This window comes from Oncorhynchus tshawytscha, unplaced genomic scaffold (genome assembly GCF_018296145.1).
Source record: "Oncorhynchus tshawytscha isolate Ot180627B unplaced genomic scaffold, Otsh_v2.0 Un_contig_1806_pilon_pilon, whole genome shotgun sequence".
In the NCBI taxonomy this organism is placed as follows: domain Eukaryota; kingdom Metazoa; phylum Chordata; class Actinopteri; order Salmoniformes; family Salmonidae; genus Oncorhynchus; species Oncorhynchus tshawytscha.
In genome coordinates this window covers 272501-389629 of record NW_024609750.1, presented here as the reverse complement: position 1 = coordinate 389629, position 117129 = coordinate 272501, and the positions used below count along the sequence as shown (strand labels likewise).

General features: G+C 45.0%; 2 protein-coding genes and 1 long non-coding RNA gene across 3 annotated transcripts; 2 read left to right on the top strand and 1 right to left on the bottom strand.

The window, feature by feature from the left end:
- Positions 1–2219: 2219 nt before the first annotated feature.
- On the top strand, positions 2220–14775 carry LOC121838664 (low-density lipoprotein receptor-related protein 3-like; the record flags this gene model as incomplete). Its single annotated transcript, XM_042317557.1, is given in 5 exon segments — positions 2220–2381; positions 4773–4876; positions 11279–11411; positions 13865–14272; positions 14362–14775. Coding segments are annotated over 5 exon segments (1221 nt in total), but the record flags the coding sequence as incomplete, so codon positions are not given.
- A 2199-nt stretch (positions 14776–16974) lies between these two features.
- Positions 16975–17209, top strand: LOC121845721. Its single transcript, XR_006082746.1, has 2 exons — positions 16975–17024; positions 17067–17209. It is a non-coding gene; the product is annotated as an uncharacterized LOC121845721 (long non-coding RNA).
- A 26072-nt stretch (positions 17210–43281) lies between these two features.
- LOC121845718 (asc-type amino acid transporter 1-like) lies at positions 43282–105107 on the bottom strand. The gene is given in 13 exon segments (XM_042317558.1): positions 43282–43419; positions 45865–45922; positions 45924–45950; positions 45952–46047; positions 47864–48013; positions 49009–49105; positions 51772–51875; positions 54639–54762; positions 59077–59230; positions 66088–66213; positions 82268–82419; positions 85760–85964; positions 104900–105107. Coding segments are annotated over 13 exon segments (1560 nt in total). The 5' UTR covers positions 105060–105107; the 3' UTR covers positions 43282–43312.
- Between the last annotated feature and the right edge of the window lie 12022 nt (positions 105108–117129).

The following is a 117129-nucleotide window of genomic DNA, read 5'->3' as shown; positions in this document are numbered from 1 at the left end:
CACACTGAGGAAGACAACATACTGATCAATATAATATAATATAATCTACACACTGAGGAAGACAACATGCTGATCAATATAATATAATATAATCCACACACTGAGGAAGACAACATACTGATCAATATAATATAATATAATCTACACACTGAGGAAGACAACATGCTGATCAATATAATATAATATAATATACACACTGAGGATGACAACATGCTGATCAATATAATATAATATAATCTACACACTGAGGAAGACAACATGCTGATCAATATAATATAATATAATATATACACTGAGGAAGACAACATGCTGATCAATATAATATAATATAATATATACACTGAGGAAGACAACATACTGATCAATATAATATAATATAATCTACACACTGAGGAAGACAACATGCTGATCAATATAATATAATATAATATATACACTGAGGAAGACAACATACTGATCAATATAATATAATATATACACTGAGGAAGACAACATGCTGATCAATATAATATATACACTGAGGAAGACAACATACTGATCAATATAATATAATATATACACTGAGGAAGACAACATACTGATCAATATAATATAATATAATATACACACTGAGGATGACAACATGCTGATCAATATAATATAATATAATCTACACACTGAGGAAGACAACATGCTGATCAATATAATATAATATAATATATACACTGAGGAAGACAACATGCTGATCAATATAATATAATATAATATATACACTGAGGAAGACAACATGCTGATCAATATAATATAATATAATCTACACACTGAGGAAGACAACATGCTGATCAATATAATATAATATAATATATACACTGAGGAAGACAACATACTGATCAATATAATATAATATAATATATACACTGATTAAGACAACATGCTGATCAATATAATATAATATATACACTGAGGAAGACACCATACTGATCAATATAATCTACACACTGAGGAAGACAACATACTGATCAATATAATATAATATACACACTGAGGATGACAACATGCTGATCAATATAATATAATCTACACACTGAGGAAGACAACATGCTGATCAATATAATATAATATAATATATACACTGAGGATGACAACATGCTGATCAATATAATATAATATAATCTACACACTGAGGAAGACAACATACTGATCAATATAATCTACACACTGAGGAAGACAACATACTGATCAATATAATATAATATAATATATACACTGAGGAAGACAACATGCTGATCAATATAATATAATATAATATATACACTGAGGAAGACAACATGCTGATCAATATAATATAATATAATATATACACTGAGGAAGACAACATACTGATCAATATAATATAATATAATATACTGAGGAAGACAACATACTGATCAATATAATATAATATAATATATACACTGAGGAAGACAACATGCTGATCAATATAATATAATCTACACACTGAGGAAGACAACATGCTGATCAATATAATATAATATAATATATACACTGAGGAAGACAACATGCTGATCAATATAATATAATATAATATATACACTGAGGAAGACAACATACTGATCAATATAATATAATATATACACTGAGGAAGACAACATACTGATCAATATAATATAATATAATATACACACTGAGGAAGACAACATACTGATCAATATAATATAATATAATATATACACTGAGGAAGACAACATGCTGATCAATATAATATAATATAATCTACACACTGAGGAAGACAACATGCTGATCAATATAATATAATATAATATACACACTGAGGAAGACAACATGCTGATCAATATAATATAATATACACACTGAGGAAGACAACATACTGATCAATATAATATAATATAATATATACACTGAGGAAGACAACATACTGATCAATATAATATAATATAATATATACACTGATTAAGACAACATGCTGATCAATATAATATAATATATACACTGAGGAAGACAACATACTGATCAATATAATATAATATATACACTGAGGAAGACAACATACTGATCAATATAATATAATATAATCTACACACTGAGGAAGACAACATACTGATTTTTTTCTATTGTTGGAAGACAATCAGTAGAAAGATGTTGGACCACAATGGAAATGGTTCTACTATAGTTTGATTGTAAATATACAGCAGTGTCTCTCATTAATTCATCCGTTCCAGTGCCCAGACGGTTCTGATGAGAAGAACTGTTTTGACTGCCAGCCGGGTAACTTCCACTGTGACACCAACCTGTGTATCTTCGAGACGTGGCACTGTGATGGCCAGGAGGACTGTCTGGATGGTAGTGACGAGAGAGACTGTTTGGGAGCTGTACCCAGGAAGGTACAGAAAAACATCATTTGATGAGTGCTTACATTTGTCCTACAGTTGAAGTTTGAAGGTTACATACACTCAGGTTGGGGTCATTGAAACTTGTTTTTCAACCACTCCACACATTTCTTGTTAACAGTTGGGACAGTTGGGACATCTACTTTGTTCATGACACAAACATAATTTTTCCAACAATTGTTTACAGATTATTTCACTAACTAGTAGTAGTGTGTTTATAATGTATTGTATTACTAGTAGTAGTGTGTTTTATAATGTGTTTTATAATGTATTGTATTACTAGTAGTAGTATGTTTATAATGTATTGTATTACTAGTAGTAGTATGTTTTATAATGTATTGTATTACTAGTAGTAGTATGTTTATAATGTGTTGTATTACTAGTAGTAGTATGTTTTATAATGTGTTGTATTACTAGTAGTAGTATGTTTATAATGTGTTTTATAATGTGTTGTATTACTAGTAGTAGTATGTTTTATAATGTATTGTATTACTAGTAGTAGTATGTTTATAATGTGTTTTATAATGTGTTGTATTACTAGTAGTAGTATGTTTATAATGTGTTGTATTACTAGTAGTAGTATGTTTTTATAATGTGTTGTATTACTAGTAGTAGTGTGTTTAGTAGTAGTATGTTTATAATGTTTTTATAATGTATTGTATTACTAGTAGTAGTATGTTTTATAATGTATTACTAGTAGTAGTATGTTTATAATGTGTTGTATTACTAGTAGTAGTATGTTTTATAATGTGTTTTACTAGTAATAGTATGTTTTATAATGTGTTTTATAATGTATTGTATTACTAGTAGTAGTATGTTTTATAATGTGTTGTTTACTAGTAGTAGTATGTTTATAATGTGTTTATTACTAGTAGTAGTATGTTTATAATGTATTGTATTACTAGTAGTAGTGTGTTTATAATGTGTTGTATTACTAGTAGTAGTATGTTTATAATGTGTTTTATAATGTATTGTATTACTAGTAGTAGTGTGTTTATAATGTATTGTATTACTAGTAGTAGTGTGTTTTATAATGTGTTTTATAATGTATTGTATTACTAGTAGTAGTATGTTTATAATGTATTGTATTACTAGTAGTAGTATGTTTTATAATGTATTGTATTACTAGTAGTAGTATGTTTATAATGTGTTGTATTACTAGTAGTAGTATGTTTTATAATGTGTTGTATTACTAGTAGTAGTATGTTTTATAATGTGTTGTATTACTAGTAGTAGTATGTTTTATAATGTGTTGTATTACTAGTAGTAGTATGTTTATAATGTGTTTTATAATGTGTTATATTACTAGTAGTAGTATGTTTTATAATGTGTTTTATTACTAGTAGTAGTATGTTTAATGTGTTTTATAATGTATTACTAGTAGTAGTATGTTTATAATGTGTTTTATTGTATTGTAGTAGTAGTGTGTTTTATAATGTGTTTTATAATGTATTACTAGTAGTAGTATGTTTTATAATGTATTGTATTACTAGTAGTAGTATGTTTATAATGTGTTTTATAATGTATTGTATTACTAGTAGTAGTATAAGTAGTAGTATTTTATAATGTATTGTATTAGTAGTAGTATGTATGTTTTATTATAGTAGTGTTTTATAATGTATTGTATTACTAGTAGTAGTATGTTTATAATGTGTTGTATTACTAGTAGTAGTATGTATTACTAGTAGTAGTATGTTTATAATGTGTTGTATTACTAGTAGTAGTATGTTTTATAATGTGTTGTATTACTAGTAGTAGTATGTTTATAATGTGTTTTATAATGTAGTATGTTTTATAATGTATTACTAGTAGTAGTATAATTTTATAATAGTGTTTTATAATGTATTGTATTACTAGTAGTAGTAGTTTTAGTATAGTGTGTGTTTTATAATGTATTGTATTACTAGTAGTAGTAGTGTTTATAATGTATTGTATTACTAGTAGTAGTATGTTTATAATGTGTTTTATAATGTGTTTTATAATGTGTTTTATAATGTAATAGTAGTAGTATGTTTATAATGTGTTGTATTACTAGTAGTAGTATGTTTTATAATGTGTTTAGTAGTAGTATATAATGTATTGTATTACTAGTAGTAGTATGTTTTATAATGTGTTGTATTACTAGTAGTAGTATGTTTATAGTGTTGTATTACTAGTAGTAGTATGTTTATAATGTGTTGTATTACTAGTAGTAGTATGTTTTATAATGTGTTGTATTACTAGTAGTAGTATGTTTTATAATGTGTTGTATTACTAGTAGTAGTATGTTTTATAATGTGTTGTATTACTAGTAGTAGTATGTTTATAATGTGTTTTATAATGTGTTATATTACTAGTAGTAGTATGTTTTATAATGTGTTTTATTACTGTCTGTATTGTTTCAAGGTGATCACTGCTGCCCTGATTGGTTCTCTGGTCTGTGGCCTCCTCCTTGTCATCGCTCTGGGCTGTGCCTTCAAACTCTACTCCCTCCGGACAAGAGAGTACAGGTAGGAGGATTTCATCTATCTCTGGTTCTCTCTCTCTCTCTCTCTCTCTCTTTCTGTCTCTGTCTCTCCCTCCCTCCCTTTGATTGGATTTTGAGTTTATTATCTCCCCCTTATTCATCACTGAGAGAGAGAGAGAGAAATAGAGGGGACAAACAGCTTTAATCTGACCCCTGCTATGAATCTAGCCCATTACTGCTGGGTGGTTAGCCGCTACGCTCAGCTCCCATTTCCCACGGGTGGGCTGTTAGCATGGTGGCTCAGTTAGCGGTATGCTACTCTGCTGGTGCTATGCTGGTGCCCTACTAATCCAGACACCATGTAAGTCCCTTCAACTCCTCTCAGCTCTGTGTGTGTAAACTGATCATGCTTGGCCTGGTCCCGCAGTGTGGAACTGTAGAGAGGAGAGAGATGATAGAGAGATGGTAGAGAGAGAGAGAGGGGGAGAGTTGGGGAGAGAGAGAGAGAGAGAGGGAGAGAGAGAGAGAGACAGAGAGAGAGAGAGAGAGATGGGGAGAAAGAGAGAGAGAGAGAGAGAGGGGAGGGAGAGCGAGAGAGAGAGAGAGAGAGATGGGGAGACAGAAAGAGAGAGAGAGAGAGAGAGGGGAGGGAGGGAGAGAGAGAGCAAGATGTGGAGACAGAAAGAGAGAGATGATGGGAGACAGAAAGAGAGAGAGAGAGAGAGAGAGAGGGAGGGAGGGAGAGAGAGAGAGAGAGATGTGGAGACAGAAAGAGAGAGATGGGGAGACAGAAAGAGAGAGAGAGAGAGACAGAGAGAGAGAGATGTGGTGTATAATTAGAAGTAGGAATTAGTAGCTGGTTAATTGTATCTGCCTGGCTCTGCACAGTCTGACCTGTCATGACTCACTATATTGATCTACTGATGTGTGAGATACAGAGAGAGAGAGTTTGCGAGGAGAACAAATACAAATTCCATCTAGACACCGTTGCCCTAGAAAACTATACATACCTCGTTCTAAACATCAGCGCCACCGGTAACTTCCACAAAGCTGTGATCTGAGAGACAAGGCAAGAAGGGCCTTATAGGCCATCAAAAGGAACATAAAATTCAACATACCAATTAGGATCTGGCTAAAAAATACTTGAATCAGTCACAGTGTCACGGTGCTTTTGCCCTGCAGCAGAGTTCTTTAGGACCTCGGTGTAACAAGGGCCTTGCCGTGCGGCCCTACCAACACTCCTATTTATCACTTTAACCTATAACCAGGGTCACTTTCTGTTCAGTGAGAGTGTCAAAGGCATTTGCTCTCCAGATCGTTAATCTGGTCTAGTTGTCAAAGTTTCAAGCTTTTATTAAGTCACTCTGTTTTTTGTCTTATACACATCATTACAATTCAATGGTTCTACAGTTTCTCAATACAACAATAATGCTCAATCAATCCTTAATGCTTTAAGCTATGCCAGATAATATTGCAAAACTTTAAATGCGTTATCACTTCTAACAATATTGACTAAATAGCAAAAATAGTTCAATTACGTTAAATGCTCAGCCCCTTGGTCACTTTCCTGTAATTGGTATTCTCACAGCACTGACGCTAGATTCAATTCCAATATCTCTATACACTTCCAACTCTGTGTATAGACTCAATATATTGTAACCGGTACTTGGCTGTGTCCTTGTATTGCCAATCACATCTGTACCTGATGTCTCACTGTGTGACTGCCGCTTTGTCTGTGATCAAGAGGTGTCTAGACCCCTGTGTTTCGGAGACTCAGTCTCGGGGTCACAAAGTTCAACCAGGTAGCTTCAGATAGTGATCAAGAAGTACTCTAGGCAAAATGTCCCGTTTCCAAATATTGTTCTAGTCTAACAAAAACCAGGTAGCTTCAGATAGTGAAAGAGGTTTAGACCCCTGTGTTGATCCTCCATTTGAAGTTCAACCAGGTAGCTTCAGATAGTGATCATACTGTCTTATGATCTCTGTGTTTTATATACTCAGTCTCAGGGTCAAAGTTCAACCAGGCCCTGTAGACCAATAAGTAACCTTAGGCCTGATGTGTTAAACAAAAAGGAAGCTGCCTAGTATTACCTGTTTCCTCCAAGGTCATGTACTACTGACTCTCACATTGCTGTTCTCTGTTATTACCATTTAAGGTCATGTACTACTGACTCTCACATTGCTGCTTCCTGTTATTACCATTTAAGGTCATGTACTACTGACTCTCACATTGCTGCTTCCTGTTATTACCATTTAAGGTCATGTACTACTGACTCCCACATTCCTGTTATTACCATTTAAGGTCATGTACTACTGACTCTCACATTGCTGCTTCCTGTTATTACCATTTAAGGTCATGTACTACTGACTCCCACATTCCTGTTATTACCATTTAAGGTCATGTACTACTGACTCCCACATTCCTGTTATTACCATTTAAGGTCATGTACTACTGACTCCCACATTCCTGTTATTACCCTTTAAGGTCATGTACTACTGACACCCACATTCCTATTATTACCATTTAAGGTCATGTACTACTGACTCTCACATTGCTGCTTCCTGTTATTACCATTTAAGGTCATGTACTACTGACTCTCACATTGCTGCTTCCTGTTATTACCATTTAAGGTCATGTACTACTGACTCTCACATTGCTGCTTCCTGTTATTACCATTTAAGGTCATGTACTACTGACTCTCACATTGCTGCTTCCTGTTATTACCATTTAAGGTCATGTACTACTGCCTCTCACATTGCTGCTTCCTATTATTACCATTTAAGGTCATGTACTACTGACTCTCACATTGCTGCTTCCTGTTATTACCATTTAAGGTCATGTACTACTGACTCTCACATTGCTGCTTCCTGTTATTACCATTTAAGGTCATGTACTACTGCCTCTCACATTGCTGCTTCCTATTATTACCATTTAAGGTCATGTACTACTGACTCTCACATTGCTGCTTCCGTGTTACTGTTGGCTGATTCTACTCAATGATACCAGCTGGTTGTTTCTACCACTGGAGGTGGCGTAGGTGGTATGTCAAGCGTCAGCTGGGAGAAGTCTATGATAGGTATCTCCTCGGCTTCCCCCTGTTGTCCAGTTTCTGCAGGTGCGGTCCGTGGTTCCATGAGGTCCCGTGAATGCCCTGTGTTGTTGTCCCCATTGCTTGATGGAGTGGGCAGATTCTTTACATCTCTTGTAACAATAGAGCCCATTGCCTTTATGGTTGTGAGGTCTGGGGTCCAGCTCACCAACCGAGACTTTACAATATGGGACAAACACCAAATTGAGACTCTGCATGCAGAGTTCTGCAAAAATATCCTCCGTCTACAATGTAAAACACTAAATAATGCATGCAGAGCAGAAAAGAGCCGTTAAATTCTACAACCACCTAAAAGGAAGCGATTCACAAACTTTCCATAACAAAGCCATCACCTACAGAGAGATGAACCTGGAGAAAGTCCCCTAAGCAAGCTGGTCCTGGGGCTCTGTTCACAAACACAAACACACCCTACAGAGCCCCAGGACAGCAGCACAATTAGACCCAACCAAATCATGAGAAAACAAAAAGATAATTACTTGAGACATTGGAAAGAATTAACAAAAAAACAGAGCAAACTAGAATGCTATTTGGCCCTACACAGAGAGTACACAGCGGCAGAATACCTGACCACTGTGACTGACCCAAACTTAAGGAAAGCTTTGACTATGTACAGACTCAGTGAGCATAGCCTTGCTATTGAGAAAGGCCGCCGTAGGCAGACATGGCTCTCAAGAGAAGACAGGCTATGTGCTCACTGCCCACAAAATGAGGTGGAAACTGAGCTGCACTTCCTAACCTCCTGCCCAATGTATGACCATATTAGAGAGACATATTTCCCTCAGATTACACAGATCCACAAAGAATTAGAAAACAAACCCAATTTTGATAAACTCCCATATCTACTGGGTGAAATACCACAGTGTGCCATCACAGCAGCAAGATTTGTGACCTGTTGCCACAAGAAAAGGGCAACCAGTGAACACACACCATTGTAAATACAACCCATATTTATGCTTATATATTTTATCTTGTGTCCTTTAACCATTTGTACATTGTTAAAACACTGTATATATATAATATGACATTTGTAATGTCTTTATTGTTTTGAAACTTCTGTATGTGTAATGTTTACTGTTAATTTGTATTGTTTATTTCACTTTATATATTCACTTTATATATTATCTACCTCACTTGCTTTGGAAATGTTAACACATGTTTCCCATGACAATAAAGCCCTTGAATTGAATTGAGAGAGAGAGAGAGAGAGAGACAGACAGAGAGAGAGAGAGAGACAGAGAGAGAGAGAGAGAGAGAGACAGAGAGAGAGGAGAGAGAGAGAGAGAGAGAGAGAGAGAGAGAGAGAGAGAGAGACAGAGAGAGAGAGAGAGAGAGAGACAGAGAGAGAGAGAGAGAGAGAGAGAGAGAGAGAGAGAGAGAGAGAGAGAGAGAGAGACAGAGAGGAGAGAGAGAGACAGAGAGAGAGAGAGAGAGAGAGAGAGAGAGAGAGAGAGAGAGAGAGAGAGACAGAGAGAGAGAGAGAGAGACAGAGAGAGACAGAGAGAGAGAGAGAGAGAGAGAGAGAGAGAGAGAGAGAGAGAGAGAGAGAGAGGATGTTTTGTGGTTCTGTAAAGATTTCCTATAACTGTGTTTTCCCGGGTTCAGTCCCTCAGAGGTTACAGTTGTAGGATGTGTCCCAAATGACAACCTATTCACTCTTTAGTGCACTACTTTTGACCAGGGCCCATAGGCACTATTTAGGGAATAGGGTGCCATTTGGGATTGTGACGTATAAAGTTCAGAGGTCAAAAGGCTGTGCACCCGTTAACTTCCCTGGGGTTTATTACTAATCTGTTGACAGAGAGGGAAGAGGAAGTGAGACATCCCACTATTCTTCTGGTTCATATACAGTCAGTGAACTAAGCAGACCAAACCCCAGCTGCTAATTCATTGGTGTCTATGGGAGAGCCCCTTAAGCAGACCAAACCCCAGCTGCTAATTCATTGGTGTCTATGGGAGAGCCCCTTAAGCAGACCAAACCCCAGCTGCTAATTCATTGGTGTCTATGGGAGAGCCCCTTAAGCAGACCAGACCCCAGCTGCTAATTCATTGGTTTCTATGGTTTCTATGGGAGCCCCTTAAGCAGACCAGACCCCAGCTGCTAATTCATTGGTGTCTATGGGAGAGCCCCTTAGAGCCCTAATTCATTAAGAGCAGACCAAACCCCAGCTGCTAATTCATTGGTGCACTATGGGAGAGCCCCTATGGGAGAGCCCCTTAAGCAGACCAGACCCCAGCTGCTAATTCATTGGTGTCTATGGGAGAGCCCCTTAAGCAGACCAGACCCCAGCTGCTAATTCATTGGTGTCTATGGGAGAGCCCCTTAAGCAGACCAGACCCCAGCTGCTAATTCATTGGTTTCTATGGGAGAGCCCCTTAAGCAGACCAGACCAGATCTTTTTTATTCATTTTTTAAACAGCCTGAGTGGGACATCTTCATGCATCCACCATCTTTGATATTGATTGACTGTGACAGTCAAGGGAAGGATGTGAAAGATGCTAGAATACCAAATCAAATGTATTGATAAAGCCCTTCATACATCAGCTGATATCTACTATATCTGCTGCTACTATATCTACTGCTACTATATCTGGTGGTACTATATCTGCTGCTACTATATCAAATCAAATGTATTGATAAAGCCCTTCATACATCAGCTGATATCTCAAAGTGCTGTACAGAAACCCAGCCTAAAACCCCAAACAGCAAGCAATGCAGGTGTAGAAGCACGGTGGCTAGGAAAAACTCCCTAGAAAGGCCAAAACCGAGGAAGAAACCTAGAGAGGAACCAGGCTATGTGGGGTTGCCAGTCCTCTTCTGGCTGTGCCTTGTGGAGATCATAACAGAACATGGCCAAGATGTTCAAATGTTCATAAATGACCAACATGGTAAAATAATAATAATCACAGGCAGAACAGGTCAGGGTTCCATAGCTGCAGGCAGAACAGTTGAAACTGGAGCAGCAGCATGGCCAGGTGGACTGGGGACAGCAAGGAGTCATCATGCCAGGTAGTCCTGGGGCATGGTCCTAGGGCTCAGGTCCTCCGAGAGAAAGAAAGAGAGAATTAGAGAGAGCATACTTAAATTCACACAGGACACCGGATAGGACAGGAGAAGTACTCCAGGTATAACAAACTAACCCTAGCCCCCCGACACATAAACTACTGCAGCATAAATACTGGAGGCTGAGACAGGAGGGGTCAGGAGACACTCATATCTCTCTCTCTCTCTCTCTCTCTCTCTCCTCTCTCCCTCTCTCTCTCTCTCTCTCTCTCTCTCTCTCTCTCTCTCTCTCTCTCTCCCTCTCTCTCCTCTCTCTCTCTCTCTCTCTCTCTAGAGCATTTGAGACCCAGATGACCCGTCTGGAGGCGGAGTTTGTTCAGAGAGAGGCTCCGCCCTCCTATGGTCAGCTGATCGCCCAGGGCCTCATCCCTCCGGTGGAGGACTTCCCTGTGTACAACCCCACTCAGGTAACGTCAGGTTTCACTGCTACAGTCTCCGTATTATAGATACATTATCATTACAACCCCACTCAGGTAATGTCTGGTTTCACTGCTACAGTCTCCGTATTATAGATACATTATCATTACAACCCCACTCAGGTAATGTCTGGTTTCACTGCTACAGTCTCCGTATTATAGATACATTATCATTACAACCCCACTCAGGTAACGTCTGGTTTCACTGCTACAGTCTCCGTATTATAGATACATTATCATTACAACCCCACTCAGGTAACGTCTGGTTTCACTGCTACAGTCTCCGTATTATAGATACATTATCATTACAACCCCACTCAGGTAACGTCTGGTTTCACTGCTACAGTCTCCGTATTATAGATACATTATCATTACAACCCCACTCAGGTAATGTCTGGTTTCACTGCTACAGTCTCCGTATTATAGATACATTATCATTACAACCCCACTCAGGTAATGTCTGGTTTCACTGCTACAGTCCGTGATAAATTATTTACACCACAGACTGTCTGGATGTCCTGTTGTAAAGTTTACACCACAGACTGTAGTGGATATCCCTGTTGTAAAGTTTACACCACAGACTGTAGTGAATGTCCCTGTTGTAAAGTTTACACCACAGACTGTAGTGGATGTCCTTGTTGTAAAGTTTACACCACAGACTGTAGTGGATATCCCTGTTGTAAAGTTTACACCACAGACTGTAGTGGATGTCCCTGTTGTAAAGTTTACACCACAGACTGTAGTGGATGTCCCTGTTGTAAAGTTTACACCACAGACTGTAGTGGATATCCCTGTTGTAAATTTGACACCACAGACTGTAGCAGAGATCTGGGTGGATATCCCTGTTGTAAAGTTTACACCACAGACTGTAGTGGATGTCCCTGTTGTAAAGTTTACACCACAGACTGTAGTGGATACCCCTTGTTAAATTTGACACCACAGACTGTAGCAAATATCTGGGTGGATATCCCTGTTGTAAAGTTTACACCACAGACTGTAGTGGATGTCCCTGTTATAAAGTTTACACCACAGACTGTAGCAGAGATCTGGGTGGATATCCCTGTTGTAAAGTTTACACCACAGACTGTAGTGGATGTCCCTGTTGTAAAGTTTACACCACAGACTGTAGTGGATGTCCCTGTTGTAAAGTTTACACCACAGACTGTTGTGGATATCCCTGTTGTAAAGTTTACACCACAGACTGTAGTGGATATCCCTGTTGTAAAGTTTACACCACAGACTGTAGTGGATATCCATGTTATAAAGTTTACACCACAGACTGTAGTGGATGTCCCTGTTGTAAAGTTTACGCCACCGACTGTAGTGGACCCCTGACTGTAGTGGACATCCCTGTTGTAAAGTTGACACCACAGACTGTAGTGGATATCCCTGTTGTAAAGTTTACACCACAGACTGTAGTGGATGTCCCTGTTGTAAAGTTTACACCACAGACTGTAGTGGATATCCCTGTTGTAAAGTTTACACCACAGACTGTAGTGGATGTCCCTGTTGTAAAGTTTACATCACAGACTGTAGTGGATATCCCTGTTGTAAAGTTGACATCACAGACTGTAGTGGATGTCCCTGTTGTAAAGTTTACACCACAGACTGTAGTGGATATCCCTGTTGTAAAGTTTACACCACAGACTGTAGTGGATATCCCTGTTGTAAAGTTTACACCACAGACTGTAGTGGATATCCCTGTTGTAAAGTTTACACCACAGACTGTAGTGGATATCCCTGTTGTAAAGTTGACATCACACAGACTGTAGTGGATATCCCTGTTGTAAAGTTGACACCACAGACTGTAGTGGATATCCCTGTTGTAAAGTTGACACCACAGACTGTAGTGGATATCCCTGTTGTAAAGTTTACACCACAGACTGTAGTGGATATCCCTGTTGTAAAGTTGACATCACAGACTGTAGTGGATATCCCTGTTGTAAAGTTGACACCACAGACTGTAGCTCTCGTAGCAGCTGGGTTCTGCCTGTCTGCCTGTGTTCTGATGGTGTGAATATCTAATACTGTAGCTACTCTCTTGGTTAAGATCTATTTCTGACGGGAGAGATCTGAGTGTTACCATGACAACGGGTTAACAAATGATTGACAGCTTTGATGGTCTTGCTGACGAGTTCTCCCTCCCTCCCTCCCTCCCTCCCTCCCTCCCTCCCTCCCTCCCTCCCTCCCTCCCTCCCTCCCTCCCTCCCTCCCTCCCTCCCTCCCTCCCTCCCTCCCTCCCTCCCTCCCTCCCTCCCTCCCTCCCTCCCTCCCTCCCTCCCTCCCTCCCTCCCTCTACCTACCCCCCTCCCTCCCCCTCCCTCCCTCCCTCCCTCCCTCCCTCCCTCCCTCCCTCCCTCCCCCTCCCTCCCTCCTCTCCCTCCCTCCCTCCCCTCCCATCCTCTCCCTCCCATCCCCTCCTCTCCCTCCCTCCCCTCATCCAGGCCTCCATGCTCCAGAACATCCGTACAGCGATGCGGAGGCAGATCAGAAGACACTCCTCCCGCCGGGCCACGTCACACCGCCGCCTGGGGCGCCTTTGGAACCGTCTTTTCCACGGAGGGACCCGTCTCCGCGGCCAGATCCCACTCCTCACACCCCCCGGGTCTCAGGTGGCTCTGGGCCTGCACTCCTACCACACCTCGGAGGGACCTGGAGCCAGGGCTGGGGATGGAGGTGGCGGGGCGGGCATGGTGGGAGGCATGGCGGGCATGGGACCAGCAAGGACCCCCTCCCGCTGCTCTGCAGCAGCAGTAGGCTTCGCCCTGCATGCCCACACCCAGGCCCTGTCACAGTCCCAGTCCTCCCACCCCTCCTTGGAGTCTCCCCACTCCCCACCCTCCCCTCTGACAGTGAACCATCCGAGGGGTCTCCTTGTTCCCCAGAGAGCCCGGGTAGCAGGTTTAGGTTGCCCCTCAGCGAGCTCTCCACCCCTGGGCAGCAGAGTGACTCATTAACGTCTGCCCCCAGCATACTGAGCCAGCAGTGCCCCCTAGAGGGCAGCACATGTCATTACACTCGCCGGGCCTCCAGGAAGCTGGTCTTGGGGCTGGCTGCCAACCTGAGAGGGGTGGCTCTACGACGCTACTCCCCCATGGGGCTCACCTCCCCCATTACTCCCCCTGTCCTTCCCCCTCCAGACTCCCAGCTGCCCTGCCACCACCCCCTGACCTCCCCCCAGACGTCATCCCCCTCGGGGTCTTCAGACGACAGTCAGAGGTTCCATGCCCTGGAAGTGCCAACCCGGGAGAGGAGGAGGAGGAGGGGTATAGGGGTGCCTAATGGACTGAACACCAGCAGCAGTGAGGAAGAGGAGGAGGAGGAGGATAGAGATGAGACTCTACTGATCTGCTAGTATGAAGGAGCTGCCTTGACCATGTGGCAATAGACAGACAGACAGACAGACAGACAGACAGACAGACAGACAGACAGACAGACAGACAGACAGACAGACAGACAGACAGACAGACAGACAGACAGACAGACAGACAGACAGACACAGAGAGCTGTAGACTCTGTCTCTCTGGCTGAAACACAGAGAGACTCTGTCTCTCTGGCTGAAACACAGAGAGCTGTAGGCTCTGTCTCTCTGGCTGAAACACAGAGACTCTCTGGCTGAAACACAGACTGCAGGCTCTGTCTCTCTGGCTGAAACACAGAGAGCTGTAGACTGTCTCTCTGGCTGAAACACAGAGAGCTGTAGACTCTGTCTCTCTGGCTGAAACACAGAGAGCTGTAGGCTCTGTCTCTCTGGCTGAAACACAGAGAGCTGTAGGCTCTGTCTCTCTGGCTGAAACACAGAGAGCTGTAGGCTCTGTCTCTCTGGCTGAAACACAGAGAGCTGTAGACTCTGTCTCTCTGGCTGAAACACAGAGAGCTGTAGACTCTGTCTCTCTGGCTGAAACACAGAGAGCTGAGACTCTGTCTCTCTGGCTGAAACACAGAGAGCTGGACTCTGTCTCTCTGAATAAAACACTGAATAATGGGACAGTGGATGATCTCAGAGCAGCACAATGATTTCAGTCCTCCCTCCACCCCCTCTATCTGCTCATCCCTCCATCCATGCCTTACCAGAGATCTACAGCTGAGGGCTGTACATCAGCCTGTCTACTGACTCTGACTCAGTCACTCTGACTCAGTCACACATACTCAGTCACACTGACTCAATCACACTGACTCAATCACACTAACTCAGTCACAGAGACTCAATCACACATACTCAGTCACACTGACTCAATCACACTGACTCAATCACACTAACTCAGTCACAGAGACTCAATCACACAGACTCAGTAACAGAGACTCAATCACACTGACTCAATCACACAGACTCAATCACACTAACTCAGTCACTCTGACTCAATCACACAGACTCAGTAACAGAGACTCAATCACACTGACTCAATCACACAGACTCAATCACACTAACTCAGTCACTCTGACTCAGTCACACAGACTCAGTCACAGAGACTCAATCACACTGACTCAATCACACTGACTCAATCACTGACTCAGTAACACAGACTCAATCACACTAACTCAGTCACTCTGACTCAGTCACACTAACTCAGTCACAGAGACTCAATCACACTGACTCAATCACACTGACTCAGTAACACAGACTCAATCACACTAACTCAGTCACTCTGACTCATATCACCATCGTCTGTTTTTGTAAAAGTTGTCAGTGAGGTAAAACACAAAACAGAGAATGACATCACCAGCTGGATCACTTGAAGTGATGAACAAGATGTAACATAAGAAGAAGATGTTTTGAGGAAGTTGTGAAATGGAATGTTATGATGAATGTGATGTCTGACTGTTATCATAGATGTTTAAGCAGTGGCCTATCTTGGTACCCTCTCTAGACGATGGTTGGATCACAGGCAGTGGAAGGGGTGTCTACTCGGTCACAGTGGCCGGGTCACAAATGGTAACCTATTCCCTATATAGTGCACTACTTCTGGCCAGAGCTCTATGGGGTAGGTTATAGGTAATGGTTAGAGAACATAGCTCTATGGGGTAGGCTATATGGCATGGTTAGAGAACAGAGCTCTATGGGGTAGGCTATAGGGCATGGTTAGAGAACAGAGCTCTATGGTGTAGACTATAGGGCATGGTTAGAGAACAGAGCTCTATGGGGTAGACTATAGGGCGTGGTTAGAGAACAGAGCTCTATGGGGTAGACTATAGGGCATGGTTAGAGAAAAGAGCTCTATGGGGTAGGCTATGCTGTGCTGTGGAGACCGCTCAGGGATGGTACAGAAATCACACATATCTTTCCTATCGGTTGTTACTGAAAGGCCTTCTGGGATGCATCTGAAATGGCACTCCCTTTACAGCACAATACTTCTGAACGGAGCCTCACTAACCTTGGTCTAAGACTTACCCCATATGGCTCTGGGCAACATGAGGGCACTACATAGACAACACAGGGGCCATTTGGGACACATTCTGAACGGAGCCTCACTAACCTTGGTCTAAGACTTACCCCATATGGCTCTGGGCAACATGAGGGCACTACATAGACAACACAGGGGCCATTTGGGACACATTCTAGGACAACAGTTGGTAATGATGGAGAGACAGACGGCAGGAATAAAGGTCATGTTGGTTCAGCAGGAAGTCCTCTGGTGTTTAATTAAGGTCATGTTGGTTCAGCAGGAAGTCCTCTGGTGTTTAATTAAGGTCATGTTGGTTCAGCAGGAAGTCCTCTGGTGTTTAATTAAGGTCATGTTGGTTCAGCAGGAAGTCCTCTGGTGTTTAATAAACGTCATGTTGGTACAGCAGGAAGTCCTCTGGTGTTTAATTAAGGTCATGTTGGTACAGCAGATAAACAGCTAATGCTAGCCAGATCAACAACTAATGCTAGCCAGATCAACAACTAATGCTAGCCAGATCAATAACTAATGCTAGCCAGATCAACAACTAATGCTAGCCAGATCAATAACTAATGCTAGCCAGATCAATAACTAATGCTAGCCAGATCAACAACTAATGCTAGCCAGATCAACAACTAATGCTAGCCAGATCAAGATCAACAACTAACTCAATAATGCTAGCCAGATCAATAACTAATGCTAGCCAGATCAACAACTAATGCTAGCCAGATCAACAGCTAATGCTAGCCAGATCAACAACTAATGCTAGCCAGATCAGCCAGATCAACAACTAATGCTAGCCAGATCAACAGCTAATGCTAGCCAGATCAACAGCCAGATCAATGCTAGCCAGATCAACAACTAATGCTAGCCAGATCAACAGCAGATCAACAACTAATGCTAGCCAGATCAACAGCTAATGCCCAGATCAACAACTAATGCTAGCCAGATCAACAGCTAATGCTAGCCAGATCAACAGCTAATGCTAGCCATCTCTTCCGGCGCCGACAGAGATGGCCGCCTCGCTTCGCTTTCCTAGGAAACTATGCAGTTTTTTGTTTTTTTACGTGTTATTTCTTACACTAGTACCCCAGGTCATCTTAGGTTTCATTACATACAGCCGCGAAGAACTACTGAATATAAGATCAGCGTCAACTCACCATCAGTACGACCAAGAATATGTTTTTCGCGATGCGGATCCTGTGTTCTGCCTTACAACCAGTGTAACGGAGTGGATCACATGCAGCGACCCAAAAAAACGACTCAGAAAAAGAGGGAAACGAAGCGGTCTTCTGGTCAGACTCCGGAGACGGGCACATCGTGCACCACTCCCTAGCATTCTTCTTGCCAATGTCCAGTCTCTTGACAAAAAGGTTGATGAAATCCGAGCAAGGGTAGCATTCCAGAGGGACATCAGAGACTGTAACGTTCTCTGCTTCACGGAAACATGGCTCACTGGAACGACGCTATCCGAAGCGGTGCAGCCAGCGGGTTTCTCCACGCATCGCGCCGACAGAAACAAACATCTTTCTGGTAAGAAGACGGGCGGGGGCGTATGCCTTATGGCCAACGTGACATGGTGTGATGAAAGAAACATACAGGAACTCAAATCCTTCTGTTCACCTGATTTAGAATTCCTCACAATCAAATGTAGACCGCATTATCTACCAAGAGAATTCTCTTCGATTATAATCACAGCCGTATATATCCCCCAAGCAGACACATCGATGGCTCTGAACGAACTTTATTTAACTCTCTGCAAACTGGAAACGATTTATCCGGAGGCTGCATTCATTGTAGCTGGGGATTTTAACAAGGCTAATCTTAAAACAAGACTCCCTAAATTTTATCAGCATATCGATTGCGCAACCAGGGGTGGAAAGACCCTGGATCATTGTTACTCTAACTTCCGCAACGCATATAAGGCCCTGCCCCGCCCCCTTTCGGAAAAGCTGACCACGACTCCATTTTGTTGATCCCTGCATACAGACAGAAAAAAACAAGAAGCTCCCACGCTGAGGTCTGTCCAACGCTGGTCCGACCAAGCTGACTCCACACTCCAAGACTGCTTCCATCACGTGGACTGGGAGATGTTTCGTATTGCGTCAGACAACAACATTGACGAATACGCTGATACGGTGTGCGAGTTCATTAGAACGTGCGTTGAAGATGTCGTTCCCATAGCAACAATTAAAACATTCCCTAACCAGAAACCGTGGATTGATGGCAGCATTCGTGTGAAACTGAAGGCGCGAACCACTGCTTTTAATCAGGGCAAGGTGTCTGGTAACATGACTGAATACAAACAGTGCAGCTATTCCCTCCGCAAGGCTATCAAACAAGCTAAGCGCCAGTACAGAGACAAAGTAGAATCTCAATTCAACGGCTCAGACACAAGAGGCATGTGGCAGGGTCTACAGTCAATCACGGACTACAGGAAGAAACCCAGCCCAGTCACGGACCAGGATGTCTTGCTCCCAGGCCGACTAAATAACTTTTTGCCCGCTTTGAGGACAATACAGTGCCACTGACACGGCCTGCAACGAAAACATGCGGTCTCTCCTTCACTGCAGCCGAAGTGAGTAAGACATTTAAATGTGTTAACCCTCGCAAGGCTGCAGGCCCAGACGGCATCCCCAGCCGCGCCCTCAGAGCATGCGCAGACCAGCTGGCCGGTGTGTTTACGGACATATTCAATCAATACCTATACCAGTCTGCTGTTCCCACATGCTTCAAGAGGGCCACCATTGTTCCTGTTCCCAAGAAAGCTAAGGTAACTGAGCTAAACGACTACCGCCCCGTAGCACTCACATCCGTCATCATGAAGTGCTTTGAGAGACTAGTCAAGGACCATATCACCTCCACCCTACCTGACACCCTTGACCCACTCCAATTTGCTTACCGGCCAAATAGGTCCACAGACGATGCAATCTCAACCACACTGCACACTGCCCTAACCCATCTGGACAAGAGGAATACCTATGTGAGAATGCTGTTCATCGACTACAGCTCGGCATTCAACACCATAGTACCCTCCAAGCTCGTCATCAAGCTCGAGACCCTGGGTCTCGACCCCGCCCTGTGCAACTGGGTACTGGACTTCCTGACGGGCCGCCCCAGGTGGTGAGGGTAGGCAACAACATCTCCTCCCCGCTGATCCTCAACACTGGGGCCCCACAAGGGTGCGTTCTGAGCCCTCTCCTGTACTCCCTGTTCACCCACGACTGCGTGGCCATGCACGCCTCCAACTCAATCATCAAGTTTGAGGACGACACAACAGTGGTAGGCTTGATTACCAACAACGGCGAGACGGCCTACAGGGAGGAGGTGAGGGCCCTCGGAGTGTGGTGTCAGGAAAATAACCTCACACTCAACGTCAACAAAACTAAGGAGATGATTGTGGACTTCAGGAAACAGCAGAGGGAACACCCCCCCATCCACATCGATGGAACAGTAGTGGAGAGGGTAGCAAGTTTTAAGTTCCTCGGCATACACATCACAGACAAACTGAATTGGTCCACTCACACAGACAGCATCGTGAGGAAGGCGCAGCAGCGCCTCTTCAACCTCAGGAGGCTGAAGAAATTCGGCTTGTCACCAAAAGCACTCACAAACTTCTACAGATGCACAATCGAGAGCATCCTGGCGGGCTGTATCACCGCCTGGTATGGCAACTGCACCGCCCTGTCTGTCTGTCTGTCTGTCTGTCTGTCTGTCTGTCTGTCTCTCTGTCTGTCTGTCTGTCGTACTGTCTGTCTGTCTGCCTGTCTGCCTGCCTGTCTGTCCGTGCTAGCAGTCACACCAGGCTAACGGTTACACCCAGTATAACCAACAGGGGAAATAACTCTCAGACTGGCATTGTATCAGACTCTTCCCTGTCTGTCTGTCTGTCTGTCTGTCTGTCTGTCTGTCTGTCTGTCTGTCTGTCTGTCTGTCTGTCTGTCTGTCTGTCTGTCTGTCTGTCGTACTGTCTGTCTGTCTGTCTGCCTGTCTGCCTGTCTGTCCGTGCTAGCAGTCACACCAGGCTAACGGTTACACCCAGTATAACCAACAGGGGAAATAACTCTCAGACTGGCATTGTATCAGACTCTTCCCTGGCTGTATGGTCTGTCTGTCTGTCTGTCTGTCTGCTGGCTGTATGGTCTATGTCCGTTGAGTTGTTTTAATACCTCGTTAACCCTTATGGATCATATCACCCATGTTGTCACTTTGTCATTATGGGTTATTGTGTGTAGATGGGTGAGATTTTTAACAAATGTCATCCATTTTGAATTCAGGTTGTAACATAATAAAATGTGAATATGTCGAGGGGAATACTTTCTGAAGGAACGATATATTAGGGCTGTCGTCAAACGATTTAAATAATGAAACATTTAAATAATAAATAATGAATCGAGTTAATAGCATTCGTTAGTAAAAAAATTAAGTTGCTCAAATTTGGCCCCAAAGAAAGCTTTTTCTAAGCTGACATATTATGGAATTGTTTTAAGATGGTCATACCAAGGATCATTTAGCTAATTTTAATAATAAACTATCTCCATATATCCAGTGGGAAAATATTCACACCTTTTCCCTTATTCCACATGTTGTTAGGCTAGATAGAGCCTTATTCTAAAATGGATGACATTATTTCTCCCGTAATGACAAAGCGAAAACAGGTTTTTAAAAATATTAGCAAATTGATTTACAAAAACAAACAGAAATACCTTATAAGTATTCGGACCCTTTGCTATGAGACTCGAAATTGAGCTCAGGTGCATCCTGTGTCCATTGATCATCCTTGAGATGCTTCTACAACTTGATTGGATTGCTTCGTCATTATGGGGTATTGTGACATCATTATGGGATATTATGATGTCATTATGGGGTATTATGATGTCATTATGGGGTATTGTGATGTCATTATGGGGTATTGTGACGTCATTATGGGATATTATGATGTCATTATGGGGTATTATGATGTCATTATGGGGTATTGTGACGTCATTATGGGATATTATGATGTCATTATGGGGTATTGTGATGTCATTATGGGGTATTGTGATGTCATTATGGGGTATTGTGATGTCATTATGGGGTATTGTGTGTAGATTGATGAGGGGGGGAAAACGATTTGATCCATTTTTGAATAAGGCTGTAACGTAACAAAATGTGGAGAAAAAAAAGAAGATATCTCCAGCGTTACAGACAGATTTAGCCAGGGATGTTTTTATGATGTTCATTCTATTTCAGCAGGGCTGTGGAAATGGTTGGTTAAGGGTTAAGGGAAATCTCCACCCACTGGGACACTGGGACATGCAAAACAAACTCCCGCTCTCACACACACCCTTGCATATGCAGCCTAACTTTGAAGCTTTGTAACAAGATGGGAGACAGAGAGCTGGTTTCAAGCACAGGGCGCAACCGTTGTTTATTCGTAAAGGACCACAGGAGGAGGCAGGTAGCTGGGTCCAGGGGCAGGCAGCAGGTCATACACAGGAGGAGGCAGGTAGCTGGGTCCTGGGGCAGGCAGAAGGTCATACACAGGAGGAGGCAGGTAGCTGGGTCCAGGGGCAGGCAGAAGGTCATACACAGGAGGAGGCAGGTAGCTGGGTCCAGGGGCAGGCAGCAGGTCATACACAGGAGGAGGCAGGTAGCTGGGTCCAGGGGCAGGCAGCAGGTCATACACAGGAGGAGGCAGGTAGCTGGGTCCAGGGGCAGGCAGCAGGTCATACACAGGAGGAGGCAGGTAGCTGGGTCAAGGGGCAGGCAGCAGGTCATACACAGGGGGTCCAGCAAGGCAACAGTACAGGCAGGGAAAAGGCTAGTAATGTAGTCCGGGAGATCAGGCAATAGGTTGATAACAGGAAATCTGATTGGCTAAAGTACAGGCAGGGAATAGGCAAATAGGCGTCGTTAGTGAGGCAGGCCAAAACTATCAAACACGGGAGGAGTAAATTATGTGAAAAACTGCGCTCTGAAAGACGTGTGTCACCAAACAAACAATACCTCACAGTGATGGGGTCCAAAGAACTGAACTAAATAGTGTGTCATAATGACATACAGGTGTGTGAACAGGTGATCAGAATTCAGGTGATTGGGATCTGGAGAGTGAGCTGCGTTCAGGGGATCTACGTGTTTGAGAGTGTGAGTTGGAAGCAGACGTTACAAGCACGTCTTTGAGTAGCCCATTCTTTTCCAGTTCTTCCTGCGCCATCCAAATTTGTGCATAGCCTAGTCAGTAGTCAGTTATCAGGCTAGGTAACATGACTAGCTAGCTAAACAATGTTGTTTGTTATCAAACCCCCCAAAAAATGATTGCTCCTGAGTAGTTGGTCCGCGAAAGGCGAATCCACGGCAGAAAGAAAGAACTCGGTTTCCGTTAATATCGGCCATAACTTTGACATGATTTTGTGCCAGAGGCACACGGTCTTCAGTGATGTAAAGGAGCTCTATGTCAAGGCACAAACATTGACTGTAGCTGGGCTGTGTTCTGCCCTTAAAAGGTTCCTTGAGGAAACGTGTGCCCTTAAAAAGGTTCCTTTGACAACCCTAATATGTATAATTATAAACAGCATATATAAACATGTTTCCACTGATGATAGTAGAGGTACCACTGATGATAGGAGAGATACCACTGATGATAGTATAGATACCACTGATGATAGTAGAGGTACCACTGATGATAGTAGAGATGTTGAGGTACCACTGATGATAGTAGAGATACCTACCACTGATGATAATAGAGATACCACTGATGATAGTAGAGGTATCTACCACTGATGATAGTAGAGGTATCTACCACTGATGATAGTAGAGGTACCACTGATGATAGTAGAGATACCACTGATGATAATAGAGATACCACTGATGATAGTTGAGGTACCACTGATGATAGTAGAGGTACCACTGATGATAGTAGAGGTACCACTGATGATAGTGGAGGTACCACTGATGATAGTAGAGATACCTACCACTGATGATAATAGAGATACCACTGATGATAATAGAGATACCACTGATAATAGTAGAGATACCACTGATGATAATAGAGATACCACTGATGATAGTAGAGATACCTACCACTGATGATAGTAGAGATACCACTGATGATAGTAGAGATACCACTGATGATAATAGAGATACCACTGATGATAGTAGAGATACCACTGATGATAGTATAGATACCAACCACTGATGATAATAGAGGTACCAGTGATGATAGTGGAGATACCACTGATGATAGCAGAGATACCACTGATGATAATAGAGGTATCTACCACTGATGATAGTAGAGGTACCACTGATGATAGTAGAGATACCACTGATGATAGTAGAGGTACCACTGATGATAGTAGAGATACCACTGATGATAGTAGAGATACCACTGATGATAGTAGAGGTACCACTGATGATAGGGGAGATACCACTGATGATAGTAGAGGTACCACTGATGATAGGGGAGATACCACTGATGATAATAGAGATACCTACCACTGATGATAGTAGAGGTACCAGTGATGATGATAGAGATACCTACCACTGCTGATAGTAGAGGTACCACTGATGATAGTAGAGGTACCACTGATGATAATAGAGATACCACTGATGATAGTAGAGATACCACTGATGATAGTAGAGGTACCACTGATGATAGTAGAGATACCACTGATGATAGTAGAGGTACCACTGATGATAGTAGAGATACCACTGATGATAGTAGAGGTACCACTGATGATAGTAGAGATACCACTGATGATAGTAGAGATACCACTGATGATAGTAGAGATATCTACCACTGATGATAGTAGAGGTATCTACCACTGATGATAGTAGAGGTATCTACCACTGATGATAGTAGAGGTATCTACCACTGATGATAGTAGAGGTACCACTGATGGTAGTAGAGATACCACTGATGATAGTAGAGGTAGCACTGATGATAGTAGAGGTACCACTGATGATAGTAGAGATACCACTGATGATAGCAGAGATACCTACCACTTATGATAGTATAGATACCTACCACTGATGATAGTAGAGGTACCAGTGATGATAGTGGAGATACCACTGATGATAGTAGAGGTACCACTGATGATAGTAGAGATACCACTGATGACAGTAGAGATACCACTGATGATAGTATAGATACCCACTGATGATAGTAGAGGTACCACTGATGACAGTAGAGATACCACTGATGATAGTATAGATACCTACCACTGATGATAGTAGAGGTACCAGTGATGATAGTGGAGATAACACTGATGATAGCAGAGATACCACTGATGATAATAGAGGTATCTACCACTGATGATAGTAGAGATACCACTGAGGATAGTAGAGATACCTACCACTGATGATAGTAGAGGTACCACTGATGATATTAGAGGTACCACTGATGATAGTAGAGATACCACTGATGATAGTAGAGATACCTACCACTGATGATAGTAGAGAGATGATATACCACTGATGATAGTAGAGATACCACTGATGATAGTAGAGATACCACTGATGATAGTAGAGGTACCACTGATGATAGTAGAGATACCACTGATGATAATAGAGATACCTACCACTGATGATAGTAGAGGTACCAGTGATGATGATAGAGATACCTACCACCGCTGATAGTAGAGATACCACTGATGATAGTAGAGGTACCACTGATGATAATAGAGATGCCACTAATGATAGTAGAGATAACACTGATGATAGTAGAGATAACACGGATGATAGTAGAGGTACCACTGATGATAGTAGAGATACCACTGATGATAGTAGAGGTACCACTGATGATAGTAGAGGTACCACTGATGATAGTAGAGGTACCACTGATGATTGTAGAGGTACCACTGATGATAGTAGAGGTACCACTGATGATAATAGAGATGCCACTAATGATAGTAGAGATAACACTGATGATAGTAGAGATAACACAGATGATAGTAGAGATACCACTGATGATAGTAGAGATACCACTGATGATAGTAGAGATACCACTGATGATAGTAGAGGTACCACTGATGATAGTAGAGATACCACTGATAATAGTAGAGGTACCACTGATGATATAGAGATACCACTAATGATAGTAGAGATACCACTGACGATAGTAGAGGTACCCCTGATGATAGTTGAGATACCACTGATGATAGTAGAGGTACCACTGATGATAGTAGAGATACCACTGATGATAGTAGAGATACCACTGATGATAGTAGAGGTACCACTGATGATAGTAGAGATACCACTGATGATAGTAGAGATACCACTGATGATAGTAGAGATACCACTGATGATAGTAGAGGTACCACTGATGATAGTAGAGATACCACTGATGATAGTAGAGGTATCTACCACTGATGATAGTAGAGATACCACTGATGATAGTAGAGATACCACTGATGATAGTAGAGATACCACTGATGATAGTAGAGGTACCACTGATGATAGTAGAGATTCCACTGATGATAGTAGAGATACCACTGATGATAGTAGAGGTATCTACCACTGATGATAGTAGAGGTATCTACCACTGATGATAGTAGAGGTACCACTGATGATAGTAGAGGTGCCACTGATGATAGTAGAGATACCACGGATGATAGTAAAGATAACACTGATGATAGTAGAGATACCACTGATGATAGTAGAGATACCACTGACGATAGTAGAGGTACCACTGATGATAGTAGAGATACCACTGATGATAGTAGAGATACCACTGATGATAGTAGAGGTACCACTGATGATAGTAGAGATACCACTGATGATAGTAGAGGTATCTACCACTGATGATAGTAGAGGTATCTACCACTGATGATAGTAGAGGTATCTACCACTGATGATAGTAGAGGTATCTACCACTGATGATAGTAGAGGTACCACTGATGGTAGTAGAGATACCACTGATGATAGTAGAGGTAGCACTGATGATAGTAGAGGTATCTACCACTGATGATAGTAGAGATACCACTGATGATAGTAGAGATACCACTGATGATAGTAGAGATACCTACCACTGATGATAGTAGAGATACCACTGATGATAGTAGATACCACTGATGTAGAGAGTACTACCACTGATGATAGTGGAGATACCACTGATGATAGTAGAGATACCACTGATGATAGTAGAGGTACCACTGATGATAGTAGAGATACCACTGATGATAGTAGAGATACCACTGATGATAGTAGAGATACCACTGATGATAGTAGAGATACCACTGATGATAGTAGAGATACCACTGATGATAGTAGAGGTACCACTGATGATAGTAGAGATACCACTGATGATAGTAGAGATACCACTGATGATAGTAGAGGTACCACTGATGATAGTAGAGATACCACCACTGATGATAGTAGAGATACCACTGATGATAGTAGAGATACCACTGATGATAGTAGAGATACCACTGATGATAGTAGAGATACCACTGATGATAGTAGAGATACCACTGATGATAGTAGAGATACCACTGATGATAGTAGAGATACCACTGATGATAGTAGAGATACCACTGATGATAGTAGAGATACCACTGATGATAGTAGAGATACCACTGATGATAGTAGAGATACCACTGATGATAGTAGAGATACCACTGATGATAGTAGAGATACCACTGATGATAGTAGAGGTACCACTGATGATAGTAGAGATACCACCACTGATGATAGTAGAGATACCACTGATGATAGTAGAGATACCACTGATGATAGTAGAGATACCACTGATGATAGTAGAGATACCACTGATGATAGTAGAGATACCACTGACGATAGTAGAGGTACCACTGATGATAGTAGAGATACCACTGATGATAGTAGAGATACCACTGATGATAGTAGAGATACCACTGATGATAGTAGAGATACCACTGATGATAGTAGAGATACCACTGATGATAGTAGAGATACCACTGATGATAATAGAGATACCACTGATGATAGTTGAGGTACCACTGATGATAGTAGAGATACCTACCACTGATGATAATAGAGATACCACTGATGATAATAGAGATACCACTGATGATAGTAGAGGTATCTACCACTGATGATAGTAGAGGTATCTACCACTGATGATAGTAGAGGTACCACTGATGATAGTAGAGATACCACTGATGATAGTAGAGATACCACTGATGATAGTAGAGGTACCACTGATGATAGTAGAGATACCACTGATGATAGTAGAGATACCACTGATGATAGTAGAGGTACCACTGATGATAGTAGAGATACCACTGATGATAGTAGAGATACCACTGATGATAGTAGAGATACCACTGATGATAGTAGAGATACCACTGATGATAGTAGAGATACCACTGATGATAGTAGAGATACCACTGATGATAGTAGAGATACCACTGATGATAGTAGAGATACCACTGATGATAGTAGAGATACCACTGATGATAGTAGAGATACCACTGATGATAGTAGAGGTACCACTGATGATAGTAGAGATACCACTGATGATAGTAGAGATACCACTGATGATAGTTGAGGTACCACTGATGATAGTAGAGATACCTACCACTGATGATAATAGAGATACCACTGATGATAATAGAGATACCACTGATAATAGTAGAGATACCACTGATGATAATAGAGATACCACTGATGATAGTAGAGATACCACCACTGATGATAGTAGAGATACCACTGATGATAGTAGAGATACCACTGATGATAGTAGAGATACCACTGATGATAGTAGAGATACCACTGATGATAGTAGTACCAGATGATAATAGAGGTACCACTGATGATAGTGGAGATACCACTGATGATAGCAGAGATACCACTGATGATAGTAGAGATCTACCACTGATGATAGTAGAGGTACCACTGATGATAGTAGATACCACTGATGATAGTCGAGGTATCTACCACTGATGATAGTAGAGATACCACTGATGATAGTAGAGATTCCACTGATGATAGTAGAGATACCACTAATGATAGTGGAGATACCTACCACTGATGATAGTAGAGATACCACTAATGATAGTAGATGTACCTACCAATGATGATAGTAGAGATACCACTGATGATAGTAGAGGTACCACTGATGATAGTAGAGATACCTACCACTGATGATAGTAGAGGTACCACTGATGGTAGTAGAGGTATCTACCACTGATGTTAGTGGAGATACCACTGATGATAGTAGAGATACCACTGATGATAGTAGAGGTACCACTGATGATAGTAGAGATACCACTGATGATAGTAGAGGTACCACTGATGATAGTAGAGATACCACTGATGATAGTAGAGATTCCACTGATGATAGGAGAGATACCAGTGATGATGATAGAGATACCTACCACTGCTGATAGTAGAGGTACCACTGATGATAGTAGAGGTACCACTGATGATAATAGAGATACCACTGATGATAGTAGAGATACCACTGATGATAGTAGAGGTACCACTGATGATAGTAGAGATACCACTGATGATAGTAGAGGTACCACTGATGATAGTAGAGATACCACTGATGATAGTAGAGATACCACTGATGATAGTAGAGATAACACGATGATAGTAAAGATAACACTGATGATAGTAGAGGTACCACTGATGATAGTAGAGATACCACTGATGATAGTAGAGGTATCTACCACTGATGATAGTAGAGATATCTACCACTGATGATAGTAGAGGTACTACCACTGATGATAGTAGAGGTACCACTGATGATAGTAGAGATACCACTGATGATAGTAGAGGTAGCACTGATGATAGTAGAGGTACCACTGATGATAGTAGAGATACCACTGATGATAGTAGAGATACCTACCACTTATGATAGTATAGATACCTACCACTGATGATAGTAGAGGTACCACTGATGATAGTGAGATACCACTGATGATAGTAGAGATACCACCACTGATGATAGTAGAGATACCACTGATGCCAGTAGAGATACCACTGATGATAGTAGAGATACCACCACTGATGATAGTAGAGGTACCACTGATGATAGTAGAGATACCACTGATGATAGTATAGATACCAACCACTGATGATAGTAGAGGTACCAGTGATGATAGTGGAGATACCACTGATGATAGCAGAGATACCACTGATGATAATAGAGGTATCTACCACTGATGATAGTAGAGATACCACTGATGATAGTAGAGATACCTACCACTGATGATAGTAGAGGTACCACTGATGATAGTAGAGATACCACTGATGATAGTAGAGGTACCACTGATGATAGTAGAGATACCACTGATGATAGTAGAGGTACCACTGATGATACCACTGATGATAGTAGAGATACCACTGATGATAGTAGAGATACCACTGATGATAGTAGAGGTACCACTGATGATAGTAGAGGTACCACTGATGATAGTAGAGATACCTACCACTGATGATAATAGAGATACCACTGATGATAATAGAGATACCACTGATAATAGTAGAGATACCACTGATGATAATAGAGATACCACTGATGATAGTAGAGATACCTACCACTGATGATAGTAGAGATACCACTGATGATAGTAGAGATACCACTGATGATAATAGAGATACCACTGATGATAGTAGAGATACCACTGATGATAGTATAGATACCAACCACTGATGATAATAGAGGTACCAGTGATAATAGAGATATACCACTGATGATAGTAGAGGTACCACTGATGATGATAGAGATACCTACCACTGCTGATAGTAGAGGTACCACTGATGATAGTAGAGGTACCACTGATGATAATAGAGATACCACTGATGATAGTAGAGATACCACTGATGATAGTAGAGGTACCACTGATGATAGTAGAGATACCACTGATGATAGTAGAGGTACCACTGATGATAGGGGAGATACCACTGATGATAATAGAGATACCTACCACTGATGATAGTAGAGGTACCAGTGATGATGATAGAGATACCTACCACTGCTGATAGTAGAGGTACCACTGATGATAGTAGAGGTACCACTGATGATAATAGAGATACCACTGATGATAGTAGAGATACCACTGATGATAGTAGAGGTACCACTGATGATAGTAGAGATACCACTGATGATAGTAGAGGTACCACTGATGATAGTAGAGATACCACTGATGATAGTAGAGGTACCACTGATGATAGTAGAGATAACACGGATGATAGTAAAGATAACACTGATGATAGTAGAGGTACCACTGATGATATAGAGATACCACTAATGATAGTAGAGGTATCTACCACTGATGATAGTAGAGGTATCTACCACTGATGATAGTAGAGGTATCTACCACTGATGATAGTAGAGGTACCACTGATGGTAGTAGAGATACCACTGATGATAGTAGAGGTAGCACTGATGATAGTAGAGGTACCACTGATGATAGTAGAGATACCACTGATGATAGCAGAGATACCTACCACTTATGATAGTATAGATACCTACCACTGATGATAGTAGAGGTACCAGTGATGATAGTGGAGATACCACTGATGATAGTAGAGGTACCTACCACTGATGATAGTAGAGATACCACTGATGACAGTAGAGATACCACTGATGATAGTATAGATACCTACCACTGATGATAGTAGAGGTACCACTGATGACAGTAGAGATACCACTGATGATAGTATAGATACCTACCACTGATGATAGTAGAGGTACCAGTGATGATAGTGGAGATAACACTGATGATAGCAGAGATACCACTGATGATAATAGAGGTATCTACCACTGATGATAGTAGAGATACCACTGAGGATAGTAGAGATACCTACCACTGATGATAGTAGAGGTACCACTGATGATATTAGAGGTACCACTGATGATAGTAGAGATACCACTGATGATAGTAGAGATACCTACCACTGATGATAGTAGAGGTACCACTGATGATATTAGAGGTACCACTGATGATAGTAGAGATACCACTGATGATAGTAGAGATACCACTGATGATAGTAGAGGTACCACTGATGATAGTAGAGATACCACTGATGATAATAGAGATACCTACCACTGATGATAGTAGAGGTACCAGTGATGATGATAGAGATACCTACCACCGCTGATAGTAGAGATACCACTGATGATAGTAGAGGTACCACTGATGATAATAGAGATGCCACTAATGATAGTAGAGATAACACTGATGATAGTAGAGATAACACGGATGATAGTAGAGGTACCACTGATGATAGTAGAGATACCACTGATGATAGTAGAGGTACCACTGATGATAGTAGAGGTACCACTGATGATAGTAGAGGTACCACTGATGATTGTAGAGGTACCACTGATGATAGTAGAGGTACCACTGATGATAATAGAGATGCCACTAATGATAGTAGAGATAACACTGATGATAGTAGAGATAACACAGATGATAGTAGAGATACCACTGATGATAGTAGAGATACCACTGATGATAGTAGAGATACCACTGATGATAGTAGATATACCACTGATGATAGTAGAGGTACCACTGATGATAGTAGAGATACCACTGATGATAGTAGAGGTACCACTGATGATAGTAGAGATACCACTGATGATAGTAGAGATACCACTGATGATAGTAGAGATACCACTACTGATAGTGATAGTGAGAGAGGTACCCCTGATGATAGTTGAGATACCACTGATGATAGTAGAGGTATCTACCACTGATGATAGTAGAGATACCACTGATGATAGTAGAGATACCACTTATGATAGTAGAGGTACCACTGATGATAGTAGAGATACCACTGATGATAGTAGAGATACCACTGACGATAGTAGAGATACCACTGATGATAGTAGAGGTACCACTGATGATAATAGAGATACCACTGATGATAATAGAGGTATCTACCACTGATGATAGTAGAGATTCCACTGATGATAGTAGAGATACCACTGATGATAGTAGAGGTATCTACCACTGATGATAGTAGAGGTATCTACCACTGATGATAGTAGAGGTACCACTGATGATAGTAGAGGTACCACTGATGATCGTAGAGATACCACTGATAATAGTAGAGGTACCACTGATGATATAGAGATACCACTAATGATAGTAGAGATACCACTGACGATAGTAGAGGTACCCCTGATGATAGTTGAGATACCACTGATGATAGTAGAGATACCACTGATGATAGTAGAGGTACCACTGATGATAGTAGAGATACCACTGATGATAGTAGAGGTATCTACCACTGATGATAGTAGAGGTATCTACCACTGATGATAGTAGAGGTACCACTGATGATAGTAGAGGTATCTACCACTGATGATAGTAGAGGTACCACTGATGGTAGTAGAGATACCACTGATGATAGTAGAGGTAGCACTAATGATAGTAGAGGTATCTACCACTGATGATAGTAGAGATACCACTGATGATAGTAGAGATACCACTTATGATAGTATAGATACCTACCACTGATGATAGTAGAGGTACCAGTGATGATAGTAGAGGTACCACTGATGGTAGTAGAGGTATCTACCACTGATGTTAGTGGAGATACCACTGATGATAGTAGAGATACCACTGATGATAGTAGAGGTACCACTGATGATAGTAGAGATACCTACCACTGATGATAGTAGAGATACCACTGATGATAGTAGAGGTACCACTGATGATAGTAGAGGTACCACTGATGATAGTAGAGATACCCCTGATGATAGTAGTGGTACCACTGATGATAGTAGAGATACCACTGATGATAGTAGAGATGCCACTGATGATAGTGGAGGTACCACTGATGATAATAGAGATACCTACCACTGATGATAGTAGAGATACCACTGATGATAGTAGAGGTACCACTGATGATAGTAGAGATACCACTGATGATAGTAGAGATACCACTGATGATAGTAGAGATACCACTGACGATAGTAGAGGTACCACTGATGATAGTAGAGATACCACTGATGATAGTAGAGATACCACTGATGATAGTAGAGGTACCACTGATGATAGTAGAGATACCACTGATGATAGTAGAGATACCACTGATGATAGTAGAGATACCTACCACTGATGATAGTAGAGGTATACCACTGATGATAGTAGAGATACCACTGATGATAGTAGAGATACCACTGATGATAGTAGAGGTACCACTGATGATAGTAGAGATACCACTGATGATAGTAGAGGTACCACTGATGATAGTAGAGATACCACTGATGATAGTAGAGATACCACTGATGATAGTAGAGATACCTACCACTGATGATAGTATAGATACCTACCACTGATGATAGTAGAGGTACCACTGATGATAGTGGAGATACCACTGATGATAGTAGAGATACCTACCACTGATGATAGTAGAGATACCACTGATGATAGTAGAGATACCACTGATGATAGTAGAGATACCACTGATGATAGTAGAGGTACCACTGATGATAGTAGATAGTAGATACCACTGATGATAGTAGGTACCACTGATGGTAGTAGAGGTACCACTGATGGTAGTAGAGGTATCTACCACTGATGTTAGTGGAGATACCACTGATGATAGTAGAGATACCACTGATGATAGTAGAGATGCCACTGATGATAGTAGAGGTACCACTGATGATAGTAGAGATACCCCTGATGATAGTAGTGGTACCACTGATGATAGTAGAGATACCACTGATGATAGTAGAGGTACCACTGATGATAGTAGAGGTACCACTGATGATAGTAGAGATACCACTGATGATAGTAGAGGTACCACTGATGATAGTAGAGATACCACTGATGATAGTAGAGATACCACTGATGATAGTAGAGATACCACTGATGATAGTAGAGGTACCACTGATGATAGTAGAGATACCTACCACTGATGATAGTAGAGATACCACTGATGATAGTAGAGGTACCACTGATGATAGTAGAGATACCACTGATGATAGTAGAGATACCACTGATGATAGTAGAGATACCACTGATGATAGTAGAGATACCACTGATGATAGTAGAGATACCACTGATGATAGTAGAGATACCACTGATGATAGTAGATGTACCTACCACTGATGATAGTAGAGATACCACTGATGATAGTAGAGGTACCACTGATGATAGTAGAGATACCACTGATGATAGTAGAGATACCACTGATGATAGTAGAGATACCACTGATGATAGTAGAGGTACCACTGATGATAGTAGAGGTACCACTGATGATAGTAGAGATACCACTGATGATAGTAGAGATACCACTGATGATAGTAGAGGTACCACTGATGATAGTAGAGATACCACTGATGATAGTAGAGATACCACTGATGATAGTAGAGATACCACTGATGATAGTAGAGGTACCACTGATGATAGTAGAGATACCTACCACTGATGATAGTAGAGATACCACTGATGATAGTAGAGATACCACTGATGATAGTAGAGGTACCACTGATGATAGTAGAGGTACCACTGATGATAGTAGAGATACCACTGATGATAGTAGAGATACCACTGATGATAGTAGAGATACCACTGATGATAGTAGAGATACCACTGATGATAGTAGAGATACCACTGATGATAGTAGAGATACCACTGATGATAGTAGATACCACTGATGATAGTAGAGGTACCACTGATGATAGTATAGATACCACTGATGTTAGTGGAGATACCACTGATGATAGTAGAGGTACCACTGATGATAGTAGAGGTACCACTGATGATAGTAGAGATACCACTGATGATAGTAGAGATACCACTGATGATAGTAGAGATACCACTGATGATAGTAGAGGTATACCACTGATGATAGTAGAGATACCACTGATGATAGTAGAGATACCACTGATGATAGTAGAGATACCACTGATGATAGTAGAGATACCACTGATGATAGTAGAGATACCACTGATGATAGTAGAGATACCTACCACTGATGATAGTAGAGATACCACTGATGATAGTAGAGATACCACTGATGATAGTAGAGATACCTACCACTGATGATAGTAGAGGTACCACTGATGGTAGTAGAGGTATCTACCACTGATGTTAGTGGAGATACCACTGATGATAGTAGAGATACCACTGATGATAGTAGAGGTACCACTGATGATAGTAGAGATACCTACCACTGATGATAGTAGAGAAACCACTGATGATAGTAGAGATACCACTGATGATAGTAGAGATACCACTGATGATAGTAGAGATACCTACCACTGATGATAGTAGAGATACCACTGATGATAGTAGAGATACCACTGATGATAGTAGAGATACCACTGATGATAGTAGAGGTACCACTGATGATAGTAGAGGTACCACTGATGATAGTAGAGATACCACTGATGATAGTAGAGATACCACTGATGATAGTAGAGATACCACTGATGATAGTAGAGATACCACTGATGATAGTAGAGATACCACTGATGATAGTAGAGATACCACTGATGATAGTAGAGATACCACTGATGATAGTAGAGGTACCACTGATGATAGTAGAGATACCACTGATGATAGTAGAGATACCACTGATGATAGTAGAGACCACTGATGATACCACTGATGATAGTAGAGATACCACTGATGATAGTAGAGATACCACTGATGATAGTAGAGGTACCACTGATGATAGTAGAGATACCACTGATGATAGTAGAGATACCACTGATGATAGTAGAGATACCACTGATGATAGTAGAGATACCACTGATGATAGTAGAGATACCTACCATGATGATGATAGTAGAGATACCACTGATGATAGTAGAGATACCACTGATGATAGTGAGAGATACCACTGATGATAGTAGAGATACCACTGATGATAGTAGAGATACCACTGATGATAGTAGAGATACCACTGATGATAGTGAGATACCTACTGATAGTAGAGATACCACTGATGATAGTAGTGGTACCACTGATGATAGTAGAGGTACCACTGATGATAGTAGAGGTACCACTGATGATAGTAGAGATACCACTGATGATAGTAGAGGTACCACTGATGATAGTGGAGATACCACTGATGATAGGGGAGATACCACTGATGATAGTAGAGATACCACTGATGACAGTAGAGATACCACTGATAATAGTAGAGATACCACTGATGATAGTAGAGATACCACTGCTGATAGTAGAGATACCACTGATGATAGTAGAGATACCTACCACTGATGATAGTAGAGATACCACTGATGATAGTAGAGATACCACTGATGATAGTAGAGATACCACTGATGATAGGGGAGATACCACTGATGATAGTAGAGATACCACTGATGACAGTAGAGATACCACTGATAATAGTAGAGATACCACTGATGATAGTAGAGATACCACTGCTGATAGTAGAGATACCACTGATGATAGTAGAGATACCTACCACTGATGATAGTAGAGATACCACTGATGATAGCAGAGATACCACTGATGACAGTAGAGATACCACTGATGTTAGTGGAGATACCACTGATGATAGTAGAGATACCACTGATGATAGTAGAGATACCACTGATGATAGTAGAGATACCACTGAATGATAGTAGAGATACCTACCACTGATGATAGTAGAGATACCACTGATGATAGTAGAGATACCACTGATGATAGTAGAGATACCTCTATGCACACATAAACAAACACAAAAAATGTAGAAAATATAAATTGTCACTTTTGTTCCTCAGAATTATATTTAATAAGCTATTATTGTTATCCTCATACATTTCATATTATATAACAAAACAGAAAAGTACACCAAAAATACACCCTAGTTACAGTACGTATGTATAGCATGCATCACAATGCGTCAGAGGAATGTTTACCGTGAATCCCTGACACTTTTACGTTACACAATATTTACATTGTTGTGTTGAGCTAACAACGTGCCTCACTGTGGTAGGGCTGGAAGGAAACTGCAGAAAACACACAGTACATGTTTACAGTATTAGCATTGAGGAAGGAAACTGTAGAAAACAGACAGACATGTTTACAGTATTAGCATTGAGGAAGGAAACTGCAGAAAACACACAGACATGTTTACAGTATTAGCATTGAGGAAGGAAACTGCAGAAAACACACAGACATGTTTACAGTATTAGGTGTGGGTGCGTTCCTGGAGAGGTTTTTTTAACATCTCAGGCAGCTCATAAATATTACATATTGAAATCTTCTGAGATGTGCAGCATGACTGCAAAACAGACCACCTGGAACACACCCAGTGTGTGTGAAACAGCAGACCCAGACCTTTCAGGAGAAGTCCTGGTGAACTACACAGTATGCAGAGGAATGCAGAGGAACGAGGAACTAGGGACACATAGTGACTGTCTGTAGAGGAGGAGGGACTAGGGACACACAGTGAATGTCTGTAGAGGAGGAGGGACTAGGGACACACAGTGACTGTCTGTAGTGGAACGAGGGACTAGGGACACACAGTGACTGTCTGTAGAGGAACGAGGGACTAGGAACCCACAGTGACTGTCTGTAGAGGAGGAGGGACTAGGGACACACAGTGACTGTCTGTAGAGTGACTGTCTGTGGAGGAGGAGGGACTAGGACACACAGTGACTGTCTGTAGAGGAGGAGGGACTAGGGACACACAGTGACTGTCTGTGGAGGAGGAGGGACTAGGGACACATAGTGACTGTCTGTAGAGGAGGAGGGACTAGGGACACATAGTGACTGTCTGTGAGGAGGAGGGACTAGGGACACATAGTGACTGTCTGTAGGAGGAGGACTAGGGTGACTAGGGGGACACACACATAGTGACTGTCTGTGGAGGAGGAGGGACTAGGGACACATAGTGACTGTCTGTGGAGGAGGGGACTAGGGACACATAGTGACTGTCTGTGGGAGGAGGGACTAGGGACTGACTGGTGACTGTGACTGTCTGTGGAGGAGGAGGGACTCTGTCAGAGGAAAGAGGGACTAGGGACACACAGTGACTGTCTGTGGAGGAGGAGGGACTAGGGACACACAGTGAATGTCTGTAGAGGAGGAGGGACTAGGGACACACAGTGACTGTCTGTAGAGGAGGAGGGACTAGGGACACACAGTGAATGTCTGTAGAGGAGGAGGGACTAGGGACACACAGTGACTGTCTGTAGTGGAACGAGGGACTAGGGACACACAGTGACTGTCTGTAGAGGAACGAGGGACTAGGAACCCACAGTGACTGTCTGTAGAGGAGGAGGACTTCTGAGGAACCCATTCAGTGTACTGTCTGGGACACACAGTGAATCTGTAGAGGAGAGAGACTGTCTAGGGACCCACAGTGACTGTCTGTGAGGACCAGAAATAGACAGTGATTTGTAGAACCAGACACCAGTGACTGTCTGTGAGACCAGAAATAGACAGCATTTGTAGAACCAGACACCATATATTTAGCCTGGGTCTAAGTATGGCTCTGTGTCAGACCTTTAAAACACATGCATGGTCTGTCACATCTGTAACAGTATAGCTAGTTATTCCCACAGATGAGAAGTGGAGCCATTCAGACAGTACTGTCTGGGACACAGTGAATTAGATGAGAAGTGGATCCCATTCTGAAAGTACTGTCTGGGACACCATGAATTAGATGAGGAAGTGGATCCATTCTGAAAGTACTGTCTGGGACACAGTGAATTAGATGAGGAAGTGGATCCATTCTGAAAGTACTGTCTGGGACACAGTGAATTAGATGAGGAAGTGGATCCATTCTGAAAGTACTGTCTGGGACACAGTGAATTAGATGAGGAAGTAGATCCCATTCTGAAAGTACTGTCTAGGACACAGTGAATTAGATTATGAAGTGGATCCCCCATTCTGAAAGTACTGTCTGGGACACAGTGAATTAGATGAGGAAGTGGATCCATTCTGAAAGTACTGTCTGGGACACAGTGAATTAGATGAGGAAGTGGATCCCATTCTGAAAGTACTGTCTGGGACACAGTGAATTAGATGAGGAAGTGGATCCCCCATTACGAAAGTACTGTCTGGGACACAGTGAATTAGATGAGAAGTGGATCCCATTCTGAAAGTACTGTCTGGGACACAGTGAATTAGATGAGGAAGTGGATCCCATTCTGAAAGTACTGTCTGGGACACAGTGAATTAGATGAGGAAGTGGATCCCATTCTGAAAGTACTGTCTGGGACACAGTGAATTAGATGAGGAAGTGGATCCCATTCTGAAAGTACTGTCTGGGACACAGTGAATTAGATGAGGAAGTAGATCCCATTCTGAAAGTACTGTCTGGGAATTAGTGAATTAACTCGGTGGACTCATCATTTCATAATGATTGGCAGTGCTGTTTATAGGCAGATGGGCAGGAAGCATCCGTTGATATTAGTGGCGTAGTTACTTACCCCTCTGCATTAAAAACCCCGCAGAGAGATTCTAGTGCAAAACCTCAGTCCTCACTATCTAGGCTATAAAAAGGCAATAAACAACATGAGCATTCCTAGGCTTCGTTCCTAACGGTACCCTATTCCCTATGTAGTGCACTGCTTTTGAGCTGAGCTGTATGCACCCTGGTCTAAAGTAGTGCACTACTACCCTATAGACCCTGGTCTAAAGTAGTGCACTACTACCCTATAGACCCTGGTCTAAAGTAGTGCACTACTACCCTATAGACCCTGGTCTAAAGTAGTGCACTACGTAGGGAATATGATGCCATTTGAGGGGCTCCTCTAGTCTGGAATCCCAAACACTGTTTGCATAGACTAAAATTAGTTCCAGAGAGTTTTCAATAGTTTTCAATCTCCTCTCTCTCTTTTCAGGAGATTCAATAGTTTTCAATCTCCTCTCTCTCTTTTCAGGAGATTCAATAGTTTTCAATCTCCTCTCTGTCTTTTCAGGAGATTCAATAGTTTTCAATCTCCTCTCTCTCTTTTCAGGAGATTCAATAGTTTTCAATCTCCTCTCTCTTTTCAGGAGATTCAATAGTTTTCAATCTCCTCTCTGTCTTTTCAGGAGATTCAATAGTTTTCAATCTCCTCTCTCTCTTTTCAGGAGATTCAATAGTTTTCAATCTCCTCTCTGTCTTTTCAGGAGATTCAATAGTTTTCAATCTCCTCTCTCTCTTTTCAGGAGATTCAATAGTTTTCAATCTCCTCTCTCTCTTTCAGGAGATTCAATAGTTTTCAATCTCCTCTCTGTCTTTTCAGGAGATTCAATAGTTTTCAATCTCCTCTCTCTTTTCAGGAGATTCACTAGTTGTGGACTTTGTACTTGTGCGTCAATGTCAAAGTATGTTTGACTCCATGTACTTGGCGTCTGGTATTAAAAAAAAGGCAGTTAACTTAACACCTTAAATTGCCCCGTTGAAGCAAGTCGATTGAAGCAAGTTGAGTGCTAGGTGCTGCTGGGTTCAGTTTGGAACCTTTCACCTGCTGAATGCCTTAGGGCTTAACTGAAGCATCCGTCTTCTAGGAAGAGATAGAGAGAGACCATGGTGGTGTCAACGATGGCACCCTATTCCCTACGTAGTGCACACAAGTAGTGCACCATCAAGGGAATAGGGTGCCATTTGGGATGCATTGGGGTAACCCGTTAACACCAAACTCTAGAGGTTACTACAGGTCAGACCGTATCTCATTAACACCAAACTCTAGAAGTTACTACAGGTCAGACCGTATCTCATCAACACCAAACTCTAGAAGTTACTACAGGTCAGACCGTATCTCAGGTCAGACCGTATCTCATCACCACCAAACTCTAGAAGTTACTACAGGTCAGACCGTATCTCATTAACACCAAACTCTAGAGGTTACTACAGGTCAGACCGTATCTCATCAACACCAAACTCTAGAAGTTACTACAGGTCAGACCGTATCTCATCACCACCAAACTCTAGAGGTTACTACAGGTCAGACCGTATCTCATCAACACCAAACTCTAGAGGTTACTACAGGTCAGACCGTATCTCATTAACACCAAACTCTAGAGGTTACTACAGGTCAGACCGTATCTCATCAACACCAAACTCTAGAGGTTACTACAGGTCAGACTGTATCTCAGGTCAGACCGTATCTCATCAACACCAAACTCTAGAGGTTACTACAGGTCAGACCGTATCTCAGGTCAGACCGTATCTCATCAACACCAAACTCTAGAAGTTACTACAGGTCAGACCGTATCTCATTAACACCAAACTCTAGAGGTTACTACAGGTCAGACCGTATCTCATTAACACCAAACTCTAGAAGTCCCTACAGGGAAAACAGGAAGTCATAGGAAGTAGTGGGAAGTGCAGCCAAAGGAAAACCACTGCAAATACTACTGTACCTCAGGGAGTAGTACACCGTTTAAACTTAATATCACCACAAAATCAATAGGCCGCATCAAAGAAACAAAACATTAAAAACATTCAAATTAATCCCACTTGTAAGGCACAATAAAATGGACAAAGTTTAGACTCATTTCAAAAACAAATACTACTAAAAAAAAGAAAACAAATATCTCAGAAAACAAAAGTTCCTTGAGTACGGTGTCTTGGCATTGGTTGTCTAGTGAAGAGAAGGGGAGGGGTATCGACCAATACAACTTTTACTGATCCTGATGCCTCCCACTAAACACAATCCTGATGCCCCTCCCACTAAACACAGCCTGAGGCAGCCTCTCAGAAGTACCAGGATGGAAGAGCCTGAGGCAGCCTCTCAGAAGTACCAGGATGGAAGAGCCTGAGGCAGCCTCTCAGAAGTACCAGGATGGAAACTCTCTCTTTACTGTTAAGGAGAGAGCCTTGTGTGGCCCAACTAGTACTCTATTCCCTATGTAGTGCACTACTTTACACCAGGGCCCAAGGTGCTTTGGTCAAAAGTAGAGCACTATAAAGGGAATAGGGTGCCATTTGGGATGCATTCAGGGAGGAGAAGGCAACGAACAGAAAGAGGTTTAAAAAGTCCCTGGTAGGCGGGCGGATCAGGCCGTTCTGGCATCTCAGCCCCTGTTAGATGGACAGAGGGAGAGAGGTGTTCAGTCGTTGTGTTTATCCGAGGCTGTGAGGGGGGGGCTCATTCAGTAGTTGTGTTTATCCGAGGCTGTGAGGGGGGCTCATTCAGTAGTTGTGTTTATCCGAGGCTGTGAGGGGGGGGGGCTCGTTCAGTCATTGTGTTTATCCGAGGCTGAGAAGGGGCTTGTTCAGTTGTTGTGTTTATCCGAGGCTGTGAGGGGGGCTCTGGCTCATTCAGTCATTGTGTTTATCCGAGGCTGTGAGGGGGCTCGTTCAGTCATGTGTTTATCCGAGGCTGTGAGGGGGGCCTGCTCGTTCAGTCGTTCAGTCGATGTGTTTATCCGAGGCTGTGAGGGGGGGCCTCGTTCAGTTTATCAATGTGTTTATCCGAGGCTGTGAGGGGGGGTCATTCAGTCATTGTGTTTATCCGAGGCTGTGAGGGGGGGATCGTTCAGTCGATGTGTTTACCCGAGGCTGTGAGGGGGGGCCATGTGTCAGTCGTTCAGTCGATGTGTTTATCCGAGGCTGTGAGGGGGGATTCAGTCATTGTGTTCATCCGAGGCTCAGTCAATGTGTTTATCCGAGGCTGTGAGGGGGGCCTGCTCAGTCAGTCGATGTGTTTATCGGAGGCTGTGAGGGGGTGATCTCTGACAGGTCTTCTTGGGGGAACACCACGAAACACAGCTTCTGACCCACGTAGGTCACACACTCTGGAACAGACAGGCAGTGGGGTCAGAGATATATACAGTAAAGTCCCTGACTTCAACACTTGACTCAACATGAGAGAGTTTGGGTGAAAAGCAGGCTTGTACTGCCCTCTAGTGGTAGATGACAACTTCATGACTAAAATGTAATTCTGTTGTAAGACGCATATCCTGCAGACGGCAGCATGTCATTCTGCCTTATCAGTGTCGATACAGAGACGGCAGCATGTCATTCTGCCTTATCAGTGTCGATACAGAGACGGCAGCATGTCATTCTGCCTTATCAGTGTCGATACAGAGACGGCAGCATGTCATTCTGCCTTATCAGTGTCGATACAGAGACAGCAGCATGTCATTCTGCCTTATCAGTGTCGATACGGAGACAGCAGCATGTCATTCTGCCTTATCAGTGTCGATACGGAGACGGCAGCATGTCATTCTGCCTTATCAGTGTCGATACGGAGACAGCAGCATGTCATTCTGCCTTATCAGTGTCGATACAGAGACAGCAGCATGTCATTCTGCCTTATCAGTGTCGATACAGAGACAGCAGCATGTCATTCTGTTATCAGTGTCGATACTTATGTCAGCCTTATCAGTGTCGATACGAGTGTCGAGCAGACATCATTCTGCCTTATCAGTGTCGATGCCATTCTGCCTTATCAGTGTCGATACGGAGACAGCAGCATGTCATTCTGCCTTATCAGTGTCGATACAGGAGACAGCAGCATGTCATTCTGCCTTATCAGTGTCGAGACACAGAGACCTTATCAGCATGTCATTCTGCCTTATCAGTGTCGATACAGAGACAGCAGCATGTCATTCTGCCTTATCAGTGTCGATTCTGCCTTATCAGTGTCGACAGCAGCATGTCATTCTGCCTTATCAGTGTCGATACGGAGACAGCAGCATGTCATTCTGCCTTATCAGTGTCGATACAGAGACGGCAGCATGTCATTCTGCCTTATCAGTGTCGATACAGAGACAGCAGCATGTCATTCTGCCTTATCAGTGTCGATGTCATTCTGCCTTATCAGTGTCGATACGAGACAGCAGCATGTCATTCTGCCTTATCAGTCGTCAGCAGCATGTCATTCTGCCTTATCAGTGTCGATACGGAGACAGCAGCATGTCATTCTGCCTTATCAGTGTCGATACGGAGACAGCAGCATGTCATTCTGCCTTATCAGTGTCGATACGAGACAGCAGCATGTCATTCTGCCTTATCAGTGTCATGTCATTCTGCCTTATCAGTGTCGATACGGAGACAGCAGCATGTCATTCTGCCTTATCAGTGTCGATACAGGAGACGCATGTCATTCTGCCTTATCAGTGTCGATAGGAGACAGCAGCATGTCATTCTGCCTTATCAGTGTCGATACAGGAGACAGCAGCATGTCATTCTGCCTTATCAGTGTCTATATGGAGACGGCAGCATGTCATTCTGCCTTATCAGTGTCGATACAGAGACAGCAGCATGTCATTCTGCCTTATCAGTGTCGATATAGAGACTGCAGCATGTCATTCTGCCTTATCAGTGTCGATACGGAGACGGCAGCATGTCATTCTGCCTTATCAGTGTCGATACAGAGACGGCAGCATGTCATTCTGCCTTATCAGTGTCGATATGGAGACAGCAGCATGTCATTCTGCCTTATCAGTGTCGATACAGAGACGGCAGCATGTCATTCTGCCTTATCAGTGTCGATACAGGAGACAGGCAGCATGTCATTCTGCCTTATCAGTGTCGATACCTAACTTAGACACTGTAATTCTGCCTTATGACTAAGAGCGCAGCATGTCATTCTGCCTTATCAGTGTCGATCACGAGACAGCAGCATGTCATTCTGCCTTATCAGTGTCGATACGGAGACAGCAGCATGTCATTCTGCCTTATCAGTGCTCGATACAGGCTGAGACAGCAGCATGTCATTCTGCCTTATCAGTGAAGGACAGCAGCATGTCATTCTGCCTTATCAGTGGATAATGAGGAGAGAATAGCAGCATGTCATTCTGCCTTATCAGTGTCTATGGAGACAGCAGCATGTCATTCTGCCTTATCAGTGTCGATCAGGGAGAGGCAGCATGTCATTCTGCCTTATCAGTGTCTATAGAGGAGACAGCAGCATGTCATTCTGCCTTATCAGTGTTGATACAGAGACAGCAGCATGTCATTCTGCCTTATCAGTGTCGATACAGAGACAGCAGCATGTCATTCTGCCTTATCAGTGTCGATATGGAGACAGCAGCATGTCATTCTGCCTTATCAGTGTCGATACAGAGACGGCAGCATGTCATTCTGCCTTATCAGTGTCGATACAGAGATGGCAGCATGTCATTCTGCCTTACAGCAGCATACCTAACTTAGTTGACTGTAAGTTGCTCTGACTAAGAGCGTCTGGTGAATGACCTACATGGACTTGCAATACAAGGAGTGTAGGAGTCACTCACCCACGACCCTGTAGACACATCTGGGCTTGTTCTTCCAGTGGACTCCGATATAGTAAGTAGACGGGTACCCCGGTGAGCATGATGATATATCCCCATGCCACACACCACAGGCTCGGAGTACAGGCTGAACCCCAGCAGCACCGCCCAGAACACCAGGTAACTGATAGGGACCAACACACTCACCTGAAGGGAGAGCGGGAGGAGGGAGAGGAGAGAAGGGGAATGAGGAGAGAATAGAGGGAGGGGGAGAGAAGAGGGAGGATGGGAAGGATGGGGGAGAGGGAGGAGGGAGAGGAAGGAAGGAAGTAATAGAATGACAGTTCATTTCCTGGTTGCCCATCAGTAATAGACTGACAGTTAATTTCCTGGTTTCCCATCAGTAATAGAATGACAGTTCATTTCCTGGTTTCCCATCAGTAATAGACTGACAGTTCATTTCCTGGTTTCCCATCAGTAATAGACTGACAGTTCATTTCCTGGTTTCCCATCAGTAATAGAATGACAGTTCATTTCCTGGTTGCCCATCAGTAATAGACTGACAGTTAATTTCCTGGTTTCCCATCAGTAATAGAATGACAGTTCATTTCCTGGTTTCCCATCAGTAATAGAATGACAGTTCATTTCCTGGTTTCCCATCAGTAATAGACTGACAGTTCATTTCCTGGTTAAGGTGTGCACTAGTAAATAGTTCCCAGATATAGTAGATATACTACCACCAGATATAGTACCACCAGATAGAGTAGCATCAGATATAGTAACACCAGATATAGTAGCATCAGATATAGTAGCACCAGATATAGTAGCATCAGATATAGTAGCATCAGATATAGTAGCACAAGATATAGTAGCATCAGATATAGTAGCACCAGATATAGTAGCAGATATAGTACCACCAGATATAGTAGCAGCAGAAACAGTACCAGCAGATATAGTAGCAGCAAATATAGTATCAGCAGATATAGTAGCAGATATAGTAGCATCAGATATAGTAGTAGCAGATATAGTAGCACCAGATATAGTAGCACCAGATATAGTAGCATCAGATATAATAGCACCAGATATAGTAGCACCAGATATAGTAGCATCAGATATAGTAGCACTAGATATAGTAGCATCAGATATAATAGCACCAGATATAGTAGCATCAGATATAGTAGCAGAGATATAGCAGCAGATATAGTAGCAGATATAGTAGCACCAGATATAGTAGCACCAGATATAGTAGCAGCAGATATAGTAGCATCAGATATAGTAGCACCAGATATAGTAGTAGTAGATATAGTAGCACCAGATATAGTAGCACCAGATATAGTAGCATCAGATATAATAGCACCAGATATAGTAGCACCAGATATAGTAGCATCAGATATAGTAGCACCAGATATAGTAGCATCAGATATAATAGCACCAGATATAGTAGCATCAGATATAGTAGCACCAGATATAGTAGCACCAGATATAGTAGCAGTAGATATAGCAGCAGATATAGTAGCAGCAGATATAGTAGCAGCAGATATAGTAGCAGCAGATATAGTAGCATCAGATATAGTAGCAGATATAGTAGCAGATATAGTAGCAGCAGATATAGTAGCAGATATAGTAGCAGCAGATATAGTAGCAGCAGATATAGTAGCAGCAGATATAGTAGCAGCAGATATAGTAGCAGATATAGTAGCAGATATAGTAGCAGATATAGTAGCAGATATAGTAGCAGCAGATATAGTAGATATAGTAGCAGCAGATATAGTAGCAGCAGATATAGTAGATATAGTAGCAGCAGATATAGTAGCAGCAGATATCAGCAGATATAGCAGCAGATATAGCAGCAGATATAGTAGCAGCAGATATATTAGCAGCAGATATAGTAGCAAATATAGTAGCAGCAGATATAGTAGATATAGTAGCAGCAGATATAGTAGCAGTAGATATAGCAGCAGATATAGTAGCAGCAGATATAGTAGCAGCAGATAGAGTAGCAGCAGATATAGGCCTGCTGTACCTTGATGGGTCGTAGCAGGTTGGGTCTCTTCCAGCGATAGTACAGCAGGCCAGCGATGGTCACTCCATAGGACAGGAAGTTAATAAACGACACATAGTTGATCAGGTTGTGAGTCTCTCCGATACACAGGATCACAATGGTGGCTCCGCACTGTGGAGGAGGAGGAGGGAAGCAGAGGTCAATGAACATAGACATTATACACAAAGCTATATAACACAGCCCTGGGGTATGGGGCTATAGGAACTAACACAGCCCTGGGGTTTGGGGCTATAGGAACTAACACAGCTCTGGGGTTTGGGGCTATAGGAACTAGTACAGCCCTGGGGTTTGGGGCTATAGGAACTAACACAGCCCCTGGGGTTTGGGGCTATAGGAACTAACATCCCTGGGGTTTGGGGCTATAGGGGGTTTGGGGCTAACTAACACAGCCCTGGGGGTTTGGGGCTATAGGAACTATAGGAACTAACACAGCCCTGGGGTTTGGGGCTATAGGAACTAACACAGCCCTGGGGTTTGGGGCTATAGGAACTAACACAGCCCTGGGGTTTGGGGCTATAGGAACTAACACAGCCCTGGGGTTTGGGGCTATAGGAACTAACACAGCCCTGGGGTTTGGGGCTATAGGAACTAACACAGCCCTGGGGTTTGGGGCTATAGGAACTAACACAGCCCTGGGGTTTGGGGCTATAGGAACTAACACAGCCCTGGGGTTTGGGGCTTAGGAACTAACACAGCCCTGGGGTTTGGGGCTATAGGAACTAGATAGGAACTACAGCCCTGGGGTTTGGGGCTATAGGAACTAGTACAGCCCTGGGGTTTGGGGCTATAGGAACTAACACAGCCCTGGGGTTTGGGGCTATAGGAACTAATACAGCCCTGGGGTTTGGGGCTATAGGAACTAGTACAGTCCTGGGGGTTGGGGCTATAGGAACTAACACAGCCCTGGGGTTTGGAGCTATAGGAACAGTACAGCCCTGGGGTTTGGGGCTATAGGAACTAACACAGCCCTGGGGTTTGGGGCTATAGGAACTGTGGGCAAATGCAGGAATAGGGGCGCAGTAACTTACACAGACTAGCAGAGCGGGAATAGGGTTGTAGTAATTTACACAGACTAGCAGAGTGGGAATAGGGGTGCAGTAACTTACACAGACTAGCAGAGCAGGAATAGGGGTGCAGTTCTTCAGGTGGATCATGGCCAACAGGTAAGGCAGGTGACCCTCTCTGGCTCCAGAGAAACACAACCTGGGGAGAAAAAGGACCACAGTGTTAGGTGTGTATGCAGTTGGTTGGAGAGTGATGCCAGCAACAACAGGGTTGGAGAGTGATGCCAGCAACACCAGGGTTGGAGAGTGATTCCAGCAACACCAGGGTTGGAGAGTGATGCCAGCAACACCAGGGTTGGAGAGTGATGCCAGCAACACCAGGGTTGGAGAGTGATGCCAGCAACACCAGGGTTGTGGGTTGGAGAGCGATGCCAGCAACACCAGGGTTGTGGGTTGGAGAGTGATGCCAGCAACACCAGGGTTGGGGTGATTCCAGCAACACCAGGGTTGGAGAGTGATGCCAGCAACACCAGGGTTGGGGTTGGAGAGTGATGCCAGCAACACCAGGGTTGGAGAGTGATGCCAGCAACACCAGGGTTGGAGAGTGATGCCAGCAACACCAGGGTTGGAGAGTGATTCCAGCAACACCAGGGTTGTGGGTTGGAGAGTGATGCCAGCAACACCAGGGTTGTGGGTTGGAGAGTGATGCCAGCAACAACAGGGTTGTGGGTTGGAGAGCGATGCCAGCAACACCAGGGTTGGAGAGTGATGCCAGCAACACCAGGGTTGTGTGTTGGAGAGTGATGCCAGCAACACCAGGGTTGGAGAGTGATGCCAGCAACACCAGGGTTTGAGAGTGATGCCAGCAACACCAGGGTTGGAGAGTGGTGCCAGCAACACCAGGGTTGGAGAGTGATGCCAGCAACACCAGGGTTGGAGAGTGATGCCAGCAACACCAGGGTTGGAGAGTGATGCCAGCAACACCAGGGTTGGAGAGTGATGCCAGCAACACCAGGGTTGGAGAGTGATGCCAGCAACACCAGGGTTGGAGAGTGATGCCAGCAACACCAGGGTTGGAGAGTGATGCCAGCAACACCAGGGTTGGAGAGTGATGCCAGCAACAACACTGGGGTTGTGGGTTGGGTTCCTGCAGAGCTACACCACAGAAGTGGACTGGATATTGTTTTAGGTTATAAATGAAGTGGACTGTATAATGTTTTAGGTTATAAATGAAGTGGACTGGATATTGTTTTAGGTTATAAATGAAGTGGACTGGATATTGTTTTAGGTTATAAATGAAGTGGACTGGATATTGCTTTGGGTTATAAAGTAAGTGGACTGGATATTGTTTTAGGTTATAAATGAAGTGGACTGGATATTGTTTTAGGTTATAAATGAAGTGGACTGGATATTGTTTAGGTTATAAATGAAGTGGACTGTATAATGTTTTAGGTTATAAATGAAGTGGACTGGATATTGTTTTAGGTTATAAATGAAGTGGACTGGATATTGTTTTAGGTTATAAATGAAGTGGACTGGATATTGTTTTAGGTTATAAATGAAGTGGACTGGATATTGCTTTGGGTTATGAATGAAGTGGACTGGATATTGCTTTGGGTTACAGTGTCTGCGTTGTTCCATGTGTTTTAATCTATTCCAGAACTAGAGCATCAGCAAGTCCTTGATAAGTTGAATCAACTCTATTGGTTACAGGACAATAACAAGGGCCGTTTCCTGGGGTGGTCCCCCGAGGAGAGGGTTGAGAACCGCTGACTATATTGGGGCGGTCCCCCGAGGAGAGGTTGAGAACCACTGACTATATTGGGGTCGTCCCCCGAGGAGAGGTTGAGAACCACTGACTATATTGGGGCGAGGAGAGGTTGAGAACCGCTGACTATATTGGGGCGAGGAGAGGTTGAGAATCGCTGACTATATTGGGGTGGTCCCCCCCGAGGAGAGGTTGAGAACCGCTGACTATATTGGGGCGTCCCTGAGGAGAGGTTGAGAACCGCTGACTATATTGGGGCTGTCCCCTGAGGAGAGGTTGAGAACCGCTGACTATATTGGGGCTGTCCCCTGAGGAGAGGTTGAGAACCGCTGACTATATTGGGGTGGTCCCCCGAGGAGAGGTTGAGAACCGCTGACTATATTGGGGCTGTCCCCTGAGGAGAGGTTGAGAACCGCTGACTATATTGGGGCTGTCCCCTGAGGAGAGGTTGAGAACCGCTGACTATATTGGGGCTGTCCCCTGAGGAGAGGTTGAGAACCGCTGACTATATTGGGGTGGTCCCCCAAGGAGAGGTTGAGAACCGCTGACTATATTGGGGCTGTCCCCTGGTCCCCTGACTAGGAGAGGTTGAGAACCGCTGACTATATTGGGGCTGTCCCCTGAGGAGAGGTTGAGAACCGCTGACTATATTGGGGTGGTCCCCTGAGGAGAGGTTGAGAACCGCTGACTATATTGGGGCGGTCCCCTGAGGAGAGGTTGAGAACCACTGACTATATTGGGGTGGTCCCCTGAGGAGAGGTTGAGAACCACTGACTATATTGGGGTGTCCCCTGAGGAGAGGTTGAGAACCACTGACTATATTGGGGCTGTCCCCTGAGGAGAGGTTGAGAACCACTGACTATATTGGGGCTGTCCCCTGAGGAGAGATTGAGAACCGCTGACTATATTGGGGTGGTCCCCTGAGGAGAGGTTGAGAACCACTGACTATATTGGGGCTGTCCCCTGAGGAGAGGTTGAGAACCACTGACTATATTGGGGCTGTCCCCTGAGGAGAGGTTGAGAACCGCTGACTATATTGGGGCTGTCCCCTGAGGAGAGGTTGAGAACCACTGACTATATTATGAGACTATTAGTACCTGGATGAAGTGAAGAGATAGCCGTTGATTCCTCCGAATGTAGACAGAGCTACAGAGATGGGCATCACCCAGGAGAATACGCCCAGCAACTTCTCACCAAATGTCTGTAGAAAACCATTCAACAATCATTAAACAACCTTTAAAAAACAAACAAACAAAAAAACAACAACCACAGAAAGTTAACTGTTAAATAACCATATTTATTTGTTTATTATGGATCCTCATTAGCTTTTACAGAGGCAGCAGATACTCTCCCTGGGGTTTATTATGGATCCCCATTAGTTCCTGTTGCCAAGGCAGCAGCTACTCTTCCTGGGGTTTATTATGGATCCCCATTAGTTCCTGCCAAGGCAGCAGCTACTCTTCCTGGGGTTTATTATGGATCCCCATTAGTTCCTGTTGCCAAGGCAGCAGCTACTCTTCCTGGGGATTATTATGGATCCCCATTAGTTCCTGCCAAGGCAGCAGCTACTCTTCCTGGGGTTTATTATGGATCCCCATTAGTTCCTGTTGCAAAACCACAGAAAGCAGCAGCTACACTTCCTGGGGTTTATTATGGATCCCCATTAGTTCCTGCAAGGCAGCAGCTACTCTTCCTGGGGTTTATTATGGATCCCCATTAGTTCCTGTTGCCAAGGCAGCAGCTACTCTTCCTGGGGTTTATTATGGATCCCCATTAGTTCCTGCAGGCAGCAGCTACTCTTCCTGGGGTTTATTATGGATCCCCATTAGTTCCTGCCAAGCAGCAGCTACTCTTCCTGGGGTTTATTATGGATCCCCATTAGTTCCTGTTGCCAAGGCAGCAGCTACTCTTCCTGGGGTTTATTATGGATCCCCATTAGTTCCTGTTGCCAAGGCAGCAGCTACTCTTCCTGGGGTTTATTATGGATCCCCATTAGTTCCTGCCAAGGCAGCAGCTACTCTTCCTGGGGTTTATTATGGATCCCCATTAGTTCCTGCCAAGGCAGCAGCTACTCTTCCTGGGGTTTATTATGGATCCCCATTAGTTCCATGTAATAAAACACTACTCTTTTCCACCTGGACAAAAAGGAACACCTACGTGAGAATGCTGTTCACTGACGACAGCTCAGCATTCAACACCATAGTGCCCTCAAAGCTCAGACCCTGGGATTAAACACCTCCCTCTGCAACTGGATCCTGGACTTCCTTACGGGCCGCACCCAGGTGGTGAAGGTGGGCAACAACACATCTGCCACGCTGATCCTCAACACAGGGGCCCCTCGGGTTGCATGCTTAGTCCCCTCCTGTACTCCCTGTTTACTCATGATGGAGTGGCCAAGCACGACTCCAGCACCATCATTAAGTTTGCCGATGACACAAGGGTGGTAGGCCCGATCACCGACAACGATGAGACGGTCTATAGGGAGGAGGTCAGAGACCTGGCAGTGTGGTGCCAGGACAACAACCTCTCCCTCTACATGAGCAAGACAAAGGAGATGATCGTGGACTAAAGGAAAAGGAGGACCGAGCACACGCCCATTCTCATCAACCGGGCTGTAGTAGAACAGGTTGAGAGCTTCAAGTTCCTTGGTGTCCACATCACCAACAAACTATCATGGTCCAAACACACCAAGACAGTCATGAAGAGGACACGACAAAGCCTATTCCCCCTCAGGAGACTGAAAAGACTTGGCATGTGTCCTCAGATCCTTAAAAAGTTCTACAACTCTACAGCTCTACAGCTTAGTTACTTTATTCCTAGTTATATGTACATATCTACCTCAATTACCTCGTACCCCTGCACATTGACTCAGTGCTTGTACTTCCTGTATATAGCCATGCTATTACCTGGTACTTCCTGTATATAGCCATGCTATTACCTGGTACTTCCTGTATATAGCCATGTTATTACCTGGTACTTCCTGTATATAGCCATGTTATTACCTCGTACCCCTGCACATTGACTCAGTACTGGTAGCTTGTGTATATAGCCATGTTATTACCTCATACCCCTGCACATTGACTCAGTACTTGTACTTCCTGTATATAGCCATGTTATTACCTGGTACTTCCTGTATATAGCCATGTTATTACCTGGTACTTCCTGTATATAGCCATGTTATTACCTCAGTACTGGTACTTCCTGTATATAGCCATGTTATTACCTGGTACTTCCTGTATATAGCCATGTTATTACCTGGTACTTCCTGTATATAGCCATGTTATTACCTCAGTACTGGTACTTCCTGTATATAGCCATGTTATTACCTGGTACTTCCTGTATATAGCCATGTTATTACCTGGTACTTCCTGTATATAGCCATGTTATTACCTGGTACTTCCTGTATATAGCCATGTTATTACCTGGTACTTCCTGTATATAGCCATGTTATTACCTGGTACTTCCTGTATATAGCCATGTTATTACCGGCACTTCCTGTATATAGCCATGTTATTATCTGGTACTTCCTGTATATAGCCATGTTATTACCTGGTACTTCCTATATATAGCCATGTTATTACATGGTACTTCCTGTATATAGCCATGTTATTACCGGTACTTCCTGTATATAGCCATGTTATTACATGGTACTTCCTGTATATAGCCATGCTATTACCTGGTACTTCCTGTATATAGCCATGTTTACCTTACCTGGTATTACTTCCTGTATATAGCCATGTTATTACCTGGTACTTCCTGTATATAGCCATGTTATTACATGGTACTTCCTGTATATAGCCATGTTATTACCGGTACTTCCTGTATATAGCCATGTTATTACCTGGTACTTCCTGCATATAGGCCTATTATTGTTACTCATTGTGTATTTATTATGACTTCAATATTAAGTGTTATAACGTTTCTATTATTTCATTTATAGATTCATTAATTCATTAATTCTCACCACGGCCACGGCGTTGGATGCCAACAGCTCTTCGGGGGTCATGGAGGAGAAGTATGCAATGTTGGTCAGAGTGTAGACTAACGTCACCAGGGGAATGGATATGTAGATAGCCCGGGGCAGGTTCCTGAGATAAGAGACATATTTTACAGTAATATACCAGGTTCCTGTAAAACAGTACATTATATTACAGTAATATGTAGATAGCCCGGGGCAGGTTCCTGAGATAAGAGACATATTTTACAGTAATATACCAGGTTCCTGTAAAACAGTACATTATATTACAGTAATATGTAGATGGCTGGGGGCAGGTTCCTGAGATTACCAGGTTCCTGTAAAACAGTACATTATATTACAGTAATATAGTACTGTAATAATATATTTTTATTTATTTTATTTATTTCACCTTTATTTAACCAGGTAGGCTAGTTGAGAACAAGTTCTCATTTGCAACTGCGACCTGGCCAAGATAAAGCATAGCAGTGTGAACAGACAACACAGAGTTACACATGGAGTAAACAATTAACAAGTCAATAACACAGTAGAAAAAAAGGGGAGTCTATATACATTGTGTGCAAAAGGCATGAGGAGGTAGGCGAATAATTACAATTTTGCAGATTAACACTGGAGTGATAAATGATCAGATGGTCATGCACAGGTAGAGATATTGGTGTGCAAAAGAGCAGAAAAGTAAATAAATAAAAATAGTATGGAGGATGAGGTAGGTAAAAATGGGTGGGCTATTTACCGATAGACTATGTACAGCTGCAGCGATCGGTTAGCTGCTCAGATAGCAAATGTTTGAAGTTGGTGAGGGAGATAAAAGTCTCCAACTTCAGCGATTTTTGCAATTCGTTCCAGTCACAGGCAGCAGAGAACTGGAACGAAAGGCGGCCAAATGAGGTGTTGGCTTTAGGGATAATCAGTGAGATACACCTGCTGGAGCGCGTGCTACGGATGGGTGTTGCCATCGTGACCTGTGAACTGAGATAAGACGGAGCTTTACCTAGCATGGACTTGTAGATGACCTGGAGCCAGTGGGTCTGGCGATGAATATGTAGCGAGGGCCAGCCGACTAGAGCATACAAGTCGCAGTGGTGGGTGGTATAAGGTGCTTTAGTGACAAAACGGATGGCACTGTGATAAACTGCATCCAGTTTGCTGAGTAGAGTGTTGGAAGCAATTTTGTAGATGACATCGCCGAAGTCGAGGATCGGTAGGATAGTCAGTTTTACTAGGGTAAGTTTGGCGGCGTGAGTGAAGGAGGCTTTGTTTGAATAGAAAGCCGACTCTTGATTTGATTTTCGATTGGAGATGTTTGATATGAGTCTGGAAGGAGAGTTTACAGTCTAGCCAGACACCTAGGTACTTATAGATGTCCACATATTCAAGGTCGGAACCATCCAGGGTGGTGATGCTGGTCAGGCGTGCGGGCGCAGGCAGCGAACGGTTGAAAAGCATGCATTTGGTTTTACTAGCGTTTAAGAGCAGTTGGAAGCCACGGAAGTAGTGTTGTATGGCATTGAAGCTCATTTGGAGGTTAGATAGCACAGTGTCCAAGGACGGGCCGGAAGTATATAGAATGGTGTTGTCTGCGTAGAGGTGGATCAGGGAATCGCCCGCAGCAAGAGCAACATCATTGATATATACAGAGAAAAGAGTCGGCCCGAGGATTGAACCCTGTGGCACCCCCATAGAGACTGCCAGAGTACCGGACAGCATGCCCTCCGATTTGACACACTGAACTCTGTCTGCAAAGTAGATGGTGAACCAGGCAAGGCAGTCCTCCGAATAACCGAAGCTACTGAGTCTGCCGATAAGAATATGGTGATTGACAGAGTCGAAAGCCTTGGCAAGGTCGATGAAGACGGCTGCATAGTACTGTCTTTTATCGATGGCGGTTATGATATCGTTTAGTACCTTGAGCGTGGCTGAGGTGCACCCGTGACCGGCTCGGAAACCAGATTGCACAGCGGAGAAGGTACGGTGGGATTCGAGATGGTCAGTGACCTGTTTGTTGACTTGGCTTTCGAAGACCTTAGATAGGCAGGGCAGGATGGATATAGGTCTGTAACAGTTTGGGTCCAGGGTGTCTCCCCCTTTGAAGAGGGGGATGACTGCGGCAGCTTTCAATCCTTGGGGATCTCAGACGATATGAAAGAGAGGTTGAACAGGCTGGTAATAGGGGTTGCGACCATGGCGGCGGATAGTTTCAGAAATAGAGGGTCCAGATTGTCAAGCCCAGCTGATTTGTACGGGTCCAGGTTTTGCAGCTCTTTCAGAACATCTGCTATCTGGATTTGGGTAAAGGAGAACCTGGAGAGGCTTGGGCGAGTAGCTGCGGGGGGCGGGGCGGAGCTGTTGGCCGAGGTTGGAGTAGCCAGGCGGAAGGCATGGCAAGCCATTGAGAAATGCTTGTTGAAGTTTTCGATAATCATGGATTTATCGGTGGTGACCGTGTTACCTAGGAGGTTACCGAGGAGGTGCTCTTGTTCTCCATGGACTTCACAGTGTCCCAGAACTTTTTGGAGTTGGAGCTACAGGATGCAAATTTCTTCCTGAAGAAGCTGGCCTTAGCTTTCCTGACTGACTGCGTGTATTGGTTCCTGACTTCCCTGAACAGTTGCATATCGCGGGGACTATTTGATGCTATTGCAGTCCGCCACAGGATGTTTTTGTGCTGGTCGAGGGCAGTCAGGTCTGGAGTGAACCAAGGGCTATATCTGTTCTTAGTTCTGCATTTTTTGAATGGAGCATGCTTATCAAAAATGGTGAGGAAGTTACTTTTAAAGAATGACCAGGCATCCTCAACTGATGGGATGAGGTCAATGTCCTTCCAGGATACCCGGGCCAGGTCGATTAGAAAGGCCTGCTCACAGAAGTGTTTTAGGGAGCGTTTGACAGTGATGAGGGGTGGTCGTTTGACTGCGGCTCCGTAGCGGATACAGGCAATGAGGCAGTGATCGCTGAGATCCTGGTTGAAGACAGCGGAGGTGTATTTGGAGGGCCAGTTGGTCAGGATGACGTCTATGAGGGTGCCCTTGTTTACAGATTTAGGGTTGTACCTGGTGGGTTCCTTGATGATTTGTGTGAGATTGAGGGCATCTCATATGTAGATGGCCGGGGTTATGTTCCTGAGATTAGAAACATATTTACAGTAATATACCAGGTTCCTGTAAAACAGTACATTACATTACAGTAATATAGTACTGCAATAATATATTACAGTAATATGTAGATGGCTGGGGGCAGGTTCCTAGAGTAACAGGTAACATATTACAATAAAATATCATGACACTGACAGTCAGCAATAACAGGAACATGTTACATATTGAAAAGCATTTGTAAATAACAATGACTTGTGACAGTCAACTCAGTAGACAGTCAACTCATTAGACAGCAGTGAGACAGTCAACTCATTAGACAGCAGTGGGACAGTCAACCCATTAGACAGTCAACCCATTAGACAGCAGTGAGACAGTCAACTCATTAGACAGTCAACTCATTAGACAGCAGTGAGACAGTCAACTCATTAGACAGTCAACCCATTAGACAGCAGTGAGACAGTCAACCCATTAGACAGTCAACTCATTAGACAGCAGTGAGACAGTCAACTCATTAGACAGTCAACTCATTAGACAGCAGTGAGACAGTCAACTCATTAGACAGTCAACCCATTAGACAGCAGTGAGACAGTCAACCCATTAGACAGTCAACTCATTAGACAGCAGTGAGACAGTCAACTCATTAGACAGCAGTGAGACAGTCAACCCATTAGACAGCAGTGAGACAGTCAACTCATTAGACAGCAGTGAGACAGTAAAGTTAATGAATATAATCTGAGCATTGGAAGCAATAAGGAAACTGCCCCAACATGACCACACGTAAAGTCCATATATTAATGTATGACAACAGGTGCGCTTCCACTTTCCACCACTAGATGGCGATATGACGACACATTGCGTTGCGCTCCGATTCTCCACCCTTCTCCTGAAGTGTGCACTTGGAAAAATCGCTTCAGCTAATGTTTAGAGCAGACCAATGATTTGAAATTCATAACAGGGAGTGTGCAAGCGCACACCTTGTTAGAAGGGTAAAAAATTGGGACGTAGCCTACATCTAGAGGTCTAGAGGTCTATCCTGATTAAATTGGGACGTAGCCTACATCTAGAGGTCTATCCTGATTAAATTGGGACGTAGCCTACATCTAGAGGTCTATCCTGATTAAATTGGGACGTAGCCTACATCTAGAGGTCTAGAGGTCTATCCTGATTAAATTGGGACGTAGCCTACATCTAGAGGTCTAGAGGTCTATCCTGATTAAATTGGGACGTATCCTAAATCTAGAGATCTATCCTGATTAAATTGGGACGTATCCTAAATCTAGAGATCTATCCTGATTAAATTGGGACGGAGCCTAAATCTAGAGATCTATCCTTACTTGCGTGGCTCCACCACCTCCTCAGTGACGTAGTTCAGGAAGTTCCAGCCGCTGAAGGCGAAGGAGGCCTGGAGGAAAGCCAGAGCTATCTGACCGACAGAGGGGTCCCGTGTGAACTCAAACGCCTGACTGGGTCTCAGAGCATCATAGTGACCTGGTGGGAGGGAGAGAGAGAGAGAGAGGGAGAGAGAGAAGAGAGAGAGAGAGAGAGAAGAGAGAGAGAGTAAGACAGAGAGAGAGACAGAGAGAGAGAGAGACAGAGAGAGAAAGAGAGAGAGAGAGCCTAGATTAAGATTTTACTGATGAGGATTGCTTCTGAAATAATACACACACACAGTTACACATAGTTACACACACACACACACACACACACACACACACACACACACACATCATCATCATCATCACCAGCCCTCAGTCGAAAGAGGCGTGACAGCAAGTGAGTAGTGAGACAGTAGTGATTCAACATGTGACCAGACAGAGAGATCTCCAGTATCCGATGGTGCTTGTTACAATCTGGGACATGATTCCTATCCAGACAGACTACTTCCCGATACACAGTGTTTAATGGCAGACAGATACTCCCTGATACACAGTGTTTAATGGCAGACAGATACTCCCTGATACACAGTGTTTAATGGCAGACAGATACTCCCTGATACACAGTGTTTAATGGCAGACAGATACTCCCTGATACACAGTGTTTAATGGCAGACAGATACTTCCTGATACACAGTGTTTAATGGCAGACAGATACTCCCTGATACACAGTGTTTAATGGCAGACAGATACTCCCTGATACACAGTGTTTAATGGCAGACAGATACTTCCCGATACACAGTGTTTAATGGCAGACAGATACTCCCTGATACACAGTGTTTAATGGCAGACAGATACTCCCTGATACACAGTGTTTAATGGCAGACAGATACTTCCTGATACACAGTGTTTAATGGCAGACAGATACTCCCTGATACACAGTGTTTAATGGCAGACAGATACTCCCTGATACACAGTGTTTAATGGCAGACAGATACTTCCTGATACACAGTGTTTAATGGCAGACAGATCACACCGTGTTTAATTGGAAGACAGATCACGCAGTGTTTAATGGCAGACAGATGCTCCCTGATACACAGTGTTTAATGGCAGACAGATCACACAGTGTTTAATGGCAGACAGATCACACAGTGTTTAATTGGAAGACAGATCACGCAGTGTTTAATGGCAGACAGATCACAGTGTTTAATGGGAAGAAAGATCACACAGTGTTTAATGGCAGACAGCTCACACAGTGTTTAATGGCAGACAGATCAGTGTTTAATGGCAGACAGATCACACAGTGTTTAATGGCAGACAGATCACACAGTGTTTAATGGCAGACAGATCCCAGTGTTTAATGGCAGACAGATCACAGTGTTTAATGGCAGACAGATCGGTGTTTAATTGGCAGACAGATCACACAGTGTTTAATGGCAGACAGATCAGTGTTCAATGGCAGACAGATCAGTGTTTAATGGCAGACAGATCCGTGTTTAATGGCAGACAGATCAGTGTTTAATGGGGCAGACAGATCAGTGTTTAATGGCAGACAGATCAGTGTTTAATGGCAGACAGATCACACAGTGTTTAGTGGCAGACAGATCACACAGTGTTTAATTGGCAGACAGATCACACAGTGTTTAATTGGCAGACAGATCACACAGTGTTTTATGGCAGACAGATCACACAGTGTTTAATGGCAGACAGATCACACAGTGTTTAATGGCAGACAGATCACACAGTGTTTAATTGGCAGACAGATCACACAGTGTTTTATGGCAGACAGATCACACAGTGTTTAATGGCAGACAGATCACACAGTGTTTAATGGCAGACAGATCACACAGTGTTTAGTGGCAGACAGATCACACAGTGTTTAATTGGCAGACAGATCACACAGTGTTTAATGGCAGACAGATCACACAGTGTTTAATTGGCAGACAGATCACACAGTGTTTAATGGCAGACAGATCACACAGTGTTTAATGGCAGACAGATCACACAGTGTTTAGTGGCAGACAGATCACACAGTTGGACTGATGTGATATTTTAAAGGGAGCACGCTCGGCTCACACTTTGTCTCTCTCTGGTTTCTACGATTCCTTCCCATGTCAGAAGATTAGCTGAGACAACAGTACTTCTACTGAGATACACCGTCAGGTCACGAACTCTCTGGCTGCCTAAAATCCAGCCCAAACCGGATGAGGTCCAATGTCTGTATGTTTGATTCAGATCCCGAACGCTGCTTCTCTAAAGCCTTGTTCTACACTGCATGTTTTCGTGCTCAAATCAGTTTGGTTTTTCAAAATCCGTTTTGGAATACCGACTACTGTCCAAACAGGAAGTTACAAAGGGACCAAAATCAGAGTTGTTGTGTGTTCAGACTGTAGTAATTTGCTGTAACATGCTTACGCTAGTTGTCACGGTAACGGCCGGTGTGTGTGTGTGTGTGTGTGCAGCGGTGTTGGCTGATTGGTGGTTGTGCTTCCTCTCAGGTCAGACGTTGGTATGTACCAAGCTAAGGTGACAACAATGTCCGCCAGCAGCCATCAGGCCAGGAGTTTAATCTCCCAGCAGCCACCAGGCCAGGAGTTTAATCTCCCAGCAGCCACCAGGCAAGGAGTTTAATCTCCCAGCAGCCACCAGGCCAGGAGTTGAATCTCCCAGCAGCCACCAGGCCAGGAGTTTAATCTCCCAGCAGCCATCAGGCCAGGAGTTTAATCTCCCAGCAGCCACCAGGCCAGGAGTTTAATCTCCCAGCAGCCACCAGGCCAGGAGTTTAATCTCCCAGCAGCCACCAGGCCAGGAGTTTAATCTCCCAGCAGCCACCAGGCCAGGAGTTTAATCTCCCAGCAGCCATCAGGCCAGGAGTTTAATCTCCCAGCAGCCACCAGGCCAGGAGTTTAATCTCCCAGCAGCCACCAGGCCAGGAGTTTAATCTCCAAGCAGCCACCAGGCCAGGAGTTTAATCTCCAAGCAGCCACCAGGCCAGGAGTTTAATCTCCCAGCAGCCATCAGGCCAGGAGTTTAATCTCCCAGCAGCCACCAGGTCAGGAGCAGGAGGGAGCAGAGGAAGGGTTGTTAAGGGTGTGATCACTCCCAGGTGATTATTGATCTGAGACGCTGATTGAGGGAAGCCTCCTGACGTGGCAGGATTCATATTGGATATCTTTTTGTTTTGGACAGGATCAGATCTGCCTGTTGTATAATATTGTTTTGTCAACCATTTGAACATTGATAAGCTGCTTGGTCTGGTCTCAGCTGAACTCCCCTGGACTCCTGGTAAGTCATCTCCTTCATCTACACCAGGGGTTAGTAAGAGTCTCTGTGATTCAGGCGTCTGTGACAGTAGCGTCAAAGATGTTTATAACTAACCCAAGATAGAGCACAGCCTGTCGTTTCCAATGGGAGTAAATGAATCATAGTGGGCAGAACAAGTAAGGAGGTGGGCAGAGCCAAGCACTGAGTTAGCGAGATTCCATTCTAGCATGTATTTGCATATTTCTGTTAGGGAACGCCTACTTTGTGAAGTGAGCGTGTGTGAAATAACTCAATTAGCCCTTTTTCGCTCTTTCTGAAGAACGCAATTTTAAAAAACTTTGACAAAGAGTAAAGTCTACAAACTTAGTACACTTTGTTCATAACAGACTAGAGTTTTGGAAACAAAAAAAAAACGTATTGAGATCAAATGTTTAATCAATGAGAAAATGTACAGAATGTCAGCCAAAATAACACGCCATCTTTCCCCCACTGCCAGCCACTGGGCTCCCTCTCATCACCATCTTTCCCCCACTGCCAGCCACTGGGCTCCCTCTCATCACCATCTTTCCCCTGCTGCCAGCCACTGGGCTTCCTCTCATCACCATCTTTCCCCCGCTGCCAGCCACTGGGCTTCCTCTCATCACCATCTTTCCCCCACTGCCAGCCACTGGGCTCCCTCTCATCACCATCTTTCCCCACTGCCAGCCACTGGGCTTCCTCTCATCACCATCTTTCCCCCACTGCCAGCCACTGGGCTCCCTCTCATCACCATCTTTCCCCCACTGCCAGCCACTGGGCTCCCTCTCATGACCATCTTTCCCCATCTTTCCTGCCCAGCCACTGGGCTCCCTCTCATCACCATCTTTCCCCCACTGCCAGCCACTGGGCTCCACCATCTCATCACCATCTTTCCCCTTTCCCCCCACTGCCAGCCACTGGGCTCCCTCTCATCACCATCTTTCCCCCACTGCCAGCCAGCCACTGGGCTCCTCCTCTCATCACCATCTTTCCCCACTGCCAGCCACTGGGCTCCCTCTCATCACCATCTTTCCCCCGCTGCCAGCCACTGGGCTCCCTCTCATCACCATCTTTCCCCCACTGCCACTGGGCCAGCCACTGGGCTTCCTCTCTCATCACCATCTTTCCCCCACTGCCAGCCACTGGGCTCCCTCTCATCACCATCTTTCCCCCACTGCCAGCCACTGGGCTCCCCATCTCATGACCATACCATCTTTCCCCCACTGCCAGCCACTGGGCTCCCTAGTGAGCCACTGGGCTCCCTCTCAACCATCTTTCCCCAAGCCACAAAGCTTCACACTTTCTCATCACCATCTTTCTGGCCACTGGGCCACTATTCTCATCACCATCTTTCCCCCACTGCCAGCCACTGGGCTCCCTCATCAGACAGCCACTGGGCTCCACCAGGTGCCAGCCACTGGGCTCCCTCTCATCACCATCTTTCCCCACTGCCAGCCACTATGACCATGGGCTTCCTCTCAAGTTAATCACCATCTAATCAGCCATCTGGCCAGCTTCCTCTCATCACCATCTTTCCCCTGTGCCAGCCAGCATCCTCTCATCTCAAACTGGGCTTTCCCCATCTTTCCCCTGCTGCCAAGCAGTTGGGCTCCCTCTCATCAAACTCACATTTATCCTGTGACTCAGAGCCACTAGACAATTATAGCCACTGGGCTCCTCTCATCACCATCTTTCCCCCGCTGCCACTGGCAGTGAATGGAAACTGGGCTCCCTCTCAACAAAAGCTTCACATTTATAATATCTGGCTGACATCTGTGGTCCTTTTGGGGTCCACCAGGTGGAAGCAGAGGCTATTCATTTCCTCACTCCAGTCATATGACCTGAAGTTAATGACTGTAATCAGTAGGGTGAGGAGCATCCTAAAGAAGCAGTTGAAACTCACATTTATCCTGTGACTCAGAGATAGACAATTATAAGGACAGCTGGCAAGTGAGAACAAAAGCGACTCTTATTTGTGACACTGAGACCTTTTGGGGTTGAAAGTGAACACTTCAATAATGTTTAACTCTAGTTTATCAGAGGGGTCAAATTACATCGGTGTTCAACCTCTGTGTGTGTGTCCGTGTGTCTCAGACCTCTGTGTGTGTGTCCGTGTGTCTCAGACCTCTGTGTGTGTGTCCGTGTGTCTCAGACCTCTGTGTGTGTCTGTGTGTCTCAGACCTCTGTGTGTGTGTCCGTGTGTCTCAGACCTCTGTGTGTGTGTCCGTGTGTCTCAGACCTCTGTGTGTGTGTCCGTGTGTCTCAGACCTCTGTGTGTTTGTCCGTGTGTCTCAGACCTCTGTGTGTTTGTCCCTGTGTCTCAGACCTCTGTGTGTTTTGTCCGTGTGTCTCAGACCTCTGTGTGTTTTTGTAGTTTTTCAAGTGATTGCCTATCCAATATACAGTGTCTAAGGGGTCATATTGCACTTCCTAGGGCTTCCACTAGATGTCAACAGTCTTTAGAACCTTGTTTCAGGCTTCTACTGTGAAGGAGGGGGGAATGAGAGGGGATTGAGTCAGGTGTCTGGCAGAGAGCCACGGGCTTGTGACACGCGGTCATGAGAGAGTTAGCTGCGTTCCATTGCTTTTCTACAGACAAAGGAATTCTCCGGTTGGGACATTATTGAAGATTTATGTTAAAACATCCTAAAGATTGATTCTATACTTCGCTTGACATGTTTCTACGACCAGTAATATCACTTTTTTTAATTTTCGTCCGACCTTTCCGCTGGACTTGCACACGCGTTTGGATTTGTTTACCAAACACCCTAACAAAAGGAGGTATATGGACGTAAATGATAAACTTTATCGAACAAATCAAACATTTATGGTGGAACTGGGATTCCTGGGAGTGCATTCTGATGAAGATCATCAAAGATAAGTGAATATTTATAATGCTATTTCTGACTTGTGTTGACTCCACAACATGGCGGATATCTCTTTGGCTGTTTTGGTCTCTGAGCGCCATACTCAGATTATTGCATGGTATGCTTTTTCCGTAAAGTTTTTTTGAAATCTGACACAGCGGTTGCATTAAGGAGAAGTGGATCTAAAATTCCATGCATAATAGTTGTATCTATTATCAATGTTTATTATGAGTATTTCTGTAAATTGATGTGGCTCTAAGTGTATTTTATTATGAGTATTTCTGTAAATTCATGTGGCTCTCTGCAAAATCACTGCATGTTTTGGAACTACTGAACATAACACGTCAATGTAAAATGCAATTTTTGGATATAAATATGAACTTTAATTGAACTAAACATGCATGTATTGTGTAACATGAAGTCCTATGAGTGTCATCTGATGAAGATCATCAAAGGTTAGTGATGAATTTTATCTCTATTTGTGCTTTTTGTGACTCCTCTCTTTGGCTGGAAAAATGGCTGTGTTTTTCGGTGACTTGGTGGTGACCTAACATAATCGTTTGTGGAGCATTCGCTGTAAAGCATTTTTGAAATCAGACACTGTGACTGGATTAACGAGAATTGCATCTTTAAAATGGTGCCTAATACTTGTTTGTTTGAGAAATTAGATTCATGAGATTTCTGTTGTTCGAATTTGGAGCCCCGCTAGCAGAACCCCGTTCCCAGACAGGATAAACTGATAACTACAGATATGTAGAATGATTTGGCAACGGAACTGTGTGTGCCTGTCTGCATACGAGTGTGTGTGTGTGCGTGTCCTCACCTCTGCAGATCTGCACCAGTCCCACAGCTATGATGAGTCCCAGAGCCAGCAGCTTGGCCACTGTGAACACGTCCTGGATCCTGGTGGCCCAGCGTACGCTGGAACAGTTTACCCACGTCAGGAACACTGGGACAGAGAGACAGAGAGGTGACTAACCATGTACTCTAACCCAGGAACCCTGGGACAGAGAGACAGAGAGGTGACTAACCATGTACTGTAACCCAGGAACCCTGGGACAGAGAGACAGAGAGGTGAGTAACCATGTACTCTAACCCAGGACCACTGGGACAGAGAGAGACAGAGGTGACTAAACCAGGAACACTGGGACAGAGAGACAGAGAGATGACTAACCATTTACTCTAACCCAGGAACACTGGGACAGAGAGACAGAGAGGTGACTAAACCAGGAACACTGGGACAGAGAGACAGAGAGATGACTAACCATTTACTCTAACCCAGGAACACTGAGACAGAGAGACAGAGAGGTGACTAAACCAGGAACCCTGGGACAGAGAGACAGAGAGGTGACTAACCATGTACTCTAACCCAGGAACCCTGGGACAGAGAGACAGAGAGGTGACTAAACCAGGAACACTGGGACAGAGAGACAGAGAGGTGACTAAACCAGGAACACTGGGACAGAGAGAGACAGAGAGGTGACTAACCCAGGACCACTGGGACAGAGAGACACAGAGGTGACTAAACCAGGAACACTGGGACAGAGAGAGACAGAGAGGTGACTAAACCAGGAACACTGGGACAGAGAGACAGAGAGGTGACTAAACCAGGAACACTGGGACAGAGAGACAGAGAGGTGACTAAACCAGGAACACTGGGACAGAGAGACAGAGAGGTGACTAACCATTTACTCTAACCCAGGAACACTGGGACAGAGAGACAGAGAGGTGACTAACCATTTACTCTAACCCAGGAACACTGGGACAGAGACACAGAGAGGTGACTAACCATTTACTCTAACCCAGGAACACTGGGACAGAGAGACAGAGAGGTGACTAACCATTTACTCTAACCCAGGAACCCTGGGACAGAGAGACAGAGAGATGACTAACCATTTACTCTAACCCAGGAACCCTGGGACAGAGAGACAGAGAGGTGACTAATCCACTCAGGAACACTGGGACAGAGACACAGAAATGAGCCCAGGAACATTTCTTCCATGACTAACCATTTACTCTAACCCAGGAACACTGGGACAGAGAGACAGAGAGATGACTAACCATTTACTCTAACCCAGGAACACTGGGACAGAGAGACAGAGAGGTGACTAACCATTTACTCTAACCCAGGAACACTGGGACAGAGAGACAGAGAGGTGACTAACCATTTACTCTAACCCAGGAACACTGGGACAGTAAAAACTAAATCAGTTTTTAATATGAAGAAGGACTTGCTAAAACATACAGCATTGTGACTCTCTGTGATTTCTAGAAGGACTTTCACCAACTTATCCCCAAAAATGTCTCACCATCATTGAAATGCAACCCTGTTATTTTGTTGCTGTTAAGGTCAACCCTGTTATTCTGTCCCTCATTATTCAACCCTGTTATTCTGTCCCTCATGATTCAACCCTTTACGTCTGTCCCTCATGTTAAGGTCAACCCTGTTATTCTGTCCCTCATGTTAAGGTCAACCCTGTTATTCTGTCCCTCATGGTCAACCCTGTTATTCTGTCCCTCATGTTAAGGTCAACCCTGTTATTCTGTCCCTCATGGTCAACCCTGTTATTCTGTCCCTCATGTTAAGTCAACCCTGTTATTCTGTCCCTCATGGTCAACCCTGTTATTCTGTCCCTCATGTTAAGGTCAACCCTGTTATTCTGTCCCTCATGTTAAGGTCAACCCTGTTATTCTGTCCCTCATGGTCAACCCTGTTATTCTGTCCCTCATGGTCAACCCTGTTATTCTGTCCCTCATGGTCAACCCTGTTATTCTGTCCCTCATGTTAAGGTCAACCCTGTTATTCTGTCCCTCATGGTCAACCCTGTTATTCTGTCCCTCATGGTCAACCCTGTTATTCTGTCCCTCATGTTAAGGTCAACCCTGTTATTCTGTCCCTCATGGTCAACCCTGTTATTCTGTCCCTCATGGTCAACCCTGTTATTCTGTCCCTCATGTTAAGGTCAACCCTGTTAGGTGAACTGACCTCTCTATTCCTCCTATTTTCTTCAAAATAAACAATCGAACATCTAATAGTGAAATCCAGGTGTAAAAGCAGGTGAGCTGATGCAACCGTTCTGGGTCATGTTCTGATGTTTTGTTGTGAACGACTGAGCGGGTCGAACACAACACGTCAACCCCCCGTTACCCGTAGATAGACAGGCTAGGCATGTTCTACCAACAACACATAATGTATATAGACAGGCTAGGCATGTTCTACCAACAACAACACATAATGTGTGTCTCTCCCTTGTTGCACACATCAAGCTTCAATTCCACCTGTCTGAAGGGTATTTATGGCTGATTTAAGATAAAATCGTCAAGCCTGTTACAGTCAACCCTGACACAGTCAACCCTGACACAGTCAACCCTGTTTAGGGTCAACCCTGTTACGGTCAACCCTGGTACAGTCAACCCTGTTACAGTCAACCCTGTTACAGTCAACCCTGTTACAGTCAACCCTGTTACGGTCAACCCTGTTACAGTCAACCCTGTTACAGTCAACCCTGTTACAGTCAACCCTGTTACAGTCAACCCTGTTACGGTCAACCCTGGTACAGTCAACCCTGTTACAGTCAACCCTGTTACGGTCAACCCTGTTACGGTCAACCCTGGTACAGTCAACCCTGTTACAGTCAACCCTGTTACGGTCAACCCTGGTACAGTCAACCCTGTTACAGTCAACCCTGTTACGGTCAACCCTGTTACAGTCAACCCTGTTTACGGTCAACCCTGGTACAGTCTGGCTGTATGGCCTGGTACAGGCTGTATGGTCTGGTACAGGCTGTATGGTCTGGTACAGGCTGTATGGTCCTGGTACAGGCTGTATGGTCCTGGTACAGGCTGTATGATCCTGGTACAGGCTGTATGATCCTGGTACAGGCTGTATGATCCTGGTACAGGCTGTATGATCCTGGTACAGGCTGTATGGTCCTGGTACAGGCTGTATGATCCTGGTACAGGCTGTATGGTCTGGTACAGGCTGTATGGTCCTGGTACAGGCTGTATGATCCTGGTACAGGCTGTATGATCCTGGTACAGGCTGTATGGTCTGGTACAGGCTGTATGATCCTGGTACAGGCTGTATGGTCTGGTACAGGCTGTATGGTAAGGCTGTATGGTCTGGTACAGGCTGTATGATCCTGGTACAGGCTGTATGGTCTGGTACAGGCTGTATGATCCTGGTACAGGCTGTATGGCTGGTACAGGCTGTATGGTCTGGTACAGGCTGTATGATCCTGGTACAGGCTGTATGGTCTGGTACAGGCTGTATGATCCTGGTACAGGCTGTATGGTCTGGTACAGGCTGTATGGCCTGGTACAGGCTGTATGGTCTGGTACAGGCTGTCTGGTCTGGTACAGGCTGTATGATCCTGGTACAGGCTGTATGGTCTGGTACAGGCTGTATGATCCTGGTACAGGCTGTATGGGCTGTATGGTCTGGTACAGGCTGTATGATCCTGGTACAGGCTGTATGGTCTGGTACAGGCTGTATGATCCTGGTACAGGCTGTATGGTCTGGTACAGGCTGTATGATCCTGGTACAGGCTGTATGGTCTGGCTGTATACAGGCTGTATGGTCTGGTACAGGCTGTATGCTCCTGGTACATGCTGTATGGTCTGCTACAGGCTGTATGATCCTGGGACAGGCTGTATGGTCTGGTACAGGCTGTATGGTCTGGTACAGGCTGTATGATCCTGGTACAGGCTGTATGATCCTGGTACAGGCTGTATGGTCCTGGTACAGGCTGTATGGTCTGGTACAGGCTGTATGATCCTGGTACAGGCTGTATGGTCTGGTACAGGCTGTATGGTCTGGTACAGGCTGTATGGTCTGGTACAGGCTGTATGGTCTGGTACAGGCTGTATGGTCTGGTACAGGCTGTATGGTCTGGTACAGGCTGTATGATCCTGGTACAGGCTGTATGGTCTGGTACAGGCTGTATGGTAAGGCTGTATGGTACAGGCTGTATGGTCTGGTACAGGCTGTATGGTCTGGTACAGGCTGTATGGTCTGGTACAGGCTGTATGGTCTGGTACAGGCTGTATGGTCTGGTACAGGCTGTATGGGTACAGGCTGGCTGTATGGTCCTGGTACAGGCTGTATGGTCTGGTACAGGCTGTATGGTCTGGTACAGGCTGTATGATCCTGGTACAGGCTGTATGATCCTGGTACAGGCTGTATGGTCCTGGTACAGGCTGTATGGCTGTATGGTCTGGTACAGGCTGTATGATCCTGGTACAGGCTGTATGGTCTGGTACAGGCTGTATGGTCTGGTACAGGCTGTATGGTCTGGTACAGGCTGTATGGTCTGGTACAGGCTGTATGGTCCTGGTACAGGCTGTATGGTCTGGTACAGGCTGTATGGTCTGGTACAGGCTGTCTGGTCTGGTACAGGCTGTATGGTCTGGTACAGGCTGTATGATCCTGGTACAGGCTGTATGATCCTGGTACAGGCTGTATGATCCTGGTACAGGCTGTATGGTCCTGGTACAGGCTGTATGGTAGGCTGTATGGTCTGGTACAGGCTGTATGGTCTGGTACAGGCTGTATGGTCTGGTACAGGCTGTATGGTCTGGTACAGGCTGTATGGTCCTGGTACAGGCTGTATGGTCTGGTACAGGCTGTATGGTCTGGTCTGGTACAGGCTGTATGGTCTGGTACAGGCTGTATGATCCTGGTACAGGCTGTATGGTCAGGCTGGTCCTGGTACAGGCTGTATGGTCTGGTACAGGCTGTATGGTCTGGTACAGGCTGTATGGTCTGGTACAGGCTGTATGATCCTGGTACAGGCTGTATGGTAAGGCTGTATGGTCTGGTACAGGCTGTATGGTCTGGTACAGGCTGTATGGTCTGGTACAGGCTGTATGATCCTGGTACAGGCTGTATGATCTGGTACAGGCTGTATGATCTGTATGGTCTGGTACAGGCTGTATGGTCTGGTACAGGCTGTATGATCCTGGTACAGGCTGTATGGTCTGGTACAGGCTGTATGATCCTGGTACAGGCTGTATGGTCTGGTACAGGCTGTATGGTCTGGTACAGGCTGTATGGTCTGGTACAGGCTGTATGGTCTGGTACAGGCTGTATGGTGGATCCTGGTACAGGCTGTATGGTCTGGTACAGGCTGTATGGTCTGGTACAGGCTGTATGGTCTGGTACAGGCTGTATGGGTACAGGCTGTATGGTCTGGTACAGGCTGTATGGTCTGGTACAGGCTGTATGGTCTGGTACAGGCTGTATGGTCTGGTACAGGCTGTATGATCCTGGTACAGGCTGTATGGTCTGGTACAGGCTGTATGATCCTGGTACAGGCTGTATGGTCTGGTACAGGCTGTATGATCCTGGTACAGGCTGTATGGTAAGGCTGTATGGTAAGGCTGTATGGTCTGGTACAGGCTGTATGGTCTGTATGGTCTGCTACAGGCTGTATGATCCTGGTAGGCTGTATGGTCTGGTACAGGCTGTATGGTGGTACAGGCTGTATGGTCTGGTACAGGCTGTATGGTCTGGTACAGGCTGTATGGTCTGGTACAGGCTGTATGGTAAGGCTGTATGGTCTGGTACAGGCTGTATGGGTACAGGCTGTATGGTCTGGTACAGGCTGTATGGTCCTGGTACAGGCTGTATGGTCTGGTACAGGCTGTATGGTCTGGTACAGGCTGTATGGTCTGGTACAGGCTGTATGGTCTGGTATCCTGGTACAGGCTGTATGGTCTGGTACAGGCTGTATGGTCTGGTACAGGCTGTATGATCCTGGTACAGGCTGTATGGTCTGCTACAGGCTGTATGATCCTGGTACAGGCTGTATGATCCTGGTACAGGCTGTATGGTCTGCTACAGGCTGTATGGTCCTGGTACAGGCTGTATGATCCTGGTACAGAGGCCCGTCAAAATAAAAAGTGGGGTTCCACCGTACTGATGAAACATGAGCTCATCACAATAATTAAACAAAATGTCAAACTGTAAGGCCATTACACCACTCTATCATTACCACATGACAGACGCATGACAAATGAGAAAATAGTACAGGCTGTATCTTAAGGCTGTCTCTCTCTGTCTCTCTCTCTCTCTCCCCTCTCCTCTCTCTTCCCTCTCTCCTCTCTTCCCTCTCTCCTCTCTCTCTCTCTCTCTCTCTCTCTCTCTCTCTCTCCTCTCTTCTCTCTCCTCTCTTCTCTCTCTCCTCTCTTCTCTCTCTCTCTCTCTCTCTCTCTCTCTCTCTCTCTCTCTTCTCTCTCTCTCTCTCTTCTCTTCTCTCTCTCTCTCTCTCTCTCTCTCTTCTCTCTCTTCTCTCTCTCTCTCTCTTCTCTCTTCTCTCTCTCTCTCTCTCTCTCTCTCTGTCTCTCTCTCTCTCTCTCTTCTCTCTCCTCTCTTCTCTCTCCTCTCTTCTCTCTCTCCTCTCTCTCTCTCTCTCTCTCTCTCTCCTCTCTTCTCTCTCTCTCTTCTCTCTCCTCTCTCCTCTCTCTCCTCTCCTTTTTCTGTCGATCTGGAACGACACAAGTGGAATCACAAGTTCCATTGCAGGAAGTGAGTGAGTTTAGAGGGAGGGGCACGACTTGGCTAATCAGAACAGCATGGCTGGGCTGGCAGAGGGCCTGTCTGGTGTCTCGTATCCCTCCAGTCAGAGGGCTCTATTTCATCTGCTGCATGGTGGTGATACACCCGGTAATCACCAGTGGGAGACACACATTAAACTGAACTGAAACAGAGGAAACTTGGCCTAGTATTCAATCAGCTGTGTTTCTGTAGGTGTAGGCTGACCCACGTATTATTATCCACGCAGACCAACAGAGACGCTGGTCTCGGGTCAGTTTCCTTCTTCATTTTCCCCCACTAATGGGTTACGGTTGGAAGAATCTGATCCTAGATCTGTAGCTATCTATATCTGTATAGTGTAGTCCCGTTTCAATGTGTTTAGTAACAGCAGCAGCAAGCTGGGACACAGCAGGTTGTCTGTCCCCAGGGAGAGGGGGGCCCTGTCCCCAGGGAGAGGAGGGGGCCCTGTCCCCAGGGAGAGGAGGGGGCCCTGTCCCCAGGGAGAGGGGGGCCCTGTCCCCAGGGAGAGGAGGGGGCCCTGTCCCCAGGGAGAGGAGGGGGGCCCTGTCCCCAGGGAGAGGAGGGGGCCTGTCCCCAGGGAGAGGAGGGGGCCCTGTCCCCAGGGAGAGGTGGGGGCCCTGTCCCCAGGGAGAGGAGGGGGCCCTGTCCCCAGGGAGAGGAGGGTGCACAGGGGTTACGGGGGAGAGAGAGGGGGGGCACTGTCCCCAGGGAGAGGAGGGTGCACAGGGGTTACGGGGAGAGGAGGGGGCCCTGTCCCCAGGGAGAGGAGGGTGCACAGGGGTTACGGGGGAGAGGAGGGGGGGCCCTGTCCCCAGGGAGAGGAGGGTGCACAGGGGTTACGGGGGGCAGGAGAAGGCAGAAGAGGGTATGAGGGGGCAGGAGGAGGCAGGAGAGGGTATGAGGGGGCAGGAGGAGGCAGGAGAGGGTATGAGGGGACAGGAGAGGGGTAGAGGGGGCAGGAGAGGGGTAGAGTGGGGAAGGAGGAGGCAGGAGAGGGTATGAGGAGGCAAGAGAGGGTATGAGGAGGCAGGAGAGGGTATGAGGAGGCAGGAGAGGGGTAGAGGGGGCAGGAGGAGGCAGGAGAGGCTATGAGGAGGCAGGAGAGGGGTAGAGGGGGGTGCAGGAGGAGGCAGGAGGGGTATGAGGGTACAGGAGAAGGGGTAGAGGGGGGGCAGGAGGAGGCAGGAGAGGGTATGAGGGGACAGGAGAGGATTTAGAGGGGAGTAGTGGGGGCAGGAGAGGGGTAGAGGGGGGCAGGAGAGGGGTAGAGGGGGCAGGAGGAGGCAGGGAGGGTAGAGGGAGGCAGGAGAGGGGTAGAGGGAGGCAGGAGAGGGGTAGAGGGAGGCAGGAGAGGGGTAGAGGGGAGGCAGGAGAGGGGTAGAGGGGGGCAGGAGAGGGGGGGCAGGGGGGTAGAGGGGGCAGGAGAGGGGCAGGAGAGGGAGGCAGGAGAGGGGTAGAGGGGGGCAGGAGGGGGTAGATGGGGATGGGGCAGGAGGAGTGCAGCAGTGGGGGCAGGAGCGGGGTAGAGGAGGGTAGGGGGGGGCAGGAGAAGTTCCCCAAAGAGAGTCTGTCAGTCCTCCTAACCCCCCAAAATAAACTGCTTCCTCCCCAAAGAGAGTCTGTCAGTCCTCCTAACCCCCCAAAATAAACTGCTTCCGATGCAGACAAATAAAACCCAGGGGACAAGAAAGTGCACTATATAGGGACTAGGGAGCCATAGGGCTCTGGTCTAAAGTAGTGCACTATATAGGGAATAGGGTGCCATAGGGCTCTGGTCTAAAGTAGTGCACTATATAGGGAATAGGGCTCTGGTCTAAAGTAGTGCGCGATATAGGGAATAGGACTCTGGTCTAAAGTAGTGCACTATATAGGGAATAGGGTGCCATAGGGCTCTGGTCTAATGTAGTGCACTATGTAGGGAATAGGGTGCCATAGGGCTCTGGTCTAAAGTAGTGCACTATATAGGGAATAGGGCTCAGGTCTATAGTAGTACCACTATATAGGGAATAGGGCTCTGGTCTAAAGTAGTGCACTATATAGGGAATAGGGGACTCTGGTCTAAAGTAGTGCACTATATAGGGAATAGGGTGCCATAGGGCTCTGGTCTAAAGTAGTGCACTATATAGGGAATAGGGTGCCATAGGGCTCTGGTCTAAAGTAGTACCACTATATAGGGAATAGGGCTCTGGTCTAATAGGGCTCTGGTCTATAGTAGTACCACTATATAGGGAATAGGGCTCTGGTCTATAGTAGTACCACTATATAGGGAATAGGGCTCTGGTCTAAAGTAGTACCACTATATAGGGAATAGGGCTCTGGTCTATAGTAGTACCACTATATAGGGAATAGGGCTCTGGTCTATAGTAGTACCACTATATAGGGAATAGGGCTCTGGTCTATAGTAGTACCACTATATAGGGAATAGGGCTCTGGTCTATAGTAGTACCACTATATAGGGAATAGGGCTCTGGTCTATAGTAGTACCACTATATAGGGAATAGGGCTCTGGTCTATAGTAGTACCACTATATAGGGAATAGGGCTCTGGTCTATAGTAGTACCACTATATAGGGAATAGGGCTCTGGTCTATAGTAGTACCACTATATAGGGAATAGGGCTCTTGTCTATAGTAGTACCACTATATAGGGAATAAGGCTCTGGTCTATAGTAGTACCACTATATAGGGAATAGGGCTCTGGTCTACAGTAGTACCACTATATAGGGAATAGGGCTCTGGTCTAAAGTAGTACACTATATAGGGAATAGGGCCCTGGTCTATAGTAGTGCACTATATAGGGAATAGGGCCCTGGTCTATAGTAGTACCACTATATAGGGAATAGGGCTCTGGTCTGTAGTAGTACCACTATATAGGGAATAGGGCTCTGGTCTGTAGTAGTACCACTATATAGGGAATAGGGCTCTGGTCTATAGTAGTACCACTATATAGGGAATAGGGCTCTGGTCTGTAGTAGTACCACTATATAGGGAATAGGGCTCTGGTCTATAGTAGTACCACTATATAGGGAATAGGGCTCTGGTCTATAGTAGTACCACTATATAGGGAATAGGGCTCTGGTCTATAGTAGTACCACTATATAGGGAATAGGGCTCTGGTCTATAGTAGTACCACTATATAGGGAATAGGGCTCTGGTCTATAGTAGTACCACTATATAGGGAAAAGGGCTCTGGTCTAAGTAGTACCACTATATAGGGAATAGGGCTCTGGTCTAGAGTATTACCACTATATAGGGGATAGGGTTCCATTTGGGAAAACCCTGGCCTTTCAGAAAGCACCAGATTGTTGGCCCGTTGGCCCATTGGCCTGTTGGCCCGTTGGCCCGGTGTCACAGCGGTGTGGTCCCATTAACCTCGTGGCACCGGGAAAGGGCATCAGACCGGGTCAGTGTACTGAAGGTTTACATTCCCTGTGACTTTGTGACCCACGCCTGTGATGACCTGGCCGAGCCACGAAACCTATCCAGATATAGTATATTATCTCAGTGACACAGACGTCCTGAGGACTGTAGTTACTAAGACAGAGGCAGGGTAGTTAGAACCAGTGAGGACTGAGTAGTTGTAGCTGTAGACAGGGTAGTTACTAGCACAACTCTTCAGTCCTCACTGGTTCTAACTAACCTGCCTCTATGTCTTCTACTGTAAGTCTCCCTGGATCAGAGAGTCTGTTAAATGACTCCCTACTGTAAGTCTCTCTGGATCAGAGAGTCTGTTAAATGACTCTCTACTGTAAGTCTCTCTGGATCAGAGAGTCTGTTAAATGACTCTCTACTGTAAGTCTCTCTGGATCAGAGAGTCTGTTAAATGACTCTCTACTGTACGTCTCTCTGGATCAGAGAGTCTGTTAAATGACTCCCTACTGTAAGTCTCTCTGGATCAGAGAGTCTGTTAAATGACTCTCTGCTGTAAGTCTCTCTGGATCAGAGAGTCTGTTAAATGACTCTCTACTGTAAGTCTCTCTGGATAAGAGAGTCTGTTAAATGACTCTCTACTGTAAGTCTGATTAAATGACTCTCTACTGGATCAGAGAGTCTGTTAAATGACTCTACTGTAAATCTCTCTGGATCAGAGAGTCTGTTAAATGACTCCCTACTGTAAGTCTCTCTGGATCAGAGAGTCTGTTAAATGACTCTCTACTGTAAGTCTCCTGGATCAGAGAGTCTGTTAAATAAATGACTCTGGAACAGACTGTAAGTCTCTCTGGATCAGAGAGTCTCTCTCTACTGTATGTCTCTGGATCAGAGAGTCTGTTAAATGACTCTCTACTGTAAGTCTCTGGGATCAGAGAGTCTGTTAAATGACTCTCTACTGTAAGTCTCTGGATCAGAGAGTCTGTTAAATGACTCTCTACTGTAAGTCTCTCTGGATCAGACCCACTGTTCCTAGGCCAGTCTGTTAAATGACTCTACTGTAAGTCTCTCTGGATCAGAGAGTCTGTTAAATGACTCTCTACTGTAAGTCTCTCTGGATCAGAGAGTCTGTTAAATGACTCTCTACTGTACGTCTCTCTGGATCAGAGAGTCTGTTAAATGACTCCCTACTGTAAGTCTCTCTGGATCAGAGAGTCTGTTAAATGACTCTCTACTGTAAGTCTCTCTGGATAAGAGAGTCTGTTAAATGTGGAAATGATTGAGTGACTAGCAAATTACAACAAGTTATAAATATCTCTCTAAGGTAAGCAGTGACTAAGATGATAATTGGGCGGCAAGGTAGCCTAGTGGTTAGAGCGTTGGACTAGTAACTGAAAGGTTGCAAGTTCAAACCCCCGAGCTGACAAGGAACAAATCTGTCGTTCCTCCCCTGAACAGGCAGTTAACCCACTGTTCCTAGGCCGTCATTGAAAAGAATAATAAGAGGAACTGATGAAGCACCACCCAGTTTAGACACCACACCTTGGGTATTCTACTACCACAACATTGGGTATTCTACTACCACAACATTGGGTATTCTACTACCACACCTTGGGTATTCTACTACCACACCTTGGGTATTCTACTACCACAACTTGGGTATTCTACTACCACACCATGGGTATTCTACTACCACACCTTGGGTATTCTACTACCACACCTTGGGTATTCTACTACCACAACATTGGGTATTCTACTACCACACCTTGGGTATTCTACTACCACACCTTGGGTATTCTACTACCACACCTTGGGTATTCTACTACCACACCTTGGGTATTCTACTACCACACCTTGGGTATTCTACAACCACAACTTTCAAGAGGAAGTTTAATAAAGCCGGATTGACTTCCTTAATTATTTTACATTTGTAAAAACAGATTGTATGACTTTGTGGCTGTGCCAGCCAGTGAACACTCTGCAGAACTGCCTACAGAACAACATTCATGGCAAAACAAACGCTAACCTGCGTTGACACTAGCATGCTGTACACCCAATGGCCCCTGGTCTAAAGTAGTGCACTATATATAGGGAACAGGGTGCCATAGGGCTCTGGTCTGAAGTAGTGCACTATATACAGGGAATAGGGTGTCATAGGTCTCTGGTCTAAAGTAGTGCACTATATACAGGGAATAGGGTGTCATAGGGCTCTGGTCTAAAGTAGTGCACTATATATAGGGAACAGGGTGTCATAGGGCTCTGGTCTAAAGTAGTGCACTATATATAGGGAACAGGGTGCCATAGGGCTCTGGTCTAAAGTAGTGCACTATATAGGGTGCCATAGGGCTCTGGTCTAAAGTAGTGCACTATATAGGGAATAGGGTGTCATAGGGCTCTGGTCTAAAGTAGTGCACTATATAGGGAATAGGGCTCTGGTCTAAAGTAGTGTACTATATAGGGAATAGGGCTCTGGTCTAAAGTAGTGTACTATATAGGGAATAGGGTGTCATAGGGCTCTGTATATATAGGGTGTCATTTGGGATTCAGACTTTTCCTTCCTTCTCCACTGTAGGAGGAACTGTAAAGGAGGTATTGTAAAAGGAGGTACTGTGAAGGGGGAACTGTAAAGGAGGTACTGTAAAGGAGGTACTGTAAAGGAGGTACTGTAAAGGAGGTATTGTAAAGGAGGTACTGTGAAGGGGGAACTGTAAAGGAGGTACTGTAAAGGAGGTACTGTGAAGGGGGAACTGTAAAGGAGGTACTGTAAAGGAGGTACTGTAAAGGAGGTACTGTAAAGGAGGTACTGTGAAGGAGGTACTGTAAAGGAGGTACTGTGAAGGAGGTATTGTAAAGGAGGTACTGTAAAGGAGGTACTGTGAAAGAGGTACTGTGAAAGAGGTACTGTAAAGGAGGTATTGTAAAGGAGGTATTGTTAAGGAGGTATTGTTAAGGAGGTACTGTGAAAGAGGTACTGTGTGTCTAGAAGAGATATATCAGTTTTAAACCGTCGGAATGTGAAATAGCCAATAGTGTCTTGACCGTCCCCGCGCGCCCCTCCAGGGTTGGTTAGTAGGGTTGTCCCGCCCACTTTCTCCCGCCTGTCACCCAGTGACAGGGGTGTCATAGCAACTGTCACGGCAACCGTGGAAACAATACACAATGGCTTTGAGGACATGACCTTCTATTATCGGTGGAGTCAAACGCTGGTACCATTACGTAGTCTGACACACACTCACACACCGCCTGGTACACACACACACACTGACGGGTCAGGTCAGGTCCCAACACAGGGGCTCGTCCCCCTTCCACCCCCCCACATACACACACTGGTCCGTAGAAAGTCATTCAGTGAACACACACACACCATTACGTAGTCTGACACACACACACACACACACACACACACACACACACACACACACACACACACTGATCAGGTGATTGAGGGCCAGAAACACAGGGGCTCGTCTCCACCCCCCACACAACCCATTTATTGAAAGTTATCAAGGGCACACACACACACACACACACACGCCTGCCCTGGGACGCCCAAGCAAAAGGGGTCTGGTATGCTAACTAACTAACACACACACACATCGCCACCCGCCACGGAGAGTCCTGCGCTGACATCCAGGGAACACACACACACACACACACACATTGCCACCCGCCACGGAGAGTCCTGCGCTGACATCCAGGGAACACACACACAAACACACGATTGCACCACGGCTGGCAGGTTAATGAAAGTCAAAGGCTTCACATTCTGTCTCCAGAAATAGTGCTGCATGGCCAGCACACCGTCAATGTGCCAATGTGCCAAGGCCGTGGGTTATGGTGAACCGTACACACACATAAACACACTACACACACACACACACACACACACACACACACACACTACACACACACACATTCCTCCAACCCTGCTCCATCCGGTTTAGACAAGTTCAAACCAGCAGCTGACACAGAAAGACAGACAGACAGGTATGGTTTTCTCTACTGATACGGACCTCAGTCCTCATTAGATATGATGACACTACACCCTGACTACCGATACGCACCTCAGTCCTCATTAGATATGATGACACTACACCCTGACTACCGATACGGACCTCAGTCCTCATTAGATATGATGACACTACTCCCTGACTACCGATACGGACCTCAGTCCTCATTAGATATGATGACACTACACCCTGACTACCGATACGGACCTCAGTCCTCATTAGATATGATGACACTACACCCTGACTACCGATACGGACCTCAGTCCTCATTAGATATGATGACACTACACCCTGACTACCGATACGGACCTCAGTCCTCATTAGATATGATGACACTACACCCTGACTACCGATACGGACCTCAGTCCTCATTAGATATGATGACACTACACCCTGACTACCGATACGGACCTCAGTCCTCATTAGATATGATGACACTAGTCCCCTGACTACCGATACGGACCTCAGTCCTCATTAGATATGATGACACTACAGCCCTGACACTACCCCTGACTACCGATACGGACCTCAGTCCTCATTAGATATGATGACACTACACCCTGACTACCGATACGGACCTCAGTCCTCATTAGATATGATGACACTCCTCATTAGACACTACCCCTGACTACCGATACGGACCTCAGTCCTCATTAGATATGATGACACTACACCCTGACTACCGATACGGACCTCAGTCCTCATTAGATATGATGACACTACAGCCTGACTACCGATACGGACCTCAGTCCTCATTAGATATGATGACACTACACCCTGACTACCGATACGGACCTCAGTCCTCATTAGATATGATGACACTACACTCTGACTACACTAGTAATTGTTTTACTATACAACTAACTAGTCATTATTGTACTATACTACTACTAAATAGTCATTATTGTACTAAACTACTACTAATAAATAGTCATTATTGTACTATACTACAACTACTAAATATTCATTATTGTACTATACTACTACTACTAAATAGTCATTATTGTACTATACTACTACTACTAAATAGTCATTATTGTACTATACTACAACTAAATAATCATTATGGTACTATACTACTACTACTACTAAATAGTCATTAATGTACTATAGTACTACTACTAAATAGTCATTATTGTACTATACTACTACTACTAAATAGTCATTATTGTACTATAGTACTACTACTAAATAGTCATTATTGTAGTATACCACAACTTAATAGTCATTATTGGACCATACTACTAAATAGTCATTATCTTACTATACTACTACTAAATAGTCATTATTGTACTATACTACTACTAAATAGTCATTATTGTACTATACTACTAAATAGTTATTATTGTACTATACTACTACTAAATAGTCATTATTGTACTATACTACTTCTAAATAGTCATTATTGTACTAAACTACTACTAATAAATAGTCATTATTGTACTATACTACAACTACTATTACTAAATAGTCATTATTGTACTATACTACAACTACTAAATATTCATTATTGTACTATACTACTACTACTAAATAGTCATTATTGTACTATACTACTACTACTAAATAGTCATTATTGTACTATACTACTACTAAATAGTCAGTATTGTACTATACTACTACTACTACTAAATAGTCATTAATGTACTATAGTACTACTACTAAATAGTCATTATTGTACTATACTACTACTACTAAATAGTCATTATTGTACTATAGTACTACTACTAAATAGTCATTATTGTAGTATACCACAACTTAATAGTCATTATTGGACCATACTACTACTAAATAGTCATTATTGTACTATACTACTAAATAGTTATTATTGTACTATACTACTACTAAATAGTCATTATTGTACTATACTACTACTAAATAGTCATTATTGTACTATACTACTACTAAATAGTCATTATTGTAGTATAGTACTACTACTACTACTAAATAGTGATTATTGTACTATACTACTACTACTAAATAGTCATTATTGTACTATAGTACTACTACTAAATAGTCATTATTGTAGTATACCACAACTAAATAGTGTTTATTATACTGGACTTACATATGCAGATGGTGGAGAGAAGCCTGGTGGCCAAGTATGGAGGGACACAGTTCTGGAAGGCTGGCTGCAGGACATAGTTGGAGAAGGTGAGAGCTATGACAGCCAGGGTGGTGGGGTACATGATGAGAACCGCGCTCCATAGGAGCAGGAACCTATAGGAAGACAGCACATATACTGTTAAAACTATATATATTTATACTTGTATGTAGACAGTCAGGGTGACGTGGATAAACTGTAGACTTGTACATTGTTTATATTGTATGGCAGCTGTGGAAAGTGCTGGGCAAACTCAATGACTTATTTGACCTTTTCATGAACTCCGAGAGTCTCCTGCCTCGGAGACCTGAGTGACATCTTTGATGGACTCTCACTTGTAACGAGTATCATGGGGACGACCAGTACGATTTATATCTAATCCACTTTACACATTAAAACACAGCCCTCTTTTACATCTGGTCAACGTGTAGAGGAGGAACGAAGGAAGGACCAGGATCTGTGGCCGTATTCATACGGTCTCTCTCCCCCCTGAGTACTGATCTAAGACCAGTTATTTAGATCAGACGGTCTCTATTGCCCCCTGAGTACTGATCTAAGACCAGTTATTTAGATCAGACTGTCTCTCTCCCCCCTGAGTACTGATCTAAGACCAGTTATTTAGATCAGACGGTCTCTCTCCCCCTGAGTACTGATCTAAGACCAGTTATTTAGATCAGACGGTCTCTCTCCCCCCTGAGTACTGATCTAAGACCAGTTATTTAGATCAGACGGTCTCTCTCCCCCCTGAGTACTGATCTAAGACCAGTTATTTAGATCAGACGGTCTCTCTCCCCCCGAGTACTGATCTAAGACCATTTAGATCAGACGGTCCTGTGATATCCGGTCCTGTTGGAGCCTGTGATATCTGATCCTGTTGGAGCCTGTGATATCTGATCCTGTTGGAGCCTGTGATCTCTGGTCCTGTTGGAGCCTGTGATATGTGGTCCTGTTGGAGCCTGTGATATCTGGTCCTGTTAGAGCCTGTGATACCTAGTCCTGTTGGAGCCTGTGATATCTGGTCCTGTTGGAGCCTGTGATATCTGATCCTGTTGGAGCCTGTGATCTCTGGTCCTGTTAGAGCCTGTGATACCTAGTCCTGTTGGAGCCTGTGATATGTGGTCCTGTTGGAGCCTGTGATGTCTGGTCCTGTTGGAGCCTGTGATCTCTGGTCCTGTTGGAGCCTGTGATATCTGATCCTGTTGGAGCCTGTGATCTGGTCTGGTCCTGTTAGAGCCTGTGATACCTAGTCCTGTTGGAGCCTGTGATATCTGGTGCTGTTGGAGCCTGTGATATCTGGTCCTGTTGGAGCCTGTGATGTCTGGTCCTGTTAGAGCCTGTGATATCTGGTCCTGTTGGAGCCTGTGATATGTGGTCCTGTTGGAGCCTGTGATGTCTGGTCCTGTTGGAGCCTGTGATGTCTGGTCCTGTTGGAGCCTGTGATATCTGATCCTGTTGGAGCCTGTGATGTCTGGTCCTGTTGGAGCCTGTGATCTCTGGTCCTGTTGGAGCCTGTGATGTCTGGTCCTGTTGGAGCCTGTGATGTCTGGTCCTGTTGGAGCCTGTGATATCTGATCCTGTTGGAGCCTGTGATGTCTGGTCCTGTTGGAGCCTGTGATATCTGGTCCTGTTGGAGCCTGTGATATCTGGTCCTGTTGGAGCCTGTGATCTCTGGTCCTGTTGGAGCCTGTGATCTCTGGTCCTGTTGGAGCCTGTGATGTCTGGTCCTGTTGGAGCCTGTGATATCTGGTCCTGTTGTAGCCTGTGATACCTAGTCATTTTGTAGACAGTGCATTCGGAAAATGTTCAGACCCCTTGACTTTTTCCATATTTTGTTACATTACAGCCTCATTATAAAATGGATTTACACACAATACCTCATCATAACAAAGCAAAAACAGGTTTTTAGAAATTTGAGCAAATTCATTAAAAAAATTCAAAAACCGAAATATCACATTTACATAAGTATTCAGACCCTTTACTCAGTACTTTGCACCTTTGGCAACGATTACAGCCTCCAGTCTTCTTGGGTATGATGCTACAAGCTTGGCACACCTGTATTTGGGGAGTTTCTCCAATTCCTCTCTGCAGATCCTCTCACTAGTCCATGTTGTGGTCAGATTAATCACACTAGTCCATGTTGTTGTCAGATTAATCATACTAGTCCATGTTGTGGTCAGATTAATCATACTAGTCCATGTTGTTGTCAGATTAATCCTGCCAGTCCTCTCACTAGTCCATGTTGTTGTCAGATTAATCCTGCCAGTCCTCTCACTAGTCCATGTTGTGGTCAGATTAATCATACTAGTCCATGTTGTTGTCAGATTAATCATACTAGTCCATGTTGTGGTCAGATTAATCCTGCCAGTCCTCTCACTAGTCCATGTTGTGGTCAGATTAATCCTGCCAGTCCTCTCACTAGTCCATGTTGTGGTCAGATTAATCCTGCCAGTCCTCTCACTAGTCCATGTTGTGGTCAGATTAATCCTGCCAGTCCTCTCACTAGTCCATGTTGTGGTCAGATTAATCCTGCCAGTCCTCTCACTAGTCCATGTTGTGGTCAGATTAATCATACTAGTCCATGTTGTGGTCAGATTAATCCTACTAGTCCATGTTGTGGTCAGATTAATCCTGCCAGTCCTCTCACTAGTCCATGTTGTCCAGTCCTCTCACTAGTCCATGTTGTGGTCAGATTAATCCTGCCAGTCCTCTCACTAGTCCATGTTGTGGTCAGATTAATCATACTAGTCCATGTTGTGGTCAGATTAATCCTGCCAGTCCTCTCACTAGTCCATGTTGTGGTCAGATTAATCCTACTAGTCCATGTTGTGGTCAGATTAATCATACTAGTCCATGTTGTGGTCAGATGAAACAATAGTCTCTGGATGTGTTTTAATTAATGTCAATTTACCAACATTTCTGAAAATCACGTTTTGGAATGAAATTCTTCCCTTCTACTAATTTTTATTTTTAAATTTTATCACCTTTTTCTCACCAATTTCATGGTATCCAATTGTTAGTAGCTACTATCTTGTCTCATCGCTACAACTCCCGTACGGGCTCGGGAGAGACGAAGGTTGAAGGTCATGCATCCTCCGATACACAACCATGCCAAGCAGCACTGCTTCTTAACACAGCGCCATCCAACCCGGAGCTGCTGGTGCGCGATGAGACAATCCCTACCGGCCAACCCCTCCCTAACCCGGACGACGCTTGGCCAATTGTGCGTCGCCCCACGGACCTCCCGGTCGCGGCCAGTTACGACAGAGCCTGGGCGCGAACCCAGAGTCTCTGCTGGCACAGCTGGCGCTGCAGTACAGCGCCCTTAACCACTGCGCCACCCGGGAGGCCCTTCTACTCTGAGACGGGCCCTGGACATTTCTGAAAAAACCTGGGAATTCTGGGAAAGTTTCTGGGTTGTTCCCTAATCAGGATTGTGGACATAAAATAGACACGTACCCCACCAGTCCTCCGAATATCTCCGTGACGTAGGAGTAGTCTCCCCCTGACTTGGGAATGGTGACGCCCAGCTCAGCGTAACACATGGACCCCAGGGCGCAGATACCCCCTCCGCACACCCATACGATGAGGGAAAGACCCACCGAACCAGCATGCTCCAAAACACCCTTAGGAGAGATGAATATCCCCGAACCAATGATGTTACCTAGAGAACAAGAGAGACAGACAGATACATTAGTATCAAGTGTAGTAGTTTCCTGTGGTCTTCAACAACCTCCCAGTCCTGTCCCCTTGTTGTGAGGGAGGAGAAATACATTCATATCAACTCTAATAGCTGGTCTTCAACAACCTCCCAGTCCTGTCCCCTTGTTGTGAGGGAGGAGAAATACATTCATATCAACTCTAATAGCTGGTCTTCAACAACCTCCCAGTCCTGTCCCCTTGTTGTGAGGGAGGAGAAATACATTCATATCAACTCTAATAGCTGGTCTTCAACAACCTCCCAGTCCTGTCCCCTTGTTGTGAGGGAGGAGAAATACATTCATATCAACTCTAATAGTTGGTCTTCAAATCAACCTCCCAGTCCTGTCCCCTTGTTGTGAGGGAGGAGAAATACATTCATATCAACTCTAGATGTTAACCTGTCCTGTCCCCTTGTTGTGAGTGAGGAAATACATTGTGCATAGTCCAACTGTTGGTCTTCAACAACCTCCCAGTCCTGTCCCCTTGTTGTGAGGAGGAGAAAGAATATGTACATACTATATGAATGAGTGATGGTCAGACAACATATGCCAGTCCTGTCCCCTTGTTGTGAGTAGATGATATCATATCAGTATATAGTGGTCTTCATGTAACCTCCCAGTCCTAGTCCCCTTGTTGTGAGTGAAATACATTCATATCAACTCTAATAGCTGGTCTGATCAACAACCTCCAGTCAACTGTCCATTGTTGTGAGGGAGGGAAATACATTATATATCATTGTTCTAAAGTGGCTAGTGATGGTCTTTTCAACAACCTCCCAGTCCTGTCCATTGTTGTGAGAGAGGAGAAATACATTCAGTCAACTCTTTAATAGCTGGTCTGTTTTCAGACAACCTCCCAGTCCTGTCCTGACCTCCATTGTTGTGGAGAGGAGAAATACATTCTCGGGTGGTTGATGTCAACTTAATAGCTGGTCCTCCCAGTCCTGTCCATCCATGTTGTGTCCTGGAGGGCAGGTAGTCCCCCTCTAATAGTGGTCAGACCTTCACTACCTCTGGAGTCCTGCCCCTTGTTGTGAGGGAGGTTCAGTCAACTCTAACCAGGCGGTCTTCAACCCTCCCAGTCCTGTCCCCTTGTTGTGAGGGAGGGGAAATACATTCATATCAACTGTTGCCTGGTCTTCAACAACCTCCCAGTCCTGTCCTGTCCATGTTGTGAGGGGGGAAAGTACTGTGATGTGTCAGGACTAATAGTTGGTCCTTCACTACTCCCAGTCCTGTCCCCTTGTTGTGAGGGAGGAGAAATACATTCATATCAACTGTTAGCTGGTCTTCAACAATCCTCCCAGTCCTGTCCTTAGTTTTGTTGTGACAGAAATAATTCATGTGGAATAGTTGGTCTTCAACAACCTCCCAGTCCTGTCCCCTTGTTGTGAGGAGGAGAAATACATTCATATCAACTCTAATAGCTGGTCTTCAACAACCTCCCAGTCCTGTCCCCTTGTTGTGAGAGAGGAGAAATACATTCATATCAACTCTAGACTAGCAGGTGTTCAACAAGCCTCCCAGTCCTGTCCCCAGGTTGTTGTGAGCCTGGAGAAATACATTCATATCAACTGTAATAGCCTGGTCTTCAACAACTCCCAGTCCTGTCCCCTCTGTTGTGAGCCTCTACTACATGTCATATCAACTCTAAAGTTGGTGTCAGATGGAACCTCCCAGTCCTAACCCCTTGTTGTGAGGTAGGAGATTACATATAACATGTCTGTATGTCTTAACAGGTGTCTGTAGTCCTGTCCAGGTGTTGTGAGGGAGGTGTCTGTATCAGCCTCTAACAGGTGTCTTCAACAGCCTCCCAGTCCTGTCCCCAGGTGTCTGTGATGGAGAAATACCTTCACTAACAGGTGTCTGTATGGAGCCTTCTACAACAGTCCTGTGTTGTGAGAGAGCCTCTACTATCAACTCTAATAGTGGTCTTCAACAACCTCCCAGTCCTGTCCCCTTGTTGTGAGGAGGAGAAATACATTCATATCAACTCTAATAGCTGGTCTTCAACAACCTCCCAGTCCTGTCCTGTATGGAGCTTGTTGTGACAGGAAATACATTCTATCAACTCTACTATAGCTGTCTGTTCAACAACCTCCAGGTGTCCTGTCCTCTACTAACAGGTGTCTGTGGGAGGAGAAACTAACATGTCATATCAAGAGCTCTAACAGTGGTCTTCAACAACCTCCCAGTCCTGTCCATTGTTGTGAGGGAGGGAAGCCTCTACTACATGTCATGTATCAAGCCTCTACTAGCAGGTGTCTTCAACAACCTCCCAGTCCTGTCCTAACCTTGTTGTGAGGGAGGGGAAATAATTCATATCAACTGTAATAGTTGGTCTTCAACAGGTGTCCCAGTCCTGTCCCCTCTGTTGTGTGTCTGTAGGAGAAATACATTCATATCAACCTCTAATAGCTGGTCTTCAACAACCTCCCAGTCCTGTCCCCTTGTTGTGAGGGAGGAGAAATACATGTCATATCAAGCCTCTAAACAGCTGTCTGTCAACAACCTGTCTAACAGTCCTGTCCCCTGTTGTGAGAGCCTCTAGAAACAGGTTCTGTATCAAGCCTCTACTAGCTGGTGTCTTCAACAACCTCCCAGTCCTGTCCCCTTGTTGTGAGGAGCCTTAAATACATTCTGTATGGACTCTAATAGCAGGTCTGTCAACAACCTCCCAGTCCTGTCCACTTGTTGTGAGGGAGGTGTCTGTCATATCCTCTCTAACAGGTGTCTGTCAACAAGCCTCCCAGGTGTCTGTTGTGAGCCTTGAGAAATACATGTCTGTATCAACTCTACTAACAGTTGTCTGTCATGGACCTCCCAGTCCTGTCCCCTGTTGTGAGGGAGGAGAACAGGTACATTCATATCAACTACTAATAGTTGTCTTCAATGGACCTCCCAGTCCTGTCCCCTTGTCTGTATGGAGCCTCTATACATTCTGCCATCAACTCTAATAGCAGGTGTCTGTCAACAACCTCCCAGTCCTGTCCCCTTGTTGTGAGGGAGGAGAAATACATTCTGTATCAACTCTAATAGTTGGTCTTCAACAACCTCCCAGTCCTGTCCCCTTGTCTGTGAGGGCCTCTACTACATTCATATCAACTCTACTAGCTGGTCTGTCAACAACCTCCCAGTCCTGTCCCCTTGTTGTGAGACAGGTGTCATGTCATGGATCAACTCTAATAGGTGGTCTTCAACAAGCCTCCCAGTCCTGTCCCCTGTTGTGGGGAGCCATTCATATCAACTCTAACAGCTGGTCTTCAACAACCTCCCAGTCCTGTGTATGGAGCCTTGCTACTAACAGGTGTCTGTATGGAGCTTGTTGTGAGGGAGGAGCCTCTAATACATTCATATCAACTCTAATAGTTGGTCTTCAACAACCTCCCAGTCCTGTCCCCTTGTTGTGAGAGAGGAGAAATACATTCATATCAACTCTAACAGGTGGTCTTCAACAACCTCCCAGTCCTGTCCCCTTGTTGTGAGGGAGGAGAAATACATTCATATCAACTCTAATAGTTGGTCTTCAACAACCTCCCAGTCCTGTCCCCTTGTTGTGAGGGAGGAGAAATACATTCATATCAACTCTCTGTTGGTCTTCAACAACAGTCCTGTCCCCTTGTTGTGAGGGAGGAGAAATACATTCATATCAACTCTAATAGTTGGTCTTCAACAACCTCCCAGTCCTGTCCCCTTGTTGTGAGGGAGGAGAAATACATTCATATCAACTCTAATGTCTGTAGCTGGTCTTCAACAACCTCCCAGTCCTGTCCCCTTGTTGTGAGGGAGGAGAAATACATTCATATCAACTCTAATGTATGGTCTTCAACAACCTCCCAGTCCTGTCTGTTGTGAGGGAGGAGAAGCCTTACATTCATATCAACTCTAATAGGGTCTTCAACAACCTCCCAGTCCTGTCCCCTTGTTGTGAGGGAGGAGAAATACATTCATATCAACTCTAGACTAACAGGTGTCTGTATGGAGCCTTGCTACTAACAGGTGTCTGTATGGAGCCTCTACTAACAGGTGTCTGTATGGAGCCTCTACTAACAGGTGTCTGTATAGAGCCTTGCTACTAACAGGTGTCTGTATAGAGCCTCTACTAACAGGTGTCTGTATGGAGCCTTGCTACTAACAGGTGTCTGTATGGAGCCTTGCTACTAACAGGTGTCTGTATGGAGCCTCTACTAACAGGTGTCTGTATAGAGCCTCTACTAACAGGTGTCTGTATGGAGCCTCTACTAACAGGTGTCTGTATAGAGCCTCTACTAACAGGTGTCTGTATGGAGCCTCTACTAACAGGTGTCTGTATGGAGCCTCTACTAACAGGTGTCTGTATGTGTCTGTAGGTGTCTGTATGGAGCCTCTACTAACAGGTGTCTGTATGGAGCCTCTACTAACAGGTGTCTGTATGGAGCCTCTACTAACAGGTGTCTGTATGGAGCCTTGCTACTAACAGGTGTCTGTATAGAGCCTCTACTAACAGGTGTCTGTATGGAGCCTCTACTAACAGGTGTCTGTATATAGCCTCTACTAACAGGTGTCTGTATGGAGCCTTGCTACTAACAGGTGTCTGTATAGAGCCTTGCTACTAACAGGTGTCTGTATAGAGCCTCTACTAACAGGTGTCTGTATGTAGCCTTGCTACTAACAGGTGTCTGTATGGAGCCTTGCTACTAACAGGTGTCTGTATGGAGCCTTGCTACTAACAGGTGTCTGTATGGAGCCTCTACTAACAGGTGTCTGTATGGAGCCTCTACTAACAGGTGTCTGTATGGAGCCTCTACTAACAGGTGTCTGTATGGAGCCTCTACTAACAGGTGTCTGTATGGAGCCTCTACTAACAGGTGTCTGTATGGAGCCTCTACTAACAGGTGTCTGTATGGAGCCTCTACTAACAGGTGTCTGTATGGAGCCTCTACTAACAGGTGTCTGTATGGAGCCTTGCTACTAACAGGTGTCTGTATGGAGCCTCTACTAACAGGTGTCTGTATGGAGCCTTGCTACTAACAGGTGTCTGTATGGGAGCCTTGCTACTAACAGGTGTCTGTATAGAGCCTTACTACTAACAGGTGTCTGTATGGAGCCTCTACTAACAGGTGTCTGTATGGAGCCTTGCTACTAACAGGTGTCTGTAAGCCTTGCTACTAACAGGTGTCTGTATGGAGCCTTGCTACTAACAGGTGTCTGTATGGAGCCTCTACTAACAGGTGTCTGTACTGTGTCTGCCTCTACTAACAGGTGTCTGTATGGAGCCTCTACTAACAGGTGTCTGTATGGAGCCTCTACTAACAGGTGTCTGTATGGAGCCTCTACTAACAGGTGTCTGTATGGAGCCTCTACTAACAGGTGTCTGTATGGAGCCTCTACTAACAGGTGTCTGTATGGAGCCTCTACTAACAGGTGTCTGTATGGAGCCTTGCTACTAACAGGTGTCTGTATGGAGCCTCTACTAACAGGTGTCTGTATGGAGCCTCTACTAACAGGTGTCTGTATGGAGCCTCTACTAACAGGTGTCTGTATGTAGCCTCTACTAACAGGTGTCTGTATGGAGCCTCTAACTGTCTGTAACAGGTGTCTGTATGGAGCCTTACTACTAACAGGTGTCTGTATGGAGCCTTGCTACTAACAGGTGTCTGTATGGAGCCTCTACTAACAGGTGTCTGTATGGAGCCTCTACTAACAGGTGTCTGTATGGAGCCTTGCTACTAACAGGTGTCTGTATGGAGCCTCTACTAACAGGTGTCTGTATGGAGCCTCTACTAACAGGTGTCTGTATGGAGCCTCTACTAACAGGTGTCTGTATGGAGCCTCTACTAACAGGTGTCTGTATGGAGCCTTGCTACTAACAGGTGTCTGTATGGAGCCTCTACTAACAGGTGTCTGTATGGAGCCTCTACTAACAGGTGTCTGTATGGAGCCTCTACTAACAGGTGTCTGTATGGAGCCTCTACTAACAGGTGTCTGTATGGAGCCTCTACTAACAGGTGTCTGTATGGAGCCTTGCTACTAACAGGTGTCTGTATGGAGCCTCTACTAACAGGTGTCTGTATGGAGCCTTGCTACTCTTTTTCAAATGTATTTCTACTGTTGATTTGATTTACTTACTTACCTATATACACACACACACACACACACACACACACACACACACACACACACACACACACACACACACACACACACACACACACACACACACACACACACACACACACACACACACACACACACACACACACAGAGCCTGTAAGTAAGCATTTCACTGTGAGGTCCACACCTGTTGTATTCGGCGCATGTGACAAATAAACTGAGATTTGATTTAATAGTTGGTCTTCAACAACCTCCCAGTCTTGTCCACTTGTTTTTTTTATAGTTGTGGGGTTGTTTATCATAAGAAAAATCTGTTTTCTGTTGTAAACAACCCCCCCTAGTCATCACACAGCTGTTTCAGATCTGGGTTACAACCACAGTGACCTGAAATGACCATGGAGCTCTGGTGCTGTTTCCCATGTCCTAGTCTCTGGTGCTGTTTCCCATGTCCTAGTCTCTGGTGCTGTTTCCCATGTCCTAGTCTCTGGTGCTGTTCCCCATGTCCTAGTCTCTGGTGCTGTTTCCCATGTCCTAGTCTCTGGTGCTGTTTCCCATGTCCTAGTCTCTGGTGCTGTTTCCCATGTCCTAGTCTCTGGTGCTGTTCCCCATGTCCTAGTCTCTGGTGCTGTTTCCCCATGTCCTAGTCTCTGGTGCTGTTTCTCATGTCCTAGTCTCTGGTGCTGTTTCCCATGTCCTAGTCTCTGGTGCTGGTGCTGTTTCATGTCCTAGTCTCTGTTGCTGTTTCCCATGTCCCTGAGTCTCTGGTGCTGTTACTACATGTCCTGTCCTAGTCTCTGAGGCTGTTTCTACTGTGTACTGTCCTAACCTGGGCTGTTACTCACTGAGGTCTGCTACTAACACTGTGTCTGTACTACACTGTGTAACCTGACTAACACTGAGGTCTGCTACTACACTGTGTAACCTCTGCTACTACACTGTAACCACACTGAGGTCTGTTACTACACTGGTGTGACTAACACTGAGGTCTGTCTACTACACTGTGTCTGACTAACACTGAGGTCTGCTACTACACTGTGTAACCCTGACTAACACTGAGGTCTGCTACTACACTGTGTAACCCTGACTAACACTGAGGTCTGCTACTACACTGTGTAACCCTGACTAACACTGAGGTCTGCTACTACACTGTGTAACCCTGACTAACACTGAGGTCTGTTACTACACTGTGTAACCCTGGCTAACACTGAGGTCTGCTACTACACTGTGTAACCCTGGCTAACACTGAGGTCTGTACTACACTGTGTAACCCTGGCTAACACTGAGTTACTCTGTGTAACTGTTACTAACACTGTCTGTAACCCTGGCTAACACTGAGGTCTGTTACTACACTGTGTCCACTGAGGTCTGTTACTACTGGTGTAACACTGTCTGTTAACCCTGACTAACACTGAGGTCTGTGAACCCTGGCTAACACTGAGGTCTGCTACTGTGTAACCCTGGCGAACACTGAGGCCTGTTACTACACTGTGTAACCCTGACTAACACTGAGGTCTGTTACTACACTGTGTAACCCTGGCTAACACTGAGGTCTGCTACTACACTGTGTAACTCTGGACTAACACTGGGGTCTGTTACTAGACTACATAACCCTGACTAACACTGAGGTCTGCTACTACACTGTGTAACCCTGACTAACACTGAGGTCTGCTACTACACTGTGTAACCCTGGCTCCGTGTCTGAGGCTGGCTGAGGTACCCATCCCTTCCATGTCCACAACATCATCATCTGATCCAACAACAGCTGTCAAAGCAAAGACCCTGGCAAGACATCCAATGTGTCCCAAATGGCACCCTATTCACTATATAGAGCCCATAGTGCTCAGGTCAAACGTAGTGCACTATATAGGGGCCCATAGTGTTCAGGTCTAATGTAGTGCACTACATAGGGAACAGTGTACCCTTTGTGACACAGCCATCACCGGCCATTTCAGAGGGAAGTTTTAAAGAACAGAACAAGAGAAGAAGTAAGTGGATAATGGGGGGGTCTAATTGGTAGTCATCCCACTGTCAACAGTTTGTCTGATGTGCGACAGCGAGGGCTCTGAGCTCCAACGAGGCCCAGCGAAGCACGCCATCCATCACAGCGCCTCTCTGGAAACAAACAGCTCTGTAAATGTAATGATGCTCCAGTGAAATAACTCTGAACAGTAGATTTCCTCCTGTCACTTCTGATCTGGAGAGAGTACGGTGAGGAGAGGGAGGAGAGGAGGGAGGGAGGGAGGGGGGGAGGGGGGAGGGGGAGGGGAGGGAGAGGGGAGAGGGAGAGAGAGAGAGGAGAGGAGAGGAGAGGAGAGGAGAGGAGAGGAGAGGGAGGGAGAGGAGGGAGGAGGAGAGGAGAGGAGAGGAGAGGAGAGGAGAGGAGGGAGAGGAGAGGAGAGGAGAGGAGAGAGGAGAGGAGAGGAGAGGAGAGGAGAGGAGAGGAGAGGAGAGGAGAGGAGAGGAGGAGAGGAGGAGAGGAGAGGAGAGGAGAGGAGAGGAGAGGTGTTTTGTTTTTGGTGTCATCACAGAGGAGAGCAGAGGAGAGGAGGGGAGGAGAGGGTGAGGAGAGGAGAGGAGATCTGATGTCTAGAGGAGATGGCTGGGAGCCTGGCTCAGAGGATGTTACATAACGCTCTTGTTTTGTTTTTGTGTGTCATCACAAATTGTTGCATCGGAGTGGGGATTTAATGGGTGACCCACAAACGCTTGGCTCAGATCTGATGTCTATAGTACTGATGGCTGGGGAGCCTGGCTCAGATCTGATGTCTACAGTACTGATGGCTGGGGAGCCTGGCTCAGATCTGATGTCTACAGTACTGATGGCTGGGGAGCCTGGCTCAGATCTGATGTCTATAGTACTGATGGCTGGGGAGCCTTGCTATAGTCTGATGGCTGGGGAGCCTGGCTCAGATCTGATGTCTATAGTACTGATGGCTGGGGAGCCTGGCTCAGATCTGATGTCTATAGTACTGACGGCTGGGGATCCTCGCTGAGAAGCAGTACTTAGTGGGACAGTTGAGGAAGGAGATAGAAAACCAGGAAGAGGAGAATGGTTGTTGTGGTCCAATCATCATCCTCCTTTGTGTCTGAAGCTGTGTTGTGGACTTCAGATGAGAAGGAGGTGAATGAGTGGATGCTAGCTGAGCCTGGGTAGAAGCGGGCGAAGCCTATAGATTCATATCACAGCCTATAGGGTTAAACTACATTCTGTAATCATAGCTTCCTGTTCAAGCACAAGCATGCTACACCACTTCCTGCCTCTGACTTCGAAGATGAGGCCCTTCAACCAGAGAAGGGAAAGGTTGACCTGTATATCTGCTGCGGAGATGGAGAGAGAGAGAGAGAGGAGAGTGACATCTCCTGCCTTCTGCCTTCTGCATTACAGTTGCATTAGAAGAGGTTTTCAGTAGAGAAGAGGTTCTCAGGTCCAATCTGTTTACAGGCTACTGTATTAGGAGCACTGGGACACAGTCCTTAATGCATGGTGCTACTGTATTAGGAGCACTGGGACACAGTCCTTAATGCATGGTGCTACTGTATTAGGAGCACTGGGACACAGTCCTTAATGCATGGTGCTACTGTATTAGGAGCACTGGGACACAGTCCTTAATGCATGGTGCTACTGTATTAGGAGCACTGGGACACTGTCCTTAATGCATGGTGCTACTGTATTAGGAGCACTGGGACACAGTCCTTAATGCAATCTGTTTACAGGCTACTGTATTAGGAGCACTGGGACACAGTCCTTAATGCATGGTGCTACTGTATTAGGAGCACTGGGACACAGTCCTTAATGCAATCTGTTTACAGGCTACTGTATTAGGAGCACTGGGACACAGTCCTTAATGCATGGTGCTACTGTATTAGGAGCACTGGGACACAGTCCTTAATGCATGGTGCTACTGTATTAGGAGCACTGGGACACAGTCCTTAATGCATGGTGCTACTGTATTAGGAGCACTGGGACACAGTCCTTAATGCATGGTGCTACTGTATTAGGAGCACTGGGACACAGTCCTTAATGCATGTATTAGGAGCACTGGGACTACTGTGCATTGCTACTGTATTAGAGCACTGGGACACTGGGACACTGTCCTTAATGCATGGTGCTACTGTATTAGGAGCACTGGAGCACTGGGACACAGTCCTTAATGCATGGTGCTACTGTATTAGGAGCACTGGGACACAGTCCTTAATGCATGGTGCTACTGTATTAGGAGCACTGGGACACAGTCCTTAATGCATGGTGCTACTGTATTAGGAGCACTGGGACACAGTCCTTAATGCATGGTGCTACTGTATTAGGAGCACTGGGACACAGTCCTTAATGCAATCTGTTTACAGGCTACTGTATTAGGAGCACTGGGACACAGTCCTTAATGCATGGTGCTACTGTATTAGGAGCACTGGGACACAGTCCTTAATGCATGGTGCTACTGTATTAGGAGCACTGGGACACAGTCCTTAATGCATGGTGCTACTGTATTAGGAGCACTGGGACACAGTCCTTAATGCAATCTGTTTACAGGCTACTGTATTAGGAGCACTGGGACACAGTCCTTAATGCATGGTGCTACTGTATTAGGAGCACTGGGACACTGTCCTTAATGCATGGTGCTACTGTATTAGGAGCACTGGGACACAGTCCTTAATGCATGGTGCTACTGTATTAGGAGCACTGGGACACTGTCCTTAATGCATGGTGCTACTGTATTAGGAGCACTGGGACACTGTCCTTAATGCATGGTGCTACTGTATTAGGAGCACTGGGACACTGTCCTTAATGCATGGTGCTACTGTATTAGGAGCACTGGGACACTGTCCTTAATGCATGGTGCTACTGTATTAGGAGCACTGGGACACAGTCCTTAATGCATGGTGCTGTTTACTGTATTAGGAGCACTGGGACACTGTCCTTAATGCATGGTGCTACTGTATTAGGAGCACTGGGACACAGTCCTTAATGCATGGTGCTACTGTATTAGGAGCACTGGGACACTGTCCTTAATGCATGGTGCTACTGTATTAGGAGCACTGGGACACAGTCCTTAATGCATGGTGCTACTGTATTAGGAGCACTGGGACACAGTCCTTAATGCATGGTGCTACTGTATTAGGAGCACTGGGACACTGTCCTTAATGCATGGTGCTACTGTATTAGGAGCACTGGGACACAGTCCTTAATGCATGGTGCTACTGTATTAGGAGCACTGGGACACAGTCCTTAATGCATGGTGCTACTGTATTAGGGAGCACTGGGACACAGTCCTTAATGCATGGTGCTACTGTATTAGGAGCACTGGGACACAGTCCTTAATGCATGGTGCTACTGTATTAGGAGCACTGGGACACAGTCCTTAATGCATGGTGTTTACAGGCTACTGTATTAGGAGCACTGGGACACTGTCCTTAATGCATGGTGCTACTGTATTAGGAGCACTGGGACACAGTCCTTAATGCATGGTGCTACTGTATTAGGAGCACTGGGACACAGTCCTTAATGCATGGTGCTACTGTATTAGGAGCACTGGGACACAGTCCTTAATGCATGGTGCTACTGTATTAGGAGCACTGGGACACAGTCCTTAATGCATGGTGCTACTGTATTAGGAGCACTGGGACACTGTCCTTAATGCATGGTGCTACTGTATTAGGAGCACTGGGACACAGTCCTTAATGCATGGTGCTACTGTATTAGGAGCACTGGGACACAGTCCTTAATGCATGGTGCTACTGTATTAGGAGCACTGGGACACAGTCCTTAATGCATGGTGCTACTGTATTAGGAGCACTGGGACACAATCATGGTGCTACTGTAATGCATGGTGCTACTGTATTAGGAGCACTGGGACACAGTCCTTAATGCATGGTGCTACTGTATTAGGAGCACTGGGACACAGTCCTTAATGCATGGTGCTACTGTATTAGGAGCACTGGGACACAGTCCTTAATGCATGGTGCTACTGTATTAGGAGCACTGGGACACAGTCCTTAATGCATGGTGCTACTGTATTAGGAGCACTGGGACACAGTCCTTAATGCATGGTGCTACTGTATTAGGAGCACTGGGACACAGTCCTTAATGCATGGTGCTACTGTATTAGGAGCACTGGGACACTGTCCTTAATGCATGGTGCTACTGTATTAGGAGCACTGGGACACAGTCCTTAATGCATGGTGCTACTGTATTAGGAGCACTGGGACACAGTCCTTAATGCATCTGTTTAGGCTACTGTATATTAGGAGCACTGGGACACTGTCCTTAATGCATGGTGCTACTGTATTAGGAGCACTGGGACACAGTCCTTAATGCATGGTGCTACTGTATTAGGAGCACTGGGACACAGTCCTTAATGCATGGTGCTACTGTATTAGGAGCACTGGGACACTGTCCTTAATGCATGGTGCTACTGTATTAGGAGCACTGGGACACAGTCCTTAATGCATGGTGCTACTGTATTAGGAGCACTGGGACACAGTCCTTAATGCATGGTGCTACTGTATTAGGAGCACTGGGACACAGTCCTTAATGCATGGTGCTACTGTATTAGGAGCACTAGGAGCACTGGGACACTGTCCTTAATGCATGGTGCTACTGTATTAGGAGCACTGGGACACAGTCCTTAATGCATGGTGCTACTGTATTAGGAGCACTGGGACACTGTCCTTAATGCATGGTGCTACTGTATTAGGAGCACTGGGACACTGTCCTTAATGCATGGTGCTACTGTATTAGGAGCACTGGGACACTGTCCTTAATGCATGGTGCTACTGTATTAGGAGCACTGAGACACTGTCCTTAATGCATGGTGCTGCTGTATTAGGAGCACTGAGACACTGTCCTTAATGCATGGTGCTACTGTATTAGGAGCACTAGGAGCACTGGGACACTGTCCTTAATGCATGGTGCTACTGTATTAGGAGCACTGAGACACTGTCCTTAATGCATGGTGCTACTGTATTAGGAGCACTAGGAGCTCTGGGACACTGTCCTTAATGCATGGTGCTACTGTATTAGGAGCACTGAGACACTGTCCTTAATGCATGGTGCTACTGTATTAGGAGCACCGAGACACTGTCCTTAATGCATGGTGCTACTGTATTAGGAGCACCGAGACACTGTCCTTAATGCATGGTGCTACTGTATTAGGAGCACTACGAGCACTGGGACACAGTCCTTAATGCATGGTGCTACTGTATTAGGTGCACTAGGAGCACTAAGACACTGTCCTTAATGCATGGTGCTACTGTATTAGGACCACTGGGACACTGTCCTTAATGCATGGTGCTACTGTATTAGGAGCACTGAGACACAGTCCTTAATGCATGGTGCTACTGTATTAGGAGCACTAGGAGCACTGGGACACTGTCCTTAATGCATGGTGCTACTGTATTAGGAGCACTAGGAGCACTGAGACACTGTCCTTAATGCATGGTGCTACTGTATTAGGAGCACTGGGACACAGTCCTTAATGCATGGTGCTACTGTATTAGGAGCATTAGGAGCACTGAGACACTGTCCTTAATGCATGGTGCTACTGTATTAGGAGCACTGGGACACAGTCCTTAATGCATGGTGCTACTGTATTAGGAGCATTAGGAGCACTGGGACACTGTCCTTAATGCATGGTGCTACTGTATTAGGAGCACTGGGACACTGTCCTCAATGCATGGTGCTACTGTATTAGGAGCACTGAGACACTGTCCTTAATGCATGGTGCTACTGTATTAGGAGCACTGAGACACTGTCCTTAATGCATGGTGCTGCTGTATTAGGAGCACTGGGACACTGTCCTTAATGCATGGTGCTACTGTATTAGGAGCACTGGGACACAGCACTGGTGACTGTATTAGGAGCACTGTCCTTAATGCATGGTGCTACTGTATTAGGAGCACTGGGACACTGTCCTTAATGCATGGTGCTACTGTATTAGGAGCACTGGGACACTGTCCTTAATGCATGGTGCTACTGTATTAGGAGCACTGGGACACTGTCCTTAATGCATGGTGCTACTGTATTAGGAGCACTGGGACACAGTCCTTAATGCATGGTGCTACTGTATTAGGAGCACTGGGAGCACTGGGACAGTCCTTAATGCATGGTGCTACTGCTACTGTATTAGGAGCACTGGGACACTGTCCTTAATGCATGGTGCTACTGTATTAGGAGCACTGGGACACTGTCCTTAATGCATGGTGCTACTGTATTAGGAGCACTGGGACACAGTCCTTAATGCATGGTGCTACTGTATTAGGAGCACTGGGACACACTGTCCTTAATGCATGGTGCTACTGTATTAGGAGCACTGGGACACAGTCCTTAATGCATGGTGCTACTGTATTAGGAGCACTGGGACACAGTCCTTAATGCATGGTGCTACTGTATTAGGAGCACTGGGACACTGTCCTTAATGCATGGTGCTACTGTATTAGGAGCACTGGGACACAGTCCTTAATGCATGGTGCTACTGTATTAGGAGCACTGGGACACAGTCCTTAATGCATGGTGCTACTGTATTAGGAGCACTGAGACACTGTCCTTAATGCATGGTGCTACTGTATTAGGAGCACTGGGACACAGTCCTTAATGCATGGTGCTACTGTATTAGGAGCACTGGGACACTGTCCTTAATGCATGGTGCTACTGTATTAGGAGCACTGGGACACAGTCCTTAATGCATGGTGCTACTGTATTAGGAGCACTAGGAGCACTGAGACACTGTCCTTAATGCATGGTGCTACTGTATTAGGAGCACTGGGACACAGTCCTTAATGCATGGTGCTACTGTATTAGGAGCACTGGGACACTGTCCTTAATGCATGGTGCTACTGTATTAGGAGCACTGGAGCACACACTGTCCTTAATGCATGGTGCTACTGTATTAGGAGCACTGAGACACTGTTTAATGCATGGTGCTACTGTATTAGGAGCACTGAGACACTGTCCTTAATGCATGGTGCTGCTGTATTAGGAGCACTGAGACACTGTCCTTAATGCATGGTGCTACTGTATTAGGAGCACTAGGAGCACTGGGACACTGTCCTTAATGCATGGTGCTACTGTATTAGGAGCACTGAGACACTGTCCTTAATGCATGGTGCTACTGTATTAGGAGCACTAGGAGCTCTGGGACACTGTCCTTAATGCATGGTGCTACTGTATTAGGAGCACTGAGACACTGTCCTTAATGCATGGTGCTACTGTATTAGGAGCACCGAGACACTGTCCTTAATGCATGGTGCTACTGTATTAGGAGCACTACGAGCACTGGGACACTGTCCTTAATGCATGGTGCTACTGTATTAGGTGCACTAGGAGCACTAAGACACTGTCCTTAATGCATGGTGCTACTGTATTAGGACCACTGGGACACTGTCCTTAATGCATGGTGCTACTGTATTAGGAGCACTGAGACACAGTCCTTAATGCATGGTGCTACTGTATTAGGAGCACTAGGAGCACTGGGACACTGTCCTTAATGCATGGTGCTACTGTATTAGGAGCACTAGAAGCACTGAGACACTCCTTAATGCATGGTTCTACTGTATTAGGAGCACTAAGACACTGTCCTTAATGCATGGTGCTACTGTATTAGGAGCACTAGGAGCACTGAGACACTGTCCTTAATGCATGGTGCTACTGTATTAGGAGCACTAAGACACTGTCCTTAATGCATGGTGCTACTGTATTAGGAGCATTGAGAAACTGTCCTTAATGCATAGTGCTACTGTATTAGGAGCACTGAGACACTGTCCTTAATGCATGGTGCTACTGTATTAGGACACTAGGACACTGTCCTTAATGCATGGTGCTACTGTATTAGGAGCACTGGGACACTGTCCTTAATGCATGGTGCTACTGTATTAGGAGCACTGAGACACTGTCCTTAATGCATGGTGCTACTGTATTAGGAGCACTAGGACACTGTCCTTAATGCATGGTGCTACTGTATTAGGAGCACTGGGACACTGTCCTTAATGCATGGTGCTACTGTATTAGGAGCACTAGAAGCACTGAGACACTCCTTAATGCATGGTTCTACTGTATTAGGAGCACTAAGACACTGTCCTTAATGCATGGTGCTACTGTATTAGGAGCACTAGGAGCACTGAGACACTGTCCTTAATGCATGGTGCTACTGTATTAGGAGCACTAAGACACTGTCCTTAATGCATGGTGCTACTGTATTAGGAGCATTGAGAAACTGTCCTTAATGCATAGTGCTACTGTATTAGGAGCACTGAGACACTGTCCTTAATGCATGGTGCTACTGTATTAGGAGCACTAGGACACTGTCCTTAATGCATGGTGCTACTGTATTAGGAGCACTGGGACACTGTCCTTAATGCATGGTGCTACTGTATTAGGAGCACTGGGACACTGTCCTTAATGCATGGTGCTACTGTATTAGGAGCACTAGGAGCACGGAGACACTGTCCTTAATGAATGGTGCTACTGTATTAGGAGCACTGAGACACTACCCATAATGCACTTGACCTTGTCCAAAAGATATCCTTCCCAGATAATGTAAAGCGCTCCCAATATTGGGTTAGTAAATACCCTCCAGCCAGTAAACACCAGCCATGTGATTAGCTGAGGTAAAGTGGAATAAGTAGCGTGGGTGGAACAGGGGACAGGATTATATAGTTGACCAGAACGTGGCATAAATCCACTACTCAGAAATAGGGTTCAACATACCACTTTCACAATACTCAGAAGTATCTTGGCAAGCAGACAAAACATGAACTGTGACAAGCTCTACTCTGAATTAAAAGGAGTTGGCCAGTCTGTCACACAATGGGGTGGAGAGGGTGTTCTGTAGAGGGGAGAGGTGTTCTGTAGTGGCGGAGGGGGGGAGGATGGTGTTCTGTAGTGGAGAGAGGGTGTTCTGTAGTGGAGAGGGTGTTCTGTAGTGGGGAGAGGTGTTCTGTAGTGGCGGAGGGGGGAGGATGGTGTTCTGTAGTGGAGAGAGGGTGTTCTGTAGTGGAGAGGGTGTTCTGTAGTGGGGGAGGGGGAGGATGGTGTTCTGTAGTGGAGAGAGGGTGTTCTGTAGTGGAGAGGGTGTTCTGTAGTGGGGGAGGGGGAGGATGGTGTTCTGTAGTGGAGAGGGTGTTCTGTAGTGGGGGAGGGGGAGGATGGTGTTCTGTAGTGGAGAGAGGGTGTTCTGTAGTGGAGAGGGTGTTCTGTAGTGGAGAGGGTGTTCTGTAGTGGAGAGGGTGTTCTGTAGTGGAGAGGGTGTTCTGTAGTGGAGAGGGTGTTCTGTAGTGGGGGAGGGGGGGGTGTTCTGTAGTGGAGAGAGGGTGTTCTGTGAGGAGAGAGGTGTTCTGTAGTGGGGGAGGGGGAGGGGGTGTTCTGTAGTGGAGAGAGGGTGTTCTGTAGTGGAGAGAGGGTGTTCTGTAGTGGAGAGAGGGTGTTCTGTAGTGGAGAGAGGGTGTTCTGTAGTGGAGAGAGGGTGTTCTGTAGTGGAGAGAGGGTGTTCTGCAGTGGAGAGGGTGTTCTGTAGTGAGTGAACGTGAGTGGCCTTGCCAAAGCCCAGAATTGAATCCCATTGAAAATCCATGGAAAGACTTGAAGATTGCTGTTCACCACCACTCCCCATCTAACTTAATAACAGAGCTAGAGAAAATCTGCAAAGAAAAATGCGAGAAACTCCCCAAATCTAGATGTGCAAAGCTGATACTGACAACCAAGATGACTCACAACTGATAGAAATACCCAAGATGACTCAAAGCAGTAATTGCCACCAAAGGTGCTTCTACAAAGTATTGACTCAGGGGTGTGAATACTTATATAAAATATAAATATTTCTGTATTTCTTTTTCAATAAATTTGAGAAAATGTCATTAAGGTGGTATTGTGTGTAGATGGGGGAGAAAAAAAAAATATTTAATCCATTTTAAATTCAGGCTGTAACAACAAAATGTAGATAAGTGGAAAAATGTGTTCAATGATAAATACAATGTCTAAAGTGTGGAATAATACATGTTTCAATAACATTAGGATACTTCTGAAATAATACACCTAAATATTTCATATTTGATCAACAACGACCTTTAACGTCATCAGAGACCATATAGGTTTTTAGCGCTAACAGCTAAATTGAACACGGTCCCTAAGTAGGTATCCCTCCAGATCAGGGGACCATTCATAAAGTCCACCGGCGTGTTATACAGTACGCTGCCTGGTCGACTTGGTCGACTTGGCCAAGCACCACATTGAGATCAGCGGAGAGATATCCAGCCACGTAAGCATTGTCTGTAACAGTAGAGTAGCCCTGAAGTCCCGTACTTACACCTCTCATATGATGCAACATCGTCAGGAGGTTTCCCTTACGTCGACCAGAACTTGTAGCCTATTCAGAGATACTCTGATATTCAGAAGCAGGTAAGGTTACCATTCAAACTATAGCCTCAATGGTAACGATTAGACTTCATCAACCACTAAACATGTCTGTGCGTAATGTTACGCCACATAGTTAGTTGATTTCTCCGTGGACAATTATCTATCAGTAATAGCGTGGACTAAATAACGGCATATCAACGACATAACTAGAACCAAATCCGCATGTCTGAATGAAGCGGAAGAACAGAAACCAGATAAGAGTCTATACTACTAGAACCAAATCCGCGTGTCTGAATGAAGCGGAAGAACAGAAACCAGATAACAGTCCATACTACTCTCCTTTAATCCTCAATAGACCGTGAGCCAGTCAACCACATTTCCACAACCTTGCTACTCTTTCAAAAGCCAATGTGTTCACATCATAAGAAGTAGGCTATAATAAACGCTGTTTATTTTTCTCACCAATAATAATGGCACATGCGCTGAGGAGTCCGATTTCTTTTTTAAGCGTGACTCTATCTGACGGCGAGTCACTCTTATCCTTTCCATTGAGTTCCATCATGGGCTGTTGCGCCTGATCCGTCTCAGCGCAGCTCTTCCGACTCCTCTCTGTCCCGTCCATGTCTGAGGCGCGCAACTATAAAACTGCCTCACTCAGTTCCTTCGCCTGAGCTCATATACAGCATCGACGCACGCCAAGTTCGGTGGACACCACACGCATGCGCGGCGGTAGGACAGTGTGCTTGATTCAAATAGCATGCAAATAGTCAGTGGTGTAAAAAACTTTAAAGTACTGAAGCCATTTTGGGTGGGGGGTAGATGTACTTTACTATTTCATTATCTTGGGAGGGGGGTAGATGTACTTTACTATTTCATTATCTTGGGAGGGGGGTAGATGTACTTTACTATTTCATTATCTTGGGAGGGGGTAGATGTACTTTACTATTTCATTATCTTGGGAGGGGGTAGATGTACTTTACTATTTCATTATCTTGGGAGGGGGTAGATGTACTTTACTATTTCATTATCTTGGGAGGGGGTAGATGTACTTTACTATTTCATTATCTTGGGAGGGGGTAGATGTACTTTACTATTTCATTATCTTGGGAGGGGGTAGATGTACTTTACTATTTCATTATCTTGGGAGGGGGTAGATGTACTTTACTATTTCATTATCTTGGGAGGGGGTAGATGTACTTTACTATTTCATTATCTTGGGAGGGGGGTAGATGTACTTTACTATTTCATTATCTTGGGAGGGGGTAGATGTACTTTACTATTTCATTATCTTGGGAGGGGATGTACTAGATGTATCTTGGGAGGGGGTAGATGTACTATTTCATTATCTTGGGAGGGGGGTAGATGTACTTTACTATTTCATTATCTTGGGAGGGGGTAGATGTACTTTACTATTTCATTATCTTGGGAGGGGGTAGATGTACTTTACTATTTCATTATCTTGGGAGGGGGTAGATGTACTTTACTATTTCATTATCTTGGGAGGGGGTAGATGTACTTTACTATTTCATTATCTTGGGAGGGGGTAGATGTACTTTACTATTTCATTATCTTGGGAGGGGGTAGATGTACTTTACTATTTCATTATCTTGGGAGGGGGTAGATGTACTTTACTATTTCATTATCTTGGGAGGGGGTAGATGTACTTTATCTATTTCATTATCTTGGGAGGGGGGAGGGGGTAGATGTACTTTACTATTTCATTATCTTGGGAGGGGGTAGATGTACTTTACTATTTCATTATCTTGGGAGGGGGTAGATGTACTTTACTATTTCATTATCTTGGGAGGGGGAGGGGGTAGATGTACTTTACTATTTCATTATCTTGGGAGGGGGTAGATGTACTTTACTATTTCATTATCTTGGGAGGGGGTAGATGTACTTTACTATTTCATTATCTTGGGAGGGGGTAGATGTACTTTACTATTTCATTATCTTGGGAGGGGGTAGATGTACTTTACTATTTCATTATCTTGGGAGGGGGTAGATGTACTTTACTATTTCATTATCTTGGGAGGGGGTAGATGTACTTTACTATTTCATTATCTTGGGAGGGGGTAGATGTACTTTACTATTTCATTATCTTGGGAGGGGGTAGATGTACTTTACTATTTCATTATCTTGGGAGGGGGTAGATGTACTTTACTATTTCATTATCTTGGGAGGGGGTAGATGTACTTTACTATTTCATTATCTTGGGAGGGGGTAGATGTACTTTACTATTTCATTATCTTGGGAGGGGGTAGATGTACTTTACTATTTCATTATCTTGGGAGGGGGGTAGATGTACTTTACTATTTCATTATCTTGGGAGGGGGTAGATGTACTTTACTATTTCATTATCTTGGGAGGGGGTAGATGTACTTTACTATTTCATTATCTTGGGAGGGGGTAGATGTACTTTACTATTTCATTATCTTGGGAGGGGGTAGATGTACTTTACTATTTCATTATCTTGGGAGGGGGTAGATGTACTTTACTATTTCATTATCTTGGGAGGGGGTAGATGTACTTTACTATTTCATTATCTTGGGAGGGGGTAGATGTACTTTACTATTTCATTATCTTGGGAGGGGGTAGATGTACTTTACTATTTCATTATCTTGGGAGGGGGTAGATGTACTTTACTATTTCATTATCTTGGGAGGGGGTAGATGTACTTTACTATTTCATTATCTTGGGAGGGGGGAGGGGGGTAGATGTACTTTACTATTTCATTATCTTGGGAGGGGGTAGATGTACTTTACTATTTCATTATCTTGGGAGGGGGTAGATGTACTTTACTATTTCATTATCTTGGGAGGGGGTAGATGTACTTTACTATTTCATTATCTTGGGAGGGGGTAGATGTACTTTACTATTTCATTATCTTGGGAGGGGGGTAGATGTACTTTACTATTTCATTATCTTGGGAGGGGGGGTAGATGTACTTTACTATTTCATTATTTTGACTGCTTTTACTTCACTACATTCCTTTAGAAAATGCTGTATTTTTTACTCCATACATTTTCCCTGACACCCAAAAGTAGTAGTTGTATTTTGGATGCTTAGCAGGACAGGAAAATGGTCCAATTCACATCCGGACTCACTAAATAGAGAACATCCCTGGTCATCCCTTCTGCCTCTGATCTGGAGGACTCACTAAACAGAGAACATCCCTGGTCATCCCTACTGCCTCTGATCTGGAGGACTCACTAAACAGAGAACATCCCTGGTCATCCCTACTGCCTCTGATCTGGAGGACTCACTAAACAGAGAACATCCCTGGTCATCCCTACTGCCTCTGATCTGGAGGACTCACTAAACAGAGAATGTATCCCTGGTCATCCCTACTGCCTCTGATCTGGAGGACTCACTAAACAGAGAACATCCCTGGTCATCCCTTCTGCCTCTGATCTGGAGGACTCACTAAACAGAGAACATCCCTGGTCATCCCTTCTGCCTCTGATCTGGAGGACTCACTAAATAGAGAACATCCCTGGTCATCCCTTCTGCCTCTGATCTGGAGGACTCACTAAACAGAGAACATCCCTGGTCATCCCTACTGCCTCTGATCTGGAGGACTCACTAAACAGAGAACATCCCTGGTCATCCCTTCTGCCTCTGATCTGGAGGACTCACTAAACAGAGAACATCCCTGGTCATCCCTTCTGCCTCTGATCTGGAGGACTCACTAAACAGAGAACATCCCTGGTCATCCCTACTGCCTCTGATCTGGAGGACTCACTAAACAGAGAACATCCCTAGTCATCCCTACTGCCTCTGATCTGGAGGACTCACTAAACAGAGAACATCCCTGGTCATCCCTTCTGCCTCTGATCTGGAGGACTCACTAAACAGAGAACATCCCTGGTCATCCCTTCTGCCTCTGATCTGGAGGACTCACTAAACAGAGAACATCCCTGGTCATCCCTTCTGCCTCTGATCTGGAGGACTCACTAAACAGAGAACATCCCTAGTCATCCCTACTGCCTCTGATCTGGAGGACTCACTAAACAGAGAACATCCCTGGTCATCCCTACTGCCTCTGATCTGGAGGACTCACTAAACAGAGAACATCCCTGGTCATCCCTACTGCCTCTGATCTGGAGGACTCACTAAACAGAGAACATCCCTGGTCATCCCTTCTGCCTCTGATCTGGAGGACTCACTAAACAGAGAACATCCCTGGTCATCCCTACTGCCTCTGATCTGGAGGACTCACTAAACAGAGAACATCCCTGGTCATCCCTTCTGCCTCTGATCTGGAGGACTCACTAAACAGAGAACATCCCTGATCATCCCAACTGCCTCTGATCTGGAGGACTCACTAAACAGAGAACATCCCTGGTCATCCCTTCTGCCTCTGATCTGGAGGACTCACTAAACAGAGAACATCCCTAGTCATCCCTTCTGCCTCTGATCTGGAGGACTCACTAAACAGAGAACATCCCTAGTCATCCCTACTGCCTCTGATCTGGAGGACTCACTAAACAGAGAATATCCCTGGTCATCCCTTCTGCCTCTGATCTGGAGGACTCACTAAACAGAGAACATCCCTGGTCATCCCTACTGCCTCTGATCTGGAGGACTCACTAAACAGAGAACATCCCTGGTCATCCCTACTGCCTCTGATCTGGAGGACTCACTAAACAGAGAACATCCCTGGTCATCCCTACTGCCTCTGATCTGGAGGACTCACTAAACAGAGAACATCCCTGGTCATCCCTTCTGCCTCTGATCTGGAGGACTCACTAAACAGAGAACATCCCTGGTCATCCCTTCTGCCTCTGATCTGGAGGACTCACTAAACAGAGAACATCCCTGGTCATCCCTTCTGCCTCTGATCTGGAGGACTCACTAAACAGAGAACATCCCTAGTCATCCCTACTGCCTCTGATCTGAGGACTCACTAAACAGAGAACATCCCTGGTCATCCCTACTGCCTCTGATCTGGAGGACTCACTAAACAGAGAACATCCCTGTCATCCCTACAGCCTCTGATCTGGAGGACTCACTAAACAGAGAACATCCCTGGTCATCCCTTCTGCCTCTGATCTGGAGGACTCACTAAACAGAGAACATCCCTAGTCATCCCTACTGCCTCTGATCTGGAGGACTCACTAAACAGAGAACATCCCTGGTCATCCCTTCTGCCTCTGATCTGGAGGACTCACTAAACAGAGAACATCCCTGGTCATCCCTACTGCCTCTGATCTGGAGGACTCACTAAACAGAGAACATCCCTGGTCATCCCTACTGCCTCTGATCTGGAGGACTCACTAAACAGAGAACATCCCTGGTCATCACTACTGACTCTGATCTGGAGGACTCACTAAACACACATGCTTCGTTTGTAAATTTTGTTGGAGTGTTGGAGTGTTGGAGTGTTGAAGTGTTGGAGTGTTGGAGTGGTGGAGTGTTGGAGTGTTGAAGTGTTGGAGTGTTGGAGTGTTGGAGTGTTGGAGTGTTGGAGTGTTGGAGTGGTGGAGTGTTGGAGTGATGGAGTGTTGGAGTGTTGGAGTGTTGGAGTGTTGGAGTGGTGGAGTGTCGGAGTGTCAGAGTGTCGGAGTGTCGGAGTGTCGGAGTGTCGGAGTGTCGGAGTGTCGGAGTGTCGGACTGTCGGACTGTCGGACTGTCGGAGTGTCGGACTGTCGGAGTTTTGGAGTGTTGGACTGTTGGAGTGTTGGAGTAAATACCTTTTTTTTTTAAATGGTGCCATTTTTTAAATGGAATTTTAAATGATTTATACTTTTACTTTTGATACTTAAATATATTTTAGCATTTACATGTACTTCTGATATTTATACTTCTGATATTTATACTTTTAGACTTTCCCTCAAGTAGTATTTTACCGGGTGACTTTTACTCAAGTAGTATTTTACCGGGTGACTTTCACTTTTACTCAAGTAGTATTTTACCGGGTGACTTTTACTCAAGTAGTATTTTACCGGGTGACTTTCACTTTTACTCAAGTAGTATTTTACCGGGTGACTTTTACTCAAGTAGTATTTTACCGGGTGACTTTTACTCAAGTAGTATTTTACCGGGTGACTTTTACTCAAGTAGTATTTTACCAGGTGACTTTCACTCAAGTAGTATTTTACCGGGTGACTTTTACTCAAGTAGTATTTTACCGGGTGACTTTTACTCAAGTAGTATTTTACCGGGTGACTTTCACTCAAGTAGTATTTTACCGGGTGACTTTTACTCAAGTAGTATTTTACCAGGTGACTTTCACTCAAGTAGTATTTTACCAGGTGACTTTTACTCAAGTAGTATTTTACCAGGTGACTTTTACTCAAGTAGTATTTTACCAGGTGACTTTTACTCAAGTAGTATTTTACCGGGTGACTTTTACTCAAGTAGTATTTTACCGGGTGACTTTTACTCAAGTAGTATTTTACCAGGTGACTTTCACTCAAGTAGTATTTTACCGGGTGACTTTCACTCAAGTAGTATTTTACCGGGTGACTTTTACTCAAGTAGTATTTTACCGGGTGACTTTTGCTCAAGTAGTATTTTACCAGGTGACTTTCACTCAAGTAGTATTTTACCGGGTGACTTTCCTCAAGTAGTATTTTACCAGGTGACTTTTACTCAAGTAGTATTTTACCAGGTGACTTTTACTCAAGTAGTATTTTACCGGGTGACTTTTACTCAAGTAGTATTTTACCAGGTGACTTTTACTCAAGTAGTATTTTACCGGGTGACTTTTACTCAAGTAGTATTTTACCAGGTGACTTTTACTCAAGTAGTATTTTACCGGGTGACTTTCACTCAAGTAGTATTTTACCGGGTGACTTTCACTCAAGTAGTATTTTACCGGGTGACTTTCACTTTTACTTTGTGTCATTTTCTAATAAGGTATTTTTTAAACTTTGACTCAAGTATGACAATTGGTACTTTGTCCACCGCTGCAAATAGTCCCTTTGTCTGGTGGAGAGCTGTGGTTCTGACCCGTGAGAGGGTCACTGCCCACCTGCTCACAGTGTGACTAGAGTACAGGTGTTTTTGGCAGAATTTCCAATTCATTTATAATGTTGCATTATATTTGCCCAACCGCTACTGAAATGAAAAGGTAATCTCCCACGACAGGAAATGTTGTTTGTTAGGAACGTCTCTCGGGCGTGTAACCTGATGAGTTGACTGATGATGTCATGTCAATACTGACTCAAACCAGGGGGGTGTCCCAAATGGCACCCTTTTGCCCCATAGGGCATGGTACCCTGTTCCCTTCATAGTGCCTTGCTTTTAACCAGGACCCATAGGGCATGGTACCCTGTTCCCTTCATAGTGCCCTGCTTTTAACCAGGACCCATAGGGCATGGTACCCTGTTCCCTTCATAGTGCCCTGCTTTTAACCAGGACCCATAGGGCATGGCACCCTGTTCCCTACATAGTGCCCTGCTTTTAACCAGGACCCATAGGGCATGGCACCCTATTCCCTACATAGTGCCCTGCTTTAACCAGGACCTATGGGGCACTATGAAGGGAACTGGGTGCCATACCCTGTCTGTCTCCTTCACCAGGTATCTCTCCTTTTGTTTCTACAGCAGTACTGCTGTCTGTCTGTCTCCTTCACCAGGTATCTCTCCTTTCGTTTCTACAGCAGTACTGCTGTCTGTCTGTCTCCTTCATCAGGTATCTCTCCTTTAGTTTCTACAGCAGTACTGCTGTCTGTCTGTCTCCTTCACCAGGTATCTCTCCTTTCGTTTCTACAGCAGTACTGCTGTCTGTCTGTCTGTCTGTCTCCTTCATCAGGTATCTCTCCTTTAGTTTCTACAGCAGTACTGCTGTCTGTCTGTCTCCTTCACCAGGTATCTCTCCTTTAGTTTCTACAGCAATACTGGTGTCTGTCTGTCTCCTTCACCAGGTATCTCTCCTTTAGTTTCTACAGCAGTACTGCTACCTGTCTCCTTCATCAGGTATCTCTCCTTTAGTTTCTACAGCAGTACTGGTGTCTGTCTGTCTGTCTCCTTCACCAGGTATTTCTCCTTTAGTTTCTACAGCAGTACTGCTGTCTGTCTGTCTCCTTCACCAGGTATCTTTCCTTTAGTTTCTACAGCAGTACTGCTGTCTGTCTGTCTCCTTCACCAGGTATCTCTCCTTTCATTTCTACAGCAGTACTGAAACTGCAGCCCATTAGTTTATGTCCTGAATGCAGGAAGGCCTATTCAATCCTTATCATTGTGAATCTGTAGCCAGTTATTTTGAACATAATATAGGCTCCTGTTGAACCTTATTACTGCGGTGGGCTAAACCAGGGTCACACAAAGTGATTCTTGGTAGTCTACTTTGAAACAGAAGTATCCACCTCACACACATGGTGATGGGTTTATAGAAGGGAGACATCTGTACCATCAGACTTGTTGAGTACCAATATGACACTTTATATATTATATACATCACAGAAGACTGAAATATAACAACACTGTTTGACATAGAAACACCAGAATTTCGTTGAATTTCTTTTTTTTTAAATTAAATTAATTATGAAATTATGAAAAATCTTAGTAACATTTCACCCATTTGGCCAAAGACGGCACTTTTGTTCAGTTTCCACAAGAAAGGGCTAAAATAATCTGCAATGTACAAAATTCAGTAGGTATTCTGGCCAATAAACAATGTAATACTCATTGTTAAACGTATGTCTCTCCAGCAATCAGGTAGCCTAGCAGGTAGCCTAGCAGGTAGCCTAGCAGGTAGCCTAGCGGTGAGAGTGTTGTAACCTGTATGACAGCAGGTAGCCTAGCAGGTAGCCTAGCAGGTAGCCTAGCAGGTAGCCTAGCGGTGAGAGTGTTGTAACCTGTATGACAGCAGGTAGCCTAGCAGGTAGCCTAGCAGGTAGCCTAGCAGGTAGCCTAGCAGGTAGCCTAGCGGTGAGCGGTGAGAGTGTTGTAACCTGTATGACAGCAGGTAGCCTAGCAGGTAGCCTAGCAGGTAGCCTAGCGGTGAGAGTGTTGTAACCTGTATGACAGCAGGTAGCCTAGCAGGTAGCCTAGCGGTGAGAGTGTTGTAACCTGTATGACAGCAGGTAGCCTAGCGGTGAGAGTGTTGTAACCTGTATGACAGCAGGTAGCCTAGCGGTGAGAGTGTTGTAACCGTATGACAGCAGGTAGCCTAGCGGTGAGAGTGTTGTAACTGTATGACAGCAGGTAGCCTAGCGGTGAGAGTGTTGTAACCTGTATGACAGCAGGTAGCCTAGCGGTGAGAGTGTTGTAACCTGTATGACAGCAGGTAGCCTAGCAGGTAGCCTAGCGGTGAGAGTGTTTTAACCTGTATGACAGCAGGTAGCCTAGCGGTGAGAGTGTTTTAACCTGTATGTCAGCAGGTAGCCTAGCGGTGAGAGTGTTGTAACCTGTATGACAGCAGGTAGCCTAGCGGTGAGAGTGTTTTAACCTGTATGACAGCAGGTAGCCTAGCGGTGAGAGTGTTGTAACCTGTATGACAGCAGGTAGCCTAGCGGTGAGAGTGTTGTAACCTGTATGACAGCAGGTAGCCTGTAGACAGGGTAGCCTAGAGTGTTTTAACCTGTATGACAGCAGGTAGCCTAGCGGTGAGAGTGTTGTAACCTGTATGACAGCAGGTAGCCTAGCGGTGAGAGTGTTGTAACCTGTATGACAGCAGGTAGCCTAGCGGTGAGAGTGTTTTAACCTGTATGACAGCAGGTAGCCTAGCGGTGAGAGTGTTTTAACCTGTATGACAGCAGGTAGCGTAGCGGTGAGAGTGTTGTAACCTGTGTGACAGCAGGTAGCCTAGCAGGTAGCCTAGCGGTGAGAGTGTTGTAACCTGTATGACAGCAGGTAGCGTAGCAGGTAGCCTAGCGGTGAGAGTGTTGTAACCTGTATGACAGCAGGTAGCGTAGCGGTGAGAGTGTTGTAACCTGTATGACAGCAGGTAGCCTAGCGGTGAGAGTGTTTTAACCTGTATGACAGCAGGTAGCGTAGCGGTGAGAGTGTTGCAACTTCCACCTGGGATCTATAAGGCGTGTCTCCTATCCTACTGTACCTCTCCGTAGAGATTCCACCTGGGATCTATAAGGCGTGTCTCCTATCCTACTGTACCTCTCAGTAGAGATTCCACCTGGGATCTATAAGGCGTGTCTCCTATCCTACTGTACCTCTCCGTAGAGATTCCACCTGGGATCTATAAGGCGTGTCTCCTATCCTACTGTACCTCTCAGTAGAGATTCCACCTGGGATCTATAAGGCGTGTCTCCTATCCTACTGTACCTCTCAGTAGAGATTCTACCTGGGATCTATAAGGCGTGTCTCCTATCCTACTGTACCTCTCAGTAGAGATTCTACCTGGGATCTATAAGGCGTGTCTCCTATCCTACTGTACCTCTCCGTAGAGATTCCACCTGGGATCTATAAGGCGTGTCTCCTATCCTACTGTACCACTCAGTAGTGATTCTACCTGGGATCTATAAGGCGTGTCTCCTATCCTACTGTACCTCACAGTAGAGATTCTACCTGGGATCTATAAGGTGTGTCTCCTATCCTACTGTACCTCTCCGTAGAGATTCCACCTGGGATCTATAAGGTGTGTCTCCTATCCTACTGTACCTCTCAGTAGAGATTCCACCTGGGATCTATAAGGTGTGTCTCCTATCCTACTGTACCACTCAGTAGAGATTCTACCTGGGATCTATAAGGTGTGTCTCCCAGACAACATCCTACTGTACCACTCAGTAGAGATTCCACCTGGGATCTATAAGGCGTGTCTCCTATCCTACTGTACCTCACAGTAGAGATTCTACCTGGGATCTATAAGGTGTGTCTCCTATCCTACTGTACCTCTCTTCTGATCAGAGATTCCACCTGGGATCTATAAGGTGTGTCTCCTATCCTACTGTACCTCTCAGTAGAGATTCTACCTGGGATCTATAAGGTGTGTCTCCTATCCTACTGTACCTCTCAGTAGAGATTCTACCTGGGATCTATAAGGCGTGTCTCCTATCCTACTGTACCTCTCAGTAGAGATTCTACCTGGGATCTATAAGGCGTGTCTCCTATCCTACTGTACCTCTGAAACCTTCATCATTGTGTTGCTAACAGCTTCCTCCACTGTCCCTGTGCCCTTATTAGGATCCAACCAGTGGTCTTCTGATCACAAACACACGTGACCACCCTCCCTGACAACATACCAACCAGTGGTCTTCTGATCACAAACACACCTGACCACCCTCCCAGACAACGTACCAACCAGTGGTCTTCTGATCACAAACACACCTGACTACCCTCCCAGACAACGTACCAACCAGTGGTCTTCTGATCACAAACACACGTGACCACCCTCCCAGACAACGTACCAACCAGTGGTCTTCTGATCACAAACACACGTGACCACCCTCCCAGACAACGTACCAACCAGTGGTCTTCTGATCACAAACACACGTGACCACCCTCCCAGACAACGTACCAACCAGTGGTCTTCTGATCACAAACACACGTGACCACCCTCCCAGACAACGTACCAACCAGTGGTCTTCTGATCACAAACACACGTGACCACCCTCCCAGACAACGTACCAACCAGTGGTCTTCTGATCACAAACACACGTGACCACCCTCCCAGACAACATACCAACCAGTGGTCTTCTGATCACAAACACACGTGACCACCCTCCCAGACAACATACCAACCAGTGGTCTTCTGATCACAAACACACGTGACCACCCTCCCAGACAACGTACCAACCAGTGGTCTTCTGATCACAAACACACGTGACCACCCTCCCAGACAACATACCAACCAGGGGTGCTATAGAAAAGGATCCGATTGGATAGCACCATTGGCATCGTTTCAAGCTAGCTGTGAAGTGACTGTTCCTCCTCCCCCCCCAGCCCCCACCCCCTCTGTTCCTCCTCCCCCCCAGCCCCCACCCCCTCTGTTCCTCCTCGCACCCACGCCCCCCCATCCCCTCTGTTCCTCCTCCCCCCCCAGCCCCCCACACACACAGCCCCCACCCCCTCTGTTCCTCCTCCCACCCACGCCCCCCCCATCCCCTCTGTTCCTCCTCCAACCCACGCCCCCATCCCCTCTCTGTTCCTCTTCCCCCCCGCCCAAACCAACTGTCAACTGTGAGTCCAGTGTTTCCATAAACATCCCTATCTCATAAGGACAAACAAAAAGGCAGGTATGAGGTTTATTTTGGGCTTTGGAAATCCTCCAGGCACTGTATGTCTGACAACAGCAGTCAGCCAGACAGATATACACTCATAAGGCTCATAACGTTATGTTCTTCAACAATCAATAGTGTATTAGGTTCATTGAAATTCATTGAAATGAAATTGAACATCACAAAATCCTGATTTAGCATACACCTATTATCCAGAGTGATTTACAGTTAGTGAAATCATCTTAAGATAGCTAGGTGGGACAACCACATATCTCAGTCAGAGTAAATAAATAACTTAACATCTCAATAAAGTAGCATATCAGCAGAGTAGGCTAGTAGGGAAGTAAGGTCAAGTGAGAGGGGGGGGGGGCTATTTAAGATACTCTTTGAAGTGGTTGGGGTTTAGAACAGAGTGCTCGGGTTGGGATGTGACCATAGCCTGAAGTTAGGGGTTTAGAACAGAGTGCTTGGGTTGGGATGTGACCATAGCCTGAAGGTAGGGGTTTAGAACAGAGTGCTCGGGTTGGGATGTGACCATAGCCTGAAGGTAGGGGTTTAGAACAGAGTG